We start from the raw sequence: 144,179 nt of genomic DNA on the forward strand, positions 1-144,179 counted from the left end.
CCATCCTTGAGTGCTGAGAGCACTGGTCCTCTCTGCACACTTGGATGACCTGTACTTGAAGGCTAGAAACTGGGAAGCCCATTCTCCTAATCTCTAGTCTCCAAATTACTGCTTCTCTGTAATCAGGGTGATATTTTGGATTGCTGACTTTGGGAGCTAATTTCTCAGTTGGTTCAAATCTCAGTCAGGAAAAGAGAGCTATCAGTACTTTTTAAGGGTGCCCTCGTCCCGTAAAGCCCCAAAGCTGTGTTGGTCTAAGGTGCCTATGGGACATCCAGGTGATGCTGTCCAGGGGAGACGGCTGGAGTGAGGGGCTTGGAACTCAGGAGACGCCTGGCTAGAGACAGATAGAGTTGGAAGCCGTAGATGAGATGCACGGGGGGAGTGGGAAGATCAGTGGTCAGTGCTGACTTGCATCCATCCCCAGTGACTCTTGTTAAAATGGAGAGGGTCAGGCCCCAACTCTGGAGACGATAGATCAGTAAGTCTGGGCTTGTGACAGGAGTCTGTGTTTTCTAAAATAAGCTCAGACATGATTCTGACGCTCACTGAGCCGGGTTGAGGAGCCCTGGTGAGAGTAGGAAGTTCAAAGACAGGCCATAGGACCCACTCAAGGGATGTGTGTGTCTGGGTGTAGCAGGGATTATTGATCAAAAGCTATTCGATAATGACCTATGACCAGTGACATCATTAACAGAAAGGGCTTCCTGGGCAATACAAACTAGAGCCTGGACAGTACACAACCTTGTTACAGAAGAGACAAGCTCATTTCAACTATGAGATGATATTCTAAAGAAATATATTAAATGATTGTGCATTCTTGATAACACAATGATTTTTCGTTTATTTTGTTTTCTAGCAGGATGGCCAGATCTCACAGTCTAATTAGCCTACGTTTCTAGTACTGTATAATTGATTACTTGCCACCAGAATGAAAGGGGAAAGGGCATCTTGGCTTAAGCAGTAAAAAGGATTACTAGAAATTCACTTGAGTCTATTTTGGGACACCATCTGAAGAAAAGAAATGTAATCCTTTGATTGCTTAATTTAAGGAATTAAACATAGTTTAAATTCTTGATTTAACTGTAAAAATGGGGTTACATTTACACTCCTTTAAAGTATTTGTGTGACCCTGGGAAAATTACTCGAGGCCTCTGTGCCTCATTCAGTTTCCTCATCTGTAAAATGGGGAAAATAACAAAACTCATCACATAAGATCTTTGTAAGGATTAAACGAGATAATACATGTGAAGCATATAGCATAGTGCTCTGGGCACTAACCAAACATTCAATAAATATCAGCTGAAAAAGTTTTAGACCAATAACTAAACAGCACTACTACTTACAGATAGTACTAGTTTAACACTCAGTGCTTCTAGCACAGGAGCAGCATAGCATGATTTAAACTTGATGCATATTACTCAGGCCTGTAAGAACCAGGGAATTTTCCTGGGCTGGGAAATAGAGCACTTTCATGACAGAGCACATTTCTTGGCTATTTGAAAGGTTAGCTTCAAAGATCACTTTGAAAACTCCCCTCCCCAGGAACTTATCTGGGCCTGTCTGGATGGCAACATAGCCCAGCTTGGGAAGTGTCTGCCTTGTTTTGTGAGGTGAAGGGATAAAAATAAGGAGGGCTTGGAAGCACTGTGATCCACCAGTGCTGATCAAACAATTATTCACCCATCAGTTCAATAAATGAGTATCTACTTCACGCTGAGCAAAGTGCTAGGTGTTGGGGATACAACAGTAAATAAATTCCTTGTCTCCAAGGAGCCTATGTTTTAGTGAAAGGACAGACATACAAATATGTGCTACAATTTAAATGATGAGTGCCAGGATTTGGGGTATGCACAAAATGCCATGGGAGCAGAGGGGAAGGGGACCCCTTCAGACCACCCAGGCAATTGGACAGATGGTGATATTAATCATTTGAACTGGGGCTAAGAAGAGGAGAAGGAGAAGATTAGGGGAGAAGGTAATGAGTCTGGCTTTTGTGATGTTGTCTGAAGCACTTGTGCAACATCCAAACCAAGATGTCCAGAAGCAGTTGAATGAGTGGGTCTAAAGCTAAGGAGAGAGGTCAAGGTTAGAGACCCAGACTTGGAAGTTACTAGCTGATGGGCATGGATGATAAACTGTCTTGGAAGAATGTTAGAGCTGAGTGATACTGTGGAAGACTAACATTTAAAGGGCAGGCAGAGGAAGAGGGGCCAGAAAGCAAAACGAAGAAGGAATAGAGAGGAAGAACAGGAGCCCAGAGAGAATAAGCAAGAACAAAAAATCAGGAGAGATGGGCTTCCCTGGTGGTGCAGTGGTTGAGAGTCCGCCTGCCGATGCAGGGGATACGGGTTCGTGCCCCGGTCCGGGAAGATCCCACATGCTGCGGAGCCGCTGGGCCCGTGAGCCATGGCCGCTGAGCCTGCGCGTCCGGAGCCTGTGCTCCGCAACGGGAGAGGCCACAGCAGTGAGAGGCCCGCGTACGGCAAAAAAAAAAAAAAAAAAATTAGCAGAGGATGTTCAAGATAGTCTCAGTACTTTCAAAATATAACTTTAATGACAGAGTTAGTTAGCTACTATTCCATAAAGGATTGTCCTATTTTCAAAGAATTTGCAGTGTCTTACACGTGTGTTAAAAGATTGAGAAAATAAATTAGAACATTATAATGCACACTTAACACTAAAACTACCGAGCACAATATAACTTTTAGGTAGTTCGGAAGGCACTTAGCGGTTTTTTTCAGTGCCTCAGGGTACCATTATGAACTCTAATTATTATTGTTCTGTTCAACTGTGGGAGCACTGATAGATGGAGAGTTAATTGCCCTCTGGATAAACCAAATTTGACTCTGAATGGGAAGGCTGACTAGGTGCAAAAGAGAGGGGGTATCAGGATCCCAGGTCAGGCTGGGATGCCAGCTGACCCAATCAGAGACCTAAAGCCATCAGAAAGAATTAAAACAAAGCCCTGTGTGTCTATGCCAGATGGTCACCTAGAGGGAAGTTCAGAGAGGAAATCAACCTCCCATCCCAGTATCCTAATATACTAGAAATGATGGTGACATCAGTACGCCTGTTTTTCAAGACCTACCTCTCAATAGCCATCCAAAGGTTTGGATCTGAGTTCATAATGATCTGACCTACACTTAACTTAAAATAAGTTTACTGGAACCAAGAGAAGCTGATTTATAAACTTGTTTCCAAGCCTGAGCCTTCCCTAAGAGGGATCCTCTTGGCTTTAGGAGGGATCCTAACTGATGTTGTAGGCATGGGGGCTAAATGGATTGTGTGTCTTCCCTAGGCTCTGGTTATAAGGTCACACCATGCTTGTGAGTCAGCAAGCTGTGAATTCTGTTACTGCCATAGTCAAAGGCAACAAGTAAATTTGAGTCAAGGTGTTAGGGGACTGCTCTCCCCGGACTGCCAGATTCGGGCACTGCCATGGCCACTGATGATCTGGCAAAGGACGAGAGTTTTTTCATGACAGTCAAGACCGTCGACATGGGAAAAATTCCCCACTGTCCTTGCTGAGTGGGATTGCTGGATTTAGAAAGGCATTTGCTGAGCTGCACATCTCCTGATGAGAAGGAAGTGGAAAAAGAGATGTTGGAAAAGGGAAAGGAGCTGGCTGAACATGGGCCAGGGCTGCTTGCTGCTACCTTGTGCTGTCTGCATGGTGGTGGGTAGCTGTGGTTTTGTTTTCATGAAAATCATCTGAAGTTGGGGGCTAGTCATCATCGTCATCGCTGTCATCATTATCCTCTTCGTCAGAATTGTCATCGTCATCATCATCGTCGTCGTCGTCCTCTTCATCCTCTTCATCTTCGTGGTCATCGTCCTCAGTGTTTATCTTCCCAGAAAGCACATCCTCAATCCAGTCTTCCAGCTCCTCAGCTGTGGGCAGATCATCCCCATCGGGAATCTCCATCCAGACACTGTCAGCCTGCAGCCAGAAACGGAATGAGTGAGTGAGTGAGCGCACGAAGGATCAGCAAGGCCAGGGGCTTCCAAGCGGCTGTGCTGAGTGGGCTCCAGGACACTTACACTTATCAGGAATATGTGCACACTGTTACATGGAAATGCTTAGTTGCAGAATGCTGTGTGCAGTATCCTGTTTGTGCAACATAGAAGGAAAGGTGTATTCCATTGCATATATATATATATTTTTTTTCTATTGTATGTATATATAGCCAGTTAGCAATGTCCTTTTACCCTGTTGGTAGATGTTCAGTCACCTGGGAAATTCTACATTCCTTTATTTTGTAAACGACTTGTAAAATCAATAATAATAATAAATAATAATAATGTAAAATTCTGCTTAAGTTAAAACATTTTAAAACAGAACAGTAGGATACAAGGTGAAAAGCAAAAGTATTTCTGGCTGCCCTGACCCCATCCCTAGTCCCATTGGTGGTAGTTTCGTGGCTGTCCTACCAGAAGTTTCATATAGATCCTATATATCATATATATCCATATATTCATGAAAACACACACACACACACACACACACACACACACACACACACACAATGGTGATCGCCTCCATGGGCTTCTGGGCCACAGCTGCCCCATCACCCATTAAGCAATAACAACCCCCGGTGCGGGTTCCCTTGTGTAAAGAGACCTTGTTGTTGGGCTTTGGAAGAAAATACAGGAGAGTTTACTTGTGTGGAAAGTTCTAAATAGTCAGTGAACCAGGTTAGGCTGGCTCCATAAGCAAGGAAATGTGCCCACGGAAGAGAACCATGGAACAATAGGCTGGGACTGGCTCAGACTAGAATTGGGCCACACTGGCAAGTCTCCTGAGCTTTGGCAAGGCCAAAGGTCCTGCTCATTTCACATGGGGCCAGACTCCTATACGTGATCTCATAGTCTGGGCTGCATGGCAGAGACCAGGGCGGGCTGAGGGTATCCGAGCAAACGTTCATGAGGTATATACTCACATCTGTAACATTCACCACTCCAATCTGTGGCTTGAATAGGTCAATCTTGAAAGTCTTTTCCCAATAGGCAACAAGCTGCAGCAACCAAAAATAAAATTACACAGCAGGCAGAAGGCATTCCCTGTTAAAGCCACTTTTTGTGGCTGGACCCACCTGCCATCCCATCACAGTAATTAGGTCAGCATTGGTGAAAGGTCTCCAAAAAAGCTGTGGGCACTGAGGAAATTGAAGACTTGGCCCCAGCGTTCAGCACTTTAAATAAACATGAAAAAAAAAGATGTCATAACACAAACTGTGAAAGCATGTAAGATAAAAGCTTCTACAGCTGTAAGGAAGAATATTACAGAGATAGTCCAAAGCTGATTCCCAAGTTACTTATGGCTCTTTTACAGTTTATGTGTGGTGAAAGAGCCATTTCCCTCCACCTCTCTTTCAATGTCTCGCTTAAAAATCCCTTACCTTGCACCACTCTGCTCGTGAGATGCCCGGGAAAACAGTGGTGTGCTGTAAGTGGGCACGTGAGTAAGAAGAGGGCTTCTTCATTCAGCCAGACTTGGGTTCCACGTGGACTAATCTCTGACTGGGGCAGGACTAAAAAAGTAAGGGGCCGTGGGGCTAAGAAAATGGAGGTATTCAGTGGTAGAAAGTCTCCCAAACATGGGACTTCCCTGGGGGTCCAGTGGTGAAGAATCCGCCTTCCAATGCAGGGGGCACAGGTTCAATCCCTGGTCGGGGAATTAAGATCCCACATGCCGCAGGGCAACTGGGCCCTCGTGCCACAACTACTGAGCTCTCACGTCTCAACGAGAGAGCCCACCGGCCACAAAACTGCAGAGCCCGCTCATTCTGGAGCCCACGCGCCAAAACTAGAGACAGAAAATCCTGCACGCCACAACTAGAGAGAAGCCCGCTAGAGAGAAGCCTGTGTGCCGCAACTGGAGAGAAGCCCGCACGCTGCAAGGAAAAGATCCCGCATGCCTCATTGTAGATCCTGCATGCCGCAACTAAGACCCGATGCAGCAAAAAAAAAAAGAAAGAAAAAAAGTCTCCCAGACAAATATATGGTGTCATGGGAACTGGGGCTAGTCAGGAACTTGGAAATCAGAATAGTCTGAAAATTTCTCGTTTGCAAAAAACAAGGCAAACTTATAGAACAGGTCAGGAGAAATGTAGACCATCTGCAAGCTTGCATAACCAAATAGTTCAGGTAAACGAGAAATACAACCAGGCAGAAGCTAAACAAACAGCTATAATATATAGGGTCTTATAAAGCCATGACTTTGTTACACTTACCCAGAATTATGAAATTGGCCTCAGGTGTCATGGAATGCTCTGCCTTTGATTCACTCATTCTCTATGTAGGATTGGGTTCCAGGACCCTTGAGATCAATAAAACCCCTCATTTTTGTCTATTTAATCATAGTTTGATCAGTTGTGACCTATGCAACAAATGATAATTCCTGGAAGAAGGTAGAGTTATCATTTATATCCTAATAATAACTAAACTTGTACTGAGTATCAGCAGTTAGCTCAACCTAAAGTCTACTGACGAACACACCAAGCTTTGGCATCACACAGACCTAGGCTGGAGGAGTATATCTACCACTTACAGCTTTAACCTCTCCAGCTGTCATTCTTTTCACCTGTAAGATAGGGATTATCATAGGCTGTGCTTCACAGGGGTGTTGAGAGGATTGGATGAGATGATGCATGTAAAGAATTTACCATAGTTCTAGGCAGATAGTATATTAGCTACCCTCATTATCATTACCACTGGGCTCATGTACTGTACAAATTCTGTTTATTCTCTTTAAAACAAAGCATAATCAAGGCTTTCTGGCCATTGATCACTGACCCAGCAAGAGTGTGGGCTTTAAGGACATGGGAGAACACGCTGAACAAGACAGGCAGGGTCTCTGTCCTCCCTGAGGGTTGTTTTTTTTTTTTTCTTGGCCGCGAGGCTTGCAGGGTCTTAATTCCCCCACCAGGGATTGAACCCGTGCACCCTGCAGAGGAAGTGCAGAGTCCTAACCTCTGGACTGCCAGGGAATTTGCAGCAGAGGTTGTTCTTAACTCTATGCAAAATGTTCATCTCTGAACATTTATTACTTAGTAACTCAGGTTGCCTCAGAGCGACGGCCCCCACCCAGAAAATGAAAGGTTATAGCAAGGGGTGGTGGTGGAGTGAAGGGCAGCTATGGAGCTGCTGGCAGAAGAATTTCACACAACACCCTTGAGTGGGCCCCGCAGAAGGACTTCTGGCCTCTAGGGAGTGAAAACAATCAGTTTAACCGTGTCAGTGTAGGCACCAGGCCCTAAGTTCAATGTTGCCCCGGGGGCTAAGATCTCCCACAGTGGGTGGGGACAGCCACTGAGCTTCTGCAAGTGCCCCGCCTATTTCACATCCTCCTTTGTGCATCCAGGTCTCACACTAAACACAAACATGAGGCTGTGAAGGTGGCCAAGGACGGGGCCCCAGTATGAGCCACTCACCAGAGGAAAGTCATCTGGGTCGATCCATACGATGCTCAGGTCAGGGTTGTCTGTGTTGTCACGAGCAACCTGCTTCAGGATCTCCAGGAACTCGTAGCCATCTGAAGCAGGATTCAAGAAGGTTGAGTAAGCCCTGTGCATATATGGCTTCTAATGTGGAGAGCAGGGTGCCGTTCTTCCACAAGTGTTTCTTAGGCCATTTGGTGCATACCCTCAATTCTAGGATTATTCTATAAAATGAGTCAGATGAGAGCTCCAGCCACAAAGCAGCTTATTCAAAGGAAACAATAAATATTTTGAATAAAGAAATTGAAAGTTTCACAGGGAAGTGTCTGGTTGCAACTGAAAGCTAAGTTCCATTTGCTAAATTGCATATGAAAAATTGACCAGCCTTGTGGCAGAAAGTGCAACCCCAGAACAGAGAAACTCCTGTCTGGTCCTCAGTGCTCCGTGCCATCTCTTAAAACTGATAATTTATTGATACTATCCCTGAGAGTTCCCCATAGCCTTCGCTCTATGGAGCAAGAACGTTTAGCCTGGATCCTTAGTTTTCTACAACCTGGAGTTCCTATAACCTTCAGACTAAGTGGGCTTCTGATTGACAGTTGGTTTCAAAGCTTTGAGATAGTAAATAGGGTCCCCTCCCCTCATCACCATTTCCCTGCATGCTCTGCCATCCCTTTATTCAATTCGAAGCATTCATTGCCCCCCAGGGGAGGGATGATTCATAAGAAAAGCAGAGACAAGACTCAAAAGACAAACTCATAGCTTCAAGAGCACAGAAAGCCTAAATCTTGAGGAAATGAGAAAGATAAACTTTATATCATAGACAAAAATTTTGGAAGAATGTTTAGTAAGAGAAAGGATAGCCTAAACCCTCAGTATCCCTGCCCCACTCCCAGCTAGAAACAAAGAGTTTAGATTCTGGCAAGTCCCTGAGAATAAGCTCTGTGCCTGTGTGTATGTGTTTGTGTGTACATGTGCACGTGCGCAAAAGCAAGCCCATGTGTCCATGCAGAGAAACTCCACAGTTTCAGGGAGTCCCAGAGTATAGGGGATTCATGCTTTGTTTTAAAACTCATGGGACTTCCCTGGTGGCGCAGTGGTTGAGAATCTGCCTGCCGATGCAGGGGACGCGGGTTCGTGCCCCGGTCCGGGAGGATCCCACATGCCGCGGAGCGGCTGGGCCCGTGAGCCATGGCCGCTGAGCCTGCGCGTCCGGAGCCTGTGCTCCGCAACAGGAGAGGCCACGACAGTGAGAGGCCCGCGTACCACAAAAAATAAAATAAAATAAAATAAAACTCATGAAAATGGAAAGACCTCAGATTCTCTTGGCGAACCCTCTGGTGCAGGAGTATTAGGGCAGAGAAGAGTAAAAGGAGGCACCACCGAGTTCTCTGTGGTTTTGAGGAACACGGACAAGCCTAGTGGAGGGGTCAGATCTGAGGAAGTGCAGTGGCTAGGATGAAGGGGACCGGTGGTGACCTTGGCATAAAGCTAGAGTCCAGACAGAATGACGGACTTCTCTGCAGATGCCAGCATGGATAGGTGGTGATGATAACTCTGACCAGATGCACGCTTCACCCATCATACCTGAGAACCAGCAAGACACCAGATCCCGAGGGACGGTGGGTGGGGGAGGGGAGACCATTAATTGTCAGACCCAGTTTCCTCCATCCAGTGGTAAGATGTAGGTTCAGTTCTAGAAAATAAAGTTGTATCTCTTGCATAGATGAATTTGTGGCCTGAAATTTACCTTCAATATAAGCAACTAACTCACCCACTACTTAGAAATTCAGTAGGGCAACTGCTCTTTCTTTGTAAAAGTTTCCTTCTTTTGATGGGGGCCCCAGCCATTCTAAGCCCCTCTCTGTGGCCTCTGTTGAACACACCTCTCCTCTCTCCAGGCACCCTAGCCTTTGTTTGGCTACCTGGGACCTCTTGGGAAAGGTTTTTCTCGGCACTTCCTCATATTTAACATATTCTAGGCAAAATGCACACTCTTCTTAGGAGCTCTGCTTTGAGTGGGTGTAGTCTCTTTAACTGTAGCTAAATCACACTAAAGATTCAGACTAGGCCCCCTCAGGCCTTGTTACCTGGAAGGCAGAGCTACCCAGCTAGTAGAGAAGAGGGTCGTTATGGCCTGCAGCCCTCTCCAGCGGAGATCCGGGTGGCCTAGGTGATTTTTCCATCTATGCTCTGAACTACGTGACAAATTAGATTGTATGACAGACACTTGAGATGGATTGGGGCCTTGTGTTTTAGCGCTCATTATCTATTACTGTAGGGGTTGGGGTGGAGATGGGAGTGGAGGTAGGGATATTCTTCTTGCTGCCTGATGTGTGGCCGAGAAAGTCAAGTCCCTCCAGAGTGACACTGGCTGTGCTACTTGGACACTATGGATCTTCCTTCTCTGGGTGTGTCGCCGTGTCACAGGACAGAGACTATGGTGCCACCTGGGTTATCTGTGGATTTAAGTATCATTGTACACAGACTGCAACAGGGGATTTCTCCTCAACAGCTTCAGTGACTACTGTCAGCAGCTGAGAAGAGACGGATGGCAATAGAGAAGGTGATGTTGCCAGTACTCTGGAAGAGGAGAATCACATGTGACAAATGAGAAATTCACAGAGGATGAAATTCAACCACCCAGACCGGAATTCAGGTAGAAAGTAAACTTGAAGTGCAAAAGACTAACTCACATAAAGGGAAGGCAGAAACTGTCTAGGCACAGTGTTGTAGAGGGAGAAGATCTGAACGGAAGCCGAACACACAAGATGGCGCTGTGGTTTTCTGATGGAAAAACCCACATAACGGGACTTATGAATAAGAATGTACATACAGGGATCGTTTCAATGTTTTAGAGCAGGTTTGGAGATAAAAAGAGAAAGATTGAAGGAACAAAAATTGGGTCCTGCAAGAAAAATCAAATGGATTGGAGTTTTCACATAAACAAGAGAAGTCAAAATTGTGGCTTAATGCCTGTTTTTAAGAATACAAAAAGTTTTTGTGAGGAGGATGTTCTTTATGTCTATGGAGGAGCAAGGAAAGCTCAAAAAACATGCCCAGAATAAATTAATAATTGCGTTGACAAAAGCTGGGGCAGTTTCTTCTGGAGTCAAGGGCAGCTTTTTGGTGTTCAGGGTGATGGATTTTATAATGGGCATAATCCTTCTGTATCCCTGAATATTTCCAAGAACAGAACAGAACCTGTTCTTTAGGGAGGGAGCCCAGCATGGTGTTTAAAAACACACGGACACTTGGGGCAAACAGTCCAAATCCTGGGTCTGCCATTTAGAGTGTGACTTAGGGCAAGTTATTTAATGTCTTGGTTTCTCAACTGTAAAATGGGGATGATAATAATAGTACCTATGTCATAGAATGATTGTTAGTTAAATGTGTTAGTGTCTCTATGGCACTTAGATGGTGCCGGGCACATAGTAAGGTTTAGCCATTATTCTTCTGAAATGCTCTGACATTCTTCTGCTTGAATACAAGGAACCTGGCCACCCATCTGTTCACTCAATGCATGTCTTAAGTGCAATGATCTGGGCACAAGGGGGGTGGTTAGACACAGTCTCGGCCCCATGTGTCAGAGAAGACATACTCCCAGTCAGTCACACCGGGCTCACATGGATTCAGTCACTAACATTTTAAGTTAGAAGTTCAGTTTCCTCTTAGGGACAGTAACTATTTCTTTGTAAAACAGGTGAGCTGGAAAAGGGACACATCCACAGTGGACCCTCCCTTTTTGACCAGGAAGGCAGGTGTAGGAAGCCACATTTCGCTTTTGTAATTCTATGTGAAGCAGAAGACAGTTCACAGTTGCAATTATATGAATGAATGAATGAGTCTGAAATTCATGACTGTTTCCTTTTATCAGTGATATACCCAGCTAAGAGGCCTTTTAAGGTTGTGGCCATGTAGCTCTCAAAAGGAATAGCCCATAATTTTTTTCAGAGGTAGGTTAAGAAAAAAGAGGAAATATTTTGAAATTTGTAGGCTAGCAGTTATTTCACCATTGAAACTAGAGGACAATTCTCTGCAGTCATTAGTTGGAGAAGCAGCCATTTTCAAAGCCAGAAGGGACTCCCAAACGTCCCACAGATTCAGGCAGGTGTATAGCCCCACCCAGAACATTTGTCTGTCTTCTCTCCTGAATGTTTCCAGGGCTGAGCCCCTCGGACCTCCCTAAAGGTCCACTACAGAGTCAATAACCCAGACAGACAAGAGTCATTTTCTTGCATCCAGCTGAAATCTCCTTTTTTTCTCCAGAAGTTCGTCTCCCAACTTCTTCCTTTATGAACACAGGACATTGTTCTTCACATGCAGGAAGTCTGCGATCATGTAGCCCAACTTTGATTTTATGAGTATTTCTTGAGCATTTACTGGCTACTGGCTACTGAGTCCTTTTGTATTTAATCTTCACATCTAGTCCTGATGGAGGTTAGGAAGATATTTCTATCTCCATTTTAAAGAGGATGAAGTTGAGACACAGGGAGAGTCCCTGACTTGCCCTGCATCTCACACCCGCAAGTGGCAGAGCCAGGATTCTAACTCAGGTCTTTGGTCTGCAGGTCGAGAGCCTTTTCCACAATCCATCTGTGGTCTCCACATGCCTACCCAAACTGTTGCATCTTCTTGCTCGAGTTTGTGCTTGAGATCCTAGTGCTCAGTGTGAAAGCTTCAACGTGAGGGAAGCAAGGGCAGGGGCATAGGGAGACACTCGGGTGGAGAGGGGGGCTGGTGGCCGGGCCCTGCCCTCCCCCGGAGGAGTCAGGGTGCCTCCCCTTCCTTCTAACCTGCCGCTAAGCCACACACTCCCCAGCTACAGCCTGTCTGGTTGGCTGTCTCAGAGATTGCCCTGAGTGCGCCTGGCATCTCAGAGGTGGCCCCAACTAAAGAAGAGGGCCCCGGTGCTGTGAAAGCTGTGACTCTGTCCCTGCCACACGGGCCTGGACCCTGAGATCCCACGACCCGGGGTCGAGGGCTCAGAATGGGCCAGGTTTCCCACGGCAAGCCAGAGACCTCTGGGAATCACATTCCGTGGGAGGGGAAGCCGGTGATTATGCTCTCCTCCTTCCCAGGCGGAGAGAGCCTGGTGGGAATGAGGCTGCACAAGCCCTGGGGGACCACTTCCAGGCCAGTCGCAGCCATGTCAGGAGCCAAGGCCTGTCTGGCAGAGACACGTGTGTCTCAGACCAAGCAGTGGCCCTGAAGTAACAGGCCCAGGCCCTCAGCGTGCCGCCCAACCAGCTCTCACACCATCCTCTGGACCCAACCTCGGGGACTGGCGGTGCTCATTCCATAAAGGCACTGAAAGACCCTCCCTGCCGCCACACCATGTGCAGTTAGTTATGGGACTCGGGGTTTCGCCCCTGCAGACAGGCCTAGGCTTGGGCAGCCGGGCTGTTTGGCCCGATCCTGTGGCTATTGCTTCTACAGCAGACGACACAGATAAGCAGGCATCACGCAGCTTGGAGGTTGTGTTTGGAGTTTGAAGACCCTGCACAGGTCACTTAACCTCTCTGGGGTTTCCATCTCATCGTCTGAAGATGGAGAAAACAGCTCTCTTATGACCTTGGGGGCTCATTGATAATAATGATACTGCTGTTATCATGTGTGGCATTTGCAGAAGAAAGTGCAAAGGTTTTCTGTCTTTCTTTCCCACTCCATTAACATTTAATTCATTTCGGGTGTTAATGGGAGGGATTCCATTTTTCAGTGGGCAGGTATGTTCTGAGTGCCCACATGTATTAGACCCAGGGCCAGGTGCTGGGACACAAAGGTGTGGAGGGCAGTCACCTGAGAGGTCCCCTCGCAGAAAGACCCACTCAGTAAGTGTGGAAGTCTCAGAAAGCTGTGGCATGGCACCTGAAGCTGGGCCCTTTGGGAGCCTAGGGAGGACAAGGTTGAGAGCACCTCCCAGACAAGGCGAGTCACCCAGTCACCTGTTAGAGTGAGACACCCGCTTAGAACAGGGGGACACTGTGTGGGCCCCATGGCCCCGAGTTGGCACCTGCAACATCAGAACACCCTGACACTCCTTATTACAGCCCTCCTTCTCTGCTCTGTCTCCTAGCTCTCGGGGCCCAGCATTGGTGGAAAAGTCCAGCGGTACAGCTTTGCAATACAGAGGAGCATAGGTGGTAGTTATAGAGCCTGGGCTTGGGGCTGGACTGCCTGGGCTGGAATCCCAGTTCTACTACTGATTAGTCATAACTTCTCCATGCCTTTGTTTCCCTATCTGCATATTGGGGAAGATGATAGTGACAGTACCTACTGCATACAATAGGGCTGCTGTGAAGATCAAATGTGCTGATATTTAAGGGCTGGGAACTAAGTTTAGCATTTAGCAAGAACCATATTTTAAATTTGACAAATCAAATTTAAATTTGGAAATTCAGTTAAGCAGTTGCCTATTTGAGGCAACAGGTGTCAAAAACACTTTCCAGGGCTCCCCTGGTGGCGCAGTGGTTGAGAGTCCGCCTGCCGATGCAGGGAACACGGGTTCTTGCCCCGGTCCGGGAAGATCCCACATGCCGTGGAGCGTCTGGGCCCGTGAGCCATGGCCGCTGAGCCTGTGCGTCCGAAGCCTGTGCTCCGCAACGGGAGAGGCCACAACAGTGAGAGGCCCGCATACCGCAAAAAAAAAAAAAAAAAAAAAAACCAAACCATTTTCCAAGAAACCGAGGTGGTTGAAACTCGGTTAGAACAAGGGCTTGGAGACTTTGACCCGGGGCCCCTCACTGGTTGTGTTCCACAGGCGCAGACGGCAGCCAGTTCGCGCATTTCCAGCTTGTAAGTGCTAATATTGCCAGTGCCCTTGGAGGATATCCATCCAGCATGTGCTCACGTAGAAATGCCACTTTGTGAACCGTTCATCGACTGCTCTAAAGAAGATGTCAGCCTGATGCAGACGCATCTGGGGGCAGCCGGGGAGACTCGTTCATTTTCAAACCTGTCAAACAGTAGCTCCGGCGGCATTCTGAGCACAGGAGCTGAGAGGAGGCTGTGGAAGAGGAAGCCGGGCCGCACCACAGGGCACCGGGCAAGACCAGAGAGCTGGAAATGTCCTTCCCAGCCAGGCCCGCCTGCAGGGGCAACGGGGATGAGCGCTCAACGCAGAAGAGGCCTAGCGATTACGCTCAGGGCTGGAGAGCAGACACTGCAATCCCTGAACACAAGCTCTCGGCTGCAAATGTCAGAACCGCTGTGAGAGTCCTTGGGAGACCCGGGTCACTCAGACCTTTGTTATTGCTGCTGCTGAAAAATCGTAGATTCCAAATTTGGAAACATCAGTGGGGAGGAAGTTTGACTTTTCTTCATTGATTGGGCGCTCAAGCTTGCAGATGGATCCACCCGCTCTCCTCACTCCCTCTTCTTTCTCTCTCGGCTCCCTCTGCTTTGCGCATGCCCAGAGCCTGCAGCTGGCTGGGAAGTCCTGGAGACGGTAGTGTGGTCAGATGGACAGTGACCAGAGGAGCCATCCAGAAATCTAAGCTCCTGTGTCCGCTGTGCCTCTAACCGTGTGATCTCAAGCGCATTGTTGAACTTCTCTGTGTCTTTCAAATGTTGGAGGTGCAAGGGGTGGTAAAGGACAGCAGAGAGGAAGGAGGGCAGGCTAAATGGTCACCCAGACGTCCCCAGGGGTAGTAACTCCGAAGGGCCGGCAGACACAAGGCAGGGCCTTGTGGTTCGGGGTGTGGCTCAGGAGGCAGACAGTGCTCAGCTTAATTCCAGCTCCACTGCTTCCCAGCAAGTCAGCTGCTCTGGGCCTCAGCTTCATCAGTTGTAAAGTGGGAATAAAAGTAGCACCTCCTACATGGGGTTGCTATGTCACCTAAGCATACAGTAAATCACCATCATCATCACCACCTTCTTCCTCAGTATCATAATGAATTCAGAGGTCAAGAAAGCCTGATAGAATTTGAATCTTGGCTTGGATACATCGAGTGATTTGGGCAAGTCATTTAACCCTTAAGAATCACTTTTCTCATCTGACGCTGGGATGATTATTATGCATATATCACAGGGTGGCTTTAGGGACCAAACAGGACCACCTCCATAAAGCTCACAGCACAGTTCCTCCAGACTGTTAGCTCTTTAAGGAGAGCTGTATTATTTTCCTGGATGTATGACCCGTTTTCTTTGGCGAACGGTTTGGTTGGCGCAGCGGGCCACATGTAGCTTGTTAGCAAAAGCAAGGTATATGAGGAAGTACTGTCTGGGTAGGAATGAAATTCCTAGTCCTGCAGCCAGGCCCCTCTGGCCCGGTTACACATCAGTGACCTGAGAGTAATGACTGACTAGTTGCAGAGTCAAGGACTTTCACGGAAAAGCCTTTCCCTTTCCCAGCCCTGAGCAGGCCAGCACCGCCCGCCCCCCACCCCCACCCGCCCACCCCCCGCCTGAGGAAAGATGCTGTGAGCTCCTCCCCCTCCCCCCACCCCCAGCGCATTTCTTCCAGCTTCCCAGTAACAAGCCCCAGCTTGGGCTCCTTCGGGGCAAGACACAGCTTCGGGCCCAGGGGTGTTTGTGCAGGGAGGAGGTGGAAGTAGTTTCAGGAGCTTGATTCATTACAGCAGCAATCTCGGTCAAACAGGTTCCTGCAACCTCTCGGAGGCCTCTTTGTTCCATTGTTCCAGAAAGCCAGACAGGCCTCCCTGCAATCCTGGGAGGGGGAGGGGAGGGGTGGGAGCGGGCGGGGGAGGAAGCCCCCTGGAGTCTGGCCAGCAGGCTGCTGCGGATGGCGATCTCATCTCTGTTCACACAACACCAGGGATCCCATTCTGTTTGATTATAGCTTGTAAACCTTGGGCAACTGGCTTCCTTTGCTATTTTCTTCTCCAGGGGCTCAGGGGTGGCCAGAATCTGTGGAAAAAAGCTGGAAGCATACTGGTATATTTTTTTTTGGACGCAGACTAGATTTTCTTGAAGAGTTTTTCCAAATCTGCAAGTCAATGATAGGAAAACTGGGACACCAATGGACATACCAAAAAATTAATTAAAAATAGGGGGAAGGAAGCTTTCAGATAATTTGCAGCACAGATTTGTTTTTCATACAATGGAATATTATTTGGCCCTAAAAAGGAATGAATTGATACATACTACATACAGACGAATACTGAAAACATTATGCTGAGTGAAAGATGCCAAGCACAAAAGGCCACATGTTACATGGTTCCATTTATATGAAATATCCAGAACAGTCAAATCCATAGAGACAGAAAGTACATTAAATGGTTGCCAGGGGGTGGGGGAGAAGGGAATAGGAATGGCTGCTAATGGGTATGGGATTTTTCTGAGGTGATGAAAATGTTCTGGAATTAGAGAGTGGTGATGTTTGCACAATTTTCTGAACATACTGAAACTGCTGAATTGCACACTTTAAAAAGGTGAATCTTATGGTATGTGGGTTATATCTCAATTTTAAAAACTGCATGATAAAACATTTGGGTTTCAGCCTGTAAGAAACTATGGAGGCTGATAGTATGCTACCAAAAAACAAAACAAAACCCAAAAAACTACTGGTCAGACAGTGATGAATTGGGCTCAGTCTCAGTCAGTCATCTGCCTATCTAATCATCTGCCCGCAGGCATTTATTGAGCACCTACTATGTGTCAAGGCATGGGCAAGAACCAGGTATATATTGATGAATGAGACAATCTGTCCCTCCTTCATGGTCTCCCTCTAGCTCATTGTGCCCTCTTGGGCAGTTTGTTGAACTTCTCTGACCCTTTGTTTCCTCATCTGTCCCTATGAATGTATAAGAGGCTGAGGTCCTAGGAAAATACGACACAGTTGTATCTTACCTGGAACAGTGGTTCCCAACCCCACGGTGCATCCGTACTTGCCTCAGAGCCCCGTGAACTGACAGGTGTCTGAAGGTCCTGTTTCAGTCAGCCCCAGGTGGCTTTGTGGTTGGGAATCCCTGCCCAGGCACCTCATAGTCCAAAGCCTGACTGCTTAGCCATCCTAAAGGAAGTTCTCTGCCTTCTCTGGTTGCATTCTCGATTGTCTCAGGTCTTCCAAAACACACTTCAGAATCACCACTTACCCCTCCCTTTGGGGACCCTTTATTCACAGAGCACTGCTGAAGGGACCCGGCATTTTACCACCTGCAAAATTAATTTTTCCTGCACTTCACTTTCCACTGGTGTTAAAAAGAGTGAAACCAGGAAAAAGTTCCAAAATAAAACAAAATTACACATCATTTTATAGGGTCATTTTGTACTTTAGAAATAAGCTGCTCGTTTTGCCTAGTTCTCATTATCTGGGGGAATATTTTCTATGAAGTTTCCTAAGCACAGACAATATTTTTCAGACCAAAGGGTACATGATTGTTATTTTAAGGTAGGATTGTGATTCACATAAGCTAGGTCACAACATTGGTAAATGAACTTTAAATGTGAACAGACGTTTTTACACACACACACACACACACACACACACACACACACACACACATCATTAAAGCTAGGACGTTTTAATATCCTCAACTTCAGTACTTGGTGCTTCTTCCTAGCTGGGGAGGTAGGCAGAATGAGGTTCAACGTTCTGTTAGCTGTGTGCACATTTGAAAGTGGAGTCGTCCCTAACAGACGACCACCAGGGGGCGCCCGATACCTTGCGGTTGCGAAAAACCGGAAGTGAAGGAAGAGAGGGTGAGGGCTGACAAAGGTGAGAGGTCAGTCAGGCTTAAGGTGCACAGGAGCAGACGGCAGTCTTCCTACCTGGATCACTCCTCTCCGCAAAGGCCACAATGTGGATCCCGTTCAAATCATCTTCCTATGGGAGAAAAGAATCAAAGTTACTCTCCTGCGTGGAGAGGTACCAAGGACAGACTCAGAGGCTGGAATGGAAATGGGAAGTGGTGGAGGGGGGTGGACGCAGGGGCACAGAAGAGCCGAGCAGGGCATGCATTCAGGACAGGAATACCGAGGAGCCCCTGGGAGGAATGTGTGGAATTTGATCAGTGGGTTTGCAAGACAGGAAAACACCAACTGCACACAGACATTAGCACTAAAGGGGCCTCACCCCGGTGGTCTGGTGGGTCCAGGAGAGCAGCAGTAAAAGGCAAAATGAGGAAGAATGTGAGTCTGGTTCATCAGGAGCTCTGAGGGCAACAAGCATTCTGGACACAGCTCAGTGAGTGCGCGTGTCCGTCTGTGTTCTCAAGAAGTCACCGCCAGCAAATATAATCAGCGATATACCAGATTATGGAAACTTCTGAATGCTGCTGACAGATCCTGAAGCTGTCCCCAAACAGGCAGCAGGCAGGACTCTATGCGGTAAATTAGGATGTGGGTCTGTTTGGGTCACACGAAGATCATATGCAAGTGTAGTGCTTCTCTGTTAAGACATCTCTTATTGAAGAAGCAGAACCTGTGTGGTCAGTAGGGGACGCCTTGCTGACTGTGACCTCCAGGTTGTTTCCTTGGGGTCCTTTCTGCTCTGGAACCCAAGTTTGCCAAAGCAGGATAGGCCTCTAAAACATGTCATGAAAGTGGGAGGCTACAGGGAGAGTCTGGAATTTGGAGTTTAGGGAAGGTTGAGGGTGTGACAGTAAAAGTGTGTGTGGATGTGAAGGCTGGGACGAGGTAAAGAATCTAGAGAGCGTATTTCAAATCCATGGGCAAGCAAGTGGCATTCCATGTTTTTATGTCCTGGGCAGAAAGGACCATATATATGTGCCTTGTGTCTCCTCTGCATTGATTATTCCTGCAGAAGGAGAAGCGGGAGCTTGGAGGGTCCCCTCTTCGGGAAATGTGATCCTCAGAAGACCTGGAGAGGAAGTTGTGTGAGAACCAGGCACCGTGGACAAATCCAAGTGAATATGATTATCACTGACACCAGTAGAGGGATTCACTGGATGCCCTGAATGTGTCATATCAGAATCATCCTAGGGAAAAAAAAACTCCAGGCATCTCAACCCTCCCATGATCTCCGTTTCCATTTCAATTGATTTTAATGCTGGTGCAATCCTATCTAAATGCTAATTTTTTCCCCTTTGAGTTTGGAATGGACAAAAACCTCCAAATAGTCTAAGAGAGATTAAATGGAAAATATTATTATTAAAAACAAGAGAGTAGGCACTGCCATGGTCAGACTCTCTGGGGAATTGAATTTTACAGATAACGTGTGTGTGTGTGCACGCACGCGCATGTGCATGAGTGCAGGTTTATTACACAAATCTGACAGCAACCAGAAGGGGAGTCTGAGGTTTCACTATTTTACATTTGCTATCATCGCCAGACAGAATATCCTGATCAGTTCTCATTAGGCTGCCCTGTGTCTCTGTCTCCTGCCATCAGTTGGAAGTAAGCAGTGTTAATTCTGTTCATTTCTGTGTGCCCTTCTAGAATGCATTTGGAAATTGGTTTTAGAATTAAGAATCCATATTCGTTTGCTAAGAGGCTGCTTATAATACGGCTGTCACTCCGCAGGCCTGAGGTAGTCTCTGGATGGAGAGCCATACGTAACCCAAAGAAAGAGACTCTCTCTTTGTGGGTCTCAAAGATTCAGCCCACAAACCTGTATTGAACACCTGCAAAGAGGCAGGCGCTGCTCAGCGCCACGTGTTTTCAGTAATAACCTCACAGAGCAAGAATCCATGGACAAGCGGGTAAGTAGGGTTACTCCATGAGAATCCAATGTGCGTGGGGGGAGAAAGAGCCGAGCTGACCATCCACAGGCCTGAGAACACCCCAGGGGCTTTCTCTGAACCCCACAGCCTTTGCTGCCCAGATCACCCATTTAGTCATCGCCTTGCCTTGGAAATAACCTTTTTAATTGCACAAATCTCTTCTCAACCAGATGGCAGGCTCTCTGAGGGAAGGCATTATGGCTTAAAATAATAATGATGATGAAAATGGAGACAATAATATTTGCCACCCTATGTATCAGTACTTTGTAAATACATTGTTTCTAAATCTCAAATCAAAGTCTTATTCCTATTCAATGCTTCAAGAATTAAGTGACTTACCTTAAGGCATGAGATGGTACGACATAACTGGGATTCAAGCCAGTTCTGTCTGGCCCCAAAGCCCACGCTCTTTCTCACTGAAGGGGTCAAGAATAAGCCACTGTGGCATAAAAACTATTTTGGCTGAAGGCATTTGAATTCCTGAAATCTTTTATCTGCCTAAAAGTAGAGCCTCCCCAAAGAACTTGTCATCACTCTAATTTTCTTTTCTCAGATAGACATTATCACAAAACTATCATATCTGCCATTTCTTCTCCTAAGGGCCCATTTTTCTTTCCAAAAAGTCATTTCGTTCTCCCAGAAGTGCTCCTCTGCCCCTACCCTCCCCCATTCCCCATTAAGATGGTATATAAGCCCCTCCTTGAATCACGTTTGTGAACTCGCATGCATAAATAGCTAATTAAACCTGTTTGTTTGGTTTTTTTTTCCTCTTGCCAATCTGTCTTTTGTCAGTTTAACTCGTAGGCCCTAAGAAATGAACCTAAGAGGGTAGAGGAAAGATTTTCCTCCCTGACATTACCACCAACAGCAGAATGGGCTCCGTAAATCTATTGTCTCTCCACAGGCTTTGTAGAAGATGTTGCAAACTCTGGTCTCAGTGGCTCTTACTTAAGTTGAAAGAGGCCAAGAAGGGGCTTTTATAACGAAGTGTCTGAGCACCAGATCCCCCAAAGAAGTGCAAATTTGGGAGTTACTTTGGTGAATACCTTACTCTAGATTCCCTAGCACTTTGTATGTCCCTTTATCATAGCAACAAGCATACTGGGCTGGTGTTGTATTATTGCGACTGTTTCATCTACTCAACCTTGAATTCCTAAGGACAGGACAGCAAGGCTTATTTTTATAACCTCCGTACTTAGCACAATGTAATAGGTTCTTCTTAATGTTTATTGACTTAAAAAAAAAGAATATAGTGATAAAAATCTTACATACCGCTTGAAGAAAATTAGCAAATATTAGAGATACCAAGGAGAAATGAAACATCAATTACCCACCAATCATAAATTACCATTGTTCATATTTAACTCTGTTTCTTTCCAGTCTTGGTTGAATGTTTGCTCTCATGTTGAATGAAGAGATGCAAAGGAAAAAAGAAGCAGTTAAAACTGCCAGACTCCCTAACTAAGGGGCAGTGAAGTGGTGTAGGGGCTCATCTGGAGGAGATCTCTGCCCCCCTCTGGGAACTACTTTCCTATTGCAACCAAGGGAAGATTCTTTTAGAAAGAACTGCTGACTCCCATTTCTGTGGGCTTTTGCTAAGGACTCTGGCTGACCACTTGGCTAGGATGAAGAGCTGGTAGGAAGGTGGGGTCTCAAAGAGGAAGGACAGGTCAGCATTGGGTCTGGACCGCCCTGCTCTACCTTGACATTCTTTGAATATCCTAAATATATAAATAGCTGTCTGATTTTCACACAGCAAATATTACTAGGCATAATGTTTTTAGGAGTATTAAGTTATGTGTTTTCTATGATTTGCTGCTTTAAAAACCTGTACAGTTTGGGAGAGAAGAAGGTCAATAGTTGCTTTAGCTCTACCTAGTTTTACTATTTTATTTAAATATCTTGCAACGTCTAAGGAAGTGGGTATTGAAGATAAAGACTTTTAAGTTCATGAGCTGGTCACTTTCCCCAACATGTGGGGGTTAAGTTGCTATGGCCAAGTAGCCCAGGAAGATGCTGCTTTGGAGGTGGGCACATGTGGATGGGTTGGGGATAGGCAGACTGATTTCTGCTCCTCCTTTTTCAGGATGTGAAGATAACCCTGGATGGCCTGTTTTGCCTTCCGTCCCTGGTTGGAGACTTGGATGAGGGGCTGACTAGGTCTGGCTAGGGCTTCTGGGAAATCATGTGGGTATTCCATGATGGGGTGTTGGAAAGGAGTAAACCAGTCTGGTTGCCCTTTTCTCTACCTGGTTAACTTCAATACACAGCCCTTTCCCAACTAGAAAACAATTGAATATATAATAATGTGAGCCATCACTGTTATCTTACAGTATAGCAAAAGCTGTAACTTACTAAGTGAAAAGAAAGCAGAGAATGGGTTCCAGTGAAGCCAGGCAGTGAACTTTCTTTCTGAACATCTACCTCCGACATGGGAGAGAGAGCATTTCTTCAGGGCTGTGTGGAGGATTAGGGGTGTCTGTGATCAGAAGGAGGGGACAGGACATATCCTGCTATGGTGTGGTGGTTTTGGGTGTGATACTGCTACGTCAGTGAGGAAAGGCCTGAGAGAAGGGTTTTACAATATTGCAGTGTCTCCCTTTCAGGAGCCTAGAGACTTATCTCTTAAGAATGCACAAAATAAGAAGTAAAGATAAAGGCATAGCAGAACAGAACAGTAATAATCACTCTTGATTTAAAATGGTACCTTGTGTCATGAAAGACAAAAACCAACAACCTCTTCCAGATTAAAGGCAACTGAAGAAACGTAACAACCAAACATAAGCCTGTGATCCAGGATTAGATCATGGGCCAGGAAAAAACAAATGTTTTCTCTTGCTATAAAGGATATTAGTGACAACTGGTCAATTTAAACGTGGAATTGTATTAGTATTACTTTCCTGATTTTGATAAGCATACTGTGATTATATAAGAGAAAGTTCTTGTTTTTAGATAACTTCTGAAGTATATAGGAGCAAAGGGGAATTGGGTCTGCTACTTACTCTCAGACAGTTCAGGAAAAAAAAATCTATATATCTATCAAGAGAGTGTGACAAAGCAAAAGGAGTAAAATGTTAACATTTGGGGAACATGGGTAAAGAGATCATGGAATTCTTTGCACTATTTTTTATAAGTCTAAAATTGTTTTAAGTGAAAAGTGAAAATATTTTAAAAAGGAATATTATTTTTCAAAGCACTGTTGTATGCTTTTTGTTATTTTTAAATCTAATAATGAGAACTCCTAAAGGTTAAATTTTTGAAAGGTTTAAATGTTAGGAAAAGATGTTTCTATTGTGCTGTGTTGTTCTTCAATAGTCCACTCCTCTGGACCAGATCATTTGCCTTCGGTATGAAATGTTTGTTCTACCTTCAGATATCCAAAGAAGTTACGTGGCAGTAAAACAGAAAGTGTCAAGTTACTCCACAGTTCTGTTCATCTGTCACTTTAGACTCTGAATTAGAGAGTAAATATATGCTTCCATGTTAATCCCTTTCTGCCCCCTCCCCGCAAGAATGTTGCCTCATGGGGACATGGCCCACTCTAGGAGGTATACTGGAGAAATAAGATTTGGCTCCAGGTGGTCTAAATTTAAGTCCCAAGATCTAATGCTTATTAGTTATGTATCCGTGAGTAATTAATTTAATCTGTATGATTGTCAGTTTCCCCAGGAAGCTAAAATAATACTTGTTCTAGATCACTTTCTAGAACTGTTGAGAGATCCAAGTAAAAGGATGTATGAAATGCTTTGAAAAATGCTCCATAGACTTTGGTTGTTACTGTTTACAGAATTTTGTATAAAGCTGGGGGGGGGGGAGTGTATCTCCAAGGCCCTCTTTCTAATGCTATTTGACCCACCTTACATCTTGTCTGTGACACAGACCTAGGGGACAGTCTGACTCAGCGTTTTCCAGTGCCTTGAGTTGCTATTTACAAAAACAGCTACCATGCATTAATGGAGTACCCACTATGTCTGGGTTCTTCACACCTTTCATCCTTACAAAAAGCCTGATTTTAGATACAGAAATTAAAGCTCAGAAAGACCACGTGACTTGATTTAGGATGCAAAGCTACTAGGTGGCAGATTGTGGGCTTGAGCTCAAGTCTGTATGTAACTCATGGTCTGAGTTCCTTCTACCATGTGACCTTAGGTCTCTGGTGGCCAGTGAATGAAAGCCAGTAGAAACTCTAGGAAATGAACTCAGAGATAGAGTAATTTTGCCTACTGGCCAGCCCAGAAGAACTGGGTTGTAACTCAGTGTGATATTGTCCACATTTCAAATTCTCCACCATCCAGCCATCTACTCCAGGTAAATAAGACTTGGTTTGAGTTTTGGAACTCAAAGGGGTATTCCTCCTGGGGAATGTACCCATCTCTACAGAGCAGAAAGAGTTTACCACTTTCTTACCCATGTTTCAAACATATCTTCTGGGCGCAAGCGACGTAGAGTGGGTCTGAAAAAAAAAAAAAAAAAAAGATGAGCTTTCTTGAGTAGGGATTACCTTGGCTGACACCAAAGCCTCAGCACAGTGAAATGTAGAATGAGATTTTGATCCATTTTCAAGAGTGTCTACATACCTGTTTTCTCCCCTAAGGAGACTGAGCAGATTGACCCTGTTGTGTCACATACAGAGCTGGGCCTAAAGCTCTCAGCCTTTTCATGGGCCCATTTGGTCCAAGGATTATAAAGTCTATTACAAATAATGGGTCAGAGGGCACGGAGTCAGCTCACTCCCAGGCCAAGAAGCCATTTCCCTCCTCACATACAGCTGCCACTCCTGAGAACCCAGAGCAGGCCCAGAATGAGGAGACCGAGGAGAGAAAACAGCCCAGAACTACTGTTGTATTATCACCAGGGTCATCCATCAAAAGCCCTTTAGGGATGTTCAGAGGAGCAGGTTGGATCTATCTTTTGCTCATGGTTTCACTTCTTTTTGAATGTTGACAAATACTGTTAGACATGTTGATATTTGTTCCTCCAAGTGCTGCATCCCTGTAGGGACCAAGCTGACTGGGTGATGGAATCATGATGCTCCAGGTTCAAGGAACCTATGTGAACGTGTGGAGGGGAGGGTGGGTAGGTGAGAGAGTGAACCACCACCATATTCCATGTTCCAGTATTGTCCCTCCCTTAAGAGCTGGGGTCAGCAAACTACAGCTGGTGGGTCAAATCCAGCCAATGGCTTCTGTTTTTATAAATAAACTTCTTTTGGGACACAGCCACCCCCATTTGTTTACATATGGCCTGTGACTGCTTGCACACTATAATGGCAGAATTGAGTATTTGCAACAGAGAGCATCTGGCCCATAGAGCCTGAAATATTTATTATCTGGCCCTTTGTAGAAAAAGCTTGCTGATCCATGCTAGAGCTGGTGGTATCAACTATTCCTCTCCCAGAAGTTCTGTGCATAAAATGTTCATCCTTGACTAAGTTACTCAACTACCCTGAGCCCAATTCCTTGATCTGTAAAATTAGGATGATAATAATTACCCCATAATGTTGAAGAGTAGGTAAAATAGTTTCCAAAAGCACCTAGTATAGTACTTTAGGAGGCTGTCACTAAATCACTGTTATTATAATTGTAGAATTTACTTACGTCTTCCTGTATGAGGTGATTTCCTCACTGCAGGGAGGTGCTCTAACCTTGTTTGCAAGTGTAGACCCATATTCAGAAAATATAGCAACATCCCTGCCACTGATCAATGACCAACAAAGCCACACTACTGAGTTCAGTTCTGCTGGGTTACTAACTCCAGGTTGTTGCCCTTGGGGGTCCTTAATGGTAGGATTGAGAGGCTTTTCTCCATCTCCCAGGCCCTGAATCCCCCCTGCCCCCACCCCTACATGCCATCTGGGACACCTTTGGTGCTCCTTCACAAACTCCACAAGCTCCTCTTCTGTGTAGGGTTTGTCAGGGATGGCAATGGGCTCGTCCATAAATGGCTCATAGAAGTCAACCTCATTCATCTTCAAGGACAATTTCTTTGCAACCTGTAACAGTCAGAAGTAAGACAATAGTTACCTTGAACACTAGTCTAGAGTAGCAATGGGTCGTCCAGCTACAAGTGTGTGCATTCTCTGCAAAAGACATGAAAGTGTATGCATGGTTTTAACTTAAACATTGAAATGATAGGAACTCATCACCTAACTCATCAGTCCACCTGGCTGGACCGATCTACTTTTGTGATCAAAGGACAGATAGAAAAAAACTTCTCTGGCAAATGAGATCCAATCAAGGCCAGAGAGCAGTCAGAATGAAAGGTGGGAAATTTAATTCCATCATCACCATCACTCTACTCTATTTGCCAGGGGCTGGAGAAGGAAGCAAATGTCAGCAGATCATGTTCAGTGTCCTGGGATGTATGGATTCAATCGAATCAGTTTTGATAGAACAGGCAATTGACAGAAACCATTTAAAGCATACAGGTACTCAGAATCAGAGGCCAACCCAGTAATCTGTCCTCAATCAGCTCATAAACCCTAATTACTATTTTGGTTGAAGCATTGGCCCAAGGGTTGTCTCTCAGTCCTGGGCTTGTTTTATGGTTTCTCAGGCTCTGGGAACTGCCTGGCTAGTTACCTGTCAGAAGGTGACCCACCATCCTGGTTTGTCCAGAGTGGAGGGGTTTCCCAGGGTTCAGACTTTCAGCGCTAACACTGGGATAGTACCCAGCAAGCGGGGATGAGTTGCTCATGCTGTACCAAATAAAAAGCATGGGGAGCCAGCCCATAGCCTGGGAGCCATCTGCACTCTTCATTAACATGGCCACGCGGTCTAGTCAGGGCAGAATGGTTGCTGTGTTTGCCTGCAGAGCTGCTGAACTCTCATCTCCTTTTGTGAAATGATTTGAGAGGCCTGGAATGTGCAACACTCAGTAGAAAACCAAATGCCATTCTTTTCTAGTTCAAAGCTGTGGTCCGAGAAAGCACAGGGATGAACAGTGGTTCCCTTGAAAATAAAGAGGAATTGCCTAAGACCTGACACCCTGTGGTGGTAACCAACAGTGTGGAGGCCCAGGGCAGCTGTGACTAATTGGGGAGGGGAGGAACTGGGTGTTACATAAGCTATTACACAAGGAGGTCCATTCTGAACACACTGGTATCCCTATGGATTTGTCGTCAATTGCTATTCATTCCAGGTCACTATATTCCAAAAGACATTTCTTAAGGACTTAAGGGCAAGAAATACCAACATCCTACTCAGAGCTAACGAACAAGCTGTGTTAAGAGCGGCATTCAAAGAGATTTCATGGTCATGTTGATTTGGTTTTAAAGGACAAGAAGGTGTGGGGGTTTTTTCTTACTTTTTTCCCTCTTCAGTGGGGTGGGGGTGAGGAATGTGGTTGGAGGAAGGGAGGAAAGAGCAACTCTACAACCACTGTTTGGGTTTACACACAGTTCTTCACAAAGCTGGTCCCATCATAGAATGGGCTTGAAAATGACATTGGATTCTGGTTTTCTGAGTTCACTTACTACATATTTTAGGAACCAGAAAACTGTGCTTATATGAAGTAGGAAGTGAGCAGATGAGCAAAACCTAATAATAGCAAACATATGGAGTGCTTACTATGTGCCAGGCACCGCTGCAAAGTGTTTTCAGTTGATTACTTTATGAATCCCCACTTTGACTGTATGAGGTAAGAACTATTATTATACTTATTTTACAAGTGACAAACCCGAGGCACAATTTGAGTATGCAATTTGTCAAGCAGAGTGTTCTCAACTAACAATTTGCCTCCGTTCCAACTTTCCTTTCATCTGAAAATTACCTTCTTCTTGACACTGTACAGAAAGGAATTTATGTCCCTTTAAGTATTGCCTTGACACTGCGCATGTCACAGTGAGAGGTTTCCTTCTTCCTCTTGTAACATGCTCTCATCAGTTCATCCCTAGCACAGTCTGCGAGAACGAAGGCTTTCTGAAGGTGAAAAGGAGCTCATCAGACCCTCCGTTGAGGTAAGCAGTGGAGAGGCACCTATCCACATGAGTGTGCATGTGTGTATATGTGTGTGTATGTTAGGGTCTGTAGTGTTAAGACCATGAATATAAAGTTGGATTATGATGTTCGTAAGTTTAAGTCTTTGGAACCCTGAGCAAAATTTTCCAGAGACCTGTTCACTATATCCCCATCATTACCATAGAATTTCCTCATTTTGAATCTCAGAGAATCCCTTTCTTCCATTCTTTTAGTTGTATCTTGGATGGTAAAGACTGAAGGAGATTTGATTGATTGAGGCATTGATTCTTTCATTCCTTCAATAAACATTTAGTGGGGTCTACTATATCCAAGGTTCTGTTCTGGGGGGAGACCTATTTCATGGAGGCTAAGAATGGATTTTACTATTAAAAACTCAAGAGGTCCATATAATGAATTCTTTTGTGCTTAAATAAAAAATAGTTAGAATGGAGTATGCCAAAGACAAGAAAGTTACAAAGTACAATTTTTTTGACATTTGCATGTGTATGAATTTTGATAAAAGATGTTTTTCTACAAGTTAGCAAGCCATGTTGGTTGTTGCAGATGAAAACAACTCAATGAATTTAGGTCTTCTCTACATCTGTCTTGCCCATCAACTTCGTTTAGAGAATCACAGCTTCTTTTGGTTCAAAAAATGATTTTGCTTCTCACTGTTCACTCCGAGAAAAGTACAGGCCAGTGGGAGATAGCATGAGATGATTAGAACTGACATTTTTCAGGCTGTGAGGTGCCATAGAGTGGACACCATCCTTAGCCCTCTGACTCTTGCTTCATTTGCTTCAGGGAGGTTAGGCCCTTGTGTGGCTTGATGTAGGATCAAGATCCATAGATCAGTGCTGTTCCCAAACCTGTGTGCCAGGTAAAATCTCTCAGGGAGCTTTTAGAAAAATGCATATTTCTGGGCTTGGTCGCAATGCTAGAAAAATCCAAATTTCCAAGATGGGACTCAAGAATCCTTGCTTTTAAAAGCTCCTTGGGGCATACCAATATGGACAGTGGTTGGAAACTACTAAACCCCCAAATCTACATCAGCGGCCCTGATATCTCATCCTCTTTACAGTTCTCCAACTCATATAATACATTTAATATAATATATTTATTGGTTTGTTTACTTACTTTCTGTCTTCCCGTCTTTTCCTTTCCCAGACCTTTCCCACCACTCCCATATACTAAACTCTAAATTCTACAAGGATAGGAATTTGTTTTGCTCAATGTTGTGTCCCTGGCATCTGGAAGAGTGCCTGGCACAAAACAGACATTCAATAAATGCTTGCTAAGTGAGTGAATGAATCAATAAATGAAAGATCCTTCCAGTTGAATGTCTTCCCAGCTTGTAGAGATTAGAGCTCATCACCCCATCTTATGTTCCTATATATAGATTCTTCTTCCTAGATTTCCTAATGTTTTCAGTAGCTTTACAATCTTTGCTGTCTTGAAGCAGAGACTTGCGATCTTAAGTTATTTGTGTGTCTTCTCTCATCTTTCTCTCCTTCATCTCAAAAGTGGCCAGGTCCTCTAGTCATCTCAACATCTGCCAGTTAGTTTTTCATCTTTGGGACTATATTAGGGCTTCTGGGGCCCTTGCCTCTCCTGACTTCAAACGTCTATAAAGCACCTCCCCTTCCCCAGGTCCCTCTGGGATTCCCTAGGATGTGTCTCACAACCAGGTCCTTCCACCCACCTCTTATGCTCTAGCACCCCCTGCTGGACACCACTGAGGCTTGGACTGGGGGCAGCCGTGCCTTCTGGACCTCACCATTTCCCCCACTCCGCAACTGATGAGTACAAGTTCTCAAGTCCCAAATGGCATGATCCGGTCTGCTCAGTGAAACAGCTCTTCCTTCTGTGTTCTGTATAGAGGTAGAGAGCGCATCTTTCTCTTTGTAAATGTTATAAAATCCCAGAAGGCTATATGAACAAGGGCACTTATGACTCAGTGTCTTACAGAGTTTTCAGTGAAGAGCCTTCTGAGTTTTAAATTATAGCCTGACCTCACCTTCTTCATGAGCCACAGATATGAAGCCATATCGTTGGGCTGGGAGGCACATCTAAAAACAGACACTACCCTGAACTCAGCATTGGACCACCCTTCTAAGAACTGAGGCTTTCTTGCTTGGCCTGGTTTGCCTGCCTGACTCTCTCTTTCCTCAGATGAGTTCTTACCCAGGAGCTACCTTATTCACTCCTGACCCATCATAACCAAACGCCAGCGATGAATTTACTTTAGGCTTCTCTGGACCTCCCCTTCTCTACTAGTAGCCCCTCCCAACCTCCATCCTCCTGGGCTTAGATGACTGCCTCTTCTCAACAATAGTACTGGCTAACATTTACTGAATGCTTACTATGTGCCAGGCGGCAGCTAATCATTTGACACGTAGTGTTTCTTTCTCTGGGGTGCAGTAGTACAGAGCAGTTGACTTTGAAGTCAGGCTGACCTACTCACTGTGTGACACTGAGCAAATCACAAATCACTTCTTCTCTTGGTGCCTTGGTTTCAGCTTCTGTAGACTGAGAATCCTAATCCCTCTTATACAGGGGTGTTGAGAGGATTAAATGAGAAAACCTATGTAAAGCTCTTAGCACAATGCCTGACACATAAAAAAGTACTTAATAAATGATAGTTATTATTCCCTTTGATATTCTTGTTCAAGCTCTCTCCCAACTCTAATCCAAACAATTAGGGTAAACTTTCTTCAAGTTTAGATTACATTACTTAGATTATAGAGCTCTCTTCTGGATTATAGGCCTCTAGACTGGGGTCAGATCCATAGAAGTGGTTATGTCTATAAGTTTAATGCAATTTCTTTTCACCATACTCCTTCCCTGCTCCAGCACCTACAGGCTTCCTCTTGTTTTTCACAGAAAACTTGAACTCCTCAAAGTATCAAGGCCCATGAGCACTGTTCATCAATGCCTTACTCCTCAGTAGGAGTAACTTTTACCTTTTTTACTTTCAACTTTTACCATTGGATTTGAACAGGACTTAGTTTGTCCTAGATTTATTTGTTCTAGTAAACGTTGTGATTTAGGGCTTTAGTTGGGGTATGTATGTGTAGGAGGGTGTGGATGTAAGTTTGAATGTATGTGTACTGGGAGTGTTATATATGTGTGGGTGTGAGTGTGATTGTGTGAGGAGGTATGTGTTATGCTTGTATGTTGTGTGAGTGTGTATACTGTGTGTGGTTATATGGGTGTTGTGTATGTGTGTTCTGTGTGTGTTGTGTGGATGTGAGTATGAATGTGCGTGTGTGGGTGTGCATCCTGAATCTCAAGGGCAGATACAGAGTCTTCTACTTAATGGTGTGGTACAGAAGAAATGGCATGAGTTTTAGGTAAAGATTGTCCTAAACTGTGATCTCAGCACTACTACTAATTCGCTGGAGACCTTGGATACTACTTAACCTTTCTAAATCTTTTTTTCTCATCTGGGAAACAGGGTATTTTACTTTTCAGAGTTGTTTTGGAGTTGTTTAAAGGATTAGAAATAGTATAGATGCAATATATCAAATTGTGCCCAACACACAGAAGATACTCAATAAATAGCCATTGTAGTAGTAACTGGAGCCAGAGTGGAATACTCCAACCTTAGTAGACCCCAAATAAATTACCCATTGATTCAAGATCCCTCTATCTCTGCTGTTCTTTGGCTTAAAAAAGAACTTGCCACATCCAGAAAATATAGATCTATTGAATTATAGACAAGTACATCAATAGCTTCTCCTGAGGATGAAAGTAACTTTCTGAAGCACCAGGGCTTCAGATGCTCAGTGCTCCTCCCCACTTCATCCCCCATCCTAACCCAGTAGAGGGGGAAGTATGCAACCCCAGGAAGGCAGAGGATGGCCCTAAACAAAAAGGAAGCAGTGACCAGTGTCCTGGCACACTCTGGGCTCACACACTTCCCATTCTTAGTGTTGAAGGTGATAAAGGGTGGTTCATCTCTCTTTATTGGATGTTTTCAGAAATACTCTTATATAGCTTTTGAATTAATCATCTTCATACTCATCTCTTATTCACTGCCATATTTCTAACACTTCTGGAGAACGTGTTAATGGATAGAGGATGGTTAATGTGGCCAAAAGAAAAGTGGTGGGAAGTTCAATCTTTAAAGTGGTTAAATTGGGGTTTCATAGGTACTTACCCCTTTGTCGAAAGTAGCAAAAAATTTGATGTACGGCTGGAAATGTTCAGCTGCCTCTTCAAAAGCCTTGTAATCTAAGAGGAAGAAGATAAAAGGGAGAGACATTTTCAAGATACACACTGCATCAGAAATTTCTCTTTTTAAATAACGTAGAGAAAGTGGGAAACCAATTAATTCTGATTGGATAGTTATTTAGTAGCCATTATTTAGATACATAATTATTTGATACTTTTTTTTTTTTTTTTTTTTTATGGTACGCGGGCCTCTCACTGTTGTGGCCTCTCCCGTTGCGGAGCACAGGCTCCAGATGCACAGGCTCAGTGACCATGGCTCACGGGCCCAGCTGCTCCGCAGTATGTGGGATCCTCCCGGACCGGGGCATGAACCCGTGTCCCCTGCATTGGCAGGCAGATTCTCAACCACTGTGCCACCAGGGAAGCCCTATTTGATACTATTTTAAACCCCAAGGAATTTGGACTGACTGGCATTCTATCACCCAAAAGAGGAACTCTTTATCACACTTTTATGTGTTTTAGGAAATTGGGTGACAGAAAGGAGAAAACAGAGGAAACCAAGAGAGGACGAGGGAGAGAAAAACCAAAAGAAATTTTTTCACTCAAACTCACTGCTAGGTATGTGTGCCCTCTAAAGAGTACTGCTGTATAAATGAGCACTGAGTAAGAAGAAAACCCACTTAGTATGCAAAGCAACTCAATCAAAAATGACATCATAGAAGAATTTTAAACTTCTTAACAGGAGTACTTCTTTGGGTAACTCCTAGTTTTTCTTTCCCTCTTTTTAAGTTTTCATTTTTCATTCTGATCTCCTGCGAGATGACTTAAAATTAACCAAGCCCAGGGACTTCCCTGGTGGTCCAGTGGTAAAGACTCTGCCTCGCAATATAGGGAACATGGGTTCAATCCCTGGTCAGGGGACTAAGATCCCACATGATGCGGGGCAACTAAGCTCGCTCACCACAACTACTGAGCTCGCACACCTCAGCTAGAGACCTCATGCCCCAAACTACAGATCCCACACACTCTGGAACCCACACACCGCAACTACAGAGCCCACATGCCCTGGAGCCTGCGTGCCACAACTAGAGAAGAGAAAACCTGCACACCACAGCTAGAGAGAAGGCCGTGCACCACAACGAAGAGCCCGAGTGCTGCAACAAAGATCCCGCGTGCCGCAACTAATACAATGCAGACTATATATATATATTAACCAAGCCCTTGCTTGATTCTGGCCCCAAACTTGAATCTAAACTGGTCAAGATAAGCATGAGACCACATGAGTGTGGCCATGCTGTGCCTCACTACACCTAGACAGTTATTGTTTTGTAAAGACATTCGTATTCCTGTTTGATATGTGAGGGTGATGGTAATGGTGTTGGTGTTGGTGGTTGTTCTGCATAAAATCTATAATCCTGAGAGTCAATGATCCTATGATTCATTCTTAACAAGATTACCTTTTTTTCCATTTCATGGAATTTCATATCTCTTAATTGTCAGAGGCATAAACTTTAGCTAGAATCCCAGGAGCAGGCAGAATTTTCTAATATTCAATGAAAAACATTTCAAGAATCATGCTGACTCAGGGAACACCAAGACAGTAAGACAAGGACACTGATCTCAAAGGCTCACAGCCAAGGAGGGTTATGGGCCCTTAAAGAACCACAATGCAAGTGAGAGCTGCTAGAATAGAGGAAAGCGTAATAAGCACAGGCAAGACAGGGGTTGAAAAATTTACAAGAACAGCTGTACAAACTGATACACGTTTACACAAACTCATTCCTCATAAAAGTAGTTGGGTCGTCAGAAAATATATCATAAAACCTGAGAGTTGGGGTAGAGGATTAGGTGGAGGGGAAGAAGGTGGGTGAGATATTTGGAGAATGAATAGAGAGAAAGTGGGAGAGTATAGAAAGTGGAGTGGTTATAGCCGTACCTAAGTTATTTACGTCTCTCTAAGGCAGCAGTGGGCTCCATCAGAATCCTCTGTCCCGTCTTCCCAGACCCCCTGTTCCGGGTGAACCTCTCCCCACCTCCATGAACCCCTATCCTCATAGAAAGAATGGCCCTGATCTGTGTCCAGAGATCTCTCTTCTTCACTTGAGGAGCCAATCTACATCCCTTTTAAGATGAAGAACTGTAGAGAAAGGTAATTCGCCAAGTTGGTGCTTCAAACTGTGGTTGAGCCTTTAGCCTTGCCCAAACAACAGCTGTCTTCCAGGAAACCCAGTCTAGTCTTCTGCTCTATTTGATCTCATGTGATTCCTTAAATTTTTCCTGTCCTCGCGTCCGTTTTTGTTTGTTTTTTGTTTTGTTTTGATTAATTTTTATTGGAGTATAGTTGCTTTACAATGTTGTGTTAGTTTCTGCTGTACAGTGAAGTGAATCAGCTATACCTATACATATATCCCCTCTTTTTTGGATTTCCTTCCCATTTAGGTCACTACAGAGCAGAATAGAGTGCCCTGTGCCATAGAGTAGGTTCTCGTCAGTTATCTATTTTATACATAGTAGTGTATATATGTCAGTCTCAATCTCCCAATTCATCCCACCACCCCACTTCCATCCTGGTATCCATACATCCATTCTCTACATCTGTGTCTCTATTTCTGCTTTGTAAATAAGTTCATCGGTATCATTTTTCTAGATTCCACATATAAGTGTTATTATACAATATTTCCTCTTTCCCCTCTGGAATGGGCTCCTGAACATCCAGCCTTCAACCTCCAGCTTACTGCAGACATGTCTCAGCATTTTCTCACCTTTCTTGCCCATCCCTCCGGGTTTTCCATACTGGGTATTGACCCTTTAGCTCCACATTTCCCCCAGTTTGGTATTCTTAACCATCAGCTGAATTCCCCTAGGAAGTTTTTGTCACGCTTGCTCAACGCTAGCATCCATAGCTACATGCTCAAGCTGGAGATGGACTTTCATGCCCAACCTCCCTGGAAGATGTAGCCTCCCAGTTCTTCCAGGTCCTTTCTAATCTGGTACCAAATCTCATAGGCATCCTTTTCTGCTAAGACTATTCCAGTCTACTTATGTTTTAAATCCTTCCAGTTTCTCCACTGTCTCTCCATTGTTCTTGCTCTATAGAAAAGCTTGGGACCATTTGCAAAGGCAATGCCTTCTGTGCCATTAAACTTTCTTGACCAATCACCCTCACACTACAGCAGAAATATAGGACTCTCAACAACTGCTTCCCTGGGTGCCTTATCCACTCCTAGCTTCCCCACCCACTGACCTTGGCCTCTTTTGAAAGGCAAGAAGAAACAGACAGAGAGACGGGGTTGCCTAGTAGAACATCCTGATGCTTTCAGCCAGTGTGCGATGGCCACGGGTATGTTACAAGGAGCTTGATAGACATAAATTTTTTTGGTGATAAATCTTTCTAGATGTTTTCTACAGCAATTCAGATTTTACGGTAGTTAATATTATATTTGAAAACAATGGGTCCCTCTATAAATGTTCTGTTTCAATAACAGTTATTTTGTGCCTAAGACTAGCGAGCATCACAGCTAGAGAGAGGCTGCTCCCCTGTCTTCCCCACTGGATCTTCTCGGTGTGATTGTTACTTTAGTCCAAGTTTGTTTATCATCAGTGAAGTTTTTTGGTTTGTGAGACTCTAAAATATTTAGTTTTTTCTTTTGATTTAATTTACTGTAATGTTCATATTTTTCTACTAACACCAATGGAATGCATTATTGCTATCTGTTTATTAGGTTAGTAATCATCGTAATCAGTATTATCAACAAAATCTGGTATTAGGTATTCCGAAAGAGAACAAAACTGATTTTCTGAATTATTCAATTTATCCCTTCCTTCCTACCATCCTTTCTTCCTACCTTCCTTCTTTCTTTTTTCTAGTGCCTGTAAATATTAACAATTAGCCCATCTAATTTTAGATGGAGGTTTCATAATGTATTATTGTTTGTCTTTGTAAATTAAAAATATTTCTTTCAAAAATAATAATTGGACATAATATAATTAATTGATTCATTAAAGAGGACTGTAGGCCTTTGGCTTCAGAACTGATGGTGAGGCTGTAATGACAAGAAGGTGTAAAGACTGTGTTGTTAAGTTCATTCTGAAAATCTTGAGATTCAAGCAGTATTTATTCACAGAAATTCTTTGTTATATAAACTTTACCTATTGGTCTGAAGTCCACATATAAGATTGTTATTAAAAAAGTGATCCCGATAACATCCAAATCTTGATAGCCCCTTCTCTTTTTAGCTCTAGGTGAAGAAATGGGTTCAGAAGACCTGTCTCTGCTGTTTCACACTAAAGCAGTCTAACTGTCCCAGGGGAATTTTACTAAGAGTTTATGAGCTAAGAGGTGAATTGAAAAAACTGAATTATGTTAAAAACTCTTCAAAGGATAAATTATTGGCTTCAAAACATGCCGGACCTTGCTGAGATCCTGAATGCAGTTAACTGAAAATTGCAAGGACCGTGTGAAATACACAGTGTACTGACAAAGTCTGTCAATTTAAAAGCAAAAATTTAACCTTAAAAAGGAGGTTAAAATGGCTCACTAGTAATTTTATTATTTAAATCTTAAGAAAAAGGTATAAGACCAGTAGAGCAATAATTGCATATTCCTAAGGAAATGCTTCATTATTATTTTGAAATATATAATATGAAAGAGCTCAGTTGGATTTGAAATCTATTCAAATGATCATAAGAAATATTAACATTACATTTGTCATTGAAAAGGAAAGTAATAGCTGTTAGATGGAAAGAATGCTCACATTCCTGAAGGACAATTTAGAGATTAGATTATCTAAATTCTGTTCAATGGCAAGAAAAAATGGTTCATCAATAAAAGAAAAAGCAGTGAATGTTGTCCTATCATTTGCCACCATCCACATGTGCCAGCAAAGTCTCTGGTCAAGGGTGACTATCCAGAATTCAAAGAGATCATTTAAAACCTTGATCGGGAACTGTATGTTGCTATTTCAAGCACAAAATCTAATATCAAAAGCTATATTCTTAGAAATAAGCATAAGATTTTCATTCAAAATCTAAAAATATTTTACTTGGTAGTTTTATACAATGTAATATTTGATATCTTTCCTATTATTTTGTATATTATTATATTAAGAAGGTAAATTTTTTTTTTTGCTAAGCCCAAGTAAATCTCTTCAAGTTTACCACTATGTGCCTTACAAACATGGTCACATTTCATGTGTGCCATGACCTGACAAAGCTGTGAAGTCTTGAAAGTACAGCCCAGTCGTTCAGTGTATGAGCATTAAAGTCAGATATCTGGGGTGTAAATCTTGGCTCTACCATTTATTTGCTAGCTGTGTGTTACTGGGTGAGTTCATTCAACCTTTCTGTTCCTTCATTTCCTCATCATTAAAATGCTGATAATGATGGTAACTGCCTTACAGTCTAGTTGTGAGAATGAAACTAAGGCGTCTACAGAAAGCTCCTTGCATGGGCCCTGGCATAGGATATATGTTAGTTAAATGGAGCTATTATTGTTATTCATTTAGGGTGGGGGAAGGTATAAACTGGAAGATGTGTTTTGTTCTGTTTTTTGCCACACCATGCAGCCTGTGGGATCTTAGTTCCCCCACCAGGGATCGAATCCTGGCCCTCAGCACTGAGAGCGCAGAGTCCTAACCACTGGACCACTGGCGAATTCCCTGGAAGATGTGCTTCTTATCCCAATCTTGGCCTCGTCTCCCTCCCTATATGCTATCTGAGCTTAATGGAGGAAGAGAGAGAAACAGAAGGATGGAAATGGATAGAAACATTTGAGGGGATTGGGGAAGGCAGAAAAGGATTAAGGGAAATAGAAGGAAGTGAAATAAAGAGGAGAAAGTAGAAGGGGTCAGGAGAAGCACCCCGGAGTAGTCAGCATCTATATAGGAATGTGAAAATTGAAATAAAGTCACCTAAAGAACTTGGTTGAAACTCCCTGGCTAGGCTCCTTCCCGCAAACACACCCTTAAGGAGGGTGAATAGAGGCTTTTATGTAGCAAATGAGAAGACAGTTGGGTCATGGGAGAGAGAAAATAAGTGGGTTGTTGATGAGATGACTAAGGATGCCAGTTGGCCGATGGGGTACAGAAACGGCTTTACAAATAATTTCAAAATATTTTGAAGTTTCCAGAAATAGTCATGGGCAGCCCTTATTTGCACCTCCCACACGTATGAATGCTACCAGATTCTCTTTCATAGTTATGCCCACACCTTCTAACACTGTCCCTCTCTCGAAGGCTCAGACACCAGAAAAAAAAACCTCAAAAAGCCTTAACTCATATAGGGCCCTTGTTGCCAAAGCAGTTTAAAAAAATGTCCTCAAGTAGTTGGCCTTCCTGGTTCCTTCTCTTCCTGACTTCCTGACTCTCACTCGCTATGCCGATCACCCCTGTGTGGGTTGTGATGATGTCTGATTTGTTCCTCTGACCGCCCCAAAGCTGGCTGCAAAGCTTTCAAAGGGAGTGTACCAAGGGGCGTGGCTGTGCTGTTGCAGGCAGCCTTGGTGGTCGGCGGGGGGTTGTGGGGGGGTCGGCCAGCAGTCTTCCCCATTGTGCTGTAGCTCCCAAGCCCACCCCTACCCAGATTTTCCTCTAACGCTGTCCAAGTAACTGAGAAGCTCTCCAGCTGCTGACCACAGGAGCTGCCGATGTCAGAGAGACAGCCCACTCTCTGCCCCAGCTGGGGAGAGAATCCCACGGGTTGGTGGACAGGTGGGAAAGGTGGAGGAAGGGCTTCTCTCTCTCCTGTCAAATACTCGGCCCCCCTCAAGGTCAGCGAACAAGGCCCAACCTTAATGTTCTTTCAGCTCCCCTGCCTGTTTTGCATAATTTCTGCTCATTTGTCCCATCCCATAGGGCGCAAGGAAGATTCTCCATCTATTCTACCCAGCACACGATGTGCTAATAGCTCATCTTCTTTCTGGATAATCTAACACACCTTGTTGGGAAAAGAGCCTTTAGAGTGACAGGCTGGGGCTGACAGACAACTTACGCTCTGAGTCCTCACTCTTGAAAAAGCCGATGAGTTTGATATGGTCCTCAATGCGCTCAAAGGCTTGGACTTCCAGTTTGCTGGTGATGATCTCCACCGGGTCTTCAGTGAGCTGGAATGCCACACACACGACACAAAAGCCGTTCAAATAAGAGGACTTTTCCCTCCCCAAAGGGGAAATCGGGAACATGTATAGAGTGCCTTGGAGGGAGGTTGTGGACTAGGTCCTGGTGCTTCAATGTCCACCCCACCTTCCCCCGTGAGCACAGTTCTTTTCTTAGAGGAACTGACCTTACCTCAAGGGGTAGGCTGATGGGTCTGGGGGCAACTCCATTTCTCTTGCCAGTTATTGATTGAGGAATGGCTTGTGACCCAATTCTGGCCAGTAAATCTCCAGGGTAGATAAGCCTGAAGGCAGCCCGGGGAAAGTTCTACTTTCCTTTTAAGAGAGCAATGGGAGGCCGGATTTTTCCCCCCTCTCAGTGGATATGAATGAGGAAATGTGATATATCAGCTCCTGCTTCTGGCTGTCTTATAACCAACTTGAGAACAGTCAGCCTGATGGCAAAGCCAACACACCGAATAGAGCATTATCTGTGATTTACAGAGAAAAATGGAGCTACAGCCCTGATTGATCAAGCCTAAAATCTGTCCTCGCCCTGGCCTTCCATTTGTGTGGGTCAATGACGCTGCTTATTCTTTAAGGTACTTGCATCTAAAAGCCCCCTCCCGGTTGACAGAGCCAGAGCAGGGCCGTTGGGTCCACAGTTCTCCTGTTGCCTCTCTCAGCTTTTTTGAGGGCTTATAGGTATGGGTTAGCGAGAGGGCCAAGCAGAGCCTATGCGCACTTTTTTTAAATTTTATTTATTTACTGTAGTACGCGGGTCTCTCACTGCTGTGGCCTCCCCTGCTGCGGAGCACAGGCTCCGGACGCACAGGCTCCGCGGCATGTGGGATCTCCCCGGACCGGGGCACGAACCCGCGTCCCCTGCATCGGCAGGCGGACTCTCAACCACTGCGCCACCAGGGAAGCCCATATGCGCACTTTTTTGTAGGAAGTAACCTTCAACTTACTTCCGACCCTCTCTCTGGGTTTCTGAGGCAGTGGGGAAAAGGCAATAGGCCACTGTATTCTAGCTGGTAGACAAGGAATCACCACTATGGATGTTTTTTATCTGCACAGGCACCTGTGTTCAAAAGAACTGGACTGCACAGCTGTTATTGAAAGTGTGCGTTTATCTATGGAAAAATATTTTATAATGTTTGTTCCTCTGTTTGCCTGAGCATGTGGACCCCAGGGTGTTGGACCTCCATGGCTGAGAGGGAGTGTGATATTGGGTGTCTCATTAGCCCTGCCTCTTTTTATCCTGCCTGAGGGGTCACTCAGCAGACTGTTACTCCTCTCCCTACCCTGTCTTCCAGGGACTATCCAACTCTCTCTCCTACACTTTTCTTCAGAAGCCCTGGAACAAAGCCAAGGGGATTCTGGGGATGTTTGTGTATAATTGCTAAGAGAATTAACATCTTACTACTACACAGTCCCGATCTGTGAGCCTCTGGGCGCTAATAAACTAGTTTCTGAGGTGATTGAAGGGCCAGCTTCCCAGTAGACGTAGATATTGCTGTGATACAGGCACGCTTTAGTTTTTCGTGAAGCTTGAGAAATCTTTCTTAGACCAGGTCAGGTTATTCACCTTCTCTGTTCTTACTTTGGGCTTTTACTTCCTCCTGTATTTGAACCCAAACAGCGCCATGCAGGACCACTGTGCATAAATGCTTACGTCCAAGAGAAACTCCACCAAGACATCAGCTGCAAACTCGCCATCAAACTCAATTGTGCGATCACCCTTAAGAACATACAGACTTCCTTCTTCATCAAAACCTAAAAAAAACAAAGAGTTCCCCCAATAAACTCATTCCGATGTAGGAAGAGCCATCCTATAGGCCACGGTCTGGTTCAGGGTCCCTCGGTGACATGGGGTCAGGCTCAATGGAACTAACATGAACCCTAGGATCAGTTCCCTTGCAGCCACACCTCTGAAGGGCTCCCAGAGTGGAAACTCAAAATGAAGTAATCAAGAACCGAAAATCTAATCTCCACTCCACCACTGCTTTAATTTTCCAGAAGTATTGCTGACCCCATTCTCCTTATCAAAAAGTTTTCATGCCCACTGCCTACCTGGCTTTTTAGCCTGGCATTCAAGCCCTTCCACAACCTAGTGCCAGCCCTATCCTTTACATCCTCCCTTGGGTGGACCCGTGCTCCCTTGAGAACTGTGCTCCTCATCCCTGTGCAACTCCCTTGGCTTTTTGCCCAAGAGCTGCTGTGAAAGGGGACGTAAAGGAAAAATCACAGCTCATGATTCTCTGCACAGATGTTCTCCTTGGGCCTAGAGTGACCTTCACCACCACCCCCCCTTGCCCATCTTGGTCAACTCCTTTGGGTCTCAGCTTATGACCCATTTTTCCAGAGAAGGCCGCTCCAATCTCTCTTGCCATTATGGATCTGCTCTCAGCTCCATTTAGAGGTATTCACTACAATAGCGAGCCCTCTATAAGGGTAGGGCTGCTGTCCTCTTGGGATCCCAGCACCTTGAATGGAGTCTGGACACGCTGGGCTCCCCATAAATGTTTGCAGCCAGAATGAACAGCTTGCTCTTATATTGTAGCTGAATTCTGCACATCTTTTCCCACTCTGCTGATAATGCTGCAAGGGCAGGTTCTGCATTTTCTTTCCTACCCTCCATCACTCTCAGCGTAATGCTGTGTACTTTCACAAATGCCTGCTGGAGAACTGCATTTCCCCCCAGGAATGCTAAAGAGCTGAGGCTGGCCTTAAATCCAACTGCATGGCATCCTTAATTCCTTAGATTAATTGTTTTCAAACTCTCAGATTAGCTGAAGGATGCCTTCTCCAGATGAACTCTTCTGCAGAACCTCTAGGAAAGGGAGGCTGGCCCACCGCCCACTGTGTCCCAGGGCACTTCTGAAGAACCCGTGGCACACCATGGAGCACCGTTTGTAAATCTAAAGGAGCAATGGGCCAGGTATCCCTGAAGCAGGCAGTGACTGACCACAAAGGGTGCCATGGGGAACCTCAGCCAGTGTCCTGCTGTTAGATTTTTCTCTAACAGACAAACCAGTGTTTATGAGTGAAACCAGTTAGGAGGTTGTTGCACCAGTACAGAGACCAAACTCAGGCACATGGAAATGGGGATGGAGATCAAGGAGCAGGTTCGCAAAATACAACTGTCCTGTAAACTCTGAGGATCGAATAGTCAGAAAGAACCCGCCCCATTTCATTTAGAGGTTCATTTAGACATTTAAAGGTCCATTCAGACATTTAAACCCCCATCACATCCTCCATGGGGAGGATATCCACCAGTCCATTCTTATGAATATTTACCCAGCTTGTCCTCCCTAAATTTTCAGATTTCTGGAACACCAGCGTTTTCCTCTAACTAAATTTACTGGAAATTCTCCCAAATTCAACTTCTTATTAAAACAGTGGGAAGGGAGAAGACTAGGGTATCAAGAGGCGCTGGACAGAACTCATCAACTTGCTTTTGACTAGGGAAAGAGTTGAACATGCTTTGCTCCCCTGCTCAAAGGAAAAAAACTTCTTAATTTGTCTCCAGGGAAAGAGATACCCCAGGCATTCGTAATAATTCATTATCATTTTATAGTCATGAGTTCTTCCTTGCAGCTAACCTAAATATTGTCTCTTACAATTTAAATCTTTCTTTAAAAAAGCTGTTCTTTAAAATAAAATAGAAAACAGTTGTTTGAAATTCTCTAAGATAATGCACTTTCATGTGCCTGAAGGTATTTACTGAACCACCACTAATCTTTTTTATCCTGTGCTTACTACTCCAAATCCAATTAACCTTTCTTCAAAGGTCCTGTTTTATAACCTCCTGCTCTCTTTTAATAGCCATCCTTCACTGGTCATGCAGAAAAAGTGAAATGGGCAATACATGTCTGGGGGTGTTTGCAACCCAGAGGAGTAACCTATATTCTCTCTCCTTGGGATTAGAGGTGTAAGAATCTTAAAGCGCACTCGCACTTAACCATGACATATTGACACAAGAGATTACAACTTGCACTGTGCAGTCGCTTGCTTAACCATACATCATCTAAATCCTCCCTTTCATCCTTGGTGACAATGCCCAGCTGGGCTTTGGACTTAAATTTAGAAACCACTGGGACCCTAGAGTCACTACTATTAATGACATTCTTTGTTGGCTGCTTCAGCCAAGAGGTCAGGAAATAATAGGTGTTGGAAAAAGGGATTTGATCTCCCTCAAAGAGATCACCATGTCAGTGAGATAGAGAGGTTAGCCTTTTCTTTTTAAATTGACGTATAGTTGATTTACAATGCTGTGTTAGTTTCGTATGTACAGCAAAGTGATTCAGTTATACATGCATATATATTTGGCTTTTTTAGATTCTTTTCCCATATAGGTTATTACAGAATATTGAGTATAGTTCCCTGTGCTATACAGTAGGTCCTTATTGTTTATCTATTTTATGTATAGTAGTGTGTATATGTTACTTCCAAATTCCTAATTTATACTTCCCACCTGCCATCGAGAAGCTAGCCTTTTAACATGATCTAGAAGCTGGAAATAAAGGTTTGAATATTTAGTGTCCATTTCTCCAGGAAGAAACCCTCTTCCTTGTACTGATACAAAGATATATTAGATGACTAATGTGAAATTATTTAATTCAGGCCTGTATTTACTTTTGTGAGACTCTTCCCCAAGCCAAGACTAAGGTATGCAGGATCATTTTTAATTTATTTAAAAATAGTCTAGTTATCATGCAAGAAAAAATGACTGTACTTTTCTTTTGCAAGACACATTTGTTTCTTCATGATATATCTCAAAGAAAATCACACTTACCCAGTTTCTTGGCAAGCTTGGCTTCTTTCTTGGCATCCACCATCACAAAGCCTATATCTTTATGTTCCAGGACTTGGGCCACAAGCTGAAGGGAGAGACAAGTAGGAGAGTAAGTGACTCAAGATCAGAAAGACTGTAGAAAATACCACGGGATACTATTTTGATACGTTGGCAAGAGGACTTTCCTCCATACTTCCTGTTACTCTGTGATCAGTTCAAGCAGCAATGTAGGGAGTCTATGCTTATGCCCTCAGGAGAAGGATGATTCAGTAGAATTCTGAGAAGGAAGGAGAGAAAAGTGTGAGGACCAGATCTAAGATATAAGATTTGGAAGACCTTTTCACACACCCTTCTCTGCCCTCAGGGTAGATAAAATTTGAATTGGGAGAGAGTAGGATCAGAAAGAAAGCAGAGAGTACTAGATACCCACAGATACCTAACATGGGGCCTGGAGCCCATTGCAGCTACCAAATGAACCTTGGGTTCGGTGGGGTCACAAGAGACACCAGATAGGCTGAGGGACCTTAGGACAAAGGAGACCTGTGACCCCCAGTACCCAAGATAATCCTCAAGTCCCTCCACCCTGTGGGCTTGAGAAGTAAGAATGCCCATTGAGTGTATCTGGTAAAAAAACCTGAGGCAGCCTCTGAAGTTTTCCTGCTTCCAGTTGAGAGGAAGAACTATCAGAGTACCTGGGTGGAAGTATAGCCCCGAAGGTGAAGAGGATGCAACAGTGTCAGGTGGACAGATGGCTGTAAACTACTCTGGGTGGACACCAGCCTAGATGATGACAGCAAGCACAAGACTGGCATCGTGTTAAACTCCCTGAAACTTAGATATAAGGAGGTAGGGAGACCCTCAGTTGCCTGAGATCTAATTCCTGTCATCTGGCTCAGTGGAAGCTTAAAATAGAATAGAGTGGAGAAGCTACCAAAAAGATCATGTAATACTAATATCACATTTCTTTATTTACAATTTTAAAAAAATAATTGTAGATTAACATGCAGTTGTAAGAAATAATACAGAGAGATCCCTTGTACATTTTACCCAGTTTGCCCCAAAGTAACATCTTGGAAAACTATAATACAATATCGAAACTGGATATTGGCATTTATATAGTAAAGATACAGAACATTTCCATAGCCAAGAGGATCCCTCATGTTGTCCTTTTATAATCACCTCCACTTTCTTCCACCTTCAGCCTTCCCTAACCCTTGGCAACCACACCTTCATCTCTTCCCTCACTTTGGCAACCACTAATCTGTTCCCCATTTCTTTTCATTTCAAGTATGTTATATAAGTTGAATCATATAATATGTAACCTTTGGGGTTGGTCTTTTTTTACTCATCATATTTCTCTGGAGATTCATCCAGATTCTTGTGTATATTAGTAGATCATTCTTTTGTATTACTGAGCAGTATTTCCGTGGTACGGAGGTACCACAGTTTCTTCAATTATTCACCCATTGGAGGACATCTGGGCTGTTTCAAGTTTTTGGCTATTATGAATAAAGCTGCTATAAACATTCATGTACAGGTTTTTGTGTGAAGGTTAGTATTAATCTCTTTACAATAAATACTCAGGAGTGAAATTGCTGGGTTGTATCATAATTGCATAGTTTGTAAAGAAACTGCTGATTGTTTTCCTGAGTGGCTGTACCACTTACATTCCCAACAGCAATGTAGTGATGAGAGATCCAGTTTATCTGCATCCTTACCAACATTTGGTGTTGTCACTAATTTTTATTTTAGTCGTTCTAATAGATGTGTGTTGGTATCTCATTACAGTTTTAATGCATTTCCCTAATGGCTAATGATGATGAACTTATTTGCCATCAGTATGCTGTCTTCCATGAAATACCTGTTCACGTCTCTTGTCCATTTTCCAAATAGATTATTTTTTGGTAGTTGAGTTTTGAGAGCTCTTTAAATATTAGTCATTTGTTGGATATGTGGTTTACAAATATTTTCTCCGACTCTGTAGCTTATCCTTTCATCCTCCTAATAGGGTCTTTCACAGAACAAAAGTTTTTAATTTTGATGAAGTCATATTTATCAGTTTTTCCATTTATGGATTGTGCTTTTGGTATTAAGTCTAAGAACTCTTTGCCTAATCCCGTATCTTGAAATTTTTTTCTAATTTTTTCCTAAAAGTTTTAGAGTTGTTTTTTTGTTCGTTTGTTTGTTTTGTTTTGTATCCTGTGGCTTTTGGGATCTTAGTTCCCTGACCAGGGATTGAACCTGGGCCACGGCAGTGAAAGTGCCGAGTCCTAACCACTAGCCTGCCAGGGAACTCCCTAAAAATTTTAGAGTTTTAATTTTACGTTTAAGTCCATGATCTACTTTGAGGGCTGTGTGTATGTGTGTGTGTGCTTTTAACCAATGGATGTCCAACTATTCCAGCACCATTTGTTGAAAGGGCCATCTCCTGCTGTAACTTCTCTGAGGGTTTTGTTTGCCTATTCATTCTTCCCTCCTTGACCTTCTCATGTGCTCCCAATATCCCTGTCCTCTTTCTTCCTCTCTAGCTCTTAATCACTCCTGTTCCTCTAAGGCTAAGGATACTGGGCGGAAGCACAGACAGCTTCCGCCCAATATCCTTAGACGGGGGCTGCAGGGGGCTGGGAATGGGACAGGACAACAACACATAACAAATGACACCCGCACCCCTCAGGCGGTTTTCTCTTCTTTCTTAGATTTTGGCTGAGACTAGGAAAGGCTTAGGATGAAAGATATCATCAGTGTTTAGATTATGACTCATCTTGAGCATCCCTGTAATGCTTAAACAGGTCTGTCTTTCTGCGAAGTCACTTGGCTTTAGTCTATTGCATTCAATTTATTAGACAAGGTTAATTTTGAATGAGTTTTCTGGTTTTCAGTGTAAGCCACTCTGTCCTATTTAGTGCTCTCAAAACATTAACTTAAATGCTCCCTTTCTATCATTAAAAATTAATGATGATGAGACCTGATGGCTTTGTGATATTAGTAAGTTTCCCAACTCCTAAAGCAAGAGCCTCTAACCATGGTTTTTAAATTTCTGTGTGCATAAGAATCACCTGGAGCACTGGTTAAAATGGGGCTTCCTGGGCTTCAGCACCGGAAAGTAGAGAATAGAGCTGGGGTGGAGCTCAAGTATCTACATTTTCATAAACCACACTACCAAGTCCCATGATTCTGACGCAGCAGATCCTGTACCACACTCTGGAGAACTGCTATAAATGCTTGTCAGTTCATCCAAAAGTGCTGTGGCATAAGATTTTCCAGCTGTGACCCACGGGCCATGCTTAGCCCTGTTGGCCACTTTATCTTAAGTGTAGGAGAGAAATATTAATAATAGTAAGAATATTAGAGATTAACTGAGAATTTAACTCTGACCTCTCCTAGACATACAGCACCACATTTTATTGGTTTCTTAGGTAGATGCCAATGTGTGCCTTTCCTAGGCTTGTAAAGCATGCCCTTCTCATTACCTTACTGATATTTATATGTGACATTTGAAGATATATGAGTGGAAGGTGCTAGCTCAGGCGAACTCAGTTCTGTTTTTCTGCTTTTCTGTTTAAGCACAGCCAATTATTGTCCTAGGCATGGATGGATAGACAGAGCTGGCAGTCACAGATGGGCCAGGAACCTGTGCTAGCCGAGACCTGCCCACCTTCTCCTTGGTACCCTTACACACAATCCCTGCGGTGTCCCGTCAGTCTCGCCTCCCACCGCGATTAGGCCCAAAGCCTGCCCACTTGAGCTCTGTCATCACTTCCATCAGCCCTAGCAAGAGCCCTTCTTGGGCCTAGGCCAAGGGTGGCCAGGGCTGGCAGCCACCCAAGAGAGAGCAGTCAGATGGATGGGGGAGAAGGGCTGTGGCGAAAGACTGGGAACTTTTGGGCTGACTCCTAACATGACCATTCTCTCCAGGACCAAGAACCCCTGCTGGGCTGATGGGGCTGGCCAGACACTGTCTGCCTCTCCCACTTGGCTTCATCTCCACCTTTGCTCTGGTCCTAGATTTCCAGCTCATAGCTTCCATTCTCCATTCTCTTGCACCACAATCCCACTGGGCTCTCTCCGGTCGCTGCCAGCCTGGCCTTGGCTGCAAAGCCCAGCTCCAGACTCATCTTTGACTCCAGCCTCCTTTTTATGAATTCCAATAGCCCATTACAGGGACACAGCACTCTGGCACTTATTTTGCAATCATTAGGGTTCTGTATTGTGCATCTTTCCTCCCTAAGGAGAAAAAGCCCACTTTGTGCTTCTTTTGTATCTCATATAGTTCCTTAGCGACACTCAGCATACTTTGGATGAATGAATGGACTGGCCCAAGTACTTCAAAAGCTTAAGAGGCTTTTGAGCCAAAGGATGAAGAAGAAATTGTCACCAATTACAGTGATTAAAATTTACAACCATGAGGAGGAGAAAAGGTAGAGTCAATATGTTTCCTAAATTCCCAGAAAACTGGAATACTCTTTTCAGATTGGACTCCAGTTTTCTCCTGTTGACTTATAATCTTTCCCCAGCTGGTTTTGTCTGGTTGGCTGGTTGGTTGGTTGGTTACTTCTCGGATGGTCTTGCCTCTTGTCCATCCTAGAGAATGGGGTTGTCTCATCAGTTGGTACATGCAGCTGCTGGGCATTGATGCAGTGCTCATTCTTTCCAAGAACATTAGGATCTGCTTTGACCATTGCTGATTCTTTTGAGTACAAAAATAACTTTATATTAAAAAGTTATATTAAATAATATGCATAACTCAGTAGTAAAAATATGGATATTCATAGTATGTCCTTTCTCTTTTTTAAAAATAAATTTATTTTATTTATTTATTATGTTTTGGCTGCATTGGGTCTTCCTTGTTGTGCGTGGGCTTTCTCTAGTTGCGGCGAGCAGGGACTACTCTTTGCTGCGGCTTGTGGGCTTCTCATTGTGGTGGCTTTTCTTGTTGTGGAGCATGGGCTCTAGGCATGCGGGCTTCAGTAGTTGTGGCACCCGGGCTTAGTTGCCCCGTGGCATGTGGGATCTTCCCGGACCAGGGATCAAACCTCTGCATTGGCAGGCGGATTCTTAACCACTGTGCCACCAGGGAAGCCCTCTGTCCTTTCTCTTTTTAAATTTTGCATTGTATAAGTATTTATTGTACCATTGTTACCTCTGTAATGATGTGGTAGAAATAGATATCAGCTTTAAATGAATAAATGACCCAGGAATCCTAGTGGTTAAGAGTACACAGCTTGGCATCAGAGACCTGGATTCCTGACTTGGTCATAAGTGCTGTCACTCTGCTGTAAAATATGGACAATACCAATATCTATTTCATAAGGCTGTTTTGAAGAAGATTAAATGAGATAATGTGTAAAGTTCTTGACACAGTTTTTGGCATGCAGTAAGTGCTTAATAAGTGTTATGTTTTCTTCTTATATTATGACAGCTGGATAGGGTTCTGAACCTTGTACTAATTCACAAATACCAAAGCCTAACATATTGGGATGGAAAAAGAACAATAATGACCATAAGCTAAGATAAGGAATATAGATTTAATTTCCACACACTCAAGATGAAATCCAAACCCCTTAACTTAGCCAACAAGGCCCTGCACGGTTTGGCCTGCCTGCCTCTCCAGCCTCATTTGGGGCCACTCTGCCTCTTACTTAACACACTCGTCTTCGGCTCCTCAAAACAGCAAATTCTTTCCTGAATCAGGAGGTCTTTGCACAGGATCACCTCGTTCAGCTCCCATGTCCCAGGCCAAGACAGACATGGGCCGCAGCTGCCCACAGGGATGCCTGGTTGTATTCACACAAAGACACTCAACATGCTCTGCTTCTGTGCATGCCCTTCCCTCTTTCTAAAAGATCTTTCCCACCATTCTTTGCCAACTCCTATTTCTCCTTGAAGTCTGCACATAAATGTCAGTTGCTCAAAAGGCATTTCCTGACTCCCAGTCTGAATTGGGTGTCCTTTCTACACTTGTCCATAGTGCCCTGTGCTTTGCCTTCACAGCCCTTTCTCAGTTTGTAAGTACACGTTCACTTATACGATCATTTGTCTATCGACTATCCACGTGCGAGCCTGTAAGCTCCATGTCCCTGTTTGCTTTTCTCCATATACTATCTCCAGCACCCAGTACAGTACCTGAGCAGAGGAGAGCTCAAAAAAATTAGTTTATTAAATAAATGAATGGAAGAAAGAGGGGAGACCAGCTAGACCCTGAAAGAGGAGGAATGTCTGGATAGGCAGAGAAGAGCAGCAAAGACATCCAAGGAAGAAAAAGCGGCATAAAGAGGTGAAGGTTTGGAGGGGCAAATGCACAGTGTGAGTATAAGAGAAGAGGCTTCTGTCTTCAAGCAGAGGGCTTCTCAGGGGAGCTGAAAGGCGTAGCGTAGTGTGTTTAAGGCATGTTAGAAAAAGAGCGCGTAGGACTTGGAATATTAGGACTAGCAATTCTGATTTGGGAGATGTTTGAGTAGAAGAACAATATGGCTAATTTGAGTTCGGGGAGGGTTGATCTAAGGGCGTAGACCAGACAGATAGAAAGGAGAGTAGAAGCGAAGGTGACCAGTTGGGAGACTGAGTGGGAGAAGACTGGTCTCCAGCTAAGGCTGCACATGAGGTAACTTGTGAGGTAATGTTAGAGGTTGAGAATCATTCAGACCTGATAACTATTTCATGACCTTGGAGAAGCTGGTGGGGAACCAAGGAGAGAAGGAGGCAAGATGATTCCAGGGTCTCCAGCCAGGGAACAGAGTGAAGGGCAAACAGAGACGTCAGGAGGGCATGCCAGGACCACAAGCCAGCCTCTCAGCTTGGATTTAGATGCAATGAGTTCATGGCCATGGAAATCCAGCCAAGAGCTGGAGGTGCCAACCTGGAGCTTGGGGGAGAGGTCCTGAAGACACTGTGCAGGTGAGGGGTGAAGAAGTGAGGAGAGTATATGAGAAAACCACAGGGTCCAGGACTGGCCGCCTTGTAGGAGGTGAGAAAAGGATGCTGTGTGGAGGCCGAGAGGTCTGTGGGAGAAGTAGGAGGCCAAGGAACATAGTCTCGTGACTCCAAAGTCATGAGAAGCTTGAGAACGAACAGGTGGTCAGATCAAGTGTTGCAGGGAGTCACAGAGATGGGACCACTGTGAGGTCTCTCTTTTCAGGATGGTAAGACATGGGTGACCTTTAGCGAGGAGCTGGGACAGAAGCCAAAGCAGTGAGTGTGGCCGACGAGTGGGTGGCAAGGACACATTAGAGAAGGTGTGGATCACTTGGTCAAAAAGTTTGCCATGAAGGGAAGGGGATACTAACACAGCAGCGCCAGGAGACACGTTCCCTTTGGCCTCAGAGGACAGGACATGCAAGATGCCCTCTCTGTCTATGTGTGTCCCTCCAAGTCCAGTCCCTTTGTGGGACATCCCAGCCCTAAACCAAGGACGGACAGGAAGAAAGATACATTTGTACCACTTCCCAAGAATGGTCTCCCTGGAGGAGAAAGACTGATTTGCTTCATGGTCAGAGGAAGCTGGGGAGGCATGCGGTAGCAGAGACAAGGGAGTGTTTACTTATTAAAGGGAGCTGAAGGGGGGTTACTTTCTGCAGGGTCAAGAATCTGAAAAAAATCAAGGGCTGAGAAATGTGGGGGGAAATGTCACAGATCTTTGCTCCAAGTGAATGTCCCTCAGGCGGGTCATTAAAAATACCCTGGCTGCAACCCTGCTCTTTCCGTGTAAGCCAAGAGCCAAACGACTCTTTTCACCCACTGTCCCTGATACCATCTGGCCACACGTCAAGCAATTCAACTACTGTTTGTGTCCTCCCCTGAAACCGGAGAGCTGACGTTTATCTCCGGTAATCTGTCACTTTCCACCGCCCTCAGATGAGGCCCGGGCTATGTATAGCTGGGGGGTTGGCACATGATGTGTCCATGCAAGAGGCAGGCAAGGGAATGGAACAGCTATTTTATGAGATTCAAGTGAACATTGGGGCCTCTTGGGGCTGGACTGGGGGGCTTCTAAAAGAGCCTTGAGGGAAAGGGAGGCTGTTGATTGTTTTTATTGGCACTTTTGGGCTATCACCTTAGTCAAGGCCAAGGAAAAGACCCAAAGATCATTGCTTTGTGTTCTTTCCACTCCACCACATTGAGAGTATAACAACAACAATAAAAATAGCGTCTATTGAGTGCTTGCTATATGCCAGATACTGCTCCAACACCTTACATGAATTACCGAATCTTCACAAAACCCACATGAAGTAGAAGATTGAGATGAGGAAATAGAGGCACAGAGAGGTTAACCAACTTGCCCAGAGCCACATGGAGTTTAAGTGACACAGCTGGGATTCCAACCCTGACACTCTGGCTCCAGGGCCCAAGCTTTCATCCATTACATTACATTCCCTTTATCTGGGCCTCAGAGGGACCTCGGCCCGAATCCTGGCTCTGCCACTTATCAGATATGAGACTCTGGGCAGGTCACAACTTCTCTGATTTCAATTTTCTAATCTGAAAATACGAGATCTAATTCTTGCAGGAGTAACATGCATGCAAGTGCTGATGAATGTTCGTTCCCTATAAATTCACTATAGGGCAACCTCATTACCCAAGCCGGTGGTTCTTGAATCTGAGCCCGCGTCAGCATTACCTGGAGGGAAGCCTTGTAAAAACCCAGATTGCTGGGTCCAACCCAGAATTCCTAGTTCGGCAGGTCTGGGATGGGACCTACGAGTGTGCATGTCTGACTAGGTCTCCGGAGATGCTCATGCTGCGGGTCGTGGGTCCACACACCGAGAACCACCGCCTTACAACTGTCTCTAACATATAAACACAATCTCCCTGGGTAGCATTTTGTAATGTCCAAAATGACTGACTGAGGGAGGCTGTTCCTGGAGTCCAGGGTTTTTTTTTTTTTTCTGTTTTTCATACTAAAAATATTATTGCAATGGGATTTGGGGGGGGAAATGGATTTGATGGACATGGGGGTGAGGCCATACCCTTTTCCAATATTTTCTCAGCAGAGTTCTGTTCCCAAGAGCCTGTGAAAATGCAGTCTGGTAGCCCAAATGCCAACACCCCTTGGTAACCCCCTTCCTGGGAAGAGTCCCACACGTTATCCACCGTGTTCCTGCAGCCAGAGAGAGACTATCCCTTTTCTAACGAGATTTTCCATAGGTTGGTGCACTTCCTCAAAAAAAAAGAAAAGGAAAATCAGAGGGAAGGGTGGAGGCTGCAGCTGGGAGAGCCCTTCAAAATGTAAAATGATGGCAGACAGGCCTCTTTGCTGCATCTCCCCCATAGCGCACATTGAAAAGCAGAAGGAAAACCTGCTGCTGCTTGGCTGAACTTTACGAAATGTCTGACTAGTGTTTATTTTGATAACATCTGCTAATGACAACAAATGCCACGTATAAGTAACCTGAGAGTTAGTTTTCAATGTACTTTCACATACACAATAAATTCTAGAATAGTCCTTTCCTGAGCTCCAGACATGGGACGTTCACTTTACACACACCCCTCTTTTCTCTTCAGAGGAACCCTGGGACAAGGGGTTGGTGGTCTCTATTTTACAAAGGAAGGGACTCAGCCTTGAGCAACTCAGGGACCTGCCAACTGTCTGGACAGTGTAAGGACTCAGACCCACGGAGTCTCCCTCCTAAGTGTGTGCTTCTTGCATTGCTGGGCTATGGTGCGGACTGCTGTTTATGGATTGTATTCACTCTTTCCTTTGGGTTCAGGAAATGCTCTCAGTTCCTTCACAGGGAAGCTGGGTGTGTGTGGCCAGGCTAAGGAACGGCTTGGGGTGATGAGCCAGGGCAGTGTAAGGTAGGGGCAGGTGAGCGTGTGAAGGAGTATCTGCTGGCCTGTCTCCCTTCCCAGCACATGGCAGATGGTGAGGAGAGCTCTGCCTGGCTTGGGGCACCGGGCAGCAGGCGGGCGCTCCTGGAACAGGCTCTCTGGGCACTGAGAAGTGGCTCTGGCCTGCCCAGCCCATCGCACAGCAAGATGGTGCTCTGGCCATGTTCCTGCATGACTTTCCAAACAGAAATGGCTTATCTGGATCAAACCACATTCAGTCTACAGAAGAAGGAACCTCAGAGGCTTCATTGTACAGATTCAGTACTTTGTGGGGACTGACATTTTTTTTTTTTTTTTTTTTTTTTTTTTTTTTTTTTTTTTTTTGTGGTACGCGGGCCTCTCACTGTTGTGGCCTCTCCCGTTGCGGAGCACAGGCTCCGGACGCACAGGCTCAGCGGCCATGGCTCACGGGCCCAGCCGCTCCGCGGCATGTGGGATCTTCCCGGACCGGGGCACGAACCCGTGTCCCCTGCATCGGCAGGCGGACTCTCAACCACTGCGCCACCAAGGAAGCCCGGGACTGACATTTTTAATGGAACAAGTCATTTTTTTTTTTTTTGCAATACATCCTATTTTTATTTTTTTAAATTGAAGTAGAATTGATTTACAGTGTTGTATTAGTTTCAGGTGTAGAGCAAAGTGATTCAGTTGTACAGGTATATGATATATAATGTATATAACATATATATATTATGCATATATATCCTTTTTCAGATTCTTTGGAACAAGTCATTTTAGATGCTAAGGCTGAGCTGATAATTATGCAAAAATACTCCACGCCAACCAGGGAAACTCAAACTGCAAGTGAATAGGGCTGCTGCTTTTAAAGAAAAATCTTGCGATTCTGAAACAGATTTTGTTTGTTTCTATTTTACTGCTTTACACTACAATTATCCTTATAATACTTTTATCACAGTGACTTTTGTGGTCTCTCATATCTCCATTTAGAAATTTATCATTTTGGGAGGAGGTCTGCCTCAAGGATACGATGACTAGATATCCTATTTGGGCTTGAATATTATCAAGGGCTTTTGCAGGTGGGGGGAGTGAGAGAAGAAGTTTCCAATGGTCTCAAAGCTTCTGAATCAATACTGTATTTGCCATTTTGTAAAATCTCTATTTCCATATTAATTCTGTGTATGGAAGAAAAAAATTAACTATAATCAACTCAATCCACACTCTTACCATAGCACTTCTTGTCTTTTCACCATCTCACCCCAGGCTCTAGTTTTATTACTGAGAAGTGCAGAGCAAACACGCATCAAACAGTTCAGTGGCACGTGGGCTCTAAGGAGAAGGGCAACTGAAGAGTGAGCCTGGGCATTCATCTTCTGAGAGCACTGGCTCTACGCGAGGATTTAGTCTCAAAGCCAAACCAAAATAAGCCTGACCTCATCTGAGTTTTCCGAGTGCAGCAGGTGCAAGTGTGGAGAATCCCATCTTGGGGCAGTGAACAGTTGGAAGAAATACCTGAATCCTGTGTGTGTTGCTATTCTCTGCCCAGTGTTCCCACATCATCCCATCTGTGGGTTCACTTGCCTCCAAAAATTTCATTTTGCCTTCCTCTCTTGAGGTTTGGAAATGCAACCACTGGGACATTTGCCAGTGCTAAATAGGTTTGAAGGCAGCATCAGCCTTAGAGAGCCCAGAGGTTTCTGCCCATACTGTGTATGTATTTTGGACTGAGAGTCCCATGGTTAAAAAAAAAAAAAATCTGTTTTACCCATATTTCAGCAGGATTAAGCAGGGATGGCAAACAGTTCCCTGAATCTGACAGATTCAGTTTAATTTTTCACATTTCCACTCAATTCTTTTTTAAAAACGGATTTAATTTTTAAAAGATATCAAGGAGAAATATATTTCCAATATAAGCAATGCATCTATAATTCCATGCTTTTTTCTTTTCTCTCCATCCATCCTTCTAACCACCCACCCAACATTTATTAAATACCAAGTAGGTGGTGCTAAGCATTAGCCCCTCTACTCACACCAGTCACTTCAGTTCAACACATAGTCCAGTTGTGAAATTAAACACTGCTTAAGTGTAGGTGAAAATCCAGAATTCAAACTAGAGACACTTGTCCTTTTGTAGGTTGGCACTGCTTACAAACAGGAAGCGATCCAATTCAGCAATCCCAGTTCCTTGGTGCAGTGGAAGGAACATGATGTTTGGAAAGAAGTAGACGTGGGTTCAAATCCTGCTTCATGCTGTGCCATTTTATAGCTTTGTGACTTCGGGCAATTTCTACTCAACTCTATGGAATCATTTCTTTGTACATAATGTGAGAATACATTGTAAGAATTCAACAGAATGACATATGCAAAGCACCCATATTGGACATGTTTTATGGTAAGTTCATAATAAGTGCCATTTCCCTACTCCTCCATCCTCTTCTGTTCAATTTAACATTCATTCAGCAAACACCGTTGAGAGCCCACTGTGAATCAGACACTGATCTAGGTGCTGGAGTACAGCAATAAAGAGAACAAAGTCCTTGCCTCTGTGGGTTTTACACTCTACAGCAGTGTAGAACAATATGCACCATGTCAGCCAAGTGCTGTGGAGAAGAATAAAGTAAGGTTGAAGGGATAAGGGGGTGCTTGGAGAGTGTGATGTATATAGGTGGTCAAGATAACTTCTTTCATGAGATGACACTTAAGCATAGACCTAAAGGAAGTGAGTTCTCATCGTCAAAAAAAGAAGACCGGGCTTCCCTGGTGGCGCAGTGGTTGAGAATCCGCCTGCCGATGCAGGAGACACGGGTTCGTGCCCTGGTCCGGGAAGATCCCACATGCCGCGGAGCAACTAAGCCCGTGAGCCATGGCCGCTGAGCCTGTGCATCCGGAGCCTGTGCTCCGCAACGGGAGAGGCCACAACAGTGAGAGGCCCGCATACCGCAAAAAAAAAAAAAAAAAAAAAAAAAAAAAAAAAAAAGACCAACTCCTTAGTTACCAGGGACCATGTCATCTGCATTTTCTAAGTAAGCAGTGCATGAATATTTGACAAATAAATGAAAGAATGAATATTTCTATTTGGGTGTTCACAAGACTTAGTTCCACGTTATAGAACACTCACCAGTTTTCTCTGAGCAGCTTTCCCATACTTTTCTGTTAAACATGCTAACATGTTAGTATCCCATATTCATATACCCCCAGGGTTCTCAGATTTGTCATCTCTTTTGGAGAAAAGGGAAGTGTGCCATGGCAACCAAATAGATGCTTTTCCTCCCTTTCTGAAGATAAATCCTGGATCCTGACCTAAGATCCTTTAAGGCACCTTCTGATCTGGCCTTAGAAACCCCTGTAATTCCACTAAAGACCTCTCAAGGAGGGGGAGGCTTCCCATGGGCCCAGATCTTCCCTTTCTTAGGAGGTCCAAAGTATTAATCACTGACTGTGTGAGTGAGGGGACCGTGGGAGAAGACTGGGAGACCTGGCAGAGTCCCTAGAGCAGACCTGAATCCCTGCAGCCCCCAAACCAACTTCACATCTCAGCAGTTCTCCAAATCAGAGGAATGCTGACAGGTCCATTGTCATTCAGGAGAGTCAACAGACCAAAGGTCAAGCAGGTGCAACATGATTATGGTCATCTGGAAAATTTCTCCAACCCAACAGACCAGTATAGTGCTTTGCAAACTTTAACATGCCTATGAATCACCTGTGGATCCTGTTTAAATGTAACAAACACCTGGTTATACCATTGCCGCTGGTGTGGTCTGCCGTCCACATTTTGAGCATCAAGCCTCGGTCCACAAACTTGGCTGCACATTAGAATCACCCAGGGAGCTTTTAAAAACTGTAGCACCTGGGGCTTCCCTGGTGGCGCAGTGGTTGAGAGTCCGCCTGCCGATGCAGGGGATACGGGTTCGTGCCCCGGTCCAGGAGGATCCCACGTGCCGCGGAGCGGCTGGGCCCATGAGCCATGGCCGCTGGGCCTGCGCGTCCGGAGCCTGTGCTCCGCAACGGGAGAGGCCACAACAGTGAGAGGCCCGCATACCGGAAAAACAAACAAACAAACAAAAAACTGTAGCACCTGGATATCATCCCTTCCCCTATGACCAGTTAAATCAGTGCTGGTGGGGGGCGGGTGGGAAAGACCCAGGCATAGGTGTTTTTTTAAAACTCCATAGGTGAGTCCCACGTGCAGCCAAGGTTGAGAACTACGGCAACTGGCCAAGAATAGGGGCTACATTTCAAGTGACAGGTGAAGGGAATTAGCATTTGATAAGCACCAGCTGTATTTCAGGCACTCAGCAGTCTACATAGTTCCTAAATAGTAAACAACGTAACAAAGTAATAATACCTGACACTTGTACAGCTTCTTATAATCTTACGAGAAATTTTTATTCACCTGCTTTCATTGAATTCTCTTACTTCACTGAGGTAGAAAGCACACAGTTGATTTTTTAGATGAGTAAAATGCGATGCATATTTGTGACTTGCCCAGGATCAAGTAGTAAATGAAAGAGAAATTCAGTTACTCTGACCCACAGCTGTCTGTTTTGCCCAAGCACTGCGACCTCGTCTGAAGTTGGATACACAAGGATGGCTGTGCACAAAAGTCATGTCGAAGACACTGGGCATATGGCAGAGCCTAACGAGGCTGCAGTCGCCCCACCAAAGATTTCTCACTGATATATAGATTGATTAGGAAACTGAGACCTGAAGAGAGAAGGGAGCTCAGTCTGTTGTGGGACTTGGCAGACTGAGAGCGGCGGCTTTAGGACACTTAGCAGAAGCCAGAAGCCTGCACTGCACGGGATTCAGATTCTTGGTTCTGTCATAGCTGATGGAACCAGCCTCCTCCTCCCCTGTTGGGCCTAATGGATGATCTGTTCTGGAATCACCGTCTAAAAATTACTGGGAAATAACCTGCTTACCAGCCCTGGACAGTCAGTCATAACAATAACCCTCCCTGCTGGTGGACAGGCCATTTCCAATAATTTTTAGGTAGTGATCTTGCCATCTGATATCCAAGAGGGCTTGGGAGAGAGCCCCTGGGCAGGTCATGTGTGGGGATGGCAGCGGCTTTTTGTGGTGAGCGAAGAGGGACCTCCGTAAGCAGGAAGAGCAGAAGGTCCTGCAGAGGGGATCCTCCAGGGACGCATCAGAGGGGATGCAGAGGGGAAGTGGCCTCGGAACTCCGGAGAAACAACAGGTGCAGCTGGTCAACCTGGCGGGCAACTACCGGGATGATGTGGCTATTTCTGTGCCAGGACCCCAGGCTGCCTGCCAGTCCCAGGGACCAGTCACCCTAAACAAATGAAGTGATATTTACTGCTCACAGTGTGGAAAGCATTGCTTGTTCACCATCTATTCAGTGACTCGTTCATTCATGCTATGATTCCTGAGAGTCCCACTAAGAGCAACAGATATTTGACGGATGAATATTTCCATTCAAGGATTCACAGTATGTATTTTCATGTTCTGAAATACTCACTAACTTGCCTGAGAAAAATCCCCTGTAGTTTCTCCTAATCCTGTAAATGTATATTGGTTACAGGTTGGTGTGTTTAGTTGCTCCCATAGGACATACATACACAGTGCACAGCCTCAGCTCTGGAGATGAATGTGATCAGAGTGCCCAGAGTTTCCAACACTGAGGCCTCCTTTCTCCTTTCCCTCTAGAGATGTTTAAGAGGCCATGAAATCATTTCTATGTAAGCATGAAGCTCACTAGGAAAAGTTTTCACCTTTTCCTTCCTTCTTTTTCACGTTGGAATGCTGGTTTCCTAGAGGTGGAGTGGTGTAGAGGAAAGGAAATGGGCCTTGGACTGGGGGATAAGATCTGTGTGAAAGTAGGAGGGGAAGAGGAAGAAGTAAATGGTTCCCCACACCTAGCCTAGGCATTTGGCAGGACCATGACACTGTTTCCAGTGAGCTCAGGAACTCACAATGTGGACACCATACTGCTGGGTTTCCTTCTGAAATCAAGGCATCCTCTGTCACATGACCAGGTCATTCATTCAGTTGTGTTTTTGGCTCACAAGCAGTTTTTTTTGTCCTTGTCCATAGGAACTTGATTCCATCTGTGTTTTTTCTTTTTTCTTTTTTAACTTCCCCCCTTACCAAGTTTGCTTTGAATTCAGTTGCCTTCATGAAGCTTCCAGTCTAGGGGGAGAACTCCAACATATGTCTCCAAGGAGAGAAAGAGTGAGTTAGAAGGAGCCTGAAGGAAATGGAAGAACTTCTTAAATGGAAGGAGGCTGCAGTGTGACTGAAAATGTGGAAGGGGCCTTATTTAAGAACTGACGCTGATGATGTTGTTGAATCTATCAGACACAGGCTCTGTAAGCCTTGGCGATCAGAGGGAGAGGGTCTGTGATCAGGGAAAGTCACTTCACCTTTCTGGGCATGGCTGGCTGTGAATAAACAACATGGCATCACATCACCAGTCCTGAGCTCTCTGAAAGTGGCCCGGGGTCCTCAGTCTCTAAAGTGATGGGTTAGGCTGGGCTGTATCTAAAATCTCGACTGAAAGGGGGTGAGGGCTGAAAGGAGTCAGCATTTGTCCAGTACCTTCTGTGTGCCAGAAGCTGAGCTCTTGCCGTCCTGCCTCACTGAATCCTCACGCCATCTCCAGCATCTCACATCACAAGTAAGGGACCTGAACACAGACAGACTTCCTTGGGGATTAAACCCAGGTCTATCTGATTTGGAAGCACATGTTAGAGCACACCAACTCTCAAGCATTTCAACCTGAGAGAGGTCAGTGATGTCGAATGTGGGAGGACTTTCTCTGGCAATATTTATAGAACATGATAGGCATAGCACTTGCACTGCAGTTTCAAGGCAAAGGTGGAAGCAGGCAATAAAGGAGCGAGGAAGAATCAAATTCAGTGCCCGTATCCTCCTCTTGTGTCTCTGAGTCCTGCAGTACTAACAGGATTCAGCCATTGTGGTATGACTACATTTGCTGACTTGGCCAAAGCTGAAGGAAACAGTATACAAAATTGCAACTCCCTTTATAATCCGAGTTGACACCTCAATAGAAAAAATGGGGAAAAGGCATAGAAAAATAAGAAAAAATGTAATTGGCAAATAATTTTATGAAAAATTCAGCCTAGCTAGAAATCAAAGAATGTCCATTAAAACAACAATAAAAATATAAATCAGCAAAGGTTTTTAAAACCCTGAAAATTGTGTCAGTATCCAAAAAGAGAGAAATTCTGTAATGGCCTATATGGGAAAAGAATCTAAAAAAGAGTGGATATATGTATACGTATGACTGATTCACTTTGCTGTACACCTGAAACTAATACAACATTGTAAATCAACTATACTCCAATAAAAATTTTTTTAAAAATTAAAAGGAAAAAATCAGAGAAATTATCTTAAAACTATGTATGATCATACAGTGGAATACTATGCCAGCATTAACATTATGTTTGTCAAGAATTTAAAGCTATTTAGTGACATAGGAACACTCACAATATACTGAAACGAAATAATCAGGAAACAAAACTATAAAAATGGTATAAACCTAATTGGAAAACGTTATTTTATGCATTGAAAAAAATACTGGAAAGAACTCTATCAGAACATTAACCATGTTTAGCTCTGGGTGGCAGTTCTTATTGCCTGCTTTGTCTTTTCCACATAGTCTAACATATTCCTACACGAGTGTGTTGTTACTTTGTGGATGAAATGCCCAACCAAGAATCAGGATCACAACACTGCAAGGCCGTATGTATGACAGGAGAGGTTCAGAAAAATCTAGATGGTTCACAATGTTCTTTTGAGCTCTAGCACTCCACTCATTCATTCAACAAGCATTTACAGAACATCTGTATAGAGCTACGTACAATGCACCAACACTGGGGTCCCCCAGAATTAGACCCCAACCAAACGCAAAGCAAAGTTTGAGTGTGATGCCTCCTGGTGCCATTTGACTTGCCCTTTTTCTGCCTAAGCTTTCAATGGCCTCATATTCTTCCCTTTCTCCTCTTCCCCTTATCAAACCCTGCTCTCAACACAAAACTCAAACTTGATCAGATGAAAGTGTAAATGGATAGCAAGGTCTTAAAAGACCGCTTCTCCGAGAGGGGCTTGACTAAGTAGGGATAAAAATTTTACCTAAAGGAACAAGGCCCTCGTGGCCAAATTTTAGGAAAAAGCTAGTGGGGTGGAAAAAGATTTGGGAGCTATCAGAACCTTAGCTCTTGCGGTTCCCTCCCCGACCCTTGCTTATTTGTCTGGTAAATTCTACTCATTTTCACAAATCAATTCTTCCTTGTCATGCCTTCCACATCTCTCCCAGAGGGCGGGGTGCTTCCTCTTTCCTCTGCACTCCCAGAGGACCTTATGTTGCCTTACTATTACAGTGACCCCGTTGCACTGTGGCTTTTCATTTGTATTGCACTGTAATTTCCACATCAGTCTATGAGCCACCTGAGTGCCTCACGTTCCCGGTATCTACAGCGTGCACCCCGAGGCCCAAACTAGAGTAAGTGACAGATGTATGACTAAATGATCCGCATTTCAAGGCCCCAAGTCAGGCAGTGACCTCCTTACCCTGTGGATGGGGCTGTTTCTGGGTGTTTCAACGTCAGTCCTTACAGCAGCAGACAAAACATTGACCATAGTACCTTTGGATTTTTTTATCAGAATGGGATGGGCTTTATGTGACGAACTATGAACTTCTAATTCCTAACCTTCTAACCCTTAGAAATTCCCCAGGGTTTTCAACCTGAGGATGGCAACTCATCACCGGAGAGGGAAATCAATTTAATAGGTTGGGATTAGTACTTTTTTAATGAAATACAATAGAAGAATAGAAAATAACAATAAAATAGAAGACAAAAGTATTTTAAATCCAAGTATTCCCCAAATAATAATGTGTTGTCCTATGCAACTTTTGTTTCACCTGTGTGTGTCTGTATGCATTAGGTCATAGTGAGTTATGATAAAAAACATGGACAGCCACCTTCCCCGGGGTGGGTGGGGGGGTGGGATGAACTGGGAGATTGGGATTGACATATATACACTAATATGTATAAAATAGATAACTAATAAGAACCAGCTGTATAAAAAGTAAATAAAATAAAATTCAAAAAAACAAAAAGAAGGAAGAAAGCCACCTTCCCAAACTATTGGGAGGGAAGGAGCCCGCCCCTTCCTGTGCTGTCTGCCCAGGGCTGAGATTTCACTGTCTCCTCCCTTCCTTCTATCCCAAACAGACACAGCTCTGGGATGGGCAGGATATTTTCCGTAGTGTAGGTTTGGAGTCCAGGGAATTAAGAGGACAAAATAGGCTTTTCTGACCACAAAGAAAATTTAGGGCTTCACATCTACCCTCTCTTATCAGCCATGGGATTCCTGGAACCAGTTTTGTCCTGGATTCTGAAGAACAGCCTGCACCTGACAGGTATCTCAACAAAGACCCACCCCTCCCCTCCCCGACCCTCACGGAGGGAGCCCTACCTCCCCCAGGGTTTGGACATTTGCATGAGCAGTGCCTCTGGGGCTCTGTGCCTCTCAGCTGATACAGATGATACAGCTGGCATCATCAGGTCCAGGCTCACAGGCTGAGGTACTCTATTTAAGGAAGACTCTTGAAATAATACTGAACAGGGTATCCACCAACTCCCTGTACATTGTCTCATCTGATTCCAGCAGTAACGCGGTATAGGGGCTAAAAGTGCCTTCACCTGCACGAGTAGAGTGATCTTGGGCAACTTAGCCTCTCTGTGCCTCAGTTTCCCCATCTGTAAAAGGGGGATAGTAACTGTATCTACATCAGAGAAGTACTGTAAAGATCAAACCAGCTACTACACACAATCCCTGCACACAGGAAGCATTCGATAAATGTTGATTATTATTATTTAATCATCTCATAAGCCTGTATGATAGTTATTATTTTTTTCAGATTTATAGATAAGAAAATGAGGCTCAGAGAAATTAAGTAACCTGCCCTATGTCATGTGCCCAGTAGAGGCAAAGCCAGAATATAAATCAGGAACTCCTGACTCCAAGTTCTGTGATCTCTTTCCCTTAGTGATTTAGGAGTCTGTGGGGCATCAGACTACCTCCTGTGCTGAACTTCCCCCTTGTCAGTCTCTGCCGGGGAACTTTTGGATCAAAAGTGGCTGGAAGGTTGGTGAGTCCAGGGCAAAGCTCCTTCTCAGGATTTTCCTTGGGAGTACAGAATTCATCTTTGGGGGAGACAGATTCTTGGGGGAGTTTGTGTGTGTGTGAGTGTGTGTGTGTGTGTGTGTGTGTGCATGTGTGTTAATATAACAGGGAATCTGAAATGGGGTCATTGCTTGCACTGGCATTCTTTTTGAGTTCTAGGCTAAGTACTTGGACAGTGATGAGCATATATGGTAGAATCCTTATGCCTTCAATTAACTTTTCATAAATATATCTCTATAATTGAGTAGGGCAGTTTGAGATGGAGATAATCATGTGAGTGAGGATTTCATGGGCTGAGTAGCAGCCATGCTGTATGTCCTGGTTTCTTCCAGCCTGTAATTTTCCCGTATATATAGTACAAAGACCTAATAATGGTCCCTGCTTTTTCCTCACTTGTAACCCACAGAGGTTTTTTGTCCACCAGAGCTCTCTGTAATGACCACACTGCCATATATAAATCCTCTGAAAATAGATATGTGTGTGATGATCGGGAGACACAGGATTCTGCAATACTTTTTTAATTATCAAAGATATTTTGATGTATTTGGGGTGGTTTTCCTGGATTTTATTACAGCCAATTTTTCTTGAGAATTAAAATTCACGTGGGTTTTACATGGTAATTCTGTTCATCAGTCTTTGATTATAAAGTATGTCAGTTATGTCTCAATAACACTGGAAAAAAAAGATTGAGCTGAGCTTTCTGACTGTGCTGGTTAATAAACTGCTGTAGCTCTCCAGTAGTCCTTTTCACAGATTTGTGCCTGGGCTGAGCCGGACCTGGGGACTGATAAGGGATCTTGGTGCCTATTAGAATTCTTAGCACTCACAGGTGTTCCTGAGTGTAAGAGATCTGAAACTGTCCAGGAGGAACTGCGGGAGGAGTTCCTGGGGCACTCACACAGGATTAGAGAACGGGTCCCAGCGCCAGGTTTACCAATAGGCCATGTAATGAAGATGAAATAAGTTGAAATAAGAACTGACTTCAGCTTCTTCCCTGAACTCACACCAAGAACTTTCTGAGAAAAAGAAATATTCCCATTAATGAACGCGTAGTTAAAATCTTCCCACATCTACACTGTGCGATATTGACCTACACTGTGCGATATTGACTAAAACCGAGTCACAAGAGAGGCTCATTGCTTAGTGATATTCCCCATCTGACCCACGAGGACAGGCAAGGTCAAATGACTCCTGCTTCATCAGGATCATGGGGAGACTTAACAGAACAAAGAGTAGGAAATTAGCACGCCAATGAAACCTGCAAATAACCCTGCATTTCATTTCAGTCAGGCTTTTTAACAATAGCTTTAACATTCTCTGAGAAAAAGAGTAGCTGGAACTATTGCCCTTGAGAAATCAAGAGGACCATCAGATGACAGACTTTACATCTTTACAGACTATTATGCACCGTGCAGCACATTCAATTGTCTCCTCTTAAGAGTCTGGACCCACCCCCGTTTTTCACACATCTCAGCTTTGCAACAAGAATATCTTCAGATTTGCCTGAGACTGAAATGGTGCAAGACTTCAGGATATAATTCTCAGCGCCCTCAGGTCCTCACGTGCCGCTCCCTTGGACCACGTGATCTGGGGGCCCCCCACTCACCTCCAGTACGATTTCTTTCAGTTGGAACTGTTTCTGCGCGACTTTATCCGAAGACACGGGCTCATGGTAGTAGAGGCAGAGCAAGTCGTATTTCTTCAAAACCTGCTTGAAGTTCTTCTCGGTTAGACTGACCACGCGGTCCTTGCCGTCATAGGTGGGGAAGTTTAGCCCCTCCTCTGCCCTGCAGGAGGACAGCAGATAGACCGCCACCACAAACAGGTGGGTTGTCTTCATCTGGGCGAAGTTTTGTTTTTCTTTCCCAGAAACACCGTGTGTAGGAAAGAGGCTGGTGCCTTAGAGGACTTGCTGGGATCAGTGGGGAGCAGAGAGGCCGATCTCGTCTCTCTCCTTGGCTCTTCCTGGGCCCGAGAACCCCCTCTTCACCTTCGCCGGCTGCTAACTGTAATCGTGGGCTTGGAACGAAGCGTGCAGAGGCTCACACCCATGCATGTGTAGAACCAGAGCCAGGCGAGGCGGCCCAGCCCCAGATACCTCGCATAGCTCTGCCCAGCCCCTGTCTCATCAGGAACTCCATTTTTAGGATGCAGTTGTTTCAGGCTAAAAATAAATCATGCAATGAATTAAAAAGTTAGATATGGCACTGTTGAGGGATTCGTTGATACAGTTTGTCAGGCCGGTGGAGGAGGTGGGAGGGAGACGGGGGAACGTGTGCACATGAAATAAGGAGGGCGGGAAGGTCAGAGAAGAGAAATTCACTCAGAGGGAGGAGGAGAAAAGGAGAGGAGAGAAACGTGGCACTTGGATGTGCACAGGGCCACTCAGACGCTATTGAATCGGTCTATTACCCCAGGGAACTATTTCAGTCTGTCCCTTGCTGGCAGGTTGCTCATCCCCTACCTACTCACTGCTGAACTGGGGACCAGCCTGACCCCCAGGTGGACTTGACGTTCTGCACCTGCCTTTTCCCTGGCTGGCATTGCACTGTGTCCCCGTGGCTCTGCCGGTCACTGGGCGAGGGATGTAGGGTCGCCCTTTCTCCACGGAAAGCGCTCCAGGAGCCCAGCCCACCCGGGGTCGCAGTTCCTCTCCTTCGGCCCCTGCTCACAGCTGAACGCTGCTGGAGCTAGGAGGTCCTGCCCCATTACAAAATTAGATAAAATAGGGCTTCCCTGGTGGCGCAGTGGTTGAGAGTCCGCTTGCCGATGCAGGGGACGCGGGTTCGTGCCCCGGTGCGGGAAGATCCCACATGCCGCGGAGCGGCTGGGCCCGTGAGCCATGGCCCGTGAGCCATGGCCGCTGAGCCTGCGCTTCCAGAGCCTGTGCTCCGCAACGGGAGAGGCCACAGCAGTGAGAGGCCCACGTACTGCAAAAATAATAATAATAATAAATTAATTAATTAATTAAAAGTTCAACAGTCTCCCGCAGAAGTCCTCTTAACGCTTTTCACTATCATCCCCGTCATCTTTCTTTTTTAACATTAACCCCCAATGTATCATTTTTGCCCTTTTCCTCTTCATTAGGGACAGACTGCTGTAGAGAGTCCAGGAGCCGGACAGATCCAAGTTCAAATCCGTGCTCTGCCTCTTAATGGCTGAATAGACTTTGGAGGGTCACTCACCCTCTCTGATTCTCAATCTCCCCCCCACCACGCCCACCATGTAAAATGGGGATAATTACGACTATATTGTAAGGCTTGGAACACAGAGATGGAAAGGTATGGTACAAAGCAGTTACCCAAACATGGCAGCTATTATAGTTACTTCATTCTTCCTGGAGATGGTGGAACATAGATTATTATAATAATTATGTCTCAGTTTCTAATGGTAATGGTTTGTGAACCCTTTTCTCTCTGCCTTCTTGAATCCAGCAGGCACCTGGGGCAGACGTGATTAGGGCTCATTGCACAGGGGAGCTAACTGAGCTTCAGGGAGCTCAGCATCCTGTCAGAGATCGCATTATCAGCTGCTTGAGTGAGGGTTCAGCTCTGCCTTGGAGCCTGGTGCTCCTGGGTGCTTTCACTCTGATGGGGCAGTTCCCCCACAGACATTTTTTTTTTTTCTTTTTGCGGTACGCGGGCCTCTCACTGCTGTGGCCCCTCCCGTTGCGGAGCACAGGCTCCGGACGCGCAGGCTCAGCGGCCATGGCTCACGGGCCCAGCCGCTCCGCGGCATGTGGGATCTTCCCGCACCGGGGCACGAACCCGCGTCCCCTGCATCGGCAAGCGGACTCTCAACCACTGCGCCACCGCGGAAGCCCCGACGCGTCTTTTCTTAAGTGGCTCCATCTTTTCTGGTCAAACAACAGTCCACCTGTGTCTTTCCACTCTTTAGAGTAGTCTAATGGCTCTCATGATTTAGGCCAAATTTTTGTCTACTTCTGGTTGGAAAATCAGCTTTGGAAATAGCAAGGACTCTGTCCCATACAAACTTTGCAGGGAACAGAAGGAAAAATGAAGTTCAGTGACCTACATGAGTGAAAGCAAGCCCCTCTACTGCAGCCAGAGGTCCTGATGCTGGCAGCCAGGCTGACGGGAGTTGTCTTCAGGACAGGTTCATGTCCAGGAAGCCAGGACCTTGGGGAACCCCTCGCTGAAAGCCATGACAGCATTCAGTTCTTTCTGATGGTGAGTTCTCTAAGGCTTTTAAAGATAGAGCCAAGAATAGCCATTCTTAGATGTGGTTAGCTTTTCAGGTCACTTGCAAGCGTGCGAGATCTCTGCTTTCTTTAGAAAATTTAAGGGGAAAATGATTTTTGAGTGAAACAATGTATGTCTTGTCTTTTCAAGGTCAGCTTCCCAAAACTGTTCCCAGTTGTCTCAATCTCACTGGCTTACCTTTATTTAGAATTTGCTCCACTTCTCTTAATATATGCTTTTTTAAAATGTTACCAAAAAACTGAGAGATGTTTAAAGTCAGAGTCTTTGAATTTCCCACTGACTTGCAACTGATGAAAAGTACCAGGGTAAAGGGATAATTTTTTAAAATTCAGTTTAGCCCTCAAGTCTGGCTTATGACCAACGGTGTATTAACAGAAAACAAGCTCCAGTGTGGAAAGTTCCTGTCCCTAAATCCTGGCTCAGTTTGGGGCCTCCAAGCCCAGCCCTGAGGATAGCCTGCCACTTACACGTGTTGTGGTGATCAGGTTTTGCACTGTCTACCCACACCGAGACACGGGGGCTGAAACGCGTGTCCCCCTCTTAGTAAGGTTAGGTTTTCATGATCGACTTTTTATGTCCCAGCCATTTTTTTCTGACTGCTTTTTATTGGCTTTGTTTTTCCTTTGCCTTCTTGCTCACCAACCTTAATGTATTTATTTTGTAAACAAGGGATGCTTCTGACATGTCTGAGTCAAGTTGGCATCTAGCAAATCAGCTTTTCATTCCAGTTATAGCAGCTACCCAGGTCAGGGTGTCACCTACACATGCCTAGTTTATGCGACTTTGCTGAATTGTACGTGTGTCTTTATGTGCCATTAGCAGGTATTTTTTGTCTTTGTTTTTAAACAAGAAAGGATAAAACAAAAGAAACAAATCAATATGAGTGTATGCTAACTATTGTCACAATATATGGCATAGGCCCCTTGTTTTTGCTAACAATTTCCAGTCCTTCACTCCAAGTGGCCACTCCCTAGAATCCCATATTCTAACCTCCCCCTTTCATTTGTTTACCCTTGACAGGTGGCAGGGACCATTTTGCATATATTATTTAACTGGATCTTCACAATAACTCGTTTTACAGATGAATCAGGACTTGAAGCCATGATCTTTCATTTATTTGTTAATTAAATACACTTTTATGGGGCACTTTCTATGTACCAGACACTCTACTGGGTACTGGGGTTGGACACGTTATTCATCTGAACTCACTGAGTTTAAATCCGAGAGGGGAGATGAGCAATAAATAATCAATGTACTTAAGGGGTATATGTGTGTGCACCCATGTAAAATAGGACTTCAAATAGAGGCATGTGCTCCAAAGATCAGTTGAGAAGGACAAGAGAGATCCTGCAACAGTGGGTGGGAGGTGGCCCTTTTGGACCGGGGGTGAAGGAAAGCATCTTCAAGGAGGGAACCTAGGAGCAGCAGGGAGGGCAGGGGTGAGGCAGAGAGCAAGCTTCTTCCAGGGGGAAGAGGTAGGTGCCTCCGCACTGAGACCTACAGGGATTCCATCGCTAGGAGACATTGCATCCACCTCCTCCTTCCTCCGATGGAAGCATCAGTTTTCTCTCTCAGACTTTTTTGTCTGTTAATAAGACATATGGGCTCACACCTACATGGGTGGGTCCACAGGGTAGGGAACCTATCTGAACGACTCGGAGGCAGCTCAGAGAGAGCTGTGGCCCGGAAGTCAGGACCCCTGGATCCTGGGCTGGTCTGACACAGCTCAACCCAGCTGTGTGACCTTGGTGAGTCCCCTCACCTCTCGGCCCTCACATTTCTAATTTGTGGAAAAGAGGGTCAGACTCACTGGTCTCCCATGGCCGCTTTCTGGCTCTAAACTTCTAGAATTTGTTCTGCCCGTAGAATATTTTCTTTCCCAGGATAGACCCTGGCACAGGCCACAGGTTTGAGGAAGTTCGTTGACTTTTACCTGCGGAAGAGGGTTTGATGGCGTGACTCTCACAAGTCCAAGCTTGCCTCTCCTCCAAGGAAGAGGTCTAGGACTTCAGTGCCTCCAAAGCCCCTTCTTTGGCTAAAATGCTCCACCCAGTGGACAAAGCGGAGCATGGCATCTTTCTTTCTTTGAGCCCATTCCTCCCATTCCGCTGCGCCACCGGCTGGAGGAGTCAGCATGCTGGCCTGGAAGAGAAAGTCGCAGAAATGCCTGGGTCTACAGCCGGGTGCTCGAGGCTTCCTCTGGTCAAATCAGAACAGTCCTGTCAGCAACCCCAAGGCCTTCCTTTTTCTCTTGACTCTGAATATCAGGCAGCCCCAGGAGCCTTCCCTGGTCCCCAGCAGCAGAAAACTCCTAAATAGAACCGAGCAGAGAAAGATCAATGCTAGGTTCAAAAAGAGCTAGGTTGTATAACCATCCAGATCTTAAGGAATGTCACTTCCTCAGGGAGGCCCTCAGGGTAGACCAGGAGCTGACATTCACTTCCCTTAGGTACCAACCGTACTTCTCCTTGGGGCCATCCCTCCCATTGGGAATTCTTTTTTCCCCAGCTAGACTGAGCCTTATAGGAGCCGGGACAGCATCTGTTCAAAGTATTCCTTGAAACTGGCCTTGCCAGTAGTAGTTCTCATTAAATATTTGTTAAATAAATGTGAAGCACTAACTTTGTACCAGGTCTTATTTTAAGTACTTTACAAAATTTAACTTATTCTTCTTAAAAACCCAGCAGAGCTGGGGTTTGAACCCAGAAGGTAGACTTTGTGCTTTGTTTCTGTTTTCTCTACCACTTGGAGCCACAGCTAGATGCCTCTCACAGGGGGCTCATGAAGTCACTTGGACAAGCCAGAAATTGCTTCAGAACAATAAATGGTTGCCCACAATGTAAGACTGCTCATTTGTGGACATGTTCTGGGTTTCAGCCCTGTACTGAGTCACCTCCTGGGCTTTCTGTGTGTATAAGAGGAAAAGCAAGAAGGGAACTAATGTTTTCAGTGCTTGCTATGAGCTGGTCATTGGGCTCATTACATTTTATACATCATCTCATTTAAAATTCTATCAGGCTAAGTATTATTCCTTCCATTTCACAAATGAGGAGACTGGGATTCAAGATCAAGTACTCTACCAAATTAATACAGCTGATAAGTAGCAGAGACTGGATTTGGACCCTGTTCTGTCTGGCTTGTCATGACCCCAGGCTATTCTGCATAAGCAGGGGGACCCTTCTCTGTCTCCTTCAGGGAAGAACAAAAATAGAAAAACTTAGAGAAAATTTAAAGGACAAAAAAATAAAAAGAAACCAGCATTTTTTTTTTTTTTACAAGAGAGAAAAGAGGAACAATTGGAAAAAAGAGAAGAAAGAAAGAAAATGAGAAATTTAGTTCTGAAAAAAATGTACATGAGAGCAGATAAAAGGAAAGCTTACGGTTTATTTGTCCTGGAACTAGAAGGAAATACAGACTTCTCAGGGAAAGCAGTAAAAGAACAGAAAACCAAAACCAAAACCCAAACCAAAAATCATCTGGATATAGAGGTTACGTCAAAGTGTCCAAATGGAGATTGTGACAGGCGGAATACTGCCGCCTCGATCCACTCCCCAAGATGTCCAGGTCCTCATATATCCATGTGAACTTCAGAATCAGGTCATCAAGTTAAAAAAAAAAGTCCATTGATATTTTGATCGTGTTTAATATGTAAACCAATTTGGGGAGAATTGACATCTTTACAATATTGAACTTCCTCAAACATCAACAGATATATCTCTCCATAGATTTATGTCTTTTTTGATTTCTTCTGGCAGTTTTTTGTAGTTTTCAGTATCCATGTCTCATAATATCTTTTGTCAGATTTATCTGATACTATTTCATATTTTTGATGGTATTAAAATGACAGGTTTTTAAACTTTTGATTTCCATTTGTTTGTTACTAGTGTATAGAGATACAACTGATTGTTATATGTTGATCTTGTATCCTGTAAACTTGCTAAATGCACTTATTCTAGAAGATTTTTGGAGATTCCACTGGATTTTCTACATAGGTAGTTATGTCATCTGTAAACAAAGATCGAAGATTTTCTTTCTTCATTTGAAATTAGGACACCTTTTGTTTCTTTCACTTGCCTTACTGCACTGACTAGGACCTCCTACACGTTGTTGATCGTCGTGGGAAGGGTGGACATCCTTGACTTGTCTCTGATCTTAGGAGAGAAGGATTCAGGCTTTCACTACTAAGTATGATAGTAGCTGTAGGTTTTTTATGGATGCCCTTTATAAGGTTGAGGAAAGTTCACTTCCTTTCCTAGTTGGCTGAGAATTTTGATCAGAAATGGGTATTGAATTTACTTTTGAGGATGGGTGTTGAAAATACTTTTTCTACATCTATTGAGATGACCGTATGGTTTCTCTTTTTACTTTGTTGATTTGGTGAATTAACAAATTGATTGAGGGACTTTTGAAAGGTAATTCAACTTTGGATTTCTAAGATAAAGCCCATTTGGTCATGATATGTTATCCTTTTCATAAATTTTGGATTAAATTTACTAAAATTTTGTTTAAAATTTTTGTACCTTTGTTCATGAAGGATATTGGTCTGTAGTGCCTTGTGAAGCTCCAGATTGCCATCCGGCATTTTCCTTCCACCCAGAGAACTTGATTTAACATTGCTTGTGGTGCAGGTCTGTTGACGATTCTTGTAGCTTTTGTTTGTCTTAAAATGTTTTCATTTTGCTTTCGTTTTTGAAAGATATTTTCACTGGATAAAAGTTCCAGGCTAACAGTTTTTTTCTTAAAGTCGTTGTTCTACTGTCATCTTGCTTGCATTGTTCCTTACAAGTAATTGCTGTCATCCTTATCTTTGTCCCATTGTATATAAATATTCTTTTTCCCTATGGTTGTTTTTAAGATTTTCTTTTTATTGATAGATTTTTAGCAATCTGATTTTTAGCCTTGGTTTAGTGGCTTGATTTTCTTCATGTTTCTTGTGCTTGGGGTTTGTTGTGCTCCTTGGAACTACGGGTTTATAGTTTTCATTAAATTTGTTAAATGTTTGACCATTATTTTTTCAAATGTTTTTTCTGTCTCCTCTCCCGCTTAAGAACTCCAGCTACACATATAATGAGTCACTTGGGGTTGCCTCACAGCTCACTGATGCTCTTTTCATTTTCTAAAATTCTTTTTCCCTCTCTGTGCTTCATTTTGGATAGTTCTATTGCTAAGTTTTCAGGTTCACTAGTTTTTTCTTCTTCAACGTACAATCTTTTGTTAATCCCAGCCAGTGTATTTTTCATCTCAGACATTATAGTTTTCATCTCTAAAAGTCTGATTAGGTCTTTCTATATCTTCCTTGAATTAAATTTTTGAAGATATGGAATATAATTATAATAACTATCTTAAGATCCTTGTCTGCTAATTCCAACATCTGTGTCGATTCTGGGTCAGTTTCAATTATTATTATTCTCATCATTATGGGTCATATTTTCTTGCTTCTTTGAATGCTTGATAATATTTGATTGGCTGCCAGACTTTGTGAATTATTTTTAAAATGCTTATAAATCTTCATTTATATATAAAGTGCTTTATTTTTAAATTTCATATAAGTCTTAAACTTTGTTCTGTAATTTTTTGGAAACAGTCTAATCCATTCTGGTCTTAATTTTAAGATTTTTTTTTGGCAGGACCAGAGTAAATTGAAAATTGAAATTTAGTTATGGATTATACAAGCAAAACTAGACAACAACTGCTTTTATCATAATGATGTGGGTCATTCTTGTAGATTGCACTTATCTCAACAAATTAATTTTTATAATTTTTTTAGTTTATTTCTAAAGAATTATAAAAGCTAAAGGTATAGCAGTGAGATTATGCTAGGATGCAAGTAACAAAAAGCCCATGTGAGCTGGCTTAGCTTGTATTACTGGAGGCAGGGAAGGCTGTAGGATTGGTTTGATTCATTTGCTTGACAGTGTCATCAGGATCTTTTCTGGTTTCATCTCTCTGCTCTGCCTTCTCTTGTCTTAAATCCTCATCATATTATTGGCTGTGCCTGGTTGTTGATAGCTGACTGCAAACCACTCGTGGGCTTCATGCTTTCTCTTCCACTTCCAGGAAGACAGTGTGGTTATTTTTCCCAGATACCACCAGCAACCATCTTCTTTAGTCTCCTGAGCTAAAAGTAGGTCACATGCCCACCTCTGAAAACTGGAGTACAGGGGGTTCACTTACAGTGAATCACTGGGACTCTGGTGGGGTCAGCTTCCCTCAAAGCCCTGGGCTGCCAGGAAGGGATGGGATACCCAAACAACACTCGGTGTCAGAGGAATGTGGGGAAGCAATCACAGTGTCAGGCTATTTATAAGTACTTTGGAACAAATAATACAGCATAGGTATGAGTAGTCTATTCCTAATAAATAAAAACCCCAATTCATTATAATTATGATAGTATTTTTGGATTCCAACTTTAGAAATGTTGGATATGTCTGGATATTTGAATTAGGATTTGGGTCAGATAAATTATTGGGGAGTTATATATATAGATCACCTCCAGATGCATTCACAGAATTAATGAATACTTATATGCTTCCTCTTAATGTGTGTTTCAGCACCAATGTCCCTTGTATTTCTTGTCTTTGTACAATAGTGCATCATAGGCACAAATTTGAAGGTGATGACTAAGAATAAAGATTATCGAAAGCTCTGCAATAACCAAAACCATGGTGGCAGCTGAGGGATACTCTGAGTGCCTGAGTCAGGAGCTGGCTTATCTGACCCCACTAAGGGGCATGTATACTGATATTTAATTGGAGGCTCCCAAGCAGTTTTATTTTAGGTGGCAAGATTTTAAGTTAGTATTTTAGGTACTTAAAAGAACAAAATTCGGGCTTCCCTGGTGGCACAGTGGTTGAGAGTCCTCCTGCCGATGCAGGGGACACGGGTTCGTGCCCCAGTCCGGGAAGATCCCACATGCCTCAGAGCAGCTGGGCCCGTGAGCCATGGCCGCTGAGCCTGCACGTCCGGGGCCTGTGCTCCACAACGGGAGAGGCCGCAGCAGTGAGAGGCCCGCGTACCACACAAAAAAAAAAAAAATTGAAAAAACAGTCTTAATGCCATCATATCAGGAACACTTCGAAGAGTGTCATAGCTCCCAGCTGAGAAGTGCTAGCATAGGTCAATCTCTAGGGCTCACTACACGCCAAGTGCTGTGGGAGCACTTTACACGTAACTGCAAATATATAGTCTCAGATACCCTGTGAGGTTGTCCCTGTGGTTATCCACAGTTTACAGATAAAGAAACTGAGGCACAAAGCAATGAAAGTCCCTTGCCCAATGTCACCCAACAATAAGTGGTGAAGCTGGGATCGGAGCAGCTGGCATTCTTGCTGTAAAGTATGTATAATTAACCACTGCACTGTAAGCCTCTGTGAAGTGCTTGGGGCAAATTTTTATACAAATAATGGCTGTTGGCTTCACAGCTATAAGTAAACCAACATAAGAGGTCCGTGTATTTCACACCAAGCTCTTGTCTCAGGAAATATTATTGCAAGTGCTAGCAGTTCTTCTGAGGCTTAAGTCCAGACGGCCCAATCAGTGATTCTCAGCCAAAGATGATTTGAAGACCCAGGAGACGTTTGGCAATGCCAGGAAACATTTTCAGTTGTCACTACTCTGGTGGAGGGGTTTGGGGTGTTACTGGTACCTAGCGGCTAGAAGCCAGTGGTGCACTACACTTTGAACGCACAAGACATCTCCTCACAACAAGGAATTGTCTGATCCCCAAATGCCACTAGTGTTGAGGTGGAACCTGACACAGAGACCACGATGGGCTGGTTGACAGTCTCCTCTGTGGACCCTCCCTAGCGTTTTGATCTTTGTGACTTGAGTAGCAATGATCTTAGCCCTGCTCACAGGACCTGAAGAGGACGTGACACACTCATTCCTTGTCTGTGAAAGAGCACTGGTGCTGCCTGCATCTCTAGCCCTGGCTGTAGAGCTTGTTGCTCTTTACGGCTCTGTCTCTTTGCCTCATGGGCCACAGGATAGGTTTCGATTGGGAAGGACACTCTATTCTTAGCTGTTCCAAGATGAGTCATCACAGCCTACGTGATTCTTTTACTCTTCCTGGGGTTATCCTTTAATATGGTCCTCTGATTACTCTTTCTGACTGTCCTGTTTGCTGAGTCCTGTGATGGTAGCTACCCACTGCCTGAAACACCCTGATCATCCGTCCTCAGCACATGACCAGCCTGATGGAGTGGAGGTACTCAAGGTCCTGTGGGATTGTGTCCTGTGGCAGAGTTCTCAGGCCTAATGAGGCATGGACACACGACCAAACTGGGGCGGGGGCAGATCAGTGACACCCTGAGACATGGGGGCTTTACAGCACGGATGATCCCCTCTAGACCATCATGTCAGCAATGTTCCAGGAATAGCTACTCTATCTAGCAATGGGTGGTCTGGGTTTGTGACATCCGGAAACATTCCTTTGCCACTCCTTCCAAGGACAGAAGGACGGCTAATCCTCCCTCTGACTCATAACTAAAACCAGCTTCCAAACTGGTGAGGCTGTACAGCTTGACAGAGGGGTCCCCTGGCCACAAATAATCTCCTCCACCTGTTCGTTGCCCCAACAAATTCCTACGCATTCATTTAATATTATCGCTTACTCCAATTTTACAGATGAGAATCCTTAAAACTCGGAGAAATTAAGGACTTTCCTGAGGTGACACAACTAATGAGCTAGATGATCCATAGGTATATATTTCAGACTCCCTACTCTTCGCTAGGTTATTCCAAGGGGCATTCTGGCTGGAGTGAAGCTTGTGTGCAGCCTTCATGAGCAATAATGCTGTGAACATACATGGGACCCAGACTGAGCAAAGCTGTGAATGTCAAGTGCAGTGGACGTCTGCTCTTTTTCTTGTCCCTTCCTCTTTCCCCCTTCTTCTCATAACAGCCTTCCATTGGACCCAGCCACATGGCTCCAGCAGATTCTGCCCACCACAGAGCATATTCTACTCTTCTGTCCACAGAAATAGGTCCCAAGGAGCACTGGTAAACTTCACTTGCCTGGCTGGGCATGAAGAGGTGCCTGAAACCTGGTGCACAGAGCCCTGCCTTGGTGGTCAGAATGACTAGTGATACTTATGGAGGCTTGCCTTGCTGACGGCAAGTCAACTGGAAGCATCTTGGTCCAGGATGGAAACACACTGTATCCAGCATGCTGGAGTCTGACACATCAGGCACACTGCAAGGATCTGTTTTCTTATAAAATCAAACCATAGAACCCTCCAAGGGGTAAGCGGAGAAGAAGGCTGGGGGGAAGGGGCTGTGAACAAGAATTGTCAGAAACAGTTCCCCTGAGTTTCACCTCCCGCTTGGGATTTTCACCACAGGGGACATCAGTTTCCATTTAAACTCAGGCTCAAGGGTGGACAAAATTGTTTCCCTTGGTTCTTCACAGCACAGCTGAGACAATCTGACATTTTCGAAAAGAATTTAACTAAATACTAAGGGAGAACAAAAAGGAAATAATAGCAGACCATACAAATAGTGAGTTTCCAGAACACAAGTTTTCTAATCCTAAGATAACCAAACACTGGCCTTAAGGATGGGGTAATAATCTGGATTATTGTTCAGAAAATATTCATTCCCTACACCCTCTCACTGTGGATGGAATACACATCCTGTCCCATTGATATTGACCTTGGCCATGTGGCTTTCTTTGACCACTGAAATGTTAACAGATGCAATATGGGCAGAGACCTTAAATGTGCTTGCATGGCTGATTTTTGCATCCAGTGATCAGCCACAAGAAGAACATGCCTTGGGTAGCATTGCCTCTTCAGCCTGGACCCTAGAATGACACATGGAATAGACCTGAACCCCTCCTGAAGCCAGGAGCCTTGCCTAGCTGACCCACAGCAGAGCCTCTCAGGCAGCCCATTCTAGATCAGCCGAACTGCAGAAAAACTGCAGACCATGAGCACAAGCATAAATTTGGGTGTGGTGACTCACTGAGTGCTGGACTGACTTGTTTTTCAGCAGCATCGTGACAAAAGCTGACTGATACAGACGATCCAATGTCACAGGCCCTGTCGAAATCCCTCCCTTAGAGCAAGTCCTGCCCATCGTACTGTTACCCAAGAGCTGTATCAGGACAACTTGACCTTGTTCCTGTTAGACAGACAACTGAGTGAAACACAGGACCTGCCTTCCACCCCCTGCAGAGGGGGAAGTTTACCATCCTACTCAGGAAGAACCCCTGCCTCATCACCTCACTTCTCAGTGGAAAGCAGCCTTGCCTTGCAGACAGCCTTGGTTGTATACTGTAGACCTATAGCTAATTGATGCAGTGAATACCTGCAATTGAAGAAGCTTTTTTGGCCCATGCTGCTCCAGCAGGAATGTTCATCCTTCCGTCCCTCGGGGAGTTAATGCCACTTGTCCTTCAGCTCTCAACTCAGTTGCCACTTTCTCAGTGGCCTTCACTAATGAGTCAAGTCCCCCACTAGCCACTCCCATAGCTCTTTGCTTCTTCAGAGCACTTGGAGGTGCAGTTTCACATTTGATTTATTTAATGTCTATTTGTCCCCCAGACTGTAAGCTTCATGAAGCCAAGGGTAGGCTTCTGATTGTTTTCTTTTCACCACTGCATGCTCCGTGCCCAGCATGTACCTGGCACGCAGAGCCTTAGTAAATATCAATTGAATAGAGCAGGCTCTTGTCTCTCCCAACCCTCAGAAGTGCCCCTTTCCTAGGTAATTATTTGATTTCCTGGGCTTTTTTTCCTTTCTCTTGCACTTTTTAATCCCACAGATCATGAACTTATATGGTTCTGATCATAATTACAAGGTCCCTTCCGGTCCCTCAAGGTCACACATGCAGGAACAGAAATGGAATCTTCTCTCACAAAAAGTTCTCATCATCTGCATGGAAGTGAGGGCACCTGCCTCTCACTTAATACAGAGGGAAACTGAGGCACATTGTCCCAGTGAGTTTACTTGGACAACACTGGCAAGTGTTAGAGCTGTTGACAGGAAATTGGTTCTGCCCTTTTGTTGTCACCGTGGTCATACATTGTTTTCCTCGTCTAATGATGACTTTGGCACCAAATACCTTTGGTCTGAAACGCCTGATCCTCATTAAGCAGCCCTGGCTTTAGAGGGTCTGCAGGCAAGTAGGGATGGATTGGGAGCCGTCCACTGGCCAGGTGTTTGGTAGCAGCTGCCGCTTCCCTTCCTTTGTTTTTCCACCATCGCTGGTTTTAACCCTCATCAAGAAGGCCACTTTGTCTGGGACAGGGAGGTAACTTGGTCTCGCGTCTGTTTGGCATCTCCTTGATTACCAGCTGAGCCTGATTACACAGTCTGTGTGCCTGTCCCAGGACAGACGTGCCGCGGCCACGCTGGAGGATGGAGGCAGCTCCAACTGTGAAATTGCATCTTGGAGTCTCACTTCCAACACCTCTCTGGGGCTAACCCAGACCCCATGCCAGGGGACAGAGGGCTCCCCGGTTCCACAGTTCATTTCAAAGCTGCCTTCGCTGGCTTTCTCTCTCCAGCAGGAGGTCCTAGTGGCTTAGACCAGGCTATCCTCTCTCTGCAGACCTCAGATCTGCCCTTTCCTAGGCAATCCTTGGACTTCCGGTGGCGGGGTGGGGGTAGGGTGTGTGTGTGTGTGTCTTACGTACTCTCGTGAGAACAGCCTCCCATTCGTGAATTTATCAAGCTTGACCACACTCACAAACGATGATTGAGGACTTCTGTGCGAGGAAGTGAAGGTGTAGGTTGAGTAAGACACGGTTCTGACCCCGGGATCTCTCACAGTGGAGATGCAGACAGATATGCAGTGTGAGGAGTTGTAGTCGTGGGAGCCCAAGAGAAGAGATTCCTTTTCTCGGAGAACGACAGAACAGAGTAAATCTGGGAAGACTTCATGGAAGATGTGCCATCTTGATTGGGCCTTAAAGAGTAACTGAGATTTTTTTTCCAAATAAGGAAGTGATGGAAGGACAGAGGGAACATTGTGAGTAACACAGAGGCATGTAAACTTGAGGTGTGTGAGGTGGGGAAACAGCATGGGTAGGTAACCCGCCTGTGGTGAGTGGAGAAAGGGCAGCAGTCAGATGTGCCTGGAAGACACACTAGGAGGGGCCTGGGGAGGAAGGGTGAAAATAAGGCTGGAAAATAGGACTGGGATCAGAGGTGAAGGATGTTATATGATAAGCTAGTCCACTGTGAGGAAGGCAGTCACCAATGTCAGCACCCATTGGAACATGGAGCAGATCATCAAGCGTCTATAAGAAAATATCACTTTTATATGACAGATCAAATATTTCTCCTGGATATATCAATTTCTGATAGATAAAGTACAGGTCATAGATAAACCAAGGAAGATAACTTTTGATTTTTTTATAATTTTATTGAAGTATAGTTGATTTACAATGTTGTGTTTAATTTCTGTTGTATAGCGGAGTGACTCAGTTATACATAATATATATTCTTTTTCATATTCTTTTCCATTATGGTTGATCACAGGATACTCAATATTGTTCCCTGTGCTACACTGTAGGACCTTGTTGTTTATCCATCTTATATATAATAGTTTGCATCTGCCAATCCCAAACTCCCAATCCTCCCCTCCCCCCCCACCCTTGGCAACCACAAGTGTGTTCCCTGTATCTGCGAGTCTGTTTTTGTTTCATAGATATGTTCATTTGTGTTGTATTTTAGATTCCACATATAAGTGATATCATATGGTATTTGTCTTTCTCTATCTGGCTTACTTCACTCAGTATGACAATCTCTAGGTCCATCCATGTAGCTGCAAATGGCATTATTTTGTTCTTTTTAATGGCTGAATAATATTCCATTGTATATATGTACCACATCTTTTATCCAAGGAAGATAACTTTTAAAAGATCCTTTTACAAAATGGGATTAAGGCTGGATTGAGAATAATTGTCAAATGGAAATTTGGGCCTGGCATCACTGAGCACATATGACGCACCAGGCACGATTGATATACATTTACCTCACTTAACCCTCAGAACAACACTACAAGGCAGATATTATTACCATCCCCATTTGGTAGCTGAAAGTGCCTAAAACAATAGGCATTTCTGCATCATGCAATATGAAGCCAATCGGTCTGATTCCTGGGGTTGTGTGATAACCTATACACTGTTTGGGAGATAGTCAGAATCCTAGGCCAGTGAATGCCAATTTTCTCCAGGCAGTGGGGAGCCACAGAGGGTTCGAAGCAATAGGGAAGTCGTATCAGTGAATGATGACTTCTCTGTTGAGTGAATAAAGAAGGCCAAATAAATACTTGCAGAAATTTCAGGGGCAGCTGTTCAAACTATGAGTGGGCCATTGGAAAGGGGAGCCAGACGGGTGGGTAGGGCTCTTCCCAAGAAAGACTTTGTGCTATGCTAACTGTGCCCCTAAGGAGCCGAGCTGCACAGAGTGACAGGCTCTGAGGACAAGGGGCTGTCTCTGCATATCAAAGAATGGCACGGACTTGATCGCATACTGATCTTTTCGATCATCCATATGCCTTAAAACACCCCTCAGCAGGAGCACCTGCAATTAAGAAGGCAGAGATCCTAACTTAAATTCCCTTTGTCTTCTTATGATTAAATTCAGCACTCTAAAGACAATCTCATAGACCTTCGCCTTGCCGGTCCAAACTCCTAAAATGATGGATATGTTCCCTGACAAGCAGGGGTTGCTTGCGTTAACGACCGTTGCCGGGACGCTTTCAGAATTCCTGCAGCCTGAGATGCCTTTCACCTACCGCACTGGAGTTCCTGCCCTCGGATTCACCATTTCACTGCTTTCCAGCCTTCTTTGTCCTTTTCGAACCACCATTCCAAATGAACCTCTGAATTTCATCCCTGCTCTTCCTGGGGTCTGCAAATCCTCCGTAATGAGTAGCCATCTGCAGATTTCATTTTTATGCAGTCTCCCCTCCCCCTTCAGGTTGGTAATAAAAATATTAAACAGGACTAAACCCAGTGCTGACCCCTGCAGCGCCCTGCTAGACAACCCCCCTTGGGATTGGCTGCCTTTTATCACTCGTCTTTTTTTTCCTGCACTTGTTTGGCCAATTTATAGTCACCTCCCTCTGTCCTCAGCCTAGTCAATTTAAACGGATTTTGAAAATAAAAATGCTGAAAGATATCCCCAAATTTTCTAGTTAAAGTCCAAATCTGTGTTCTTTTCCAGTACAGCAGGAAATAATTATGGTATATAACAGAGTCCTTTTTTTCCTAACAAGATATTAAATATCAGCATATTTTGATGTGATCTAGAGAGTTGATGAAACGTTTTATTTTCAACAGGTTCTTTGCAATCCTGTGTTCATGAGCTAACAATTGCTAATAAAGAGTAAAAGTTTCACTCAGTTTCTCACTTAGGCTTGGACCATTTTATGCTCCAGTGTTTTCCGGGATTAAAAAAAAGAAAACTGACAAATTTGTGTTTATAACAAATTCCAAGGAAGTATTTGATTGACCTACAAAGGACTGTTTACCACCTAGAAATGCTTTTGTCTTTTGACACAAATATTCCCCCATGTTTGGGGATCCCACCTAGAGAGATGCCATAGTGATCTCTTTTGTTTTTTAAGTGATGGCTTTTATTTATTTTTTTCTTTTTTTAACATCTTTATTGGAGTATAATTGCTTTACAATGGTGCGTTAGTTTCTGCTTTATAACAAAGTGAATCAGTTATACATATACATATGTCCCCATATCTCTTCCCTCTTGCGTCTCCCTCCCTCCCACCCTCCCTATCCCACCCCTCTAGGTGGTCACAAAGCACCGAGCTGATCTCCCTGTGCCATGCGGCTGCTTCCCACTAGCTATCTATTTTACGTTTGGTAGTATATATATGTCCATGCCACTCTCTCACCTTGTCCCAGCTTAAGATCTATTTTTTTAAATAGACTTTTAAAATTCTTTTAAAAATAGACTTTATTTTTTAGAGCAGTTTGACATTCACATCAAAATAGAGTGGAAGGTCCAGAGATTTCCCATGTATCCTCTCCCCCCCATAACCTCCCCCCCCATCAACATCCCCCACCAGAGAGGTACATTTCTTACAATCCATGAACCTATATTGACACATCATTACCACCGAAACTCCATACTTTACATTAGGGTTCACTCTTGGTGGTGTACCTTCTGTGGGTTTTGACAAATGTATAATGACATGTATCCACCATTATGATATCACACAGAATAGTTTCACTGCCCTAAAAATCCTCTGTGCTCTGCCTATTCATCTGTCCTTCCCCCTAATGCCCCAGCACCCACTTATCCTTTTACAGTCTCCATAGTTTTATCCATTGCGTTTTTATTCTACATATACCACACTTTTAGAAGTCCTAAAATAAAAGTAGCATCTCACTGCTCTGGGACTGCATTCTGAGTGTATGAATGTGCTATGAAATTTGAATTCATCTGTTCCTGGACAGTTTTTTTTTCCTTGCCCTCCCGAGACGTGGCGCTTATGGAGTCAAAAGCTCAGGTGGTAGCATCTGGCCGTGAGAAGACATCTTTTCAGGCTCTGTTTATCTTTGCCTCAGTACCCTCATCATAGTAATGAGGATGGACGGAGATTTAAAAGCAAATATGATCTAACAAATAGGCCAGACCACTTCCTCATCCAGCATTCAGAACAAAAGATAGCACTTCTCAGAATTTGCTCACCAAAGGGGAAACAACCTCATCTAGTTCTATAATACCTTTCACTTTCCCTCTCTCTGTATATATATATACATATGTGTGTGTAAAATGTATATGTATATATATATATATATATGTATATATGTCTTATGTTTTTATAAGGACTCAAAGGGAGAGCCTTCAATATTTGGACCATATTTTTAAATTTTTTGTGACATTTTTCTTGGCTAGGAGTGCTTTAACAAACAAAACCATCCAAACTGGAAACCTTAATAATATTTTTTACATTACAACTGAACAAACAGCATGAAATAGTAAGAACCCCCCTATTCTCAAGATATTTTAACTCTATTGTATAGAGAGAAGATATGACAAAAGGGAAAAGAATTTTATAGTTCACAGAATAACTTTATCTATCATCACAAATGTTATTTGTATTCTTAGATGTCATTATACATGATAAAGGGATTTATGAAAATAATATATTCTTGGGCTTCCCTGGTGGCGCAGTGGTTGAGAATCCGCCTGCCGATGCAGGAGACACGGGTTCGTGCCCCGGTCCGGGAAGATCCCACATGCCGCGGAGCAACTAAGCCCGTGAGCCATGGCCGCTAGGCCTGCGCGTCCGGAGCCTTTGCTCGGCAACGGGAGAGGCCACAACAGTGAGAGGCCCACATACCGCAAAAAAAAAAAAAAAAAAAAAAAAAAAAAAGAAAATAATATATTCTATATAGCATACATAGTAAATTGATTTATTCTGTACACGTAATATTTGCTTGTGTTATATATTACATAGGCACATATTTTTGCAAATGTATTTACAAAAACGTATATAAATGTAATTTCACTGGTGAGCTGTCTCATTGAAATGGTGATGTGGTCCTGGCCTGGCTTCCTTTGTATTACACTACATCAGGTCTCAATGGCAATGGAGTGGGAGCTGTCCCGGTTCTGAGTCCCAGAAGGCCAGGTTTGTGTTTGTGTATGGGGAGAGTTAATGAGAACAGAATGGCTTTCTTTCCCTCGCTTCCCCAATCCCATCTGTTCAAACAAAAGGCTGAAAGGGAAAGAGAACTGAGACCCTGCTGGTCAAGGGGGGAGGAATAATAACACATATCCTTGGGCAACATTTCAGCACATGCAACCCTTTTATACTGTGCTAGAGCTTTTATTCAGACAAAAGGAAGTCAGGCCAATGTAAGTTCCATTAAAAAAAATCATTATTAAAAAAAAAATACATTAGGCCCAAAGGCTAGTGTTTTGTTTTTTTCCAATGACTGCATTCGTAAGTCTAGATTAAAAAAATGGAAAACATGTAAGGGGATAGAAGCAATTTGGCTGTCGTGAAATCTGCTGAGTAACCCACCTGTGTAGGGAGTTGTAGAAGAACAGTTTTCACTTACTCTGCATCAAGTTCAAGGTCCTAGTAATTAATACGATCACAAAAGGAGTAAAAGAAGGCACTTCCCACTCTTCCTAAAGAGAGTCTATGAAAATATTGGAATTTCCAGTGGTGGACAAGAAAACAGATTGCCGTCTGCCCTTCAGATCAATAGCTTGTCAACAGAAGCCTGGAAAGCATCTCTCCGGAAGGTCTAAGAACTTTCCCCAGAACAGTTCATTGAGGTTGACTGGCTCCTAGAGATGGCTCCTTGAATACCAATGGGACATCCTCAGGGGATTATTCTACAAGGTTTCCTGATGCTCTGATACATCAGAAAGACTTACTGGATATTGCTTCAATAACTCCAGGCCTGAGCTATTGGATGTTCTTAACCACAGTGGGGAAAGTGAACTTGCCATCAAACAATTAATTTTCTTTTATCAGTATTACAAATCTTATGTATTAATAAATGATTCATCACAATAGCCCTGTTGCCATCATGTACAGACAGCCTGATCATTCTTTTGAAATTGTGTAAAATGAAGTCTGTCTTCTCCTCTTGAGTCAACTCTGATGCTTTCACTCCTGTGACAAGAAAAATAAGAAAGGGAGGGAGAGAGTCACAGATATCACCAAGGCTGTTTAGGTCACTATATATTTAAGAAAGAAAGGAGACCACATCTTCAAACTATTTTCCAAAGGATGAAAAAGAGAAAGGAAGTGGAAATTTAAAAGAAAATGTGAGTGTTAAGAAATGTCATTTTAGAACCTCCTGGGAATTGTGAATGTCTGAGGAAACTTCATAAGGAAATGCTATTAGAGATCCCTAGGACACACAGAGGTGTGGAGAGCTAATTCACCCCCTAGAAGGTCCATCAGCATGAAAGGCAAATCAGACCTAAAATCTAAGGAGGCACAGACTCTGAAAACAATAGAAACTTCCTGAGAGGGGAGCCTTGAAGTTTAGTAAGGCACAAGTTTTAAAAATCTTGATCACCTTGGTAGCAATATTTTCGCATAAGTGTTCCTTTTCATCACGTAGTCAACATTCAATTATTCATGTAAATAGAAAGGAAAGCAGGGAAAAGACAGTCCAGAGTGGTGATTGATCAAAACTGTATTATCTGGGCTTCCCTGGTGGCGCAGTGGTGGAGAGTCCATCTGCCAATGCAGGGGACGTGGGTTCGTGCCCCGGTCCGGGAGGATCCCACGTGCCGCGGAGCGGCTGGGCCCGTGAGCCATGGCCGCTGAGCCTGCGCGTCCGGAGCCTGTGCTCCGCAGCGGGAGGGGCCACAACGGTGAGAGGCCCGCGTACCGCCAAAAAGACAAACACCTGTATTATCTGGCTTTCACCTGCATCATATTGTTCTTTTTTACAATGCATTTTCTTTCCTCATTATTTATTTTCACTTGGGCTAATTTTAAAATGAGTTTTTATTCCCTAGCTACCTCGGTCAGTGTTGGCCCGGAATAAAAAACACACCCCTTATAATCCACAGAGAATGTAATCCACAACATTAATAACTGGTGAGCTGAATGCATTTGCCTACTCCATCTCTCTCTATCCCTAAAGGAAAAGAGGAATATAATTATACCTACTTTACAGAATAGATGAGTTCTTAAAGGCTTGGCTACAAATGCAAATTTTTGGTGAACAGAATTCTGTTTTGCCATAGTTTTCTATCTGAAAACTAAAGTTCTGCACCAGGTGAAAAGCCTTGCTCTGGGGGATAATAGAAACCATACTTAAAAGATAATAAAGCTGTTAAAGATCATGCATTTAAAGGAAAGTTGATCAAGGCTAATTGTTGGGTGACTATCATTATACTGTCCCTACTAAGTCACAAGAGACAAGTATACTCTGTTAGTCATGACAAGAGATCCCCTGCCCCAGCTCCCAACCATAAAATTTCAGACACCTTTAAGGAATGTTTTGTTGGTTTTTGCCATTATTTTGTGTAAGAAGGTAGTCATACAAGTAAATTGGATCCCTTCTCTCTGCCATCATTGGCAAGATGTATATACATTTGAAAGAGTTGCTGTCTTCTGACCATTTGTATCAGTACATTCCATAATCGTTCATTGTGAGAGACTGAACAGAGGCTGCAGGTGATTTGGAAAGGCTGGTACCCAGGTGCATGTGCGGGAGTGGAGGCTGTGGTCCGCCAGGTTTGGGGCTTGGGTATTTATCCTGAGGGTGATGAGGAGGCCCTGGAGGTGGGAAACAGGGAGGACCAGAGCGGATCACTGCGACAGTAGTGCTTATAGTCTGTATCTGAGTTAACCAAACTCTTTCGTCACTAGATGAATGAGTGGCATTAAGAGGTTCCTGCATAGAATCAGCGGACCAAAGCAGACAGGAGAAAGGCAAGGTCACTCCTCTAGTCTTGAACTTTCTGTCCGCCACATTATGGGGTAAAAGCAAAAACAACATAATTAGCTCTGACAAAAAGCCCCCAAATTAGAAATTATCAAGACTATTGAAAGAGCAAATTTGTAACACTAACCACAGGGTACAATTATGGTGTATATTGTCTGTTCAAAAAGTGAGGTGTCATTTCAGCCATGTCTGCCATGTAAATCTAGAGGGAAGTCAAAAGGTATGAACTTCCAGTTATAGAATAAGTCAGTTCTGGGGATGTGATGTACTTCATGGTGACTATCATTAATAATACTGTATTGTATACTTGAAAGTTGCTAAGAGAATAGATCTTAAAATGTTTCATCACAAGAGAAAAAATACTGTAACTGTGTGTGGTGATGGATGTTAACTAGACTTCTTGTGGTGATCATTTTGCAATATATACAAATATCAAATTATTTTGTTGTACACCTGAAACTACTATACTGTTATATGTCAACTGTATCTCAATAAAAAAAATTTAGTGGGAAAATAAACTGGGCATAGAACCATGTTTTGAATCACTGCATTGTAAAATGTTAAACCAAGTTTTTTTGTTTGATTTTTAACAAAGTGTATCCAACTATATTGTTCTCACTAAAAATATTATGAATTATAACATTAAAAGACTCTAAGAGGTTTTTGTACCATTAATAAAGTAAAATAATTTTAGAAATATTTTTCACTTCATCTTTCTCATTTTCTAGAACAAATCATCCCAAAACTTTGTGGCTTAGCACAACAACAATACTGATTTTGCTTACTGTTACACAATTTGGGCACAGCTCAGCAGGGAAAGCTTTTCTCTGCTCCACATGGTGTCACTTGGGTCAGTTCTAAGGCTGGGACCTGAATCATTTGAAGTCAGGAAGTTAATTAATCAAACTGGCCAAGTGGAGCTGACTGTCAGCTCTTTCCACGTGGGCCAACTACTCTTATATATCGGCTCAGGGCCCCCAAGGCACACATCCCACGAGAAAAAGAGCCAAGCAAAGCAGTGTCTCCTCTTATGACCTAGTCTAGCTGGGTGGTCACGAAGTTCTGCCCATGTCCCAGGGCAGGGAACATAGACATCACTCTTCAATCAAGGAGTGTCAATGTCGTGTTGCAAAAAGAGTAGATCATGTTGATATGCCATTTTTGGAAAATACAATCTTCCAAATTTATCATCTTTATTATCTTACTCTATTTTATGTATTTTGTACAATATATCAGTACATGGTCACATTTTATCGATAACTAAATATGTATATGTGACATTGTCAAAATGTTTCAAAAATTAGGGTACATAATCAAAATTTAAAACTTCTTGTAACTTCTCACTCTGTGCATCCATACTTTTCCCAAGTTCTTGGATCATCTGTACAATCATTACTCTGAACTCTTTCTCAGGTAGATTGCTTATCTCCACATCACCTAGTTATTCTTCTGGGGTTTTATCTTGTTCCTTCATCTGGAACATATTCCTCTGCCATCTCTTTTTGTCTAAATTTTTATTTGTATTTTTATGTATGTGGATGTTCCATTCATTTCTTGGTCTTGGAGAAGTGGCCCTCTACAGGGGATGTCCTATGTGTCCCAGCAGTATGCTTCCCTCTTGTCACCCACGGACCAGAGACCAGCTAGCCCCAGGGTAGGTTTGACCTATGTCTGCAGACTCTGTTCTACAGGCTGCAGGACTATAGTTTTCTTGCTTCTGGGGTCTGCCCCCTGATGGGTGAGGCTAGTCTTGAGGCCTGTGCAGGCTTCTTGGTGGGAGGGACTGGTGCCTGCCCACTCGTGGGTGGGACTGGGTCTTGGCCCTCTGGTGGGCAGGGCCATGTCGAGGGGCATGTCTAGAGGTGGCTGTAGGCTCAGGAATTCTTTAGGCAGCTGTCTACTGATGGGTGGGGCTGTGTTCCCACCCTGTTGGTAGTTTGGCTTGAGGCATCTCAGCACTGGACCCTACTGGCTGTTGGGTGGGGTCAGATCTCATGCAAAGGACCCAAGCAAGTTGTCTGCTCCAGCCAGAGTTCAAATACATGAACACTCCCCTATATTTCTGCCACCAGCATTATGACCCCAGAGAGAGCCACAGCTGCCCCCTGCCTCCCCAGAAGACCCTCTAAGACCAGCAGGTAGGTCTGGTCCAGGCTCCTTTTCTTGCTTTTGTCCTGGGTCTTGGTGTGCAGGACAACTTGTGTGTGCCCTCCAAGAATGGAGTCTCTATTTTCTCCAGTCCTGTGAGGCTCCTGCAATCAAGTCCCATTGGCCTTCAAAGCCAAGTGCTCTGTGAGATCCTCCTCCCGATGCCAAACTGCCAGGCTGGGTAGTCTGACGTGGGGCTCAGAACTCTCCTGTGGGAGAACTTCTGTGATATAAATATTCTCCAGTCTGTGGGTCACCCACCCCAGACGGTATGGGATTTGATTATATTGCAAGTGCTCCCCTCCTACCCTCTCTTTGTGGCTTCTTCTTTGTCTTTGGATGTAGAATCTACATAATCAAAATTGTTTGAAAACCTCTAATTTAGGAGATTGAAGTTAAATAAAACAACCTGTGTTTGCATATCATGGCAGGCACTCAACATATTTTAGTTTATTGATCCTTCCTCATTGGCCTTCAGATTAGCAGATGGGTAAATACCTTGTAAAAGCAGTGTTACACTAGGACTCCTCACCTTAATTCACCTTGTTCCTCTATATTTTGATAGTATATTATGCCTTTGGTACCACATTTTTTTTCGCATTCAAGTTATGTATGTAGATGTCATATAAGACCTACTCAGCTCTGTATACTCAGCAGCTAGCAGGATGCTTTGTACCTAGCGGGTACCCCCTTCCCCAAATATTGAATGGAATGGACTTGCCAAAGTATTAGGACCTTTCCTCCAGGGGTAGAAGGTTGTGGTAGGAGAGCTGACTGAGGAGGAGGGGAAGGGAGAAAGAGCATGCTATTCCTCACACCAACAGCTCTCCCTAGCATGTTCTGTTCATCTTCCAAGCCAACTGGGAGGGCCATAATAGTAAGTGAGGAAGATGACTAGGCCCTTAATCCAAAGGCCAGTAAATATCTATCTCCCACCTTTGACACAAGTAACAATGTGTCTGATCCCATGGCTCATGGTGAATGGAAATAGCTCCAGACTGGCAGTCATGATGTGGTCAGTCACTGGTGAATATAATCTTTGGCCAACTAACTCTTGGATTTCCTCACCTAAAAGGGGTAGAGTTGTTCCAGTAAGGTCTTAGGTGCCCTGCAGCTCAGAAAGGTTGTGATTCTCAAAACCCCTGAGAGATATGGTTCTGTGTGGGTCGTCACGATGGACAAGCAAAGGTAGTGGTCCTGATTAATGGTCTGGATATGGCACTGTCTTCCAGGCTTGTGGTTTAATGAAAACCATTGAATATATAGATTATTCCCCAATGCCTAGCATAGTATCTGGCCCAACATTAGTGCTCAGAATATTTGTTGAATACAATATAATAAAGAATACAGCTGGCCTTTATTTTTGGTTCCTGGCACAGAGTTGCAAAACTTCTTGGAATTTCCTGAGTGATAGTAATGTATTTTATTAGCATAAGAGCCCCTTTTGACCATACCTGAATTAATGCTAATGAGGTGACTTTTGATGGGACCTTAAATAGTTTAAAGGCAGAGACTGGTCATGTAAGAAAAACCAACCATGTGATTATAATGAGAGGGTTAGAACTTTCAACCCCACCCCTGATCTCTGGGAAAGGGAGGGGGCTGTAGATTGAGTTCAGTCATGTGGCCAATGATTCTTTTAAAATTTTATTGAAGTATAGTTGATTTACCATGTAGTGTTTAATTTCTGCTGTACAGAAAAGTGACTCAGTCATATATATATATATATATGTATATATATATATATTTATATATATGACTTTTCCATTATGGTTTATTACAGGATACTGAATACAGTTCCCTGTGCTATACAGTAGGACCTTGTTGTTTATCCTATATATAATAGTTTGCATCTGCTAATCCCCAACTCCCAGTCCTTCCCTCCCCCAACCCCTCCCTTGGCAACAAAAAGTCTGTTCTCTATGTATGTGAGTCTGTTTTTGTTTTTTAGATACGTTCAGTTGTGTCATATTTTACATTCCACACATAAGTGATATCATATGGTATTTGTCTTTCTCTTCCTGACTTACTTGACTTAGTATGATAATTTCTAATTCCATCCATGTTGCTGCAAATGGCATTATTTCATTCTTTTTAATGGCTGAGTAATATCCCATTGTATATATATTGTATGTACCACATCTTCTTTATCCACATGGCCAATGATTTAATCAGTCATGCCCATATAATGAAACCCAGCAATCAGGAGAGCTTCCTGGTTGGTGAAAAGATTGATGTGCTGGGAGGGTGACTCTCCAGAGAAAGCAAGAATCTCTGTGCCTTTCTCCCCAAGAGTTTTCCCTATGTGTCTCTTCTATTAGGCAGTTCCTGAGTTGTAGCCTTTAGTCACTCTAGTGAATTATCAAACCTGAAGGACGGTCATGGAAACCCCCTAATTTGTAGCCAAGTCAGACTGAAGTGCAGGTATCCTGAGAAAACCACTTGCAACTGGCATCTGAAGTAAGGGCAGTCTTGGGAACCTTGCCCCTTATCTTGTGGGATCTGACACTAACTTCAGGGTCCTTAACTTGTGGGGTCTGTGCTTACTCTGGGTAGTTAGTATCAGAATTGAATTGAACTATAGGACACCTAGTTGGTGTCAGAGAATTGGTGTTGGAACATAGTAAGTACTTGCGTAGGTAAAAATAAATAACATTAATCAACCCTTGCTCTGTTCCAGGCACTGTTCTGAGAGCTTTATGTATATTACCTCATCTAATCCTCAAAACAAAACTGTGAGGTAGAAGTCATTATCATCCCCACTTTATATGCAGGAAACTGAGGCATAGAGAGGCTAAGTAATTTCAACCTTACACAGCTGGTAAATAGCAAAATTGGGATTTAAACCCAAGCCATGTGGCTTCAGAACCCACATCATAAACCACTACCTCTATGCAGTCCTGCTGTTCAGCTCTGTCTTCCTGACCCCAGGGCAGCTGAAGCAACACTAAAAGAGCCAGACTCGAAGATGTTGGGCGAACCTGATGGCAAACATTCAGAAATATGGAAAGGATTTCTTTTAAGACACTTCATAAAAGAGTCTGTGATACAGTTGCCAGTTCCTGGAGAACTAACTGAAAGGATGCCACGTGCCTCATTTCAACTCGGATATTAAGTGTGAAATTCCTCAGACCCTATTAACCAAAGCAATCTCCAGAATCAATATTCATTAAACAGCCATGTGCATGAACAAAAGTTAATCACAAAGAAGACGTAGATGCTGCTCCCAAGTTGACTCTGTCCGAAAAGGATAGATAACACTAATGGAGATAAACCTTTCTTCCTGTCTTGGGAAAAGAGAGGGTAGAAGAGAGTCCCACTTATCTGAATGGATTTGAAGCACTCCACAGCTGCCCCTGTGCCCTCCTTATATCTCTTCATATGTAAAGTATTTTCTATTTGAAGGACAGAGCAAGACTAGATTAATAGCTGGACTGGTGACCCTTATCTGTAAAGGGCCTTGGCCTCTCATAAAAATACTTAATAGAGTTCTTTCCCTTTAATTGCATGCCATAATCTTTGGGGGCCCATCCATCTCTATGGATGCTCCAGGCACTAGCCTCCTTTTATAATGTGACACTGCCTGAGTGTGGAATCAGCTGATGAGGCCAGGGGTCTCAAGGCAGTACACCATCTGGTCAAGGTCATGGGTGGCACATTACCAATTAGAAAGCATGGCAGGGAGGATGTTGTGTGGCTGGGGGCCAGGAATAGATGGTGGATCAGCCATTAGTAAAGGAACCAGTGTAGGTGTTGCAACAGATTAATACACAAATCTTTGCTCTCAGGGGATCCTGCATGAAATCTTAGATCTGGTCACTCGGAGCTTTCAGAGTGGATAATGAAGCAACTTCATTAAAAACTGAGCATACACTTAGAGCAGTGGGTCTCAGACTTTAACATTCATTTGAGTCACCTGGGGATCTTGTTAAAAGGCTCTTTCTGATTTAGTGGGTCGGAAGTGGGCCTGAGATTTTGCATTTACAATAACCCAGAAGATGCTAATACCGCTGGGTAATGGACCACTCTTTCGATAGCAAGGTCTCAGAACATATCCTACCTGAATTCTCTGCTTCCCCTCCAGAAGACTTCTCTGCAATTTTCTACATCATTGGAATCTGGTTCCTAAAGTCAGGCCTTCTACTCAACACCTTAATTAAATGAGGTCTCTCTTGTATGTTAATAGTGAACAAGAAAGACCTGTCTCTAAACTTTCTTTTTTCTTTTTCTTTTCACTTACCTTTTAATTGTGCAAGTAATTCTATTTTGGACAATTCAAATATCATATCATTTCATCTGTGAGCTCTTCCGTGTCTATCTCTAACATAAGGACTCTTCTTTTAAGATTTACATAACCATAATACTATTATCATTCTCAAAAAATTTAATAATTCTTTAATATCATATAATATCTAGTTCATGTTCAATTTCAGATAATTATCCCCAAGATGTCTTTTCATAGTTGGTTTGTTTGAATCAAGATCTAAGTCAGGTCTACAAATTACATTTGGTTGGTCTGTGTCTTAATGTGTTAAATCTCTAACAGCTCCTCTTTTTTTGCTTGTTTGTTTTTTTGGTTTGGTTTGGTTTGGTTTTTTGCTATTTCATTCCAATTATTTGTTTAAGAAACTAGGTTATTTGTTCTGTAGAATTTCCCTCATTCTGAATTTGTCTGATTGCATCCTCTTGGTGTCATTTACCATGTTCCTGTAACCTCTATATTTCCTGTAAATATAGGTAGTTAAATCCAGAGACTTGACTAGATTCAGTACCCTTTTTTTGTTTGTTTGTTAAGTAATAATCCTTAAGTGGTGCTATGTACTTCTTAGTCTCTCACACTAGGAGGAACATAGGACTGGCTGTTTCACTTTTAGAGATGTTAGGATTCATCCTTGTGTTCAGATGATGTTAACCTGAACCACCTATTACAAAGCCCTTCATCCTTTGGTTTCCAGTTTTAGCCGTCATTGATAATCCCTGTTGGCACTCTTGAAAGTGTTCCTGTAGCACTCTGTGCTTCCCTATTCCACCACTTTGTTCATCAATTTCCCCTACTTTATGGTGAATTTCCTCAAGGCAGGATCCCGCCTCTCTTTAGCACCTAAGCCAGTACCCGGCATAGAGTCAATACCCAGTAAATAGTTATTGAATGAGTGAATTCTGCTGCTAACATCTCCTGAGATCAGCGGATGCCTGCCAGGGATTGGTTCTTCGGTCACGTTCTTCGTGGAGGTGTCCAGGACTTTCAAAGGCCTGGCAACATAGAAGGAATTCCTACTAGAAATTCAACCACTATTAGGCTTGGCGCCACCTCAGAGACAGGTATTTAAGACACGACTGGGGTTCCCAGGCCCCATGGTGCCACAGAGGAGGTAAGGAGAGAAAAAGGAAGAGCTTTTCTCAGTCTCTGAGTCAAGGAGAAGATCTCTCGGGTCAGATACATGGTCACAGGCAGAGAATTACTGAGAGGACAGAAGTTCTTGCTTTGGAGGGAAGCAAGGAATACTCCAGGCAACAATTTCCTATATGCTTCTTTGCTTCCTTTGAACCCCAATAACCTATTTCTGAGTGGAGGGGTCACTGACGTTTGCACTGAACTTTGTTCCCCTTCTTCCAGGATGTCTTTGAATTTAACAGCCCTCATGTGGAACAGTGCTTCCAAACTGCTCCACCTGTGGGATGGTAGATGACCTTTGAGCTTCTTCAGTGAATTTGTGACAGGAGATAAAATGTGGTGGGTTTCTTCAGTATCCTAGCACAAGGGGCAAGATGTTAGTTTTGGGAGACTGAAGGATTAATAACAACATGTCCAGTAGGGGGAGCCCTTACCAATGAAGATGCCGATGGCATTTTGGAATAAGGAGGAAAGGCTAAACGGAGGTACCTGCTGAGGTTCTGAAGACACCCCTTAAAAGAAATATGTAAAATTAAAAGGGAACTGCTAATTTTCCAGGTTCCAAATGCTAACAACCTCATTCTCTCCCCTACTCCCTCTGCTACTGTGAGTTTACACACGGACACGCAAGCTTATTCGTTAAAACACTGGTTCAACTGGGGATGATTTTGTGCCCCAGGAGATATTTATCAAGGTCTGGAGATATTTTTGGTGATCAAGACCGTGGAATTGCTACTTGTATCTAACGACTCCAGGCTAGGTATGCCACTAACCATTCTACAATGCACAGGACAGTCCCCACGTCAAAGAATTGTCTGGCTGAAAATGTCAATTGGGCTGAGGTTAAAAAACCCTACCTTCAAACTGTCTTTTGTCCCTTCACCAATTATAGTCACATTCAATTGCACAAACTCTGAGACACTTCAGTTTAATGTCTTCCACCTGAATTCCTAAAATCCACTCTCAAGTTCCTTGGACTCTCCCTTCAGATTTATCCAAGGAACAGTTCTGTAATATTCTTCAAAATCAGAGGTCCCAAATGCATTTCTCTTTTACTAGCCAAATCTCTGCCATTTCCCCATTCAAATACCCTATTCCATTTATGTGTGTGTTGTTTTTTAAGCTTTGCTTTTCATACCTCATATTGTTTTAGGAAAGATAGTATAGAAATATATAGAACAACCAATGAAACAAACGAAAACATCTCTGGTTAAAATATTTATTTTTCCTGAATACTTCCCTACATTCCCTATTTCGGAGTTAAGGAAGGTCCTCCCCCACCAAGATGCAATTAACCATGGCACTTTTGGGGAGCACCCTGCAATCAAAAGTAAGAGATTGATGCTTGACAGAAAAGGCTAGGAGGTTTTAACCTCTGCTGAGTTTGAAAATGGAAAGCTATGGCATCTCTGCCATCAGTGAGTTTCCTTAAATATTTTGATGAAGGTGGTAGAAAACCCAAATGATAGAGTTGGAGAGTTACAGAAACTCTCGAGTCCTAGCTCTTTTCCTGTAAAATAAAGGGTTGTCTCCAGAACCCCTTCCAGCTACAGACTTAGAGTCAGTGCCCACTCTTAGGAACAAGGGGCTAGATTGAAAGTCTTTCTGGAACTAGTCAGAGGAGCTAGAAGTTAAGTGGGCAAGGCAAGTTGGGCTGCAAAGAGGAAGATGTTTCAGTGAAGCTGTCTCGTCCCCTCATACCTTTTCCTGGGAGTGTTATGATCTCCTTAAATCATCATCCTCCTCAGCATCCTCACCATCACCATAAGCCAAGTGCTAATGCTTTACCTGCTAATCCGTGATCCTCAAAATAATTTTCTAAAGACCATAGAATATAGGCAATTCCTCAAGGATGGGGAGGATGTATACATATTTGTATCTGAGGAAGGGAGTTGGGGATGAGAGTAAAATGGAGAGAGGACTTCTGAAGGAGCAAAACCTGGTCTCAAGTTCTTGAGTGCCCAACGAGACAGACCAGCCATCACTCACCAAAGACGGACAAGCTCAGCTGCTCACCGTCTGATGAGGTCCATATTAGTAAATGCCACGTGGTGAGTTCCCAACCTTTTGTATTTCTTCCCTGTCCCCTCTTAGAACTGTAAGTGGTCTAGATTGCCAGCTTTCTCAACCTGTGGATGAAAGTAAAATTATATTACTAATATAATATAATTATAAATAATAAATAATTTTAATAAATAATTTAAATAAAATTATATTACTAATTACTTCTACAACCAGTAGAAGATTTTATTTTTGTCCCCACTAACACCCACCTGCCTCACCTCTTCAATTCCTTCTCTCCCCTACCCCCATATTTTGTATAGTCCCAGAAGAGGTGCCACTCATGAGCTCACAAACCATTACATGGTACCTGTCATCTTCTTCCTCTTGAAGAATCATGAAGCTTCAAGGAATGGCAATATTGACACTTTAGATGATGTCCTCCCTTTTTTAGGAAGTCAAGATCCGTTCCAGGTTGCTCCTCGTCACCACAAGTCCTTAAAGTGGCAGAGCTGTGCTGAATTTAATGGAAAAGTGGCGGGAACATCTTTTCCTCATCTCTGTGTGGATCTGTGCAGCTGCCCCTCAAAGCTTTGCCCAGAACTCGACAAAAGACATTCAGGAAAACAGCCTCTGCTTCAGCGGCTACTAATTGGCCAAGAACACACATGCACACACACGTGCACACACACAGGCTCACGTAAACAAGCAACAGAAGAGCTGAAATCTCTGTTTAGAAATTTTTTTTTTTTCCAAAATAAGTAGGGTCTGCAGAGAGGCAATTTTGCCTAAAACCGAGATAACTTTTGTCCAATAGCTTACACTTGTTTTCTCCCAGCTATGGTGTCTCAGGCATCCCACTTCACAACTACGGGCCCTGCTTTTTACTTACATATTTAAATTTCTATTCCAAGAGTTTCCCCAGATTAAGAGAATAGTACCTCTACCTCTTACAAGACATAAATCTCTTGCAACTTTTGAATCACAGTTTTAAAAGGTATGTACCCTTCCCATGAAGGGTACATTCATTCCCAAATGATTAGGGCAAAGCTTCAGTCAGAAGTCAGGTTCAAATGTCTTTGGGTTTCTTCTTGCTTCAGCACATGACCTGGAAATCACTTCTTCCCAAGGAAATGGCAGTAGGAGAGGACATGGTAGCAGAAGGCATAGTTCCCTCTTCTATATTCTTCTCTAGAGATATAAATCCCTTCCCTGCTCAGGGATCCTGGCCATATATGGGATGTTAGACTTGAAGGGACTTTAACAGCCTGCAGGAGATGCAGCAAATTGCTGACTCAGCTTCCATCCTCACCTCCTAGTATGCTTCCTGCAGGTGCTGGAAAGTTCAGCATTTCATTTCCCAAGCTTTCCTTGCAACTAGGGTCTTGCATGCAAGTTAGGTTCTGCCACATACATGCATAAGCAGGATTCAAATCACGGAAGTGAGGCAGGGGCTGTCTTCTTGCTCCCCTGGCTGTTGTTGCTAGGAGCAAGGTCAAGGACATAGGCATGTCCTGCAGCAGTGTCAGTTTCTAGTTTCCTGGTGCCTAGAGGCAGTTGTGGTGGAGGTGGCAGAGGCCATGGGTGCTTGGTTAGCAGGCACGGCAGTGTAGACTTGAGCTCAATGGTTCCAGGGCTGACTTTCTGGAGCCCAGCCTAGAATCCACTCCTCTGGCTCTTCCAATAACTTTGCCCTACCACATTTCCTGTACTAAGTTCCTTTCTGCTTAAAACACCAGATTTCTGTTTCCTGCTTTGAACCCTGCCTCATACAAAGTCATAAACAGATGAAGAACCTCTGTCTTGCTTTCCACCGATCTAAGCACAGAAGTGAGGGCCCCAGCATAAAAGAGAGTGGGAAATAATAAACAGGAAACTAAGCCAGGGTGTGTCAGGGCCGGGGAGACCTCAGGGCTGCTTTACAAAGATGTACTAGAATATATTCTTAAAGCTCATTAGTTTAACTAAAATATTACAAAAAGTTTCTAGTTCCTAGGCTTGGAGTTGAAAACAAGCATGAGCTTGAACTGCAAATTAAGCAGAAATACCTGTTAATCTAAAAGTCCTTTTCCAGATAAATGTGAAGAGGAGGTGGGTACTGTTCATTAATTCTCTCTCATATTCTATAAATAAGCTGACGAAGTGGTAAAAGTTGTGCACAAAAAGCTTGTATTCACACAAAATCACACCTCACATTTCCTGGTTGTAGCTCATATACCCATTGCTGAGAAGTTTAATTTCCCTGTTGTGTTACAGCATGTTGTTTGAATAACCTGTACATTTACAGCCCAGCGATGTATTGAGTTTCTAGGGCATACTGTAGATGCTCACATCTGTTGTTCAGGGTAAATAATGTTTTACAGGATCTGGAAATTGCTTCCAGTTATGGGTCCAATCTTGCTACAACTATCTGGCAAAAGAAACAAACTGGAAGTGTGGAGGGAAGACATTACGCTTTTTGAAAAAGCTGAAAATGAAAAGGTAACATGCTCTGTTGGATAATAGAGGTCAGAATCAAAGCAGGACTAAAAGGCCACTGGGAGAACAGCAGAGTGACCTTGGATTTGGGATAAACTGGAAAATAGCCTCTGGTGTTCTGGGCATTCCTGTCCACCTGTTCTGTGCAGCACACACAGTGTTCCACTTAGGTCGTTTGACCCTCATGATACCTTACTCTGGGCTGAAACTCCACGTTTGGGCTGCATGCTTTCCCAGCTTCTGTCCCCCTAGGGTGGAGTGTGTCAGAGGTCCCCCAAGACCACCCTCAGGCTGGATGATTCATTAGAGGAACTCACAGGACTCAGGAAAACTTTTATACCCATGGTTAGAGTTTAGGACAGCAAAAGGATACAGATTAAAATCAGCAAAGGGAAAAAGCACATGGGGCAAAGTCCAGGAGAAACCAGATGCAAGCTTCCAGCTGTCCCCTCCCAGCAGAGCAATGGGGACATGCTGAATTGTCCTGGTAGCAGTGTGTGAGAACACATACAATGTATTGCCAACTGAGGAAGCTCACCCAAGCCTTGGTGTCCAGGGTTTTTATTGAGGGGTCTGTCACGTAGTCATGCTGTGCTGTGTGGCTGACCTCAGCTACCCGGACTCCAGCCCCCAGAGCAAAACAGGTGTCCACCACGAATTACACTGTTTGAGTAAACTATCTGATCAAACTGGTAACACCTGGCCCAAGACCTCAGCCCTACAAAAACACTTTTATTAGGCCGACTATTCCAGGCACTCAGAGCTCATCACGCAGGGGCTGGCCAAGGGCCATTCCTGAAGTCAGGTTTTTTTTCTTGGAAATGTGCAGGGTTTGAGAAACCCAGACCTTCTGAGCTACCCATTTCCTGCATGGGGAAGGCACACCCTTCTTGGTCAGTGGCTACAAGACTGAAGCCTTGCTCCCTGGAGTCTCAGCACCCCCAGTAGCTGTGCTTGGTAACCACAGGCGTCCAATCAGGCTGCCTGCACTGGGCATGAGGATGGATCAGCATGCAAACAACCCGTGCAGAGCTGGGGTGTGTGGGAAGCCTGCTGAAGGATGGAGCTGAGGCCATGAGTCATCCTCATGGAGGCTCCGCCCTTTGTTTCCACCCAGGACCCGCCCATTTTACCCTTAAACATTTCTCGGATCTCCCCTCTCCTCTGCATCTCTGTCCTCCCTCACCTGGACCATCGCAGCAGCTTTCTCCCTCATCTCCTGGCCTCCTGCCTCTTCCCCACTGTAGCCAGAGTGAGCTTTATTGAAAGTAAGTTGGCCCTTCAGTAGCTCCGCATGGCCTACAGGGTGAAATTCAGGCTCAGGGACTCTGAATGGAACTTCCTCTTGCCCCTCCTCCAGCCTCCTGCCTCCTCTGCCTTTCATCCCTGCCTTTGGTTCTCGGCACAGAGGCACAGAGCTCGTTGTTGTTTCTCATCCGGTCTGTGCATTTGCACCAGCACTGCTTTCTGGTTCACGGATCTCTTCTCACTTCCCCACCTCAGCGTGACCACCCTCTACTCCTTCTGGATTGAGCCCGGGTATCACCTCGAAAAGTCTTCTCTGGTTTCCTCTTCACCCCGCAAGCCAGGTTAGCTGCCTGCTCTCCTCTGTGTGTTATAATTAGCTGTTCACTTGTCTGCCTCCACGCTGAAACTGTACCTCAAATGGGACTCAAACCCACAAACTTCCAACTGAAACAGCACAACTCATCTCAGGACTTAATGAAGCTCCGGTTCTTTATGTCTCAGTGCAGAAGGAATTAAGCGAGACGCAAAATGATAGGTAAGAAGCAGATTTATTAATAACCTTTGGAAGAGGTTGCAGAAAGTTCTTATTATTATCTATTTTATACATATCAGTGTATACATGTCAGTCCCAATCTCCCAATTCATCCCACCACCACCACCACCCCCCTTCCCCCCTTGGTGTCTATATGCTTGTTCTCTACATCTGTGTCTCTATTTCTGCCCTGCAAACCTGTTCATCTGTACCATTTTTCTAGGTTCCACATACATGCGTTAATATACGATATTTGGTTTTCTCTTTCTGACTTATTTCACTCTGTATAACAGTCTCTAGATCCACCCACGTCTCTACAAATGACCCAATTTTGTTCCTTTTTATGGCTGAGTAATATTCCATTGTATATATGTACCACATCTTCTTTATCCATTCATCTGTCGATGGGCATTTAGGTTGCTTCCATGACCTGGCTATTGTAAATAGTGCTGCAGTGAACATTGGGGTGTGTGTGTCTTTTTGAATCATGGTTTTCTCTGGGTATATGCCCAGTAGTGGGATTGTTGGGTCATATGGTAATTCTAAAATACTCTTTCTTGAATAGAAAGATTCAACATAAAAAAAGGTCTTCTCTTCCTAAATTAGTTTACAAATTTAATGTAATACAATAAAAATACTATTGGACCTTTTTTCTGGGCTAGATAAGTTGATTATAAAGTCCATTCAGAAAACAAAAAACGGGCTTCCCTAGTAGTGCAGTGGTTGAGAGTCTGCCTGCCGATGCAGGGGACATGGGTTCGTGCCCTGGTCCAGGAAGATCCCACATACCGCGGAGCGTCTGGGCCCGTGAGCCATGGCCGCTGAGCCTGCGTGTCTGGAGCCTGTGCTCCACAATGGGAGAGGCCACAACAGTGAGAGGCCCGCGTGCCACAAAAATTTTTAAAAAAATTTTTTTAATTAAAAAAAAAAGCAAGAATAGCTAGAAAAACTCTGAGAAGAAGAGCAGTGGGGCTGAGTTGAGGGCCGAGGTCTACCAGGTATTAAAAGAACCTTACAAAGCTTTGTAAATCATAATGAAAACAAGATGGTATTTGTCCATGAATAGACAGAACAATGGAAAAAGATCTTATAAAATCCAGAAATATTCAACTGCATATGGAAATTTAGTATATGATTAAGGAGAAATTCTGTTATTAGGAGGATGCACATTTAGGATCATGTCTTCTTGGTAAATTGACCTTATCATATGAAGTACCCTCTTTACCTCTGGTAATACTTCTTGTCTTAAATTCTACGTTGTCTGTTATTAATATAGCCACATCAGATTTCTTAGTATTACTGTTTGTATAGTATACCTTTTTCCATCCTTGTGCTTTTAACCGATTGGAACTTTGAATTTAAAGTGAATCTCTCTTTGATCTTGTCATTATTTGCCCCAGGAGAATGTTGGAATGGACTGTAATTTCAGATACTTTTGGTTCACATTTGGATTCTACTCTGATAAGTTTCCAGAATCCAATCACTATGAGAATGCATATAACTAAATGATTTATCTGCTTACTAGCCCCTCCTCCACTGGAAAAACTTGGGTAAAAATCCCACTTCCAGGCATCTGCCCTGCACATACACTGGCAAAAATACCAAGGACAGATGCTCAAGATTATATATTGCAGTGCTATTTATAATAGTAAAAGACTAAAAACAACCCTAATGTTCATCAATAGGGAACTGGTACCTCTACACAACAGAGTATAGTGTGGCTACAAAAAAAGAAATACCTAGGAGTGGAGTGTTTAGGTTGTAATATAAGTGTACATTTAACTTTTGAAGAAATCCACAAAATATGTTCACACAAATACTGGCACATGAATGTTCAATAGCAGCTTGATGTGGAATAGCTCCAACCTGAAGATAACCCAAATATCCACAAGTAGGTGAATGAGTAAATATTGTGGTTTATCCATTTAATGGAACACTACTCAGCAATAAAAAGGAACAAACTACTGATACATGCAACAACAGGGATGAATCTTAAAATTATTGTGCAGAGTGAAAGAAGCCAGTGAAAAAGGAATACAGATGATATGATTACATTTATGTAAAATTCTAGAAGATGAAATTGAATCTATAGTGACAGAAAAATTGGAAATTGGCTGGGGACAAGGGTGGATGGAGGAATGAATTATAAAGAGGCACAAGGAAACTTCTGGGAGTAGTAGATGTGTTTGTTGTCTTGGTTGTGGTGTACACACATGTCAGAATGGATAAAATTTTACACTTTAAACATTTGTAGTTTATTATCTTTCCATTACACCCTTAAAATATTTTTAAAGACATGTGACTCTGTCTACATGTTCTTATGGAGTGATTTCCAGGATATATTAAATGAAAACACAATATGAAAAGAAGTACATATAACATGCCACTGTTTAAGAAATTGAAAAATATGATATCTCTCTATCCATATTTTGCTTATATATATATATATTTTTTATATATAAAAAAGAGAAGGATAAACCATAAAAACAAGTTTTCTGTAGGGAGAGGGAGGAAATATAGTGGAGGCGATGATGGGAATATAAAGTTGATTCTTTAAATATACCTAATTCTGGGCTTTCCTGGTGGCACAGTGGTTAAGAATCCACCTGCCAATGCAGGAGACGTGGGTTCGATCCCTGGTCCGGGAAGATCCCACATGCCGCAGAGCAACTGGGCCCATTGTGCCACAACTACTGAGCCCACATGCCACAGCTACTGAAGCCTGCATGCCTAGAGCCCGTGCTCAGCAACAAGAGAAGCCACTGAAATGAGAAGCCCACGCACCACAACGAAGAGTAGTCCTCGCTCGCCACAGCTAGAGAAAACCTGCGCGCAGCAACGAAGACCCAATGCAGCCAAACATAAATAAATAAAATAAATAAATTTATTTTAAATATATATATATATATACACACCTAATTCTATAGATATGGTTTTTGAAACATGTAAATAGTCTGCATAATTCTAAAACAAAATTAAATTTAAAGAAGCAATTCTGGAAAATTCAAAGCAAAATGAAATAAATGATTCCCAACTATAAATCCAGTTGGTAATGTTACCATACAGGGAGAAACTATTTCAAGTAATCTTAAAATACAATAAATATCACTATGTATCTCTGGTGGTATATAACCTAAGACAAAAAGAATCTCCAGAGGGGAATCTTTGAAACCATCTTTGCAGTTATCTATTCACTTTCTGAGTCCTCCTCTTTACCCATTTAATGACTTTCAAATGTAAGAGGCTAAAGCATCACCTGTGCCCCGATCCCTTTAATTTTATGCAGGAACGCCACATACATCGGAGACACATTTTGGGTTCTTCTGGCTGCACCATTCACTCTGGCATATGGGTCAGAAAGATGAGCAGCAGGTTTGGAAGCCTGGTGGATCCCCACCCAAATCTCACTTCCTGCTCTGGGAAGAGAGTAGAACTCCAGGCAGCATCGTTAGATCTACAGTTCATATCAGCATACTCTGCCTCTAAATCTTCTTCTTGAAACTGATTCTCTTTAACCTTTCTTTAATCTTCCCTGATTTGGATCCCAAGATGTGGCTTCCTCCTTTTTTTGTTGTTCACACTGTGGGCTTGGCCAGGCTGCACTTCTCTTCATGTTTATCAACAGCTGAGAATATCATTACCTGTGCTTATACAGTTGATACCGGTACTAATGGGCAAGGCTTCTGGATTAGTGTTTGTATTGCAGCCTGAGGGGAGGGGAGAGGGCCACAAAGACACTAAGTTGCTGCACACTGCTGCGTTTGGGTAAGAAAGCCTGGGTGGGGTGGGGCAAGTGGTGGAAGAGAAAGGTTTCCAAACAGCAGCCTGTTACATACACCACCTTGAGATTATTTCCTCCTTTTATAATCATAATTATTAGGTGAATGTTTTCACGTGTTAACTGTGTCATTCCTCCAAGGAGCTGGAGACTGGCCCCTTCTGCAAAACCCATTGCGCTTTGCTTCCAGAGGCCATCTCCTAGTGTCACCACCTCTTTGAGGGGCACACCTCCAAGAGATACAGATCGTCCAATAGAAGAGAAAACATGATAAAAATCCCCCTGTCCTTTGTACTAGAAAATAATTTTAGCAACACACTCTGTCCATCTGGACATCATTAATATTGTCAACCACACCCTTCAGTACCCTTTAATGTCTAAATAATTACTCCCTGTGGCCAGAATCCGACATGATGTCACTCCCCTCCTGATTTGCATTCCATAGATAACAGACAGCTTGGGAATTACAGGAGGTTTTGTGAGCTGTTCTGAAAGCCTAACACTCCCACCATCACCTCAATCACATCACGTCCCCTCCTCTAAATCTGTCACCCAACCGCGCAACCTTCCCCCAGTCAATTACCCTTTTCCTTCCGTTACACCATCACTGGTTCGGTCTATACCAAGCTCATCATCCTGATTGATAACTGGAAACAGAGTTGACTAATCGGGATATTTCAATGCTTTGCTTGATGCGGGCATCCTTGATGGGAATTTTGCCTTTTCATTCCTGTGTGTGAGAACACCTCCTCCCAATACATTTATCACTTTTTCACTTGGTAGTTGCACCTCTTTTCAGACACACAGCCACCCACCCAGGGAGAGCCTAATGTCTGGGCACAGGCTCCTCTAGTCTCCTCCTGGGTGTCTTCCAGGTCATCCTTTTGTCCCCTTTTCCCCTCACCCAGACATGGACAAGTAGAAATGCTTCTCAGGAAGCCAGGTAAGAGTGAGGCCAGGAGGTGGGCTGTCAGGAAACAGAAAGTTGTTCTCTTTTTGAATATTTACTTGTTTTCCTTTTTACCTCTTTTCACATTTTTTTTCCCTTTAATTTCTCCTTTTCTTCCCCCATCTCTTGGCCTCCCTCTTCCTAGTTAGTTATTTTCCTTCTCCACGTCTAGGTTCGGCCTTTGTCTACACAATAGCAAGCATCTGGATGTATGGTGCAACCATGCTGTCAAATACTCAGATGTTTCCAAACATCTGGGCAGTTTGGCACCCCACAGCAACAACAGCTGGATAATGGAATTAATTTTTTACTTTTCAGTCATCACCTGACATCGGATGGACAGGGTCTTACCAGCCACAACCTGAGCACAGCCCATTATCTGCGAGCTATTCTTTTCTCCTCTCAGGGAATTATCTCTGTCAATCATTTCATTGTTGAAAAAAAGGGGAAGAAATGTGTCTTTTCTTGGGCCTGCAGTACATCATCACTCTATGCCTCAGTTCTTTCCTTATTGAAAGAGCTGGTGGGAGCTGACAATTGCTTTGACCTTTCCCACCCCAGAGGCAGAGAGAAGAAAGGGTAAGACGTATGAAACATGGTTTTCTCCACACAAGTCTGGAGAATTTGACAAGAACTTGTTTCTTATTAGAACCACTCTATCTGGTGTGAGATTTCCCCCGCTGCCCCCATTCTCTCTTATATTTTTGGTACCACTCTATGAGAGAAAGCAAAATGATGGCACTTTATGATTCCTGTCCATGGTGTTTCATGAAAGGCCCACATTATCTGTTTGCATTTTTCTCAGGTAGCTTAGAAAAACATTGCTCTGCCACACTGGGGCCTTCAGGAGAAGGAATCTCTAGACGCTGCCCCAGAGAGCAAAGTGTTCACATAATCTCTGCTTATCTCTGGCGGCCTCAAAGTAACTTCCAAATGTTAATGAAGCTGCAGGACATCACCAGGGTAGAATCACCATTATCTCTCTCTACCACCGCCCCCTCTCGCTCTCTCACTGAAGGACAAATCCCTGCAGAGGTGCAGTAGCTGTGCCCACCCAGGGCTACAATCACGGAGGTGCATCTGTGTCTACACGTGCAAATTGGTGTGGCTTAATTAGAGAGAGAGAGAGAGAGAAAGAGAGAGAGAGAGAGAGAGTATGTCTCTCTTCAGGAGATTTGGTGGAATAGAGACTCAGCCCCCAAATCAGTGCAGTCAGAAAATATATCAGTCAATTTAGTGAAAACCAGTTCCAGCCTGAGTGTTAGCTGGAGCCGCGTAGACGCGGCCAGAGTGGCTGCAGAGGGCGGTGGATCAGTGAAGAGCCTGGGGTCGCAGGCCCACGCCGCGTCCCCAGGGCGGCAGTGTCACCCCGCTCCACATCCCCTGCGTCGCGCGCTGGCCGGGCTCAGGCTCGGGAGGCAAGCAGAGTGTCCTCTCCCCTCCCCCGCCTCCCCCTTCCTCCCTCCCTCCCATCACCCGTCCTCTCCCTCCCTCCACCTTCTCCCAGAGGAGGTGACAGACGGGCCTGTAATTTGGTTCCATTCGCTCGACTGGAGCAACACCTGCCCCCCTCCCCTGGGATGCGGGGGTCTCATCCCAAACCATGCAAGCAGCCAAAGACAAATCCGGGCCCACATGCAAATACAGCAGCACAGGGGCAGCAGCGGGGCCTGCAGCTCAGCCACTCGTCGCATTCTGCCCGCAGACCAGGAACATCAAAGCCCGCTTGAGGTTCCAACCATTAAAAATCATTAGTTTTAAAAAATTAATCATTAGCTATTGTAGTAAGTAATATCTCCTCCCGCTCACACGACAAGACACTAAAACAGAGTGGCTACCACTGGACGTCCTGATAGCTAAGTTCCGAAATAGAGGGACAGGGGAGTTGAGATACGTAGGGGTGACAGCCCTAGACCACTGGCGTCTGTCACACCCACGACACAGTAGATGTTCCATTCCTGGATGGGCTCACTTTCTTTGTGTAAGTGTTCAGTGCCCACACACAGCCTCCCTAGTAAGAACACTCATTTCTTTTTTCCATTTATTTAGAATTGGACCAGGACACTAACCACTAGGCTTTTCTGAACATTTTCCGAAGTCTAAAGTGTTGTCAGGATGGTCCCGCTAGAGTGACTCGTTCTGGCTTGTCCTGAGGCTTGATGCAGACCAATAAGATGTGGCGCTGTCAGTCCCCGATCCTCTACAGCCACACTCAGAACGCGCCCTGCCTTTATGCCTTGTCACCTGCTCCTCTTCTTTGTGACACTGAGGTCTCTCAACAGGAGAGGACAAGTCCAGGGGCCCAGGCCAATGTCTAGTCCAGGGCCAAGGCTGCTTAAAAGAGAAAATTTGCTCTTTCAATTGCTGTAGTTTTTTATTTTATGATTTCCACAAAAGAGAAACTTTTGTTATTTTTTTCCTTCTTTTCAAAGTATAAACTTTTGAATTTTACTGCCCTTCAGCTTTCTTTTCCCATGCAAGTCCTTACCAGCAGCATGACCTTGGGCATGTTACTTGACTTCTCTGTGTCCTGGTGTCTTGTCTGTAACTTAGGAATAATAAGAGCCCCTGTCTCACTGAGCTGTCGGAGGATGAAGTGAGTTAATGGGAAGTGCCTGGCGTAGGGTGAGTGATGAGTGTTTGCAGTTTTTGCTGATATTGTTATTAGTCACCAGGCTACTAACTACACGCCAAGGCAGACAGCGTGAGGTCGGTGTGTAGAACGAGCACGGGATTGGTGTCAAAGGCTTCTAGGTGGTTCTGCCGCTGAGAGGATGTGAGACTGGGTGAGTCACTTAACCCTTCATAGTGTTGGTTGTACCCCGGTGCCAGGCCTGGGGGACTCACAGAGGTAACACGTGTGACAGATGTTTGACCTGAAAGGACGTGCTAGGGGAGCTTGTTACCGTTGTTAGTGGTCCTCAGGCCTTCATAGGCGCTGCTGTCCAGGGGGGCTGGCAGGTCCTCACTCCCGAGTCCCCAGAATGCTTTCTGTGCCACGTCACCCCCTCACCCCACTTCTTCATCCACAGCTAAAAGAATCCATCTGACTTTTTGGTTTTACATCTTTAAAATCGGCCTAAGTTGTGCTCTGGCCATGTGTCCACTCTGTCGTGTTCTAGCGATCCCTTTCCGTCACCCTGAGCTGTAGCTAGCCAGCCACCAGCCACCAGCTACCCCAGCACGGCCCACACAGCAGCCGTGAGTGTGGAATGGCCTTCTGTGCCGAAGTGGCAAGTTACGTCCATCCATGATGGGGCAGAGGGAGGGTGGCCAGAGGGGCACTCTTGTCCGATATGTGAGTAAAGAGAACATGCCAAGGGCTTCCCTGGTGGCGCAGTGGTTGAGAATCCGCCTGCCGATGCAGGGGACACGGGTTCGTGCCCCAGTCTGGGAAGATCCCACATGCCGCGGAGCGGCTGGGCCCGTGAGCCATGGCCGCTGGGCCTGCGCGTCCGGAGCCTATGCTCCGCAGCGGGAGAGGCCGCAACAGTGAGAGGCCCGCGTACTGCAAAAAAAAAAAAAAAAAAAAAGAGAACATGCCAAAGTTAAGGAGCATGCCAAAGTTAAGGAGGACAGGGGATGGATTTTTTTAAATAGAAGGAAGACTACCAGAGAGACAATCCAACTGGCTGGCGGAAAAAGATAAAGATAATCAGGAAACATGGGTTAGACCAGCTGTGAAATTCCCCTCAAAAATGTAGGTGCTCACTGACCGTATTCAGGAAATACTATTAATTTGTTTCACTGTAATAATGGCATTTCAGTTTTGTCAAAATAATAAAAGAAAAAGAGTCCCTTAACTTTTAGAGATACTCACTGATGTATTTACGAATGAAATGGTGTGATATTTGGGATTTGCTTCAAATCACCCAAAGCGGTGATGAGGAAGCATGGGTAGGTGTGCAAAGAAATGTCAGTTACATTAGAAACCAGTGTACTATCCCCTTAGCTTTGGTAGATGTTCTTAAATCATCCATAGGAATGTTTTTTGTTTGTTTATTTTGTTTTTTTTTTTTAATGTAGTTGCTCAGAAAGTTCATGCAGATTGATTTTTACTCACCAGGCCCCACTTGACTCACACCTGCACTAAGGTGACCTCCCCCCTCATCCTCACCTCCCCTTCCAGTGCAGCTCATCTCCCGCTGCTCAGGGGATAATCCCCAGCCCTCATCCTGCTCCACAGAATCACCTCTCGAGGATTTTCTTTCCTCTCTTGCCCTTCCATCAGTCTGACCCTCTCAGGCACGCAGACCCCGATGTCCTTTTCCTCCTACTTCTCCCATCCTGAGTCCAGGTGATCCTATAGGGATGCTGCCCCTTCTCCTCCATCCACCAAATCTTACCACTTTTCCTGTGATTCAAGAAGCTCATGAAATCTTCCCTACTCTTTCTTTCTTTTTTTTTAAATTGAAGTATAGTTGATTTCCAATGTTGTGTTAGTTCCTGGTGTACAGCAAAATGATTCAGATTTATATTTATTTTTATTCTTTTTCATATTCTTTTCCATTTTAGGTTATTATAAGATATTGAATATAGTTCTCTGTGCTATACAGTAGGTGCTTGTTGTTTATTTTATACATAGGAGTGTGTATCTGCTAATCCCAAGCTTCTAATTTATCCCTCCCTCTCCGACCCCCTTTCCCCTTTGGTAACCATAAGTTACTTTTCTGTCTGTGAGTCTATTTCTGTTGTGTAAATAAGTTCATTTGTATCATTTCTTTAGACTCCACATATAAGTGATGTCATATGGTATTTGTCTTTCTCTGTCTGACTTCACTTAGTATGATGATATCTAGGTCCATCCATGATGCTACAAATGGCATTATGAACTCTTCCCTTTTCTTGGTTTCTTTCTGGAATGATTAGCAAGGAGATGAGGAACCTCCCTCCTGACCCAGAAATACTTAGCAAAATTTCATTAGGAAATTTCAACAATTTCTCTCTTCATTACCTCAAAAATAATTTAACTTTTTAACTTTTGAAAAAGTTATCTGCCATAAGAGCCAATACAGAAAATGCTATTGAGATCTGAAGGTGCACTGGATATGTTCTAAGTGCTTTATGTGAATTAACTTAATTAATCCTCCTAATAAAGCTACAGGGTAGGTACTACTATCACCCCCCCCCCATTTTACAGGTGAGAAAACTGAGGCACAGAATTAAGTAAATTTTCAAGGCCACAGCTAGTTAGTAGGAGATCCGGAGTTCACAGCATTCAGTGCGATGGGAAAAACCAAGATGATAAAAGAAAAGGCATTGGCCAGGCCTCCCACATGGAGTGGAGTGGGATTCTCAGACCTGTACATAACTTTAGATGTGTATGTTTATGGTTTATTCCATGGATTACTATTTACTTACCTATGATGTTTTCTGTTTTACAGGACAGGGATTATTACTGTCTGACTTTCTGTAGAGTTAATAATGTGTCATGTGCAGATGAATACAGTTGGTAGAGATCACAAATCATGAATACACAAATGAATTATTAATGTATTATTATTTTTAGCTTCTCTCATACAGCTTCCTATGCATACTATAAATACAAAGTTAATAATAATCGTTCACATTTATCAAGCACTTACTATGTTCTTCCTACTCTGGAAACACTCTGACTTGTCCCATGGAAACCTCACAGCAGCATTTGAGAAAGGTGCATGCATTGTCCCATCCCACACTTTTGAAAACGAAGGAAATACAGTCACATGTTCAACATCAGACATTTAGAGTAAGTTGGAGCCAGGGTCTGAACCTGGCCCCAGAGTTTTAGGTCTCAAACACAGGGATGGGAGAAAGATAAATTCTGGCATAATGACGATTGTACCTGGGTTTCAGAGAGCAGAGCAGCTCACGCTGCCCAAAGAAATTGAGGAAAGTTTTGTAAAGTGGTTACACTTGAGTTGGGTGACAATGGCATCATTGGAATTTTCTGGGCAAAAACAAAGTTGAAGGAGAGCATTCTAGGCAGAGGGAAAACAAGTGGAGGTTATAAAGGACAGGCATCTCCAGGGAAGTGAGGAAATCTGAATTTGGCAGGAACATTTAACTTCAGGGAGAGTGGCTGAAGGTGATGCTAGAGAGGATCCGAAACAAGGTTGTGGAAAATTTCTGTGCCCACAGAAAGAATTGGAATTTTATTTTTTTATAGGCATTGAAGAGTCAAGAAAAATGTCCAGGCAAGGGAGGATGTGCAGCGTGAGGATGGGCCTTGATGTGCAGAGGTGTGTGGATGGGGGAGGCTGAGGAGTCAGGCTCACCCGTGTGAAGAGTAGTACCATGGACAGTGTCAGCGCCAGACTCCTGCAGGAGGGGCGATTCAGGACTGCCACTAGCCCGCAGTGTCTTCCCAAAAGTTTAGCCCCAAGTCAGGGCACACGCTTGACCCGGCAAGCGGAACAGAGGCTCAGTCTTAGCCTCCACGTGGCCCCTGGGTTTGGTGGCTGGTGCGTGCACTGCAGATCCTGCACTCCTTTGGTATGTCTGATCTGAAGCTTCCCCTGATCACATGGGTGGAGAGATGGGGTGCAGGAGCTAAGGGTGGGGTATGTGCGTGGCCCAGCTGTCCCTCTGGCAAAGGAAAACCATGGAGTATGATGGGTAGAGCAGGGGTTTTGATGAACTGACAAACATGACTTTGTGACCCTGGGCAAGTTATTTCTCTAAGCCTCAAGTTCCTCATATGTTAAATGGAGACAAAAGTACCTACTGCATTGGGTTGTCGTGAGTTAAATGAGATCATGCCTGCAAAGTACTTAACTAGGTAAGCACATAGTATACGCTCAATACATGTTAGCTATTACTATTTCTACCACTACCAGTACTAAATGAGATAGCCCTTCTAAGCCCAGAAAAAGCATCATCAGCTGTCCACACGTTCACATTAGCTGTCCACACGTTCACATTAGCTGTCCCCACTCCCTTAACCTCCATGGGAGGAAGACAGGCATCCAGAAACAGACAGCAGTGACGGGAACTGGATAAATCCCAGTGTTACAGAGGTCAGCTCTGTCTACTAACCTCATCGTAGCATCAGGTGATGCTTGTTCAAGGGGCAGGGCCACTGGAGGAAGCCCCCAGAACAGGGTTCATATGGGAAGCAGGCATTCCTGGCACCGGTCCTCCACCTCCACCCAGCCTCATTTCTTTCTGTGCCCACTTCCCCTGACCTCAGGCTGCTCTTCCTTTCCCATTGCATGCCACCACCCATGCCCATTGCTGCCCCTCCTGTTCTCTTCCCCAAGCAAGGGAAGGGCTTTTTTGTGGGTTTTTTGGTTTGTTTGGGGTTTTTTTGCCCAGAACTTTTGCCCCTTTTCTCTGGATGTCTCCAAACAGTGGCAGAAGTGAGGGGACATTTGGGCATAGAAATATGCAGCCCAGGTGTCCTTGTCAGCTGGGCCAGGTGGGGCTGAGTTTTCCGGGGAGCACTAATGCCCTGGTGAGTTGCTGAGCAGTGGGGACAGAGGGCATTAGGGGAGAGGAGCAGCTGAGGGAGCTGCGGCCCCAGGTCTGCCTACAGAGGGAGCAAGCTGGGGGTGAGGGACGAGGCTGCTGCCAGTGGGGAATGGTGAGTGATCCCCAAGAGCTGTGTGGGTGGCCTGAGCACAGCTCAGGTGAACAGGATGCTTAGAAGAAAGGGCACGAGGGGCAGCGATCGTGGAGGCTGCTGGTTAGGCAGAGCTAGGTCGCTACTCAGAGGTTTCCTCCTCAGAGAGGCCTTTCCTGACAGCTCTATCTAAAAGAATACCCGGGGCTTCCCTAGTGGCGCAGTGGTTGAGAATCTGCCTGCTAATGCAGGGGACACGGGTTCGAGCCCTGGTCTGGGAAGATCCCACATGCAGCGGAGCAAATGGGCCTGTGAGCCGCAACTACTGAGCCTGCGCGTCTGGAGCCTGTGCTCCGCAACAAGAGGGGCCGCGATGGTGAGAGGCCCGCGCACCGCGATGAAGAGTGACCCCCGCTTGCCACAACTGGAGAGAGCCCTCTCACGGAAACGAAGACCCAACACAGCAAAAATAAATAAATAAATTAGAAAAAAAATGAACTCCTACCCCCAACATCTAAAAAAAAAAGTAATCAATCAATCAATCAATCAATAAAAGAATACCCCCCCACCAGCACCCTCAGCTGCCATTCTCCATTTCTTTACCTTGCTTTATTTTTCTTCATAGCCGTGAGCAATACCTGAAGTTAACTATTATTTATTGTCGTCAGTGTACTGCTCTTCTCCAGTAGACTTTGTCTCATTTGTTGCTCTATTTTTAGCACCTAGAACAATGCCTGGCACACAGTAGGTCCTCAATAAATATTTGTTGAATGTCAGACTGAGTGATCACCCTCATCAGTATTCGGAGAAGACTCTACTCCCTTATGTATGGCTGAGCACTCAGAGTCCCTGCCATGTGCAAGGGAGCAGCCAGTCACCCTCTGGTCCAGCAGAGTGCCACAGTGTTGCCCTTCTTTTTGGGGGGTGCTCACAAGCCTCAGATTTGAAGTGACATTGCAAAGATCCTCTCCTGGGTTTCCCTGGTGGCGCAGTGGTTGCGAGTCCGCCTGCCGATGCAGGAGACACGGGTTCGTGCCCCGGTCCGCGAAGATCCCACATGCTGCGGAGCGGCTGGGCCCGTGAGCCATGGTCGCTGAGCCTGCGCGTCCGGAGCCTGTGCTCCGCAACGGGAGAGGCCACAGCAGTGAGAGGCCCGCGTACCGCAAAAAAAAAAAAAAAAAAAAAAGATCCTCTCCTGAGATCACGGGGGCTGTGTACCTGGGAAGGGATGTTGCCCTTTGTCCATGTCTGCCCTACGTCCAACTCCAAGGGCAAGGGACTTAGTCTAGAGAGGGGAGTTAATAGGCTCCTCCTAGGTGTCAGAGGGAGGACTGTGTTGGTCAGTTGGAAGTTGGGCTCATCAACCAGAAAAGGGAGGCTAGAAGTTGACTTCGTTTCCTTGGCAAAGGAGCAGGGCCGATTTTTCTGTCCTACAACAGAGAAGTGCTATTACCTCACCACACTCCTTGAGGTGGGAAGGGAGACCTGCAAACACTCAGTCCAAAGGTAGTGTGTGTGCAGGCCGAGCAACTAACCACTGCTGCAGGGACCACAACTTGGTCCAGATACAAGGCCAAAGAAGCCACCATTATTTTTCATGTCCTAGGAAGTGCTCTCCTCAGCTGAAGAAGAGAATGAAGTCTCCCTGATCAGGTATCTGTGAACCTGACTACAAGAAAAGTGAAAAATGCTCAGAATCCCAGTTATTTTATAGCTATAAAACCAAGCATCCACATAATTGCATTTTTTACTTTGCAACCAGAGATTTGGTGTGATATAGACTCATAGTTGATAATATTCTATATATGTGTGTGTACATATACACATATATATAGTCTTTAAGTTATTTGTGTCTTCTGCTTATAGACAGAGTATTCCACATTTTTATATTAAGTATAGGCTTTTGTAGATAACATTCTTCATATCTCCAGGTTGGTCCAGGGTTTAGTTATTTTTTTCTTGCTTGCAGATGTCATGTCCTAAATCTATGTCCTGATTAGGTGTCTGAGTGCTATAGTACAATAGTGAAATGCACCTTGTTCTTAATAAGTGCTATGAGGACTTACATTCATCATCTTGGTGTCTTCTCATTTTCATTAAGTAGCCATGTGACTTAGTGCAGGGCATATAAACTCTTTGGACCCCAGTTTCCCAAGTCTAATTTGAAGAGATTGGGTTAGTTACTAAATTTGCTTTTAAAGCAAAAGAATTTATGATTCAAGCAATGTTTTTATATAAACACTGATAATCTTTTTTCTTCATTGAGAGAAACATGATTTATGTCACCATCATATGTGGGGCATCTATTTATAGACTGATCAGTGTCCAACTTTAGGAAGAGCATCAAATATCTCATGTTAAGATTTTGTTTTGTTGTTGTTTTGAAATTTTAGCTCCTGAGGAATTGAATCCATTAAGATATTTCATGCTCAGCCATTATGTTCATTATTTGTAGACAGTATGCTTAAAATAAAGGAGATGACTTTATTTGATACTTTTATTTATATGCAAAACAGCGCACCATTCATGAGATATGAAAAACTCGTCAGATAGAAACCAGATTATATCTATTTTCACTACAAAATATTGCATTATATAAAGCAACAGAGACACAAAAAAACCCTGAAAAAGACTAAATTCTTTGGATAGCAGATGTGGTTTTTTTTTTCCCTTGTCTCTAAAATACACTCCTTGTTTTAAGAGTTTCACAGCTGAGAACATGAAACATTTTCAGGTTATAGACTTTTCTTTTTGGTTGTCACAGAGGAAAGTAGTTCTGAATTCTTTTTTTTTTTTTTTTTAGGAAAATAACTTAATTTCCTAAAATCATCCCACACACAAACATCACACACACACAAAGAAGCTACTCTCCTTATAAACGGTTTGCAAAGTACTTTTCAGACATAACTACAGATAAGGATAACAACACTTACTTTAAAAAAAAAAAAACTATAACAGTGAAGTGCTAGTGTTGCTGATCTCACAACAAAAGAACCTTTCAGGAACAAACATCTTAATATATAAAATATGTTTAGAAACAGGGAGATGTGGGAAATTTGTTATACAAGTGCAATATAATAAGAGCAAAAAGAAAGACCACAGTATAATCTCAACAAACACGTAAAACGTTAGACATAATTATTCCACAGGAGAAAGTGTAAACACTTGACTATAAATAAATTGGCACAGTGTCCAAAGTAAAATTATCACCACTCTGAAAAATAAGTGTCTTGAAAAAAATACTCTACTCCTTCTAACATAAATAAAAATAGGTTGTCTTTTCTAACTGCACCTATGGGTCCACATGTTTAAGGTCACAAATAGATGTTTTTGGATATATAAAGGGGCACTTTGCCTGAAAAAGCAATCAGATATTAAATTTTCCATTTAAATATGGATTTTCCTGTCTACATTAGCGTCAGACCTTGGGGTTAAAAATCTCACCAAACTCAAATCTTCCCACAATATCTGTTTGTTCTCAATGTATCTTTTTAACCTTACCATATGTTCTAGGCTTGTCTGTTTTACCTGGATTCTAATATAATCTTTCTTTTCACAAAGGATCAGAAAGTTTCCTGTTCCACCTTTCTGTGTCTTGAATCTCTGCCCTGGAGGAGATTCCCTCCCCTCCCCTCATGATGTTTGGTGATTTGTCAGTTGGAAAAAATCCAGATAGTCTAAAGTTAGAAGCCCAGACTCTGAGCTTCTGCCCTCATTCTTTCAAAACATGAAGATCTGTGGGAGATGAATATAGGAGAACTCAGTCTCCAGTGAGCTAAAGCAACAACCCCTAAAGGGATCCTAACACGTGGAGGGGAGGCCTGGAGGCCACTCATCTCGGTGCCTCCAGGAGGTTCGCCTTGCCTGGACAATACTCCCTACAAGGCCCAGGGCTCGCCAGACAACCCCACCCTTCTGGAGTCGGAAGCCTTCCAGAATCGCCCTGCCGACAGGAGAGAACACGGTGCGAGCCTCCTACCCGGTCCAAGGCCGTGGCGGCGGCCGTCCCGCTGGGCCACCGCTTCCTCCTCCATCGCCGTGGCGGCCGCCCGGGTTGGCCGCGTTTCACCCACTCCCGGCCAGGCGGCCCCGCGCCGCGACCCCGGCCCTACACATCCAGGACGTGGTTGAGATAGGAGATGTAGCAGATGGCCAGGCGCAGGATCTCGATCTTGGACAGCTTCTTGTCCGGGGGCAGCGTGGGCAGCAGTTTGCGGAGCTCGGCGAAGGCCAGGTTGAAGGCCTCCACACGGATGCGCTCGCGGGTGGCGTGGGCCGAGCGGTACTTGGCCGTGGCGCGCCGGCGGCGGCGCTTCTCCTCGCGGCTCAGCTGCTGCGGGTGCGGGTAGAGCGCGGCCCGGCTGCCGCCCTTGCCGTCGCCTTCGGCCTCCTCCACCGGCTCCAGGTCCGACACGCTGCCCAGCACCTTGGCGTCCGCGCCACCCAGCGACTCCGGGTCCGAGGGCGCCGAACTGGGGTGGTCCGAGTCGGCGGCTTGGTCTGGACTCAGCATCATTTTGGAGGCTGAGGGGGAGTCAGAAAAGCGATCAATAAAAGGAATGGGGGTCTTCTTTGGATAAGAGCGAGAGCGGGCGAGGTCCTAGCCTGCCGCGCCTCTGCGCGGCCCGGGCCGCCTCCACTCGGCAGGACGGCGAGCTCCGAGGAGCGGACCCCGCGGGGAGGGAGCGCGCCGAGGCGTGCAGGCCCGAGAGCCGAGCCCTGCGCCACCGCCCGGCTCAGGAGCCAGCGAGACCTCGCCTCGGCCCAGGCCGCATCCTGGACCTGACACCGAGGCCTGCGGGAGACCCACACTGGCCTGCGGGCCTGCTCCGGGGAACGACCGCAGGCCTGCCAGGCCGCTCCTGGGTTTTGTGCCTCTTTCGGCTAAATACAACTCGGCCATTTCGCCTCCCTTACTTCTTCTCCGACCCTGACAAACGAATGAATCCGAACGACGAATACATCTGGGGTTTGTGGGGGGGGCGGGGAGACGTGGAGCGCGCTTCCCGCCCCGAGGGCCTGGGGCGAAGCCGCCGGAGAACTGAGCGCCCGCGGGCCGCGCGCAGGTCTGGGGCGCGGGGCGGCCGGGACTCCAGAGGAACCCAAACCCGAGCGCGGACGGAGAGCAGGCGTCCCGGAGCGGGAAGGCTTCCCCGTACCCCTTGCGCTTCTCCGAAATAATAGATGACTAAACAAACGTGGAGGCTCCTTTCAACAGCAAATGGACTCTCAGGCCCTCGCAGGCTCCCGAAGCACCATCTGTCACGCAGACAGCCACACACATCGGGGACCTAGGGACACGGCGACGTGGGATAAGACAATGCGCCCGCAGTCTGCCGACCACCTCCCGGGAATAGGTCGGCGGCCGGGTGGCTGCGTTAGGAGAGGCTGGGGAGGGAAGGGAAGGGCCGGGGGGAGGCGGGCGCCGCGCCTGCTGCCCCGGCCCGAGCTGCATCCCCGCCCGCAAAGTTTGGTGCTCGGGGGCCCGGAGTCGGGAGCCCTCAGCTGTCCCCGGGCGGCCTGGCCGAGGCCGAGCTAGCCCGTCCTCAGCCTTCCTCTAAGGATGCGATCCTAGAAAGGCCTCCTTGCCCGGCTCTTCCCGGGCGCCTGGAGGACCAGCCCCGATCGCGCGCCTCCGGGAAGGGGGCCGCTCCCAGCCGTGGGGCTTCGAGGAAATTCGGGCTTCGAGAAAGGGTCCGGCAGGCGGGGAGGCACCTGCGGGGGCTAAACGCACCGATCGCGGGCACCGGGAGGGAGGACAAGGCTGCGAGCCCCGGGCCCCTAGTGTGCCGCTGGAGGGATGCTCGCTGGAAGAGAGATCGAGTCGGCGACGTGCGGCAGCGTTTGCTCCTAGACAAAAGCGGGGGCTGTGCTATCTGCTCCCAGCACCGCACTTGCTTAGGAGCGAATTTGGCTCCAAAGCAGCTTTCATTTCCCTGCGAGGCAAACAAGTCCTCTAAGGCAAAATAAAAACAAATGCTCCAAGTGAAATACATGTGACTCCCTGTGGGCTTTTCACGGATACGTTTATAAGTAGAACAACTTGCAGCTACACCTTCGCCTTGAAAGGGTATAAATAAATAGGCGAGTAATGGAAAATCACAATAAACCACAACATAGTTGTAGTTCGGATAAAAAGTTCCCGGGTTGCCCTCGAAGCATGTTAAATTCTTCTCCAGATATCTTTTTAAAATATTCGTAAATAGCATGTCGTGTATGCGTTTTGTTTTTTTCAGCCATTCACTGAAATACATCTATAAATGCGATATGAATCATCTAACTTAGTTCCAAGCTGGAAAAATATCATTTAAAGGAGGCTTACCTTGTAAAAGCCTTTTCGATAATCTTTTCTCCAATCTTTTAGAGTTAAAATCCCAGGGAATAGCAGGGAGAAATTCCAAAATATATTAGAAGCAGCAAATATTTATTACATTCAAAAATGAAAAAGCAGCTGTCATCTCGCTGGTGTCCACAGCGAGGGACGATAATATCTCAGGATGTGGACGATATGAATGATTGTTCACTTAGTTGATAGATCAAAAACGGCTTTTCCTTTTAATTGTTCTCAAACATTTCTGGAAATTCGTTGTTGTTTTTTTTTTTAAACGATGTGTTGAAAAGTCTCGTGCCTCTTTTCCTCTTCTAGGTCTCTATAAATAACAAAAGAGATGCAGAGATAAACACAATCGCATCAAAGGGCTGATTCCTCCACTTTCTAATAGCGGAAGAATCAATAAGAAAGATGGTTAAGATAAGATTCCGCTCCTGTAGAACGCCTTTCCTTCCCTTAATACGACTGAGCAGAAACTGGGAAGTGCAAGGCAGAGATTCGATCTTGCTCAGAAGTCTTTTTTTTTTTTTTTTTTTTTTTTTGAGATAAGGCTTTGTTCAGCTGATGTCTCCCCAGTTCCCAGGAACACAATACTGTAACTCGGGGCTTAGCTTGCCTCTTCCTCTTCCCTCATTTACTTATATGTTGTATAAACAGACACATATTTCCAGTTTCAAAGTCTTTCAAGGCTTGGTTACATCTCCCACCCCCACCCCCTCCTTTCTTTACCTTTTAGCAAAATATATATAGTCAGTGGCTTGGAGATGTTTGGAGAAAGGTTGGTGAAAAGTGAACGTCTCCCGGAGTAACAGTGACAGGGAAGCGGAGAAAGACGCGAGAGGGTGGGAGAGCCAGAGCAAAGAGGCAGAGATGAGTGTGTGGCTTCTTGGCTCTCCTGGTACCAATTGATTCAGCCTGGAGATGGTGGAAGAGATAAAGGCTTAAGAAGGGGGATGGAATTTTTTTCCCTAAATTGATATTTAATGGGAAATCCTATTGGACAGAAACCTGGACATGAGTCATTTAATTGGACTTGACATCTGTCACAGTGTGGGAGTTTTCACAGCCCAAATATTTTAGCAGATCAGATTCCTACTGAATCTGTGCCATAAAATATAACAGTTGAAAGCAGTCCATGATAGAAACCTTAGCCTCTAATCAGAATCTCTAGCCATAATCAGGTTATTTCTCTTTTTCAGTTTATTGATGCAATATTTACGTGCAAATAAACAACATATTGACTATGGAAAAATTCTCCTGGCACATTATAAAACCAATATCTTCCCTTAAAGTTTAGGATAATGTTTGTGTCCAGAACATAGAAATATATACTATAGATGGTGCTACAATAAATATATTCAGACATGCAACAGCTAACATTTATTTGTAATCATTTACATTTTAAAAGACACTTCAACAAGGCTTGATTAAGCATATTCATATTTTTGAGAGATATCCTGCCACTGGACTAATTTTCCCATATATGATAAAAACGTTTCAATAGATTAAGTCATTGCTGAAATTGAGAACAGAATCCAGGTATTTCAAGGATCAATATATGAGACCATTCTACTTTTCTGAATATGTTTGTTTTTCTCTTCACCCACTCGCTCATTAAACTTAAAATATGGCATACTACATGTGTTGATTATTGCAGTTCATTCCTGCTTATTTTAACATGCAAATATTTAGCTGTGTGGCAGTGCATTGGGCCAGGACATAAACACTCACAAATCATCAGTGTATTCCAGCACATAATACCTTTGCCTTACATGACCCCACAGCCCTGAATTTATATGCCTTATGACAAAAGGGAAAATCTAGTTCAACTATTTGACCACTTTATAGAGATACTGTTAGTCACCATCAATTGCATATTATTTGTAATCATTTTAGCTTTTTTGATTGTGCAAGTTTAAAAGAAATAAAGAGTATTGCAGCCTTATCCCCGACCTCCCCAGTCCCTGAGGTAGCACTTGTGGAGAGAAAAGTCCTCGCTTTCCCTCCTTGATCAATTTTGCCTTAAAAACAGGTTTTATTATCGTCAGGGGAGGGAGTTGACCAGCTTGCCCCTAGAAGTGACCCTCTGGGTTCCTCATGGCTGTCACCATTCCTGTTTGCCTTTGCACACATTTTTCATCCTGTGGGAGATTCCTGCACCAGAATGGGGGAGAGCACGGAGTGTCTCCACAGATAATGGGCACCAGCATTTTCCAGCCTTGCCTCTGTCCAGTCCTGGCACAGAAGTATATTTACATATCCCAGGACATTTAAGTGAAGGCAGAAGCCAGCCACATTTGGATGGCAATGGAAACAGGTGAGTGTATGAACTCCCAAGATAGTGAAGATGAAGGGAGAGGGTAGGTTTTCCCAGTTTGGCTAGGAGCAGTCAGTGCTAAGCATTCACACATAGCCAGAAGTATACAAACAGATATACACCCACAGATACTTGTACTCTTCACCCCCAATTACACAAGCTGGTGGGCTCTATCAGACCACTACACATTCAGACTGACAGATTGAAAACCTGGTGGGTCTATCACCATAGCTCACGAGGCAACTGGTAGAGTGGCAAGCAACTGGTTACCCCGGTGTTGGCGGGAGGAAGGAGAAATGGGGAGACCATCCAGGGCAGGGCAGATTCTGCTATGGCGTGTGTGAATCCAAGCACACTTTCTTTTACGTTCAGGCTTTCTGCTTTCATACTTAACAGCCTGCATGTGCATAAATTAACCCATGAGTAAACCCATGTAAACAGGTACACACTCAGATCCACCTAGACACACGGTCACGGTCACAAACATGGATCCACACTCGCACACACGCATTCTTTCTTCCAGGAAAGGCCCCACCCTTGCCTTTTCTAAGACCTCCCTGGCACAGATGGTCCCTCCTTCTGTGCTCAGTAAGCACTCTTTTCATATCTCCCATAGAGACTACATTGTGTGCTGTGATTCTTGGTTTCCATACCTTGGACTCCCACTAGGCTGTGATGCTTCTGGAGAGGACCGTGGTTCATATTGCTAGCACCCCTATCCGAGTTTGACATGTTATAAGGACTCAGTACATTTATGGTAAATGACTCCCTGGGTACAGAGGAACCCAGGATGTTTGTAACACAGAAACACTTCCTCCAAAAGACACCCATGGTTTCAGTTGTACCAGTTTTCTCTCCTATAGTAGTGAGGATAATAATCCTGCCCAACTCACTTCACAGGCTGGTTATGAATCTCAATGTATATGAAAGTATTTTATAAAATACTAAGCACCAGGCAAATAAAGATATTATGAACTATTACTCCTAATAGTAAATAATATTATTAAATCAGTGGGGAGGTAGAAAAAGCCAGACTTCCTGACTCTATCATATGCCAGCTGTGTGAACTTAAGTGAGTTACTTAACCTTTCTGGACCTCAGTTTTCTATCTGTAAAATGGGAATAACAAAAGTATGATATGTTATGTATTTTTCCGAAGATGAGCAAGATAATCCGTGTAAAGTGCTTAAACTAATGCCTACTTTATTTAGTCTTTAGTTTATATGTATATATTTATGTATAATATATTTAAATATATAATGTTTAGTCATGCCAAATAAGTGTGGTTTATTAATATTGTTAATAACATGATTCTTATTATTCAATATAAATATATATAAATAAACACATACTGAGAACAGGAAATATAAATGAAATTACACAAAATATACACATATCCAGTGTGTATATCTGTGTGTGTATGTATATAGATAGATAGATAGATATGTATATATCTGGCAAGTAGCCTAGAGTGAGCACTTTCCATATGTCAAACATAGGTCAAGGGACTTCACACATATTAATTCATTTATCTTCACCACAAAGCCCTGAGGCAGGCCCTGTTGCATACAAGGAAACTGAGACACAGAGAAGTAGTCTATTCAAGGTCACATAGTTAATAAATTATAAGGCCAAGGTTTAGACTCAGGGGGTCCAAATTCAGAAACTGCAACCACTATGCAGTACTGCTTCCATGGTCATGCTTTTCTACGCAAATATACTCAGGCAGAAGAATTACTCACCAAATGAAACGCATATTTTGAGGGAGAAGTATATATACACACAAAACATATATATGTTACCACATTTTTCATTCAGAGGTGGTCAGAGAGTCACAGTAATTTTTGAATACTTCCTGTGAGTCTCGTATTGTGCCAGACACTGTCGGACTACAGAGGCTTTATAATCATTTGTTAATTCAACTAGACAGCTATTTCCAATCTACTTTCTTAAATTTTGCACCCCATCAGGAAAAATGTTCAGCATACATATCCTGTGTATGTATGCTCATTATTAACAAACTTTATACATGTACTATTGTAGTAGCATATTCTGTAATTATAAAGCATAAGCAGAAAGACATTTTAAAAGGGCGATAAACATAAAATTAGCAGTATTTATAAAATAATTTTATTTATTATCATACAAAAACCTCTTAGCAGCATAAGATATTATTGGTAATATATAGTTTTTTTAAAGAGCAATAAGCTTTACTTTACTACAGTTATTGGTTAATCCTTTGAGATAACATGATTTGATGGTCTGGTTTTAAGCTCAATTTATTTATTAATGGCTAATATGGCAGAAAAAGATGTAATACAAAGATTCAAAGATCCAAATAGAAGATCATCATTGATTGTACTAAATTATGATTCTCATTTTTCTATCTTATCTATCAAATATGCCAATTTTTTTTTTTGAAATTTGGTTAGCAATTTTCTTTCTAATGTGAATTATTCTTTTTAACAAATCGGTTCAAAGCCCTGAAACTCTTTATGTGGAAAAAGTTTTTAACAGTTTGGAAATTTCTATTTCCAAGTGTTTTAAGTTTTTAGATACAAGAGATTTTAATATGTGGCATATTTCCGTTATTTCAGTGGTTTAAAAAAATGACATCACGATAGAAAAATGTGCAAATATTTCTTTTCAAAATGCATTCTCCACAGCACAAACTTCTTTTTTTAAGTTATCATTTAACTCCTTTAAAAATATATGTTTTACTTAAAGGGACACATTGAGCGTGAGTTTATTTTTAATCTGCTGGTAGCATGCTATTACGGCCCTTTATCATCAAAGAAAAATAAATTTGGAACGCTAATCTTTCTTTTTAATATTGATTGATTGATTGATTGATTGATTGGCTGTCTGGGTCTTAGTTACAGCACGCGGGATCTTTCGTTGCCGGCACGGGCTTCTCTCTAGTTGCCATGCGCTGGCTCCAGAGCACGCGGCTCTGTAGTTGCGGGGTGCAGGTCTCTGGCTGGTGCTAGCCAGCATACCTCCTTGTGGGACAGCAGAATATATGCTCCCTTCTAGTTTCATATATTGCAAAGATTCACCCATACTTTAAAGGACTCATCTTTCTAAAACTAACTACATGGCTACATCCTATACCCTTCTGTTCCAACCTCCTTATGGAAAATTCTTTCAGTGGAATTATTTAGTGAATCAATTTTGTTTGTGATAGAATCTTTGGCCCCAGACCCTATATTTATTTGAATCAAAGCAGCCATTTTCTCAGTGGTTACACCTCCACAGTTTTTCCATAAATCATTTTTTTATTAAAGATCATTTCAGTTGTAAGTGTATCTTCTCCCATACACTTTACCTTTAATGCCCTCTTAAAAAGAGAAGTTTTTCATGTATTTCATTATTGAAACAGGATCTGTAAAGTACCATGAGCTGAAGCATGTTAGAAATAGCTGCAGTTCTTTCATCCAACGAAATAGCAAACTTCCAACACCATATAAATTGGTCTAATACTTGTTTCTTCACATCTTCAGCAATGTTTCTCAAGCATCTGTCAGTGGGATTTGCTGACATGGGAATGCACTTTAGCCTGTCACCTTATTGGTTTTGCCATTTCCAGCAGAGTGTTTGGCTTTTGCTATAAAGTAAGAAACCTCAAAAGAGGTTTCTAAACATTTATCATTATATTTAGTGAAATGTTCAAAAGTACTAGACCTTGAGTATGGCATGCTTTTAAACATCACTGGAAAACTCAGAGATTTGCATTCAGCTTTTGGATGCTTAATTTAAAAAATCAGTTCATTTAAGTATAGTTTTTATAGAGTAAACGTCACCCTTCCCAGATGTTCACTTCTATGAATTTGACAAATGTATACATTCATATAGCCATCACAATAAAAATATAGGGCATTTCCATCACCCCCCAAAGTTCCCTGTACCCCTTGGTAGCCAATCCCTTTTTCCACACCTAGCCTCAGACAACTGCTAATCTGATTTCTGTTCCTGCAGTTTTGCCTTTTCCAGAATGTCATAAAAATGGAATCATACAGCATGTAAACTTTTGAGCCTGACATCTTTTGCTTAGCATAATATTTTTGAGATTCATCCATATTGTTTTATCAGTTGTTCCTTCCTCTTTCATACTGTGTAGTAGTCCACAGTATGGATATAATACAGTTTGTTTATCCATTCACAAGTTAATAGACATCTGAGTTGTTTCCAGTTAGATACTAAGAATATAGCTAATAAATCTGGTATAACTATGCACATACAGGTATATATGAGGGCATAAGTATACAGTTCTCCTGGGTAAATAACTAGAGGTAAGATTGTTGGCATGTATGGCATTTGCTTAACTTTATGAGAAACTGACAAACTGTTTTACAAAGTAGTTGTACCATCTGCATTTTCACCAGCAACACTGCAGTTGTTCTGCATCTTCACTAGTATTTATTATTGTTAACTCTGTGCTTCCACTGTAGGGGGCAAGGGCTTGATCCCATTTGGGAACTAAGATCCTGTAAGTCCCACAGTGCAGCCAAATAAAAAAAAAGAAGTACTCATTTTACTGGTTCCAGAACTCTTTACATAATTGTGTAGATACAAGTTTCTATCTGGTAACATGTTTCTTCTGCTCGAAGAATACCATTTACTATTGATTACAGAGCAGGTCAGTTGGCACTGAATTTTCTGACCTATTATTTTTTTGAAAATGTTTTTATGTTCCTTTTGTTTTTGAAATATTTGCTTTAGATATAAAATTCTAAGTTGGTAGTTGTTTTTTAATTTTTTCTTTCAGTACCTTAAAGATGTACTTATTTCTTTCTGGTTGCATAGTTTTTGATAAGAAGTCTGCCTTAATTCTTCTTCTTTTTTTTTTAAACATCTTTATTTGAGTATAACTGTTTTACAATAGTGTGTTAGTTTCTCCTTTACAACAAAGTGAATCAGTTATACATATACATATGTTCCCATATCTCTTCCCTCTTGTGTCACCCTCCCTCCCACCCTCCCTATCCCACCCCTCTAGGTGGTCACAAAGCACAGAGGTAAACTCCCTGTGCTATGCTGCAGCTTCCCACTAGCTATCTAATTTACATTTGGTAGTGTGTATATGTCCCTGCCACTCTCTCACATCGTCACAGCTTACCCTTCCCCCTCCCCATATCCTCAAGTCCATGCTCTAGTAGGTCTGTTTTATTCCCATCCTACCACTAATCCCTTCATGACTTTTTTTTTTTAGATTCCATATATATGTGTTAGCATACAGTATTTGTTTTTCTCCTTCTGACTTACTTCACTCTGTATGACAGACTCCAGGTCTATCCACCACATTACAAATAACTCAGTTTCATTTCTTTTTATGGCTGAGTAATATTCCATTGTATATATGTACCACATCTTCCTTATCCATTCATCTGTTGATGGACACTTAGGTTGCTTCCATGTCCTGGCTATCGTAAATAGAGCTGCAATAAACATTTTGGTACATGACTCTTTTTGAATTATGGTTTTCTCAGGGTATATGTCCAGTAGTGGGATTGCTGGGTCATATGGTAGTTCTATTTGTAGTTTTTTAAGGAACCTCCATACTTTTCTCCATAGTGGCTGTATCATTTTACATTCCCACCAGCAGTGCAAGAGTGTTCCCTTTTCTCCACACCCTCTCCAGCATTTATTGTTTCTAGAGTTTTTGATGATGGCCAATCTGACCGGTGTGAGATGATATCTCATTGTAGTTTTGATTTGCATTTCTCTAATGATTAATGATGTTGAGCATTCTTTCATGTGTTTGTTGGCAATCTGTATATCTTCTTTGGAGAAATGTCTATTTAGTTCTTCTGCCCATATTTGGATTGGGTTGTTTGTTTTTTTTTGTTATTGAGCTGCATGAGTTGCTTATAAATTTTAGATATTAATCCTTTGTCAGTTGCTTCATTTGCAAATATTTTCTCCCATTCTGAGGGTTGTCTTTTGGTCTTGTTTATGGTTTCCTTTGCTGTGCAAAAGCTTTTAAGTTTCATTAGGTCCCATTGGTTTATTTTTGTTTTTATTTCCATTTCTCTAGGAGATGGGTCAAAAAGGATCTTGCTGTGATTTATGTCATAGAGTGTTCTGCCTATGTTTTCCTCTAAGAGTTTGATAGTGTCTGGCCTTACATTTAGGTCTTTAACCCATTTTGAGTTTATTTTTGTGTGTGGTGTTAGGGAGTGTTCTAATTTCATACTTTTACAGGTAGCTGTCCAGTTTTCCCAGCACCACTTATTGAAGAGGCTGTCTTTTCTCCACTGTGTTTCCTTCCCTCCTTTATCAAAGATAAGGTGACCATATGTGTGTGGGTTTATCTCTGGGCTTTCTATCCTGTTCCATTGATCTATATTTCTGTTTTTGTGCCAGTACCATACTGTCTTGATTACTGTAGCCTTGTAGTATAGTCTGAAGTCAGGGAGCCTGATTTCTCCAGCTCCATTTTTCGTTCTCAAGATTGCTTTGGCTATTCGGGGTCTTTTGTGTTTCCATACAAATTGTGATATTTTTTGTTCTAGTTCTGTAAAAAATGCCAGTGGCAATTTGATAGGGATAGCATTGAATCTGTAGATTGCTTTGGGTAATAGAGTCATTTTCACAATGTTGATTCTTCCAATCCAAGAACATGGTATATTTCTCCACCTATTTGTATCAGCTTTAATTTCTTTCATCAGTGTCTTATAGTTTTCTGCATACAAGTCTTTTGTCTCCTTAGGTAGGTTTATTCCTAGATATTTTATTCTTTTTGTTGCAATGGTAAATGGGAGTGTTATTTTAATTTCCCTCTCGGATTTTTCATCGTTAGTGTATAAGAATGCAAGAGATTTCTGTGCATTAATTTTGTATCCTGCTACTTTACCAAATTCATTGATTAGTTCTAGTAGTTTTCTGGTAGCATCCTTAGGATTCTCTATGTATAGTATCATGTCATCTGCAAACAGTGACAGCTTTACTTCTTCTTTTCCTATTTGGATTCCTTTTATTTCTTTATTTTCTCTGATTGCTGTGGCTAGAACTTCCAAAACTATGTTGAATAAGAGTGGTGAGAGTGGGCAACCTTGTCTTGTTCCTGATCTTAGAGGAAATGCTTTCAGTTTTTCACCATTGAGAACAATGCTGGCTGTGGGTTTGTCATATATGGCCTTTATTATGTTGAGGAAAGTTCCTTCTATGCCTACTTTCTGCCAGGTTTTTATCATAAATGGGTGTTGAATTTTGTCAAAAGCTTTCTCTGCATCTATTGAGATGATCATATGGTTTTTCTCCTTCAGTTTGTTGATATGGTGTATCACGTTGATTGATTTGCGTATATTGAAGAATCCTTGCATTCCTGGAATAAACCCCACTTGATCATGGCGTATGATCCTTTTAATGTGCTGTTGGATTCTGTTTGCTAGTATTTTGTTGAGGATTTTTGCATCTATGTTCATCAGTGATATTGGCCTGTAGTTTTCTTTCTTTGTGACGTCTTTGTCTGGTTTTGGTATCAGGGTGATGGTGGCCTCATAGAATGACTTTGGGAGTGTTCCTCCCTCTGCTATCTTTTGGAAGAGTTTGAGAAGGATACGTGTTAGCTCTTCTCTAAATGTTTGATAGAATTCGCCTGTGAAGTCATCTGGTCCTGGGCTTTTGTTTGTTGGAAGATTTTGAATCACAGTTTCAATTTCAGTGCTTGTGATTGGTCTGTTCATATTTTCTATTTCTTCCTGGTTCAGTCTCGGCAGGTTGTGCATTTCTAAGAATTTGTCCATTTCTTCCAGGTTGTCCATTTTATTGGCATAGAGTTGCTTGTAGTAATCTCTAATAATCTTTTGTATTTCTGCAGTGTCAGTTGTTACATCTCCTTTTTCATTTCTAATTCTATTGATTTGAGTCTTCTCCCTTTTATTCTTGATGAGTCTGGCTAATGGTTTATCAATTTTATTTATCTTCTCAAAGAACCAGCTTTTACTTTTATTGATCTTTGCTATTGTTTCCTTCATTTCTTTTTCATATATTTCTGATCTGATCTTTATGATTTCTTTCCTTCTGCTAAATTTGGAGTTTTTTTGTTCTTCCTTCTCTAATTGCTTTAGGTGCAAAGTTAGGTTGTTTATTCGAGATGTTTCCTGTTTCTTAAGGTAGGATTGTATTGCTATAAACTTCCCTCTTAGAACTGCTTTTGCTGCATCCCATAGGCTTTGGGTCATCGTGTCTCCATTGTTTCTAAGTATTTTTTGATTTCCTCTTTGATTTCTTCAGTGATCACTTCGTTATTAAGTAGTGTATTGTTTAGCCTCCATGTGTTTGTATTTTTTACAGATCTCTTCCTGTAATTGATATCTAGTCTCATAGCATTGTGGTCAGAAAAGATACTTGATACGATTTCACTTTTCTTAAATTTGCCAAGGCTAGATTTGTGACCCAAGATATGATCTATCCTGGAGAATGTTCCATGAGCACTTGAGAAAAATGTGTATTCTGTTGTTTTTGGATGGAATGTCCTATAAATATCAAGTAAATCCATCTTGTATAATGTATCATTTAAAGCTTGTGTTTCCTTATTTATTTTCATTTTGGATGATCTGTCCATTGGTGATAGTGGGGTGTTAAAGTCCCCTACTATGATTGTGTTACTGTCGATTTCCCCTTTTATGGCTGTTAGTATTTGCCTTATGTATTGAGGTGCTCCTGTGTTGGGTGCATAAATATTTACAATTGTTATATCTTCTTCATGGATCAATCCCTTGATCATTATGTAGTGTCCTTCTTTGTCTCTTATAATAATTTTAATTTTAAAGTCTATTTTGTCCTATATGAGAATTGCTACTCCAGCTTTCTTCTGATTTCCATTTGCATGGAATATCTTTTTCCATCCCCTCACTTTCAGTCTGTAAGTGTCCCTAGGTCTGAAGTGGGTCTCTTGTAGACAGCATATATATGGGTCCTGTTTTTGTATCCATTCAGCCAGTCTGTGTCTTTTGGTGGGAGCATTTAATCCATTTACATTTAAGGTAATTATTGATATGTGTGTTCCTATTACCATTTACTTAATTGTTTCAGGTTGTTCTTTTAGGTCTTTTCCTTCTCTTGTGTTTCTTGCTTAGAGAAGTTCCTTTAGCATTTGTTGTAAAGCTGGTTTGGTGGTGCTGAACTCTCTCAGCTTTTGCTTGTCTGTAAAGGTTTTAATTTCTCCATCAAATCTGAATGAGATCCTTGCTGGGTAGAGTAATCTTGGTTGTAGGTTTTTTTCCTTCATCACTTTAAATATGTCCTGCCACTCCCTTCTGGCTTGTAGAGTTTCTGCTGAAAGATCAGATGTTAACCTTATGGGGATTCCCTTGTGTGTTATTTGTTGTTTTTCCCTTGCTGCTTTTAATATGTTTTCTTTTTATTTAATTTTTGACAGTTTGATTATTATGTGTCTTGGAGTGTTTATCCTTGGGTTTATCCTGTATGGGACTCTCTGTGCTTCCTGGACTTGATTGACTATTTCCTTTCCTATATTAGGGAAGTTTTCAACTATAATCTCTTCAAATATTTTCTCAGTCCCTTTCTTTTTCTCTTCTTCTTCTGGGACCCCTATGATTCGAATGTTGGTGAGTTTAATGTTGTCCCAGAGCTCTCTGAGACTGTCCTCAGTTCTTTTCATTCTTTTTTCTTTCTTCTTCTCTGCTGTAGTTATTTCCACTATTTTATCTTCCAGGTCACTTATCCGTCCTTCTGCCTCAGTTATTCTGCTATTGATCCCATCTAGAGTATTTTTCATTTCATTTATTGTGTTGCTCATCGTTACTTGCTTCCTCTTTATTTCTTCTAGGTCCTTGTTAACTGTTTCTTGCAATTTGTCTATTCTATTTCCAAGATTTTGAATCATCTTTACTATCATTATTCTGAATTCCCTTTCAGGTAGGCTGGCTATTACCTCTTCATTTGTTAGGTCTGGTGTGTTTTTATCTTGCTCCTTCATCTGCTGGGTGTTTTTCTGTCTTCTCATTTCGCTTATCTTAGTGTGTTTGGGGTCTCCTTTTTGCAGGCTGCAGGTTCGTAGTTCCCGTTGTTTTTGGTGGCTGTCCCCAGTGGCTGAGGTTGGTTCAGTGGGTTGAGTAGGTTTCCTGGTTGGGGGGACTAGTGCCTGTGTTCTGGTGGATGATGCTGGATCTTGTCTTTCTGGTGGGCAGGTCCCCGTCTGATGGTGTGTATAGGGATGTTGGTAGCCTTATTATGATTTTAGGCAGCCTCTCTGCTAATGGATGGGGCTGTAGACCTGTCTTGCTCTTTGTTGGGTATAGGGTGTTCAGCACTGTTCGTTCCTGGTCCTTGAGTGAATCTGGGTCTTGGTGTTGAGATGGAGATTTCTGGGAGATTTTCGCCGTTTGATATTACGTGGAGCTGAGAGGTCTCTTGTGGACCAGTGTCCTGAGGTTGGTTCTCCCACCTCAGAGATACAGCCTTGACTCCTGGCTGGAGTGCCAAGAGCCTTTAATCCACACGGCTCAAAATAAAAGGGAGAAAAAATAGAGAGGCAAGAAAGGAAGGAAGGAAGGAGGAAGGGAGGGAAGGAAGGAAGAAAGGAAGGGAGGGAGGAAGAAAGGAAGGGAGGAAGGAAGGAAGGAGGGAAGTAGGAAAGAAAGGAGGGAAGAAAGGAAGAAAGAAAGGGAGATGACAAAATAAAGTAGGGTAAAATACAGTTATTAAAATAAAAAATAATTACTAAGAAGAAAAATTTCTATTAAAGAAAAAAAAAAAAAAAACCCCAAAAAACCCCGGGTCGGGCTATCCCTAGGACAAGTGGTGAAAACAAAGCTATACAGACAAAATCTCACACAGCAGCACACACATACACACTGACAAAAAGAAAAAAGGGGAAAATAATAGTATATCTTGCTCCCAAAGTCCACCTCTTCAACTTGGGATATTTCACTGTCTCTTCAGGATTTCCACAGATGCAGGGCACTTGAAGTTGACTGTGGAGCTTTAACCCGCTGCTTCTGAGGCTGCTGGGAGAGACCTCCCCCTCTCTGTTCGCACAGCTCCTGGGGTTCAGCTTTGGACTTGGCCCCGCCTCTGTGCGTAGGTCGTCCGAGGGCGTCTTCCCTTCGCTCAGACAGGACGGGGTTAACAGAGCAGCTGATTCGTGGTCTCTGGCTCACTCAGGCCAGGGGGAGGGAGGGGCACGGAGGCGGGGCGAGTCCTCGACGTCAGAGGCCGGCGTGACGCTGCACCAGCCCGAGGCGCGCCGCGCGTTTTCCCGGGGAAGCAGTTCCAGGATCCCGGGATCCCGGCAGTGGCGGGCTGCACGGGCTCCCGGGAGGGGCGGTGTAGAGAGTGACCTGTGCTCGCACACAGGCCTCTTGGTGGCGGCAGCAGCAACCTTAGCGTCCCACACCCGTCTCTACTGTCCGTGCCGACAGCCGCGGCTCGCGCCCGTTTCTGGAGCTCCTTTACGCGGTGCCCTTAATCCCCTCTCCTGCCGCCCCAGGAAGCGAAGAGGCAAGAAAAAGTCTTTTGTCTCTTCGGTAGCTCCGCGCCCGTTTCTGAAGCTCCTTTAAGCAGTGCGATTAAACGCCTCTCCTCGCGCACCAGGAGGCAAAGCGGGAAGAAAAAGTCTCTTGCCTCTTTGGCAGCTCCAGACTTCAACTGGACTCCCTCCCGGCTAGCCGTGGCGCACTAACTCCTTCAGGCTGTTTTCACTCTACTAACTGCAGAGCTTTCCCTGGGATCCAACTGAAGCCTGAGGCTCAGCTCCCAGCCCCACCCTCCCCGGCAGCTGAGCAGACGAGCCTCTCGGGCAGGTGAGTGCTGGTCGGCACCGATCCTCTGCACCCTGTTGCTGCGCTCTCCTCCGCGGCTCCGGAGCTTCCCCCTCCGCCACCCACAGTCTCCGCCCGCGAAGGGGCTCCTAGTGTGTGGGAACCTTTCCTCCTTCACGGCTCCCTCCCACTGGTGCAGGTCCCGTCCCTATTCTTTTGTCTCTGTTTATTCTTTTTTCTTTTACCCTACCCAGGTACGTGGGGAGTTTCTTGCCTTTTGGGAGGTCTGAGGTCTTCTGCCAGTGTTCGGTGGGTGTTCTATAGGAGAAGTTCCACGTGTAGATGTATTTCTGATGTATCTGTGAGGAGGAAGGTGATCCCCGCGTCTTACTCTTCCGCCATCTTCCCTTCCTCCTGCCTTAATTCTTATCTTTGTTTTTCTGTATATAATGTGTTCCTCCCTCCTATCCCCCAGTTGCCATTGAAATTTTCTCTTGATTTTAAGTTTTCAGCAGGTTGATTATGATGTATCTAGGTGTGTGTAAGTTGTTTCTGTTTGTTTGTTTGTCATATATCCTCTGTGAGGTTGTCTGGGCTCCTTGGATCAGTGATTTACTGTCATTCATTATTTTTGGAAAATTTTTGGCCATTAGTTTTTTGAATAACTTTTCTGACCCATTGTCTTTCTCTTATCCTCCTGGGACTCCAATTACAAGTATGTTATAATGTTTAATACTGTTCTAGCTCTCTTGGATGCTCTGTTCTCCTGTTGTTACTGTCATTGTTTTATTCTCTTTCTCTTTGGATTGTTGTTTGGATAATTTCTATTGACAGATCTTCAAGTTAATTGATTCTCTCGGCTGGTTCATTCTACTGATGAATATGTTGAAGACATTCTTCATCTTCAGTATTGGGTTTTTCATTTCAAGCAGTTCCATCTTTCCTGAAATTCCCCATTTATTTATGCATGTTGTTTACCTTTTCCACTATATCTTTTTACATATTAATCATAGTTGCTGTAAAGTCACTGTCTGGTAGGTCCAACATTTGGGTGTTACCTGAGTTTTCTCCTGTTGATTGCTTTGACTCTTTTTTTTTTTTTTTTGCGGTATGCGGGCCTCTCACTGTTGTGGCCTCTCCCGTTGCGGAGCACAGGCTCCGGACGCACAGGCTCAGCGGCCATGGCTCACGGGCTTAGTTGCTCCGCGGCATGTGGGATCTTCCCGGACCAGGGCACGAACCCGTGTCTCCTGCATCGGCAGGCGGATTCTCAACCACTGCGCCACCAGGGAAGCCCGATTGCTTTGACTCTTGACAGCAGTGTGTATGTGTGTGCGTGTGTGTGTGCGTGTGTGTGTGTGTGTGATATTTATGAGTAAATACCAGACATTACATGTAGCACAGGAGAGAATAAAATAAATATTATTTATGCCAGGAAATGAACATTACTCTTCTTCTCTTAGGCCATTAATGTGGAGGGTTGAGTCAGGAAAGTCAATCTAGTCAAGAGTTGAGCTGGGTTGGGGTTTTATTGATGCTATGCTTACCATCAGTACCCCCACAGACTTCAAATTCTCCTAGTGGTGGGCGGTCCTTGCCTTGTGATTAGGGTGGGAACTGTTACGCCAGCGGCTTTTCTCAGGATTTTTGCTCCACCATGCCTTTCCTGCATGCCTGCATCACAGAGAATATCTCTCACCATGTGCTTGCCCCATCCCCAGCTTTGTTACTTCCATTGGGGATAAAAGAATTTCACTGTTGTTCTACACCAGTCTAAGGGGGGAACCAATGTACTTGAGCCTCAGGTGCAAAGGTCCCTCTCTGCATTCCTTCTCCTCCTCCTTATGGCAACCAAGTTCTTCCTTGTATTTATGGTCAATGTTGGGCAGGAGTTTGCTTCCCCTCTCCCAGTGGTAGGAAACCTCTACTTGATATTAGTTTAGGATTTGGGGCTCAAGATGGCTTTGTGCTTCTCCCCTAGAGATAGTCTTTTCTTATGCCCTTCCTTCCTCCCACAACGCATCTTTTTCTGTGCCTTGGGCAACAATCTTTGCTGCTCCTCCCCCAGAAGCTTACAGATTTTGCTTCACATGCAAGAAGAGTCTGGGGAAGTGCATGGTGTTTTGTATCTGACCCTCACACCTGTCAGTTACCTTCTGTATACATGTTCTAGCTCAAGTCTTTTTATCAGCACTCAATAGAGGTCCAAAAATAAGAGTCTGTGAACAGTATGAACTCCCTTGGGTTGAGGCTCTCACTATTCTGGACTGACACACTAGCCTCCACTTGGCCTTTGGCAGTTCCCTAGAATTATAGCTATTTCTTCTTCTCTACTTGTGTCATAGACTGTACCTTATTCTCATGTGCTCTGCCATAGGTGAGAGAGTTTGTGTCTCCTGTCTCTCCTTAGAAAGGTTCGTCTCTCTTTGGAACTCAAGTTGTTCTATTGTCTTGTGACCTCAGCTTTCTGATAGGTTCAATAAAACTTTTTTTTTTTTTTTTGGCTGTGTTGGGTCTTCGTTGCTGAACTTGGGGCTTCTGTGGTTGCGGCGAGCAGGGGCTACTCTTTGTTGTGGTGCACGGCCTTCTCATTCCGGTGGCTTCTCTTGTTGCGGAGCATGGGCTCTAGGCGTGCAGGCTTCAGTAGTTGCAGCATACAGGCTCAGCAGTTGTGGCTCGTGGGCTCTAGAGCACAGGCTCAGTAGCTGAGGTGCATGGGCTTAGCTACTCCGTGGCTTGTGGTATCTTCCCAGACCAGGGATCGAACCTATGTCCCTTGCCTTGGCAAGCAGATTCTCAACCACAGCACCACCAGGAAAACCCTCAATAAAACTTAAGATTTTGTTTTTTATTTGGATTTTTCTCATTGTTGGGATGGGAACAACATTCTCTGCAACTTTTTACATCTTAAGCAGAAGTGAAACTTCAGGCTCAATATTTTAAAATCTTGGTTATTATGATAGCATTGAACTATCATTAGCTATATCTCAAGGTAAAAGATAAAAATAGGTTGAATTTCATTGTGAATTAATGAACATTCTTGATAATTTAGAATTTGGGGACATGTTCTTATTGGATCTGTTTAGACCAACATTATTTTTTATTAAAATGTGGCTGATGAAGGGTTCATTTTGGCAGTGGACAGAGTGACAGCTGCTATTTTCTTGTTGGTTTGTGCCTGCATTATTAGTATTATGTTTAATTTATGATGTCTTTAAATGAATTATTTTTAAGCCACTTGTCCCTTTGTGAGGTTTAATTTTCTTAAAGCTAGATAATATAATTGCAAATCTTCTTAACCAAGCATATCAAACTACAATACATCACAGTACACTGAAAGTGATTAAATGACAGAGGTCTCCACTGTCAATCCCTATAAGTTTGAGACCTCCCACTCTTCCCTAAGGATCCTCTTATACCATGCATGACATATGATTATAAGACATAAATATCAATGGAGGGAACCAGGATCAGTCCTCATATCACATATTAGTAAAGCTTAATTTCTTTTTTTAGATAAAAAGTTTGTTAGAACGTTAGAAAGAGAAATTAGAACTGTTAGAAATTATAATATTTTCTCCCTAAATTTCAACAGATCTTCTTGTTCTTCTCCCTGGCTTGCATACACACTTACTTATAAGACACTGCACTAGACTCTGAGTCCACTGAGGATGGAACTTGTATCTCAGTTGCTATTCCTCCCAACTCCTGGTATAGGCCTGATATCTTGTACTTAGGCAAATTTTGTACTTGTTGAATAAGTACCATGAACACATGGTCCCCTACTTTCAAGAAGCCTTATCTTTCACGAAAGGAACTGGGTCAGTTATGACAGCCATGTGAAAAAAAATAGAATTCTATCCAGGATACTATATATTAACTAAATTATATCATGTTGAGGATAACATCCACTTGATTTTAGAGAAAGGGAGTTAAATAGAAATTGAGGGAGTCTTGGAAAGAGGTACATGGAGACATTCCACTTGGGCTGAGCCTTGGCATTGGGGAGCACTGCAGTCATCAGAGACAAAAGTGGCCTTTTGCATCAAAGAAAACAACACAAGCAAAGTGAAGCAGGGGCAGGGTCTGGGTGGGTAGGTGGTCATAAGGCATAATGACCACACCAGTGGCCTGAGAGTCGGGGGAGGGCTGAGGAACTTTTTCAGGCAGAGGTGCACTCATTGACACTAACTGTGGTGGTCATTTCTGCTCTCCAGTGCCTTCCAGCTGATTCAGCAGAAGCCAATGCACTGGGGCAGCCACAGAACCACAGAAGCCACAGCAGGATGTGTATCACCATGGCCTCTTCTCCCTCCATATCACCCCTCTAATGCATAAATTTATCCTTGTTTGACTTATTTAGGTTCAAAACCAAATATTTATTTAGTGATAAAATGAGGCAAATACTATACAAGGTTTCGGAGTTAAAGACAAATAAGATATAATTCCTGCCCTTAAGGAACTTAGTCCTATGAGAGAGACAGACACGTAAAAGGAATATTTACATATCATGAACCAAGTGCCAAGATAGAGTTTGCACAGTACATTATGGGAAATCAGAAGAGAGAGAACTAATCCAGTTCTGGGGGAAGGGGAAAAGGGATGAAGAGGAATGGTACACAGCAGAGACAGCTTCTTAGAGAAACGAACAACAAATCTGAGTCTTAAAGGTTGAGTAGGAGTTACTTAGGTAATGAGGGAATAAGGGAGTTATTCTAATCAGAGGAAAAACAAATGCTACTCATTTGAAAAGTGTAAGGCAGGTGGTAGAGGGAGATTAATCTAGAGAGTTAAGTAGGGACCTGTTCATCGAGGGTCTTAAACAACATGTTACATAACTTAGAAGAGATTAAACAGGAGACAAGATCTGAATTATATTACCTTTATGTTGGCAGCACAAAAGCAGGCTGGAGGAAGAAGACCTGCTGGGAAATTGCTGGAGTGATCTAGCTGAGAGATGATAGAGGCTTGAGTTAGGGTAGAGAAGAGAGGATGGCTACAAAGAATATGTCCATGGTGATAGCAGGACTTAACTAATTGGATGTAAGACCATGGATGGAGCTCAAATCTCTACCTTGAAACGGGTTGGAGACAATGAAAAGGAGAAAAGATTTACAGGCAGATAACGAGTTTGGGGTGAGGGGCGTTTGTATTTTATTTTCTTTTTTAAATTGAAGTATAGTTTATTTTTAATATGTTAGTTTCAGGCATGCAGCACAGTGATTCAGATAGACAGATAGATAGATAATTTCTTTCTTCAGATTCTCTTCCTATAACTTATAGGTTGTTACAAAATATTGAGTAGAGTTCCCTGTGTTATACAGTTGGTCCCTGTTGGTTATCTATTTTATGTATAGTAGTGTGTATATGTTAATCCCAGCCTCTTAATTTATCCCTCCCCCCCACCCCCCCTTTTCCTGTTTGGTAACCATAAGTTTGTTTTCTATGTCTGTGAGTCTCTTTCTGGTTTTGAAATAAGTTCATTTGTGTCTTTTCTTATTTTTAGATTCCACATATAAGTGATATCATATGGTATTTGTCTTTCTCTTTCTGACTTACTTCACTTAGTATGATAATCTCTAGGTCCATCCATGTTGCTGCAAATGGCATTATTTCATTTGTTTTTTTTATTTTTTAATTTTTTAATTTTTTTATTTTTTTATTTCATTAGTTTTTATGGCTGAGAAATATTCCATTGTATATATGCACCACATCTTTATCCATTCATCTGTCAATGGACATTTAGGTTGCTTCCATGTCTTTGCTATTGTGAATAATGCCGCTCTGGACATTGGGGTGCATGTATCTTCAGTGACGAGTTTCATTTTGAGCATAATGAGTTTGAGGGACCAATGGAAAATCCAGGTGAAAATTTCCATAGGGCAGCTGGGTCACAAAACCTGGATTTTAAAGAGCAGCTTGGGCTGGAAATAATCTTCAGTTCATGTGTGATAGCTGAAATCATGAGATGTGAATGACATGACCCAGAGAAGTGTGCATGGTTAAAGAGTAGGGGGCAAGTACAGGGCCCTGTGGAATATCAGCATTTGTGCAGCTGGTATGGAAAGGAGCAGTCACTGTGCGTCACACATGATGAGGGTGCAATCAGGGAATTGGACACCTAAATAAACAAACCCTACTCCCGTGAACAGCCCACTGCTCCTGTCAAGAGCCAAGGGCAGTCCCTGAAGCATCAGCAACATTTACAACAGGGGCAGGAAAGAGAAGTCCATAGAGAACAGCAAAGAATTGTTCCAAGAGGTACAAAAACAAGCAGGAGAGGGTGAGATTCCAAAGCCAAAGGGTTAAGTATTTCAAGAAGGAGGGAGTGACTCTGGTGTCATGTGTAGCAGAGAATTCCGGAAAAGAAAGAATGAACATTGTCCCTTGGATCTGGCAATGTCAAGGGCACTGACCATCTTAGCTACAGCAGTTTCAGTGGTGAAAGCTGGACCCAGATTCTCCTGGGTCCTGGTTGAAAGGAAGAAATGGAAGTGGGTCCCAACAGACTGAGAGAAACCAGAGGAAGCTCAGTATGGAAGTTGCTCTGGGATTGAAGAGAAGGTTTAGCAGGAAAATGGGAAGGAGCGCACTGTGGCCAGAGAGCAGAACTCCAGGAAAGACTCTGGGTTCCATGGGAGAAGTGGCCAGAGAAGACTGGTGGTGACCTTGAGGAGGTCAATGAAGAGTTAGGCTGGGAGCTGGCCTGGCTGTCCACATGGAAACTGAAGTCACCAGGAGATGAACAGGGAGACTGTGAGTCTGATCAGTTTCAGTGCATTTGGGGAAATGGAAAAAGGTTGCTAAGCGATAGAGATGAGAAGGGGCGGAAGATGGTAAAGCACCCTGTTGTCAAACTCAACAGAGTAGGGATATTTACCTGAGGGTGGAAGATAGTGTTGCAGAAGCAGCCTTGGAAAATGAGGATTACTTGAAGGTCTGGAAGGTGTGATGAATCAGCCACCTTCCGGAGAGAGGGCCCCCCGGGAAGCAATGTCCTTAGGTTTCGCTTAAGGCCAAGACAGGTGGGAAATGTGGTTTGCATATGCCTAACCCAGAGCAGGAGTTTCTGAAGACTCACTGAAAAAGTCCGGGAAGTGAGAGGGGAGCAATGGGAAGTCATAGAGAAGAGGAAGCACAGAGCAGTTTGGGCTGAGAGTAGGGGAGGCTTGAACACAAAGCAGGCTTGGAGCTAAAGCACAGGGCAAGGATGACAGGGCTGGAGGCTGCACAAAGAGCTGCCTGGTGAGAAGGTATCTGAGGCAACTGGGTGGAGGCTGGAGGCCCAATTAAGCTAGGAAGTGGAGCCTGTGGGCTGGGGTGGGTCTGTGTCCCAGACCAGAGGCCTCAACAGCAGCCCCAGGGGCCTCACAGACATTTTTCAGGGCTGAGGTGGGCCAAAAGAGCTGTCCTAGCTCCTATGTTCTCAGCCTCCACCTTGCCACACCAGTTTTCCCTTTACTCTGCTTTCCCTAGATGCCTTACCTCCCTCCCCCAGCTCCCTTCCCCTCTCCTTGCATCTCCCCTGACCAGAAGCCATGGCAGCTTGTAACACTGGTAGTACCATGGGAAAAAAGAGTTTCTGTTCATTTTCCAGAATGACAGAAGCTTTGCCCTTCCAGAGGCAATTTTATATTTTAAAATTTCACAATAGAGATTTGCCAAGTTTTTGATTTTACTAATTTTGATAAAATTTTTGATGGAAATTTGTTTGCTTAATGAACCATATGAAGTATGATTTAATTTTTCTTAATGACTAAGAGGCCTCATGTCTGTTTTCAAAGGAGGGAGCATATAGACAATAAATAAGTGAATGTGATGACGAGGGTGATCACTACAGACACAGTTATGCATCACATTATACTACAGCTGATGCTTAAGGGACTCCTGGAGTAGACCAATGTCAGCGTCCATGCTGCATTACTAGGGAGTCCCTAACAGCCCCACTTGATGCCTCTTGGTCCATTTTGTCGTTGTCATTGATGGTTCTGCCTCTTGCCTTTACTCCACCTATTACTTCTCTGGGCCTGGAGTGTCCTGCATCTTCTAATCAGTTGCTTTATTCTTCACATCACTGTTCAGGTGAGGTCATGAAGGTCACTGTGCCTCCCTAAAGACATCACCCACTTAGACTTTGTGACTGCTATTTGCTGCTCAGAGACCTTTGTGTCTTCTTCCAGAATTGGGACTGTATTCTGGCTGCTCGATATTGCCTGATTTGATTTATTGATTAAAAAATATTTATTGACTACTTACTACCTGCCTGGCTGTAAGCTAGGAACTGGGGACAAACAAGAAAACAGTCTCTGCCATCATATCCTGGAAATCACTCTAGTTCCATTCATAGAGATCTTCTGCATCCTCTCATAATTGCATGGCACTCTATTGTGTAACATCCTGTACTCTCCTACATATGGCCATTTAGGTTGTTTCCAATATCTTACAATTATAGTCAGTATTTATGCTTATATCTTAATTAGCATCAATTTTGGAAAATAAAATGATGTTCCATTTCATTTTCTGGGTAGATCTGTAAGTCTTGAGGTCCAGAGAGGGAAAGCACTGAAATACATGGAAGACATTAGGGAATGGACAGCTGTGTGCAGGTCAAACTTAATGATGGAAAAGCAACACTATGGGGAAATGATGCTACTTTATGGTGGATACAGCACTGAAAGGACGAAAAGATGACTTGGAATATATTCTTTAAGTCAGTGGTCCCTAAAGAGGAGTTATATGTACCCCAGGGGAAGTGCAAGTTAATCCTTTGGGGTACATGAATAAAATATTAGAATCATATATTTAAGTTTTGGCTAAATTGAAATAAATAAGTGTTACTATTTCTTAACACAGACCAACAGTGATGACCTCACTATATTGGTGTCTGGTGGCCACAAACCACTTGTATACTCTGTGCAAGGAGGGGCTAGCTGCGGAAACCTCACTTGATATTTTGCTCTCAGTGAACTGCAATGCATTGTACTCCAAGTGCTGTAAGACATCACTGGTGTGGCTGGTTTCGTTAAAGCAAGAACAGTAAAACATTGAAGAATCTTTACAGTACATTTTTTATTTTTGGCTGCACTGGGTGGTATGCGGGATCTTAGTTCCCTGACCAGGAATGGAACCCGTACTCCCTGCAGTGGAAGTGTGGAGTCTTAACCACTGGACCACCAGGGAAGTCCTGCAGTATGTTTTATGAGATGAGGAGTGACCAGGAAAATTCTTTATTTCTCATAGAAATGTACTGGTGAACTCATGAAAAATTACTTTGAAGAGTTGTGAACTTAGAGACGGAATTTAACATTTTTCTTTTACCAGAGGTGCTTCAAATTTACTTTCTATGACAATTTATGACAGTAGTAGTTTATATCCAAGCATATATTTTCAAAAAAATAAACATACTTAATCTGCTCATTCAAAGTAACAAAAAGTAAGAAAGTAGTGTTTCAAAAGCAACAGGTGCTTTTGAATAGTTATTTTGAAGGATGAACATGTGATTTTGTCAGCAGAAAAATAATGTGTCACCTATTTAAAAACTCATATCTGTACTTTTAAAAATAATTTAGAAACTATTTCTCTTAAAAATTTTCCAAAACAAGGGCTTTCAATGGGTTTTAAATCCAGAAGTTGTAAATAATAAAATTCAATGCCTTCTGATTAGTGTGCAAGAAGAAGTGGTTTATAGCAGAGACGAATGGAATTTCACTAGCCAAATTTCAGTGAAAGCCAGTATGTGCAGGCAATGATACATCTCTCCTATTTGGGTCTACACATGTTGTGAGATATCTTTTTCACTGTGGTCATCTTTAAAATGAAGAATCAGGGTAGACTAAGCTTGGAACCAGCACTTTGAATTGCTGAATCACAATGTGTGAAGCCAAGATTTAAAAAGTAAATAAACTTCTTCAATAACATTGCGCTCTCCATTTATCATTTGTTAATTTCAGTGGGATTTAAAAAACCCGTCAGAATGGCTATCATCAAAAAGACCACAAATAATAAATGTTGGCGAAGATGTGGAGAAGAGGG

The 144,179-nt window shown here is 43.7% G+C and overlaps 2 protein-coding genes across 2 annotated transcripts; both read right to left on the reverse strand.

Moving 5' to 3' along the window:
* Positions 1-2,529: 2,529 nt before the first annotated feature.
* CASQ2 (calsequestrin 2) lies at positions 2,530-66,197 on the reverse strand. Its single transcript, XM_059046226.2, has 11 exons — positions 65,677-66,197; positions 44,112-44,196; positions 40,989-41,089; positions 39,208-39,319; positions 32,207-32,280; positions 25,948-26,078; positions 24,494-24,539; positions 18,174-18,228; positions 7,437-7,537; positions 4,944-5,018; positions 2,530-3,943 (listed from the first exon to the last, which is right to left on the reverse strand). The coding sequence occupies exons 1-11, from the start codon at positions 65,908-65,910 to the stop codon at positions 3,728-3,730; spliced, it is 1,230 nt and encodes a 409-aa protein (XP_058902209.1). The 5' UTR covers positions 65,911-66,197; the 3' UTR covers positions 2,530-3,727.
* Positions 66,198-116,266: 50,069 nt separating this feature from the next.
* On the reverse strand, positions 116,267-119,752 carry NHLH2 (nescient helix-loop-helix 2). Its single transcript, XM_059046973.2, has one exon. It carries the CDS (start codon positions 118,284-118,286, stop codon positions 117,879-117,881), a length of 408 nt encoding a protein of 135 aa, XP_058902956.1. The 5' UTR covers positions 118,287-119,752; the 3' UTR covers positions 116,267-117,878.
* Between the last annotated feature and the right edge of the window lie 24,427 nt (positions 119,753-144,179).

This window comes from Kogia breviceps, chromosome 1 (genome assembly GCF_026419965.1).
Source record: "Kogia breviceps isolate mKogBre1 chromosome 1, mKogBre1 haplotype 1, whole genome shotgun sequence".
NCBI lineage: Eukaryota > Metazoa > Chordata > Mammalia > Artiodactyla > Physeteridae > Kogia > Kogia breviceps.

Bases quoted from the DNA above. Each gene is read 5' to 3' on its own strand.
- CASQ2 (XM_059046226.2), bottom strand. From the start codon at position 65,910: ATGAAGACAACCCACCTGTTTGTGGTGGCGGTCTATCTGCTGTCCTCC. The intron at 32,281-39,207 runs GTAAGTTGTCTG...TCTTCCTCTTAG, and splicing joins CAAGAGTGAGGACTCAGAGC to ATTACAAGGCTTTTGAAGAG. The intron at 5,019-7,436 runs GTGAGTGGCTCA...TGGTTGCTGCAG, and splicing joins ACCCAGATGACTTTCCTCTG to CTTGTTGCCTATTGGGAAAA.
- NHLH2 (XM_059046973.2), bottom strand. From the start codon at position 118,286: ATGATGCTGAGTCCAGACCAAGCCGCCGACTCGGACCACCCCAGTTCG.